This window comes from Armigeres subalbatus, chromosome 1, assembly GCF_024139115.2.
Source record: "Armigeres subalbatus isolate Guangzhou_Male chromosome 1, GZ_Asu_2, whole genome shotgun sequence".
Taxonomy (NCBI): Eukaryota; Metazoa; Arthropoda; class Insecta; order Diptera; family Culicidae; genus Armigeres; species Armigeres subalbatus.
The window spans coordinates 264328516-264472694 of NC_085139.1; the positions used below are offsets into that span (position 1 = coordinate 264328516).

The following is a 144179-nucleotide window of genomic DNA, read 5'->3' on the forward strand; positions in this document are numbered from 1 at the left end:
ATTTGCTTCGAAATCCCTTTAACGATTTGCTTCGGAATCATTCGACGATTTGCTTCGAAATTCTTCGATGATTTGCTTCGGAATACCTCGAAGATTGGCTTCGGAATCCCTCAACGAGTTGCTTCAACTCCCTGGAGGATTCCCTCCGGAATCGCTGGAGGATTCTTTACGTAATCCCTGGAGGGTTAATTCGGAGTAAGTTATGGATCCTGTACACCTCCGGTGGTGCAAAGGGCCTGAGCGATGTCCAGCTATCGCTTTAACCTGTTGCCATGTTAAATTACGGTCAACTTATTTTATTTCTTTATTTAGGCTTCACCGCTATGAGCCTCTGCTGTGATGTCTCGCTGGGTTCTAGTCTAATGCTTGTTTATAGATTTAATTTCCGCCCCTACGTAGAGTATGGCCGACCCAGCCCCACTTCCGATCCAGAATTCCTGTTGCTATCGGCCTCTAGTGACAACAACGATGGAGCTCGTTGTTTGAGATCCAGTTGTGTAGCCACCAGGCCCGAATTATATACCGCAGGCATCTGTCGATGAACACCTACAGCCGTTGAGTGTTCTCCACTGATACGCACCATGTTTAGCTAGCGTATTTCCTTGTTTTTCTAGATATTTCTTAAAAGCACAAAGAGCGCCCTACCAAGATATTGGAAGCTTTCAACATTCTCCACTGATTGCCCTGCTACTGTGTAACTGGAAGGGGTCACCGTGTTTAACATCCAACGATTTGGTTTTGTTGATGTTGATGACTAAACCTGCTGTAGAAAAACACTCGGTAAGGTCGTTGAGCTTACTCTGCATATCAGAGCGTCGTTGAGCGAGGAGTGTAACGTCAGCCAATTCGATGTCGTTTAGATGCTCCATGGTTATGGGCTGCCATAACAGCCCGCGGTTTGGAATGAGGAATAATAACGGTGATATAATACATCCTTGCCTCACACCAGCTACGACCCGGATAGCACCGGATAGGGTCGGACAAGACCCCATTGTGCCGCATTCTACACGTGAAGGCCTCGTACTGTGCCTCGATGAGGCCGATGATTTTCCCAGGAACCCCCCTTTTTTTTACAGAAAATGCTGCTAATCAAGCCTGAGAGGTCTGAACTATCTGCACGCTGCATAACGTTGCTAATGCATTCTACATTCAAGTGATATAATTCTTTCATTCTATCTCCACATCCATACCACAATCAACCACGAATTATTAGATAAATTATATATTTACGGCTTTCCTGCTTCATAATAGTAATAATCGTAATAATAATAATAGTATAATGATCATATGCAATGTAATTACTGATTAATTAACAATCATCACCTAGGGTTTTAGTGGATGCCATTTTGTTTTACCTCTCCTTCTCACAATCTCGTCTGATAGATTCTGTTTGTCATCGATGACGGTGCAGTCTCGACGGTATTCTATATCCTAAAGTATATTCTTGCTGTTTCATCCTTGCCATCTAATTTGATCGATCGATTCTTGGCTTTGATTATTTAGTACTTCTGCTACTACAGTTGTTACATCTATGAAAAGGTTGTTGAACTAACAACACCTCTGTTATGCGTAAAGCATACATTGCGGGGCGTAAAATCTCCTCGGATTCCAAACGTTTCCTCTGATTCAACATCGTACTTTCGTTAATTTACAATATTCAGTTATTACACAGCGGGTTTACTTCAATAGTGTTGTTTCTAGTAGAGCACAAAGCAAATATGCGCACCGACTTTTTTTTAAATTCAAAAACTTGCCTAAAATCTGTTAGTTTAGTTGCTTATTCATAGACTGGGTTACAGTTTTGTTTTCACTGTTTCTGTTGGATTGGGCTGATAAAATTCGACTTTATTTTCTTTCTTTTTATAAGATCTATAGATGAGTGTCTCAAAAACCTAATGTTAGAAAAGATCTGTTTAATCATGGCTTCTCTTAGAACTCAAATGATGTTAAAAAGCATAGCTTGAGAATATAGTCCATGTGATTAGTTTCCTCACATTTTCAAAGAAGCTAAATCAAAAATATACGGGGATTAAAAAACTAGCAAAAAATTTCCAGGAAGTGTGAGACCGCTCTAAGACTATTCAAATGGATTGAACTAGTCACTTGACACCAAGAATATCTGAACAAATTCATTTTGAGTTTTGAAATAAATTGAATGGAGGTTGAAAACATTTTACCTTTCACTGAATTGATCGAATCTGCTTGCCTAATGTAAATTCAACAACAAATTGAATAAAAATATACAAGTTTCAATCAAGTTTTTTTTTATTGTAAATTGTTTTCAAAAATATTCAAATATTTCTCATGGAGACAAGCGCTTTGGCTCAGATTCCGTCGGCTTAAACCAACAAATATTTCGGTCCCTTCTGGTCCACTTATGTTTGCTTCTGATTTCCCGTTAACCTTTCCAACATTGCCTTTTCCGAGACACCCTAATCTATAGGTTTGAAGTCTATTGGCTCTCCAGCTCACACTCAGTTGAGTGCAACGTCTTGTATGCGACTGTGTTACGATACGATACAAGTCGCCACTAGGTGCCGCTATCGTAGATAACGATCGTGTGTCCGCTACACGACTTTAAACTATTGTTTATTTTTCGCGCATTCTATTATGAGGCTTAAAAGACCAGGGGGATGAGTACTTTCGGGCGTATTTCCTATCGATGTGGGGGGCTTGCATTGATACCTAGGCGGCGAAGGGGATAATATTCTAGCAAAGACGAGCGAAAGGGAAAAAGGCTTCTGCAATAAAGGAGGTTTCGTTCACGTTTTCCGATTAAGAAGTGCTCCAGGTCCGTCTTTAGGATCTATTAAATAATTTCCTTGCTAGGGGTGGATATACCGAGTGCTTCCTCATAACCGCTAATTCCGGTTTTCATTTCTTTCTTCGATTTCTTGGACTTTTTGTGGGGCTTTTTCTCATTCGGCTCCTGCTGGTCACCATTTGCGGAGATACTCGATTGCGTATGGTGGTCCTTTTTGTGGGACTTTTTCTTCGTCTTCGGTTCATCTGTCACCTCTGGCCCGAGAAGGGTCACCGGGCGGCCTTCGACGGTGGTTCGCGAACCGATGGAAGAATGAGAGGATGTTTTACTTACCTGCTGTTTAGTGTCTTCCGGATCTTCGTTCTTGCGATGCTGCCGCCTCTCCCGATGCGGATCTTTGTTCTTGTTCTTCTTCTTGTCCTTTTTGTGGTGGTGCCGGTGCGAAGACGACGACTTCCCCTCTTCCGGATCGACGGTCGAACTAATGAGATTGCGTTTGGATGTTGCGGATTTTTCAGACGATGTCACTTCTGGTACCCGCGATATTAGCAGATTTGGATTGCCATTGTTGTTGCTGGATGGGGCCGATTTCCGGGATCCATGCGACGGGCGTTCATCGACGGGTCTATTCAAGAGAGAGAGAGAAAAGTGAGAGATTGTTAAAATTGGGCGCATTGTAAAAACCACTTTGATCAAAAGAACGGCCAATGTTGACAAAGTGAAGCCACTTTGATTTGTATCTCAGATTTAAAGTGTGACATTTTGTTAATCGAGGCTCAGCATTAGCCAATTCGACAAGAGGTGAAGTTCATTTTCTCGTACTGACTTTCGAAAAATGCTTAGACGGATATGATAAAATGGAATATCGCCAGTCGGCAGATCTTGTCTAATAAACTTCTTCGTTAAACCGAAAAAGCAAAGCTTGAACAAACATTCCCAAATATAAAGATACAGTAATATGTATAAAGAAATCTTACACATCCAAATCGATGTCCAACGCGCGGTGAGGATCGTCCGGGTCCTCGGTCACCTTGTCTTCCGTGTCGGACATGATTGCACCTTCCGGCAGTTCAACTACCGTATTTACAACGTGTACGGGTTTGGGGTCTGCAAAATTCATAAAAAAAATCAATATGTTTGAATCCCATTCGGAGCATCGTATAGTCGTACCGTCACTATCGGAGTCACTCTCCGAGTAATGATGCTTGCTGCTCTTCTTATGCCGCTTGGACTTCTTACTGCTAGATTTCTTACTACGTCCGCTGGATTTGCCCGTTTTTTGTTGTTCCATTAGATACTTATCAGATCGTTTAGTGTTGGCTGAAAGAATATTTAAAAATCAGAAATGATCTCAAACTTAAGAATCGATTTGCAGCAGTCTCACAATGTATCTGAAGAGGCACCTCAAGAGCGATTTCCGCAATCGGAATATCCTCATAGTTTTCCGTCGAATTTTGATATTCGCCGCCCGCGTCCTTCTTTTTGGCCGACTTGAGATAATTGGGATTATTCGTTTGCTCCATAATACGTGCTTCACGAATCTGCAAATATATTACAAATTAATTAATTTTCGATTTAGAATCACCAAATCTTTATATGGATCGTACCCGCTCCAGTTCCTCTTGCGTATGTTCCTTCTTGTAGTGCTTATGATCCCCATTTGCCTCTCGGTCGTCACTGTTCCCAACAAACAACGAAAACTTCTCCTCATCGCTGGATTCGCTGTTCGACTCCAGCGGCTCGTTGATCCACTCGTCCAGATCCAGCCCTTCCGGTAGTTGAACCTTTCGTTGCGCCTTCGGCGCCACCGGATTCAAATCCCCTACGAACAGCTCCCGGATCTCCTGTATCATCGCCCCTACATCGGCAGGGATTGCCTGTTTTCCCAATACCTCCGCTTCGTCCACCGTGCTTGCTATGTCCGTCAAAATGTCCGAACTACTTCCTGCTAGTCTATCCTTCAGCATCTGTACCATCATAAACGCCGAGCTGGCGCGCTCCTGCACTTCAATGTCCCCAGAGCTCTGATAAACCGGGAGACCCTCAAGCAGAAGGTCACAATACTTCCGGATGTCCGCCAAGTTGTCCTCCTCGAGACAATCGTGAACAAGATTAGCAAACAGTTTGGCCGCATTCTGAACGTACACGGCCTGTATATGTCCAGGCACTTGTCGGGCCTGCAGCAGTGTGCTCAACGTCTGTTCCGGATTGTCCAGATGCGTTCCAAATTCGCCCACAATCCAAGCCGCTGCGTACAGAACCTCATGCATGGTACTGTTCTGGGCGGACACCGGATAACTCGATAACAGACTCGACATTTCGTTAACGGCAAAGCTTCTCACCGCCTGGACACGAATGGCCACATCCAACAACTGCGTAGCAATCACCTTGCCATGCTTGGATCCGGATTCCAACTGAATCAGCTCTACCATAACCGTCAGGTACCACTCGAAGTTGGTCACATACTGGTACGATCCTTGCGAGCAGATTTCAATCACCTTGAACAGCAGTTCGTCCCTGTAGGCGGACCCTTCAGCCCGCTCCATGTGCCCCAGCAGACGCCGCACAATCTCCATCAGGTTCTTCTTGGACACCATGCCGTACAGCAGATCCAGCGCCCGCAGTCGAATCGATTCGTCCTTGTCGTCCAGACAGGCCAGGATGAGATCCTTGTGGGTTTGAACACTCTTCGGATGGGTCTTGAGGATTTTGGACATTGCCAGAAGACCAAGATATTTCACTGTAACGAACGGATTATTGAATTGATCGATTTTTTATAGGTTTATTACCGTTGAGCACTTACAGTTTTGGTCTGAATCTTCGATGAGGATGCGTAGCTTCTGCACGCACAACTGGATGGAAGCGCTATGATTGGGCATACCACTGCTGATGCTTATCAGCACGGCGATAACCGTGTTGATGCACTCGTACAGCAGACTCATCGCTGAGGTGCTGTGGAACAGAATACGATTTGGGAAGGCGTACGTTAGATTTGGAAAGTCATTTTGGAAGACTAGTGTAATGAATACTTGCTGGCTAGCATCTGAATTTTCCTACTTAAGGCTATTAATGATCTACTATCAATATTTACAGGATTACAAATGCGAGACTAATTTGATACATGATTTATTAACTATCGACCTTAAATTAAGCCTATTGTAAATAAAACGCAGGATGTTCTGCATGACTACGATACATTAAGCGAAAACAATGTGCGCATTTTTGTTTCGAGCAGGGGTAAACGGAAATCTGCAAACAGACACCTGCCTGAAGAGGTTAACACAGGTAGCGTAGAGATGGGCTCACCCGACCCACTAGACCCAAAACCCCCCTTTCGCCAGTCCGTACCTCCGACCCGCAATTAAGCAATACTTCAGTTTACTTAACATAGGCAATCGCCCAACCTTTATGGTATCTAATAGAGTAAAAGTGTTAGACATAACCCTTTGCTCCAATAGAATCAGTCACGAGTTGACGAATTGGCATGTGTCAGATGAGGAATCGATATCAGACCATCGCTACATCTACTTTGTTCATTTGAATGTTACTTCGCAGACCTTGCGTTTTAGAAATCCTCGTCCAACAAACTGGGATCTTTACACAGAGTTGCTCTCTACCAAATTTCATGGATATCTACCTTCTATAGAAACTCCTACCGACTTGGATGATGCAGTTGACGTTGCACATCATGGAATCTTTCGAAGAAGCTTGCCCTTTACGTTCTGTAAAAACCTCAAGAGGAACCCCTTGGTGGAATTCCGATTTGGCTAAGCTAAGGAAGCAGTGCAGAAGGAGTTGGAACAGACGCCATTCAGCAGAGACGGATTCTTTCAAGTTGGCTCGCAAAGCTTACAAGAAGGCTCTACGATCTGCTGAACGATCCGGCTGGAAAAACCTTTGTGCAAATGTTTCCAATTTGAGTGAAGCCAGTCGATTGAATAAAATTCTTGCGAGATCCAAGGATTTCCAAGTTGGCGAAATTCGCAAGCCAAATGGCGACTACACTTCTTCTGATGAAGAATCGTTAGAGCACTTATTTGATACGCACTTCCCTGGATGTGTCTGTATAACATCTTCGGATGATCCTGATGTCTTTTCATGTAGCTATGGGTCTTGGGCTCAAGCACGTAGAATCATAACTACCGAATCGATTCAATGGGCACTTAACAGTTTTGCTCCCTACAAATCTCCAGGGGAGGATGGGATTTATCCCGTTCTACTTCAGAGAGGTTTTGAGCATATCAAACATGTTTTGAAAAAGCTTTTAGTATGCAGTTTTGCTACTGGGTATATTCCCATATCCTGGCGGGATGTCACTGTAAAGTTTATCCCAAAAGGAGGACGTGCTTCGTATGAAGAAGCAAAGAGTTTTAGACCCATCAGTCTGACCTCATTTCTTCTGAAATGCTTAGAACGTATTATCAATCAATCTGTTTGGCAAACATGCCTCTTCATGTTAATCAACATGCTTACCAATCTGGAAAGTCCACCGTGACTCTTCTACACAAGGTTGTGTACGATATCGAGAAAGCATTCGCTCAAAAGCAATCGTGCTTGGGTGCTTTCTTAGATATTGAAGGTGCTTTCGACAACGTGTCTTTCGATGCAATATTGGAAGCCGCACGTTGTCATGGGCTACCTAATATTATTACCAAATGGATTCACCAGATGCTTAAAAACCGACATCTCTACTCGACATTACGTCAAGCAGCGATTAGGAAATTAAGTGTCTGCGGATGCCCTCAAGGGGGAGTATTATCTCCACTTTTGTGGAACCTCGTTGCAGATACGCTATTGAGGTTACTCAATAATGGCGGTTTTCCTACCTATGGATTTGCCGACGACTATCTAACATTGATAGTGGGTTTCTGCATTACTGCCTTGTTTGTGTCGCCAATATGGCCTTTCGGTCAATCCGAATAAAACATCTATTGTTCTTTTCACGGAAAAACGTAATCGTAATGGTATTCGTCCATTACATCTTTTTGGTTCTGAAATCAATGTAACTGATCAAGTAAAGTATGTGGGTCTAATTTTGGATTCAAAGCTTTCCTGGACTCCTAACATTGAGTTCAGAATCAAATAGGCGTGTATGGCTTTCGGCCAATGCCGACGAACCTTTGGTAAAACTTGGGGTCTTAAACCCAAATATATCAAATGGATTTACATAACAGTTGTACGACCAATTTTGGCTTATGGGTGTCTTGTGTAGTGGCAAAAGGGGGAAGTGAGGACAATTCAGTCTAAATTAGGCCATCTTCAAAGGATGTGCCTAATGGCAATGACTGGTGCGTTCTCTTCAACTCCCACGGCTGCTCTCGAAGTTCTTTTCGACGTGGCCCCACTACACATACATCTCAAACAAGATGCATTTTCTTGTACTTACCGACTATCGGTACTCGGTTTTATAGAAGATAATCCTGTAAACCGCAGTTCTACACACACTTCGTTGTTACCGCTTATGGTTAATTGGGACAAAATTTTTCTTGCTCCAAGTGATCTCACACACGTTAGTAGTTTTCCTTATAGGACATTTTCAACACAATTCCCTCGCGGAATGAGTGGACATCTGGCTATTTGGAGAGAAGTATGTCGGAGAGCATAGTTTGTTACACTAACGGCTCCCTCCTCGAAGGTAGAGCAGGTGCAGGCGTCTATTCGCGTGAGCTGAGATTGGAACAGTCACACTCACTGGGTACACACTGCACTGTCTTTCAAGCGGAAATATTTGCCATCATGTGTGGAGTGCAATCTGCACTGCAGCAACGCATTATAGGCAAAGTAATATACTTCTGTTCAGATAGCCAAGCAGCTATTAAAGCTCTCGCCTCGGCCAACTCAAGGTCGAAGTTAGTAATCGCATGTCGAACTCAAATTGAGGAACTGAATTCAGTTAATACTTTACACCTTATATGGGTACCTGACCATGCTTCCATAGCTGGAAACGAATTGGCTGATGAGTTAGTCCTGAGCCAGCTATTCCAATATCCAAGTGTTGGGTGAAGCTTTTGATCAACTCTTGGGCTGTCACTCAGCACAAATAGCATTGGAGTAGTCTGGATTCATGTCATCAAACAAAATTGTACATCCGGGAGCCATCTCCGGTAGTAGCAAGCTATTTAGCTAATCTGTCTAAACAGAATTGCAGTATCTTAGTCAAGGCCTTGACAGGTCACTGCCGACTGAACTATCACATGGCAAATATTCAACGCGTTGAATCATCTGTTTGTGATAGTTGTGAATCCGATTATGGAACTTCTTATCATCTAATATGTAACTGCCCAGTCTATGCAGAATTGCGCTTTCAAATATTTGGTAAACACTTACTTAGTGAAATTGACTTCAGAAACCTGAACCTTCAGAGTATTTTGTTGTTCATAACCCGTTGTGGTAAGGAGCTATAAGCTCTTGTACGCTTATGCGTTGTATGCCCTCTTCAAGGGCCCTTTTCCAAACATTCCCTTTGTTCTCCCATCCACATTCCTTTCCTTTTTGTTCACTTCCTTTTTCGTCAGGTGTGTGATGAAAAAGGCTGTGAAGGCGATGGCACAAATCTCCCAAATTGAGGTGAACGTGCCCCTGGAGCCGACGTTCTGATACCTGATACCCCCGACCCGCAATTAAGCAATACTTCAGGAGGAGACTATTGAGAACGCTCACACTTATGCTAACGCATAAAGCATTAAAAACACATCGACTTCATTGGTTTTATCCTCACTACCCGTCGATCGTAAGCCACGACAGTTACCTAACGGTCTCTACCAGTAACTCACTGAGGAGACGACACTCTGAAAAATCTTCACGTCATATTTACCTGAAAAAAATGTGGTTCTCATCCACCATACTTTTCACGTAAGAGTGACCTGAATGACATGTAACCTGAACAAAGTTTAGCTTCGTTGAGTTACGTGATTTATCCGGTGAATCTGACTGGATTTTCCAGTACTAATGACGTGAAGTTTGAAAGTAGTTACGTGTTTGATCAGGTGAACCTTACGTGAATTCTACGTACCGGTTACGTGAACTTTTAGTGAAAGCTACATGAAATCAGGCAACCACTACATGGTTTGAAATATATTGCAAAAATGTTTTTTTTAATAAATACAAAATAAGTTAGTGACGCCCGCAGCCGTAAAACGGAGACCTCGTCGCATGTTGATGTGTTAAAAATCATTTGATGCAGAACGATGTGTTTATCATTAGACAGAGAATGCTGTCATTCGGCCATTGCGCTTCGAAGTTATCGCAAAAACACTGTTGGAGAACAAATCAAAGTTACTGACGAATATCGAATAAAATTTATCAGATTTGTTGAGAAATGATGAAACTAGTTTATTTCTCGGAAATTGCTGCTATTTCCGCTGTAAAATAATTCAAAAAGTAGTCCACCCTTGGAAGCTGAAATCTGGAATAACATTTCAAATTAACGCAATCGAAAAACTGTAATTTCTATCTTCATGTAGCTTCGTCTTCTTCCATATCACTACGAATCTTATAAATTTCATCCGACTTCCGTTGATGTTTTTTTTTCAAAATCCCCGTAGTTGCACCTGAAATATCGCTTACTTCTGCGAAGCCTAAATATGTTTAGGTTATGTGTCATTCATTCGTACGTGAGTGTCAAGTCAATCTCACGTGAAAAGTATGGTGGATGAGAACCATATTTGTTTTCAGGTAAATCTGACGTGAAGATTGTTTACAATGCTGTTTTTCCGCAAATACCGAAGCTGCAATCAGACGAACACAATCTCACCTAAATTGTTTACGAGTACATACAAACATATTCACCATGATTTTTAGTACAAGTTACGTGAATTTCAGGTGAACATTACTAACGTCACGTAACAATCGTCGTTTGTTCAAGACAGATCAGTTACGTGATTTTTCACGTGAATATGACGTGATGATTTTTTAGAGTGGAGCACCCCGGCAAAAACAATCGCACATGGACCGCAATTACCTCTATATTCGTACACGGAAACAAATCGGTTACTGTTTTCATGATTTTAAAATCATGAATTCATGAACCGTCTTATTTCATGAAATCATGATTATGACTCATGATTTCATGAGCAAATTTACTTAAATCATGAGTCATAACAACTGCAACCATGATCATAATTCATGATTGCAATAAGCGTTACCTTTACGGCCGTATCTGTCAAACCGCGGCCCATTACGTTAAGCGGTCTTTCTTTTCGATTATTTAAATTGTTCTGTGAGCAATAAGCTTCTTGTTCAATTGTACAGGGTGTTCAATAAGTTCGAATACAAATGTTTGATCATTGTGTTTGTAAGCCCAATGTACATATTCTGTATAAGTATATATACGGTATATATACGCTAACGGATGTGTGTGGTGTTGACATTCTGTCACTTGTTGTTTGTTTATTACGCGCGGTGAAAATGGATTGGGGCATTGTAAACAGCATTTTTTGAAGGTCAAAATCATTGCGGTGTACTACAAAACTGAGATTTTGGGGAAGATTGATACCCCCAGTAGCCCGGTGATAAGACGGAGATCAGCCCTACATGTTCCAATAGGACGATAACCCTTTATACACGAAAAATGCGATTTAAGCCTTATATGGGGACAATTTCATCGACTTTTTGGACAAAACTTTGCGACCTCCCAGCTTCCCGGATTTGAAGCCTCTTAACTTTCTTGTATGGTCCTTTATTATGTTAAAGCTGTACGAATACTAGGTCAGTACCTTGGACCTGTTCAAGACGTAATTCTCAAAATCTGGAACGAAATGCCCATGCAGACCGTGCGTGCCGCTTGCGATGGATTTCAGAAACGTTTGAAGCTCGTGAAGAAGTACAAAATAAAGGTCATTCCAGAAGAAATGTTACAAACGTTCCTTATAAACAATACTTTCAATGAAATGTAACCGGGAAAAGAAATAATTTAATTACAATTTTTAAATATTTTTTGAAAGTGTATTCGAACTTATTGAACAGTGAAGTGCTTAATGTGAATATGGGCATAGAAGGAAACGTGAAGAATCAACTAAAATAGGCAAGTTTAGTTTTAGATTACTGCAGCTTAATGAACGCAACTACCTTTCCTAAGTCACGTGAAGTTTTGGGAAAACAAACCAATATATCATCGGAAATGCATCTTTAAGGCCATCAGACATTCTACATCCATGGTTGGAAAATTTCGTGGTTGAAAGAAGATGTCTAATCTTAAATGCATTCGTAGGAAAACTATATAAGGTAATTTTTCTTTTCATTTTAGTACATCTACAACTCGATCACCATGTCAAATGGCCACGACTTTGCAAGCATAATATTCTTTTTGCAGATATGAATCAAGATGCTGTTTTCGCAAAAATTGGTTTCACTGATTTATCTCGTGGCATTGCGAATCTGGTACATAAAACAACCAATTTTCGTACTCATGAGCCCATGAATTTGCAAAACTTGTGCAACAATGCACAATTATTGATTGTATTGATTGTTTCAATTTTCAAAACGAAATACCATAAATGTGTCGAGATCTCCGTCATGCAGGAAGCTCCCATTTTCATGAATTTGACTCATGGTTTCGGATCGAGTGACTCATGATTTCCAGAATAGAACTCCCATTTTCATGAGTCTAATTCATGATTTCTGGTTGGATGACTCATGATTTCATGAGCCGTCACTATGATTTGTCGTTGGTACCACAAAACGTAACGCACCAACGCGTTATGGGTAAACAGATCATAAAACAAATCATGAAATCATGATTCATAATCATTTTTTTTTTTAATCTTTATTAAGGTGTTTTTTTAATCTACAGACTAAGTTCAACACCGATTCATAATCATGGTGTATTTTCATAACATGAAATCGCACTAGATTCATGAAATCATGAGTCATATTTATCATTTTCGGGAATGGATTTGTTCCCGTGTATACTGAGGTCCCCGCAGCCCACCCGCGACATGTTGGTTACAGGGGTGAAAAGGTGTTCAAAACGCCACCATCGCTCGGAAGCCTCCTTTCAAGAGGCTCAAAGCCTCCTTTCAAGAGGCTCAGAAGCCTCCTTTCAAGAGGCTCAGAGCCTCCTTTCAAGAGGCTCAGAAGCCTCCTTTCAAGAGGCTCAGAAGCCTCCTTTCAAGAGGCCTCAGAAGCCTCCTATCAAGGGGCTCGGAAGCCTCCTTTCAAGAGGCTCGGAAGCCTCCTTTCAAGAGGCTCGGAAGCCTCCTTTCAAGAGGCCCGGAAGCCTCCTTTCAAGAGGCTCGGAAGCCTCCTTTCAAGAGGCTCGGAAGCCTCTTTTCAATAGGCTCAAAAGCCTTCTTTCAAGATCTTTCTAGAGGCTCGAAAGCCTCTTTTCAAGAGGCTCAAAAGCCCCCCCTTTCAAGAGGCTCCGAAGCGTCCTTTCAAGATGCGAAGGAAGCCTTCTTTCAAGTGGCTCGAAAACCGCCTTCAAGAGGCGCGGAAGCCTCTCTACAAGAGGGCTACTTCAGGGCTCGGAATTATGTTTTCAAGAGGATTGAAAGTCAACTTTCAAGAGGGGGTTCCCTAAATTAATGCAAAAGGGGTCCCTTTAAAAAAAAAGGTTTAGAACCGCTGCCCTAGTGTACTGCTCTGTATTCCGTCTAGGAGGACAGTAGCAGCTACATTAGACTGGCCCTGGAAACAAAAAGTTGTCGAATTCCACGGGGCACTCCCCAGGATTGTGTCTTTGGGTGAGAAAATCAATCTCTCAAAATTTCAGGTCAATCCCTGCGGGCTTGGTAGTCATATGGCTACTGCTTCTGCCTCATACGCAGCGGGCTTGGTAGTCATATGGCTACTGCTTCTGCCTCATACGCAGGAGGTCGTGGGTTCGTTCCCAGGTCCGTTCCATTCTCCTACTTTGTATCTTTCTCTTTATTTCTCATGTTCTAGCAATCGCTAGAACTGGAAATGGACTTCCATACCGTTTCCATTACTATTCCTATGCCTTCAACTTGAGTATTCTAACAGTAATCTGCTAGAATTGGAAATGAACTATAGAGCTCGTTTCCTACATCCAATTAGAAATTCCATCAGTTACCTTCTCCTATCTATCACATTGGCAGCTCGTTAACCAAGACGGACCTCTGCCTTTCCAACCTAACCCAGAAATTTCAACAAATTCCGCATGAACTCGTGGCAAGTGCAGAGGTATATTCGGCTTGCAGTGGGCGAGTGATTGCATCATCATTTCCTCCCCCTTCCCTACATTGACTTGCATTCTGACGTGGCAGGCGCCAGTATGACCTAACAAATGAGATCACCAGTTCTTGTACATTGAAGATGTGTGCTAGTCCCAAGCAAACATCTGTTGGGTCCGTGTGCAAGAACAGCTGATCTGGTCATAATGGAGTAGCAACTACGAGCAGTCAATCAAGCTCAGCTCAGCTCAGCAAGCTCAAGCTCTCAAAATTTCAGGTCAATCCCTTGTTGCATAAGCTGGCGCAATTAATTTGAAGTTTTTATGGGGATTTCAGTCAAAATGTATAGGAAAATACTCCTTCGTCACTCATTCGATCTGGAAATTGGTTCTGATTGCTCGATTGAGCTCAGAATTTCAAAAACGGTAGTTGGTATGCTACAGAACAATTTCACAGAACATTGTAAGATGAGCGTCTTACCGCACGGCTAAGGAGGGCCCCTTGAAGGGCTGTATATTATTAAGCTTATACATCACGGCAGACTACGGTGGGCTGGTCACGTTGTTCGTATGCCGGAAGAACGTCAAGCGAAGATAATATTTAGTAGAGAACCCGGAAGAGGCCGCAGGCTTCGTGGAAGGCCGCGTACACGATGGCTTTTTGCAGTTGAAGAGGACCTGAGGGCGCTCAATGTGCAGGGCGACTGGAAGCGATTGGCCCAGGATCGAGTCCAGTGGAGAAGGATACTCCATTCGGCGTAGGTTCATCGAAGAGCTGTAGCCCATTAAGTAAGTAAGTATAGCCTTGAGCTACAAGTTTATAGCGGATTACCGGACCATATTCGTTGAGCTTCTTCCTAAAGATCCTTTGCATCTGATTGGCTTTAGTTTTCAGGCTTTGTCACCCATGTCAAAGTTTCTTGAAGAGAAGCAAACTCCTTGTCCCTTCCTTTCTTCCGCGCGTAACAATCTTTACTGCGCATTGCCTCATCATGCGTTCGGGGTTCATCTTGGTGTGTAGGGGCCAGTCGGGTGAATGGGTAGAATACAATATTTTCTAGCTAATTTTCAGTTTCGGAAACTTCTTCTGCTGGAATGAACCAGCATGACGTGACACGCCGATCTTGTTCGTTGATAGATCCAGAAGACAATATCCTTTACGCTGTTGCGAATAATCAACAAATGTTATTTATACCGATTTTGAGTCCAGCTTGGAGCGCTTCTCCTTCGGGATCCATACATAAGCTTGTGACCCAAACGACTGCAGATGATTGACGTCAGGCTTCTCCAATGTCCATAGCTCGAAAGCTCGTCCATAGATTTTGAAGGTAGCATGCTGGTGTATAGCTGGTGCAAAACTGCTGTCGAATGCCTTCCTGACAGCAAACATTTTTTATTTTTCGTCTTGGAATTTGCCCTTCTGATCCGATCGAAGAACTTTCGGTAGTCTTTCAAGCATTGTCTTCATCTCTTGAACATACTGTTTGATATAATCTATAGCACCAATCACCATCGAGTAGCGCGTAAAGTCGTCTGTGATGGCAATGAAGTATTGACACCCACCCCACCTGGAGAAGCTGTGTTCATTGGTCCGCATAGATCTGTGTGCACCAGGTCGAGTGCTTGTTTTGTCTTCTTCTTGGATTTGACTTCCAAGCAACATTCGCAAACTGCCTTGACTCCAAAATTTACAATTTTGAGACCAGTAACCATATTATTCTTCTCCAGCACACCAACTGCTCCCGGGTCTCTATGGCCAAAAATTCTATGCCATGCATGTTGGCAAATCTCCGAATAATTAGCTTTACTTTGTGCCAAATGTGCCGAAGATTGTACAACTCATCCGAGACAACTCCAACTACTACTACCTCCTCACCCTTGAAAATGTGGCAACGTTCTTCGTCGAAAATAACAATTGCTCCTTTTTTCGTTGCAGATCTTACCGAAAACAGGTTTGATTCAAGGTCAGGAGCAAATACCTTATTGCTGAGGGCCATTTTGTTGACAAAACCTTTTGGTCCAATGCACTGAATGCGGCATATTCCTTTTTCATCTTATTTCGTGTTCATGCCGTTTGCCAGTACGATGTCATCTTAAATGGTTTCGTCTAGCGAATCAAAATATTCTTCACTGGCTGCCACGTGTGAAGTTGCTCCAGAATTAGCTACCCATAAACCATGCTTGCCGCCCTTTGAAATTAAAGCCTCTGAAAACTGCCTTCGCCATCCTGGTGGTTTCGAACCATTCTTCCTTGGTTCCTTCCACTGGCTTTGCACCAGTGAACGGCAGATCTTTCTGTTAGTGCCCAACTTTGTGGCAATCATGGCAAATAATTTGCTTTTTCGTGCTCGCTTTCAATACCGATTGCGATCCTCCAGAGCAGTTTACTAACTCGTCGATTAACTTCAACTTGACTAGGTCGAAGGTTAGATCAGCATCCGATCTGCTTTCCAAACCCGTTGTTAGAATCCGGCATGCTTCTGAGGACCATGAAAACTTGCAAATTAACGTCCAAACCTGGCCGGCCACCGAAAGGCGATCGAAGAGAAATTGCATCTCTGTAATGTGCTCCTCGACGTCCTCGGCATCAGTACAACGCATATCGCACAGCTTCTTTTGAGATATGAGAGTTGTGCGCTCGTAATTCCTTTTGAGGTTGTCTCACGCTTCCTTTGAAGTGACTGTGTCCTGAATAAGTTTCCGCTGGCTGTCGTCGACCATAAGGCCAATTGTAGCTTTGGCCTTCTGATCACCCTTCTTGCACGCCGCTACTGTTGCTCCATTCGCTTGATCTTCTGCTGGACAAGTTACGTTCATTTTTTAGTTTACATCTAAGCAGATAACATAGATAACAAGTAATGTAAGTGGACTATTGACTTATCAATAAAGTCTGACCTCCCAGAATTTAAAAAAATTGACAGAATATTGCACCTTCAAGGTTTTACAAATATACTGGGGTCGCTTTTAATGCGGTTACTATTTTTAAATTTTTCGGTCTACATCAATTTCCACAACATTTAAATTCCAACTGATTCTTCTGCGATATTGTGGAAAACAACCCACGTGAAAGGCGACCCCAGTGTTATGCTTTTATCTGGAGTTTCTCGCTGTTTGTAATCCTTGATCATAACATTATTCACTATGCCTATGTGACTATCTTTCGCTACTAAGCCCTTATGATAAATAACTTGCCTATGAATCAAATTGGTCAACGGTTCAATTAGCTTTTTGCCTAATCGAGGTTCTAGCGGAGTTAAAGCACCAAACTGCAAATAGTAAGAAAAATCGGTAAGGATAGAAGCAATCACACATAAACTAATTAAAAACAATTCGTAGTAAAAAAGGGTCCGATAGAAACCTGGAAATCAACTCAATTAATGGATGGGTCAGTTTTCTCCCCAGGGCCGGTTCAATAGCCGTCAGGCTGGCAAACTGTTTCCACCCAACAAGACACACGTTTCGATTAAAATAATAAAATAAATAGCGCAGAGCCGACGCACTTACCAGTTTGATGATCTTGATCAGCATCCAATTGTTGGTGGAAGTGGTCATCAGTTTGAAGAAAATCGGCGCCAGCGAGAGGTAATTTTTCGGATTCTTGCGAGCCAGTTCGCAGATGACGTTCACGGCGGCCGACTGCACCCCCGGGTCGGGGTCCTCTAGTTTTTCCTTTAGCTTCGGAAAGGCCGGACGGAGGGCCTCCGGATACCGGAGAAATACCTTGTACATCATGAGGACGGCTTTCATGCGCAGATACGGTCGGGTGGAACTCATCTAAAATAGATTTTTTTTTTGTGAATTTTAATATCTGAAGGTAATAAATCATAGAGGAATATTGTCGCTGTCGTCACTGGCAAAACATCTTTTGCTGGGAACTAACGTCAACAAAAAATCCTTAGGTTTTGACAAAGCATGTTCAGGAATAAAAACAAAAGGAACAGTAGCGACAATCGTCCTCTATGGATTATTACCTCTATTATAGAATCAGATTAGATTAGTTTAAAAACACAAATCCGATAAGAAAAAGTTCTTAAAAACCGTAAGCCATTCTTACCAGCGTCATGATATCATTCGCCAAATCCCTGGACAAATCCGTCGAAATGAAACAACTCAACCCGGACAGTGCCACCCCGGCGTCGTACTGATTGGTCGAGCTCAGATCCTTCCGCACCATGTTGGTGGTCAGCATGAGCAGCTCGCTGTCCGGATGGAAGCACTGGCTGGCGGCCAAATACCCAATCCGCTTGCAGGTGAACCGATTCGAGCTCATCACCTCGATGATGTTGAACCCCGCCCAGGATATGTCATACCCGCACATCTGCAGATAGGTCAACTTGGCCACGGCGTTGGCTTTCACATTGACGTTGTCCTGTCGCAATTCCTGCTTGATCTCCTCCATGCACTGGGCAATGTATTTGGCCTCATTGTCCTTGTTGTTGCGGATGCCTCGTACCAAATCCGTTAGATTCTTGTCGAACATCCGCTCGAAGTTGCCTTTCACCTTCTTGAGGGCCATCCCGGACCCGTTCCGGGGTAACAGCTGGGGACGACGGTGCGAGAGTTGCGTGGGAGTAGTCGCCCCCTCCTAACTTTCCTTCCAATCGCCAAAAAACGCCCGCTACTGGGCTGATTAGTACGCGATGCCAGTCGCAATTTTCTTCTTTTATGCTTTCTTTCGTTTCGCGTTCCGCTTACCAAGAATGACTCAAGCGAGTGAACGATGAGCCAATCAGTGCCCTGATCCGCAGCAGCTCTAGATTCAACTTTCGCCACATCCACAAGACGAGGGGGAGCTGCGCCGCGGGGCAACACCAAGATAACAAAACTCTTCGAGTACCCTTCGCTCTATTACACTCTCCGGATCAGCACGTCATCATTTCGTTTGGTCAATATCGTTGCACCATTCGAGGGGATGTTTAATTGCGAACCAAATGACTGAAAATCTACACTCCGATGGTCGCGTTCGATTTGATTTTCCTTTTGCTTTCGATCGCGGACGACACCAGACGACGATGCACTTTTCTTCGCGTTTGACGTTTTGACTCGCTCGGGGCTGATGTGTCAAAATTCCGCGAAAACGTCGCGACGCTGTTCGTCGAGTTTTTAAAAATAAACAATCGACGAACGCGAATGACGAGGGGTATGGAAGCATGCATGCATGGAATCTACGCGGCACTGGCAACCAGGATACATTTTGGCGCGTAAAATGCACACTGTACCTAAATGCAATAATAATTTTCAAAATTTTAAATTTTCTTCTTCATATTCACTTTTAATTTTTTTTCTTACTACTCATTTCCTCTTCTCACTTTCCACTTTTCATTATTCACTTTTTATTTCATTTCACTTAAAATTTCTCACTGCAACTTCTACTGTCTCAGACTAAGAGCCCTGCACATAGGATACGTTTACGTTGCGTTTAACAGTTTTCCCATGGGAAATCTGTCAAATGCAACGCAAACGTTTGCTATGTGTGAGGCTCTTAAGTCCGGAGTGGGGTCTTCAGTAGCAAATGCGTAGGATTGCCAATCCGGAGATGGCAAGTTCGATTCCCGGTCCGGACTAGGATGTATTCGGCTTGGAAACTTTCTCGACACCCTGGGCATAGTGTATCCTTTGTACTTGCTACACAAGATACATGGCGGACAGAGAAAATCCCCGAAAGGCTTACAATTAAAAACCGAGAAAATGCTAATAGAATACTAAGTTGAAAAGCAGGTAAAGTTCCAGTTGGATTGTAGAGGCGTTGAAAAAGAAGAATAATGTAAGCCGAAGTGACCTGTGCAGTGAATAAAAGTCTTCTCTATTTAACTCGGTCCATGGCTGCACGTCGGAGATTCCGCAAATCGTCATCCACCTGATCGATCCACCTTGCTCGCGGTGCACCTCGCCTTTTTGTGCTCGTTGGATCGTTCTCGAGAACCATTTTCACTGGATTATTGACCGATACCGTACATCAATCAGATTTTAATTACATTTTGTCGATAATTTATTATAAGCATTTTAAAATTATTTATCTTCCTATGCTGTGCTGTAGCCTGTAGGATCTGTCAAAGTTACACCTATTCAGATTACGCCATTAATGACATAATAATTGGCGTTTCAGGGTAAATACGCTTTATGATGTCATTATTTACGTAATATTCCATACATTTTGCGCTGTCAAAAGATACCCGCTAAAAAGAGTCATAAAGAATTTATTACGAACAATTATTACGAGAGAGCTTTCGTTCTAACTGGGATGCAGGGAGAAATTCAACAAAACAAAACTGACAAGCGTCATGCTCTCTTTGCCAGAGAGAAAATTCTCTCTGTTTTCATTTCGTTTCGTAGTTGACAGTCATGCTCTTTCTGTCGCAGCAGGGTCGAATGCATGTTAGATGGAAATCTTCTGAGCGCTGAAGAATAACTCGGATTGTGATGGTTTTGTGGAAAGCATTTTATATGATGAAAAATAATGATGATAATTATTTATTCTCCACTCATTCAACATGAATTCTCGCTTAACTTTCAAAAGGACCTAAGTAACATTTTTTCATGAATTAATTTGAATAGCGCAATCAACAGCACAACGTGAAAGCTTTCGATTGCGCTATTCAAATTAATTCATGAAAAAATGTTACTTAGGTCCTTTGAAAAGTTAACGAGATTTCGCCTAACTTTTCAAAGGACCTAAGTAACATTTTTCATGAATTAATTTGAATAGCGCAATCAACAGCACAACGTGAAAGCTTTCGATTGCGCTATTCAAATTAATTCATGAAAAATGTTACTTAGGTCCTTTGAAAGTTAAGCGAGAATTGTTAAAAAACAGATGCTCTCTAGAATTAACATGAAGTATTTAACTTAAACCTAAATTTAATTGAACAAATCGAATAAATGTCCAAAGTTCAAGGGCCAATGCGGAAGACAATTTAAAACGTAGAAATGGTTGTAAAACGAATATATTTGATGAATAAACATGATTTCATAAATTGTTTCAATTCTGCTCCTTGAATGGCTTAATATACTTTGGATTTCAACATTTTCCACGTGGGACAACTGTACGATTTGAATGGGATGTATATATAAAGTAGAATAACCTTAAATAAAACATGGATTGAATAAAACATAAAACATTCACACGATTCGATTTTGTTAGAAGCTGTATCATTGATTGTCGAGTAGAACGCAATGGTTCAGTTTCCATTTTTGAAAAAAAATTAAATTGTTGAGTTGCCCTTCATACATGGAGATACTGGTGGAAATACATTTTAGTTCGATAATATTTCTTGAAAATTGGTCCAATCGTCCTTTTTTTTATTTATTTGTGAGAATTCCCAAAAGTATCTAAATTTTTCTATCAAATCTCCGTTCGATCATAGTACACTGAAAAAAATTACGTGGTAACATGAACTATTCACTCGCGTTCAATTTTACTATGACCATGTACCACAATGTAGCAGTAAAACTAAATACAACTCCATTTATAATGACTGAATCATACACACTTAATTTTATTCACCGAGGCCGGCAAAATAAATTGCCGAGAATCCAACAGCTGAGATTTCGGTAAAAATCTCGGTAAAAGTTCAAAATGCCGAAACGGTCGTAAAATGAAAGATACCACTCAGCTGTCAAAATTTACCGTACCGTTCGGTAGTACATTTCCGGAATGATCGGTAAAGTGCTTTGCCGAGATTCAGTAAATGGTTATTGGTTTTATTTGTTTTCAGATAATTCAAAATAAAAATGAGATTATCAATCATTAGAATTTAAAATATATTTAAGTGATTTATGTATTTGCAATTGTACATTAGATAATACATACTAAAGAAAAATTTATGGAGTTCGTGGTAACACCAAACTGTCAATACGATTTTTACACTCCGGCAGCCATCTAATGTTCTGTGATTTCTTGTATTTGTCTTCTCTCATATATTATTTTGCAAAAAATATATAGATTGGCCACAGGGAAGGCGATTTCCGTCGACATTATTGCGTCTGTAACGTGGTGTGAAAATTGAAGCGCTCCATTTGTATACGCGAATCCGCTGAAATTAATTACGTATAGAAATTTAAATATATGTTCTATGATCTTCAAATCAACGTAAAATTGAATTAAAAAAGATTAGTATAAGCAAAAAATGAAATCAGAATTAATACTCACCAAGAAAAAATGAAGATAATGATTTTTCAATTTTTTTAGTTTCCGCGTGGTTTTGTTTTTCAATTGCGAGGTTAAACGTTTGACAAACGAGTTTGCCGAAACTCGGGTAAATTTCAAATCACCGATTATTGTGGCAAACTTGATTGCCGAGTTTCAGTAACTTGTGTAAACGTCATATCTTTTAACGAGATATCAGTTAAAATTAACTTTAACGATCATGCTCGTCAATATGTTTTACCGAGAAGAAAATTGTCGATTAAGTGTGTAGTGGAGATTACTGCACGCGTACTAGAATATCCATAGTAAATCAAACTATGCAATTCTGTTCCCGCTATCCCGCTGTGATTTTAAAGAAGTTTGCCACTCAACGCCATCTTCAATAAACTAAAAAATGGTAAGTTTCTTTTCCTTCAATATTTTCTTTAATAACCATCATAATAAATCATTTCTATACAGGTGCTACAATCATATTGAATTGACCTCAAATATAGAAATCGGTGGTTTGGATATATTATTACGAGGACGTAAGTGACGGCCATTTTTGTTGAAAAGTGTCCGTGGATTCTGTTGCAGATAAAATAAGACCCGGCCTAAAAGCGGTGAATAAATAATATTGGTATGTATTCTAAGATGTAAATTATTGGACGGTAACGGGTAAACCTGTATCTCTTCTTCATTTATATTCCAGAGTCAAATAACCATCCTGCTCATCGACTGAAAACATCTTTTCGTTAGCAATCACTTTTTTATTGTGCCGTCGGAGATGGAATGCCACAAGGAAAATGAATGCTTGACGAGGAGTTTCCATGAAGAAGTTACATCAACGATATCCACGATTGTTTTATCTTTTTTTTTTTTATACGTAAATATGTTTAAATAAAGATGATTCATTCTCTATTTCTTCCAGTACACTAATCAAAAATCTGAAACATAAATAAATGATTGCGATCTACACACTTAATCGACAATTTTCTTCTCGGTAAAACATATTGACGAGCATGATCGTTAAAGTTAATTTTAACTGATATCTCGTTAAAAGATATGACGTTTACACAAGTTACTGAAACTCGGCAATCAAGTTTGCCACAATAATCGGTGATTTGAAATTTACCCGAGTTTCGGCAAACTCGTTTGTCAAACGCTTAACCTCGCAATTGAAAAACAAAACCACGCGGGAACTAAAAAAATTGAAAAATCATTATCTTCATTTTTTCTTGGTGAGTATTAATTCTGATTTCATTTTTTGCTTATACTAATCTTTTTTAATTCAATTTTACGTTGATTTGAAGATCATAGAACATATATTTAAATTTCTATACGTAATTAATTTCAGCGGATTCGCGTATACAAATGGAGCGCTTCAATTTTCACACCACGTTACAGACGCAATAATGTCGACGGAAATCGCCTTCCCTGTGGCCAATCTATATATTTTTTGCAAAATAATATATGAGAGCAGACAAATATAAGAAATCGCAGAACATTAGATGGCTGCCGGAGTGTAAAAATCGTATTGACAGTTTGGTGTTACCACGAACTCCATAAATTTTTCTTTAGTATGTATTATCTAATGTACAATTGCAAATACATAAATCACTTAAATATATTTTAAATTCTAATGATTGATAATCTCATTTTTATTTTGAATTATCTGAAAACAAATTAAACCAATAACCGTACTGAATCTCGGCAAAGCACTTTACCGATCATTCCGGAAATGTACTACCGAACGGTACGGTAAATTTTGACAGCTGAGTGGTATCTTCCATTTTACGACCGTTTCGGCATTTTGAACTTTTACCGAGATTTTTACCGAAATCTCAGCTGTTGGATTCTCGGCAATTTATTTTGCCGGCCTCGGTGAATAAAATTAAGTGTGTATCGTGCATAGTAGTATGAAACCATCATCCATGGTAAATTTTACTTTGTTTAGTGCCATGTTTTCTAGTACCCATGACGTAAACATATTTCATTCTACTACCTCTCAATTTTGAAAACGACATGGTAAATTCAACTGCTGAGACAGTGAATTCAAAAGAATTTTGCGTTCTGCCGAAATCAAGTGGTAAAATGTTTTTGGTATTACCCTCGATATAGTATGCGTTACCATGTCGCTTCTTTCAGTGTACAGAATCAAAATACTTTTTAAACTTAAAAATAAATTGAGGAATAGTCTGATTCCCCGAAGAACGGCGCACCCAACTAATGAATGTAGCTTCGCTCATTATCCTTAATGAGAGCTTCAAATATTCTTCGAAAATCCCGTTTCATATTTTTTTAATATTTTTTTTTTTGTGGAAACTTTGTTCAGAAAAAAATGTTCTATTGTCGCCATACAAATGTTTGATTTCGCAAATTAAATTTTAAAACTCTCCTTGAATTCAACCCTGTATTAGCGTGCAAATGAGGAAACATGGAAACGTCAAGATATAAATATTATCTTGCTGCAGTCTGAACACCTCGTAATAATTGGATACCCTCTCACTTAACAAAGTCATAAATAGCCCAATCTGAATAGGCTATAAACGATTAATTTATTTGATATCAAAATATGATAATTTAAAAAGTTTCCCACGTTTTTCGAATGTTTTACCTACACATCCTAATGCAATTCATTATTTATTAGGATTGGTTTTGGTATATTAATAACATATGGTTCCAGGATATGATGTGCAATTGCTGCGATCCGTCAGTAAGTTTATTATTTTCATCGGATATTGGAGCTGAGACACAGTTAATATCAGCGACGGAAAACGCACTCTCCGGTGACCAAAACCCGACCCGGTCGATGGAAGAGGTAAATGAAATACTGCCGAATTTTTGAACAAAATTATTCTAATTTTAAATATTTTCAGGAAAATTTCATTGATATCGGTGATTCAACGGTCGAGAGTCCCGTTGGTGGCGATTCCCCCGGAGTTTATTCAATTCCTTTGTCTGACCAAAGATTGTTTTTCGAAAATTCCGGATCGTCGGATCAGATCGTCAGAAGCAGTGATAGTGTGGTTTTCATTTTTCATTAAAGTGACACATTTTTAAAAATTGCTACCAGAACAACTGCATAAATCTACCGAAAATTTCAAGCATAAAAGAGAACGCTTCACTTAACGTTAATGCCAGCCTAGGAATCGTCCCAATCGAGAGCAACGGTGGAGCTGAATTGACGCCAAAGTTTCTTATTGAAACTTTCAACATGCACACTTAATCGACAATTTTCTTCTATATGCCTCAAATCTCGCCTCAAATGCAACAACCGTTTCTACCTCAATTTTAAACCGTTTGAGCCGATAGCGATTTGACAGATAGACTCTCTTAGATAACGCAGATATATCTACTAGACATGGATACCACCATTCTTCTAGATTTTTGCTAGATATGACGGAGATATGGGTACCTTGATTCTTCTTCTTTTCATTTTTATTTATTTTTCGGATGTTAAATATTTTCAGATATTTTTAGAAGCGGTTCGAAGCAATTTTTCTTTTTATTTAATGTTTTCAAATAATAAATTATATTTAAAAAGTTCGCTTCATACAATAATTCTTGAATATGTTTCCTGTAAACACCCAGAGATCGACGAATGTGACAGCAAATGGAACCAGCTGCATTGAACATCGACCGATGGAAGCCCTGGAATCGAGCCTGGATAAATCAGGCATTTAGCCCAAAGGTTCCGTTCTCGGTCTTGCTGCTAAGGACGTCTATTGTAAATGCGAACCTGTTTGGAAGAAAGGAAGGTGTTGTGTTGTGATTTCGGAATGTTTTTTTTCTCTGGAATTGAGATTTTTTTTCGGAATATCTTTCGGGAGGAATGACGACTGGGTTCCACAAGGAATCTCCACTGAACTCCAGAAAGAACATTGTCTATCCGGTACGGGTTCTCATAAAGATGCGTTAAGCAACGAATCGTTTTGTTCAACAGATAAAACTTCGGATCGGAAGTCAGTACTTTCGAATTCTAATACAGTGTTACGCCGACAATATTGATTGGATTCCAGAAGGAACCGTGGAATCATGTTAGGATTTTTCCTACGGTTCCATACGGTTTGGTGTGCACGTACGTTAACGTCGGCAAAAGATTTCGGACCCGCATGGGTTCGAAGATGGCTCCGCAGCTCGGCAATTCTATACAATGCCGTATCGCAAATTCGCCAGATTGCTTCTATCGTGCGCCGCCTCGCAAGCATATCTGCCATTAGATAGGTCCACATCGGTCAATCCTATAGTTCTTTTTTTTCACAATTCCTGTGCCATTAGAAAATAGAAGATAATTCATAAAATTTAATTAACATTTAAAATGAAATCCTCAAACAAAAACTATTTTGGTTACCTGGGGTGTTTTATTATTTCCTTTTGTTTATTACTTAATTAGACGGCAATGCACACATAAATAATTTAATTTCACATTCACCGGCGGAAACGAATTATTATAAATAAAATGGCGATGCAGGAGCATGCGGGCAGCGCTTACGCCGCAGACTACGCGGAAGGTAATGAGAAAATTTTTGACAGAACCGCTTCGGATCACAGTAGACTGTGAGTGTATGGGTAAACTCACACACATGAAAAGGCTTGGAGGGGAGTTGATTCGAGCCTAAGATGAAAACGAATCTTTACTAATGTGGTTTGCATCTTATCCAGGTAGATTCCTGTTCTCTTTTAGACATCCTTCCATGCGGGATTGCTGCCTGTAATCGTTTATTTGTCCATTTTCTTACTAGGTTTCCCATTCATATGGGACAAATATGTGATTTCATGCAGATTAGATGTACAAAATGAAAACTATGAAAAAAATATATAATAAAGTAAATAAAGCCTGTGTGGAAAACATTTTCTGTGTTGTTTACAAAAGTAGTACCGCACTTTTTAATCTTGTGACCGAAAACAAAATAAAAGATTCTAAACTTATTTCACTTTGAATTTCATGACAAATACATTTTAATTTCTAATATTTGTGGCTATAGTATCTGTCATTTTTTATTATCGAAGTCAATTATAAAACACGTTATTTCGATATGAGAAGCTTTACCAGTCGAACTTGGATCATACACTTTGAATTGACGTGTAAGGCCAGTGAATAACACAGAGTTGACAAGTAGTGAAGAATCATATGTGAAACACGTTAATTTATGGTTTGAAATTCTTTCAGTGAACTCCGTTTCGGAAGATGAGTAAGCGGGTGGCACCGCCCTCTGTCTTCCGAAAGGAGGAAGAGGAGCGCCTGAAGCTGAATCTCCACTTCAGTGGTGGTAAGCTCAGGTGGTAAGCGGTGAATACCGCTATCAAACTGCTGGAGTGTCGAGCAACAACATCAGCCTTGACACAGGAGTCCGGTGGCGAAAAGAGGAAAAAAATGGTTGGAAAGGTATTTTTATTTTGCTGGTAGGAAGCACTCTTGGAGAATAAGCAGCGCAAACCTACCAGCAAATTGATCAAACCAAGCGACCAGATCACGACACATCGGAACATCATTTCGTGGGTCACGATCGAAGGACAACAGGCCTTCATTGTTTACAAGGGACAGATCGTAGATACTGCAAGTAACAAGCGCATACTGGTATATCGTGTGTCCAGAACAAAAAGCTAGTCCAGAAGAGCTATGCAAACGTGGAATCTATGACAAAAGGTCGAAAGACAAAAGGTCGTAAAGACAAAACGTCGAAAGGGACAGAAGGTCGAAAGGACAAAAGGACAAAAGGTCGAAAGGCACAAATGGTCAAAAAGGACAAAAGGTCGAAAGGGACAAAAGGTCGAAAAGGACCAAAGGTCGATCAAGAACAAGTTGATAACACGTTGGGTGTATTCCGAAGGAAATTGTGAAATGCATTTAACTTCAAGCAGAAATAACACATTCATGTAATCAACCAAAGTTCAAAAATGAGCAATTTTCAAAGAAGGAGTAATTACTATGAAACAATATTATGAATATCTAGCGATGAAATAGATTGCTGATTCAGAAAATGAATAAAACTTGTATTGTGTGAGACATAGTTTTCCTACACAGATGGCAAAAAGTTGCTCTTTCTTTTTTTACTATTTTTACCAATTTAATAAAATTCATTCAATGAGTGCAAATAATAGATGGATATTTGATGAGCGCGCTCGCGTGGCTTTTGCGTGCGCCGTTTTGACAGATCGAAATGACATTTAGAAAACTTAAACATCAATCTATTAGTTGTACTCACTGAATTGTTCATTTTGATTTTTTCTCCCGTTCGACGTTTTCTCCCGTTCGACGTTTTGTGCCTCTCGACCTTTTGTCAATTTCGACCATTTGTCCCTTCGACCTTTTGTCTTTCGACCTTTCGTCCTTTCGACCTTTTGTCCCTAACCCGCAAACGTGGCGAAGCAAACTGGGCCACGACAACCACCGAAGACGGCTAACGGTGCAAAACCCTCGAGTGACAAACCTGTCGGTCAGCGTTCAATCGCTCCCCCACCAGCTTCGATGGAGGCTTTCCCCGAGCCGTCGAGTCAGACTGAACCATCTGGCTTGATAAACCCAACTGCAAGCCAGCCAACTGCATCCAATCCATTGCACGAACGGTGGCTCCCAGTTGCAAACACAAACAGCGCGCAACTCATTGGCTGATGGTATACTGAAGCTTGTGCGTGCGCGAACTTGTCTAAGCACTCGTGCAACAGAATATCAGCAATATAATTTCGGTGTTACTTAATCTGTAGATTAAAAAAACACTTTAATAAAGAAAAAAAAGCAATATGATTCCTTTTATCTTGGAGTCTTGGTCGCATTCGCGCACGCACACGCGTCAGTATGTCATCGGACAATTGTCGTCGTTGCGCACACAACCACAGGGTGAAGTGGTCTTGGTTTACATATTCAAAAGGCCAGCAAGCGCGATGCGATCGAAATACCGAACCACTGGCAACGATACGGACGAATCGTTCACATCAACAAGAAGTAGCCGAAGCCGAGGATGCCCGCCCGGCAAAAAAACAGCGATAGTGACGATGAGCAGGATGTGGGCTTTCTGTCATAAATGGCACACACGTCGTACAATCTGGCATCTATCAACATTGAAACGATCACGAACCCCACGAAACTCTGCGCACTCCGAACCTTTGCCAAAACCTCGATATCTTGTGTCTGCAGGAAGTCGGTCTTTACCGGAAGTCGAACAGCTTTCCTTGCCTGGCTCTGCCGTTTTCTTTTCGCGAATGTGGACCACACGAGAAGAGGCACAGCTGTTGCGGTGTAGGAGCACATCCATGTCTCTCACGTGGAAAGTAGTCTGGACAGCCGACTTATCGCGCTGCGAGTGCACGACACAACGATCTGCAACGTTTACGCTCTCTCCGGCACTGCACAGCGGGCTGCTAGATAAGAGTTCTTAAATGGCACGCTTGTCTATTGTCTCCTATTTTGTGATCGATTGCAGAAAACAACGAAATTCCGATGCAAGACTGCTGAGAACCATCATTTTGAAAATTTAGTTTTTCCGTGAAACTGTGGTCAGGTACGTCAGTTATGTGACTTCATTTATACCGTATCGGTCGCTGTTCAATAAGCTTCCGGCATGGACTTCGGATAATTCGAGAGATAACAATATCAGTGCTAAAAAATATATGTAATGTCAAACATTTCCTGATGTTTTTTTTCGCAAGTTTATTTTTTTTAATTAAAGGGTAGTTGTCAAAGATATTTTAGTTACTAGATAAAGATTGTCGCTGTCGTCGCTGTCCGGAACATCTTTTGCTGGCGAGGATAGGGGAGCTAAATGTCAAAGAAGGAAAATCCATACGATTTGACAGTTTGGTACCCAACATGTTCCGGACAGCAGAACAAAGGGAACCGAAGCGACAATCTTTATCTAGTAACTAAAATATCTTTTGTAGTTGTGTATTAGTTATTAAGACGATTATGTACTGATTCCACCGAGCATCTGTTGACTGCTACCGATACGGACAAGATTTTACCAAGCGAATATGGCAATGACTGGTTTAGGAACGCAGCGCTGTATAGCCAATGGTTGGGCCCGTTATGCTTGCTCTTAGCTCCGCAATGGCGCTCTAGTAGCACGCATGTGAAAAAAACATTTTCGTCCAAATTATTTTTATCTATGCGTTAGCAACATATTGTAAAATATCCTTTTGGGTAAGCATTCCAATTACTTTCTCGGTTAGTACCACATGATAATCTGTAAAAACATAACAATAAGATATCTATATTTCTAATTTAACTTCGATTATAAACTTACTGTCAAGCCCCAAATCCGTCACCAGAACAAATGGGTCTTTCTCTAGGATCCGAGCGGCTCGCCCTATCGAACAGCTCTTACCGATCTTAACATACTGCTTGTAGAGGGCGCTCAATACTGGATCCGATACAGTCACCATACCGTTCAACATCTTTCCGAGCAAATGCGTCAAATAAACAGCACCTCGAATGCTCCCGTCGTGATTCAACACCGGCAGTTGGTCTAAATTGTGCTTCTTCATGATGCGCACCGCTTCCTGTATCGAGAGGTCAACTTTGATGGTAATGGGAGTGTCCATGATAATTGTCGAAACTTGGTGGTCCCACCATCTGTAATAAATAGCCAATGTTTAGTTTTCTTCTGGATGTCGAGAAACCCAACTTACTTGTGATTATGAATGTTTACACTATCGCTGAAGTTTCGCGCCTCCATCCAATTATCCGATACAAACTTAGTCAAGTGGTTCCTGATGTTATCCGGCAAAATTACGACCACGTTTTGACCTTCACCGAGACTCTTGGCGGCCTGCAGAGCCGCGTACATATTACCACCTGCGCTTCCTCCACACAGCAGTCCCTCCTCGACAATCAATTTCCGGGCAGTCTCAAAGGCGTCCTTGTCGCCGTACTTTATCCACTCGTCTATCACCTCGACATCACAAGCCGTTGGTATGAACTCGTATCCCACACCTTCCACTTCCCAGTACTTGCAGTCGGTTTCGTTTAAACTTGCTGGAATAGCCATAACCGAGCCGATAGGATCCGAGCAGATGACCTTACAGTTGCGATTGTGTTCCTTTAACTTTCGTCCCAATCCGGTGACGGTGCCTCCTGTTCCAGCCCCCGTTACGATCATGTCGACTTTTCCATCCAATTGCTCGATAATCTCCGATGCCGTTCCATCGTAGTGAGAGAGAGGATTTCCCGGGTTTATGAACTGATTCAGTATAACTATGTTGGGTCGTTCCCGCTGAAGTTGTTGGGTGACAGGCATAACTCCCCCCGGCAGCTCAAAGCCAGCTTCGGTCGGAGTTCGGATCACCTCGGCTCCCAGCGCCTTCAGGGTGTCGACTTTTTCGATCGACATCTTGTCCGGCATAACGACGATGCACTTGTAGCCTTTGACGGCGGCACCCATGGCCAGCCCGATACCGGTGTTGCCGGAGGTTGGCTCCAAAATTGTATAGCCGGGTTTCAGCAAACCACGCTCCTCGGCTTCCTCGATCATGCGTACAGCGATACGGTCTTTAACGGAACCGCCAGGATTGAGGAACTCACATTTGGCATCTGAATAAATGGTGTGGGGAATAGAGGGTCAGTTTCATAAGAAAGAGTTCTTTTCGTGGACAATATATACTTACAAACATTGCATTTCAGCCCAAATTCTTTTGGTAGTTTATTTAGTTTGACAAGGGGAGTGTTTCCAATAGCATCCAAGACATTGTCGATTGTTTTTTTGTGATAAACTCTATGAGAAAAAGATTCGTCGACGCATGGCATTAGATGAATTTTTGTACAGTAAAAGTATATTATATAATTATGAATCTATTATTTTATATTATTATAATACTGCTGCCGCAAGCATAGCTGTTTTATATTGAAACAAAATCCATATCAACATTTTGCTCTCGGCACCCAAAAGAAGAATACGGGCCGATGCCCAAGCTGCGTGCACGCAGCGTCCACGCAAGGTACTCAGCGTCAAATATAGTCGTGTACACGTTTACGTGTGCATTACTCCATTTGATGCTGGGTACCTTGCGTGAACGCAGCGTAAAAAACCGCTACGTGGACATCGGCCCTAAGACATACGTATCCAGAAAATACAGAAGAGTAGTGATGAACTTATAAAACCATAAAAATCACTTCAATAAAGAAAACTCTCCTGGTCTCCAGGATAACCAGGAGACCAGGAGAGTTATTTAAATACGGTGGTGTGGTGATGCACTAGCTAGAGCGCTAAGATTCGGGAGGAGGAAGTTCTGCCGCAGGAGTGGATTCAAGGTGTCGTGTGTCTCATCTACAAAAAGGGCAATGAGCTGGATTGTGCCAACTACCGTGCAATCACATTGCTGAACGCGTACTCTCCCAAATTTATATGACGTCGACTAACACCAATTGCAAGAGAGTGCGTGGGCAGTACCAGGCGGTATTCATGGGCGAATGCTCTTCCACAAACCAGGTGTTCGCCGTACGCCATATATTGCAGAGATGCCGCGAATACACTGTGCTCAAAGCCGCATATGATACAATCGATCGGAGCCAGCTATGGCAGCTAATGCACGGACACGGATTTTCGAATAAACTGTTACGGTTGATCAAGGCGACGATGGATCGGGTGATGTGCGTAGTTCGAGTTTCACGGGCATTCTCGAATCCCTCCGAAACGCGCAGAGGGTTACGGCAAGGCGATGGTCTTTCGTGCCTGATATTCAAAATCGTTTTGGAGGGAGTAATACGAAGGGCAGGGATCGACACGAGTGGTACGATTTTCACGAAGTCGGTTTAGCTTTTTTGGTTCCGCCGACGACATTGATATTAGGACACGCAACTTTGAGAAGCTGCAGGAAGCCTACATCAGACTGAAAAGAGAATGAATAATTATTTGCGAGCGTCTTAGGGGAAATGTTACACAGTTAATCGACTATTTTCTTCCATTTACTTCCACTAATTAATGTTTATGTATCAAACAGATACGCATTTCGTCCTCTACTTGAGAACTTCTATAAACAAAACAACTTCGATAACAAAATACTGAAGAACAAAATACCGATAACAAAATACTCCGTAACGCTGGGTAGACACCTTTGCGTGGTGTGTTACGGTGTAAGATCTACCACGGTCATATTGTCAGCTACAGGCAAATCCTGACCCAACGAATACCTTCCCCAATATCCATCTCCGTGGTACTTATGAGGGTGTCGCTGAGTCGGGGGCCTCTCGTTAAGTAAGTACTACATCAACACTTCCTTCCCCTCCCAAGTTACGGTGAAGATGAGCGTGGCCAGGAGTAGTAATCCTCATGCTTTTGTGATTTTTATCCTAGATTGAAATCAAGGACCACACCCACCTTGATTTCTGATAGCAATCTGGATAAGGATTTCAAAAGAAAAACATGAGTATCACTAGTGTCCAATCTACGAAGTACACCGTAACTATGCTATGCTACATAAAAATTTATTAGTGGAAGTAAATGGAAGAAAATAGTCGTTAAACCGTGAAATGGGAAGCTAAATGGATACCAGCAGAGATATTTGGAGACGCATCATGGCAGGAAATGGTACGTACTTTGGACTCCGAAAAACGCTCCGATCGAATAGAGTTCGCCGCCGTACCAAACTGACAATCTACAACAGGCCTGCCCAACCTTTGCATGCCACGGGCCAATTGTCAGAATGACCACTTGTTGGCGGGCCAAATAATATTCGGTACATATTTTTTTAAACATTTTCAAAATATCCATACTATTTTACTACTATTTTACTATAAAATGGCATTTGAGTGACATTTTGATCAAAATTGAGTTGAGTACAGTAAAAAATGATTTGGTTCTCAAGCTTTACGGCTTGTACGATGTTTATAAAAAATGTGAAAATTTATAGAAAATTTGTTATTTTTTGAACATTCATACAATTTGTATGAAGCGAAAAAATATTGAAAACCTTTGCACCCATTTTTCTTAAAACTAACTTTTTGTCACTTACACCCCCCCGTGTTTGACCCCCTCATTAATTGTTTTAAACAATTTTCCACAGACCGCATCGTGCTTTCGTGCTGTGCGGTTCTTTCTCTCTTTGCGGAAGGAAGTTTTTAATACTACCCGAAGCTATTTTAATTTCAACGGTGCTTCTTAGCGCTATTTGTACCCACTGATCCCGTTACGATCTTTGCAAGGACCCGTGCCTTCGTTTTACGTTGGACCCGTTTGCGGAAGTAAAATTCCGACAAGCGGTGGTAATCCTGCAGGGACACCGTTCTGGGAAAAACCTCTTAGAAGGTCACGTCTCCACGCTCAGCCATGAGCATTAATAAAAACAAGAGGAAGGGGGAGTCTCTGAATTATCCACTTCCTTCAAAGAAACAAGGTTTCAAGACCGTCCTGCCAAAGCGCGGAAAAAATAGAAGGAAGCTGGAGAATTCAGATATTCCTTCTAACTCTAATATCGGAAATAATTCTTCTCCAATCGAACTGAGCAATCAGTTCGATTTGATTTATGATGAAATTGAGCAAATCGAATCTACCTCTAGCCCAGGTGATTCGATTCATGCGAAAAAGCAAAGGATTCCGCCAATTGTGGTATCTGTTGCCGAGTTTTCTGGCTTCCGGAATGAGATTTTGAGTAACCTTCAGGGGATCAAGGTTTCGTTTCAGATTGCTAGGAAGGGTGACTGCCGCGTTTTGCCGGGATCCTTTGACGATCGCAAACGTCTTCTTCACTATTTAACTGAGAAGCGCCATAAATTCTTCACATACGACGACAAAACTGAGCGATTGTTCAAAGTCGTCTTGAAGGTCTCCCCAGTGATGACAAATCACTGGATGAGATTAAAATTGAAATTTCTCAATTACTTGGATTTTCACCAGTCCAAGTAATTAAGATGAAAAGAAATCCCACTCTGGTACTTCCCAGAGGGGCATTTCTCAAGAATTTTATTTAGTTCATTTTAACAAAAGTGAACTAAATAATATAAAAGTTTGTTTGGAAAGGCCTGTATTATGTCCCATGTCCGTGTTACATGGGAACATTTCCGCAGGCCTGGGGAAATTTCCAAACCCCACCCAGTGCCGTAAGTGCCAAAAATGGGGTCATGGAACCAAACATTGTCACATGGATGCTAAATGCATGATTTGTGGTGGAACCTCTCACGCCAAGGACGCATGTCCTGTGAGAGAAGATTCCAATAAATTTAAATGTGCAAATTGTGGGGCAATCATAAATCCAATTTCTGGGAATGCCCTTCACGCAAAAGTTTTGAATTCCGTGCAAAATTGATGACGGAAATTCCAATCGGATCCCAGATTCGACGGGTAGAAATTTTTCAAACGCTCAAATTTCGAAACCAGTTACCGGTCGAGCAATTCATACCCACCACAATTCACAAACAAATTTTGCCGCTCGTCAACGGGTAGCAAGCACTTCAGTAAATTCCAATTTTTCGAATGTACCTACGTATGCAAACATCGCTGCTGGTAGACAAAATTTCTCTTCTCAAAATGAGGTTTATACCCATGTCCCAACGGAAAATAATGGTCATGTTGCCGATTCAGGTAGCATGACTGCTTCCGATTTTGATTTTCAACTGAACAATTGCATCACATGATTGATGCAATGTTCAAAGCAAATACCATACCAGAAGCTGTTCAGGTTGGTATAAAGTACACACAAAAAATTGTTATCGGACTCCGTTTTAATGGATCTAAATAATTGTGTGAAAGTTCTAAATTGGAATGCCCGCTCTCTAAAGGGTAAGGAAGATGAATTATTCAACTTCCTAACAGTTCATAATGTGCATATTGCCATTATAACAGAAACTTATTTAAAGTCCGGACTCTCCATTAAAAGAGATCCAAATTATTTTAGCTACAGAAATGATCGTCTTGACAGCGCCTGTGGTGGGGTCGCCATTTTCATTAATAGACGTATCAAACATAAATTATTTTCTTCGTTTGAAACCAAAGTTTTTGAAACCTTGGGAGTTTCTGTTGAAACAAATTTTGGTCAATTTTCCTTCATTGCAGCCTATTTGCCTTTTCAATGCAATGGGCAGCAAAAGAATTTGTTGAAAGCTGATCTTCAAATTCAATGCCAAACACCGTTCATGGAATAATGCTCAAAGCAATTCCAACGGCAACATTTTATTTGAAGATTGTTCTGCGGGATATTATACTATTCAATATCCCAATGGCTCAACTTGTTTTTCATCCACTCGAAATCCTTCGACAATTGATTTGGTTTAACGGATTCAAGTCAGCTGTGTGGCCAATTGGTAACTCATGCTGACTTTGACTCTGATCACCTTCCTGTGACATTTGAAACCTTACAAGAAGCCATTTATAATCCAATCAGCTCAACTTTTAATTATCATAGAGCTGATTGTGATTCATATAGAACAGATATCGATAGGAATTTTGATGTTGATATTCCTCTCGATGATATTGATAATGCTCTCGTATCTTTGATAAATTTAATTGTCGAAGCCAGAGGCATTGCAATTCCGAAATGTGAAGTTAAATTCAACGATATTATTGACGACGATCTTCAACTACTGATCCGGCTTAAAATGTGAGAAGAAGGCAATACCAAAGAACTCGCGATCCCGCGTTGAAAGTTATTTGGCGAGATTTGCAAAATGAAATTAAAAACGTTTCGCTATTCTGAGAAATACCAACTTTGAGAATAATGTCTCGAAGTTGGATCCCAGTTCGAATCCATTTTGAAAATTAACGAAAATTCTTAAAAACCTCAAAAGCCGATTCCAGCGCTTAAAGAGGGAAATAAAATTTTATTAACAAATGGCGAAAAGGCTCAAAAACTTACTCAGCAGTTCGAGAGTGCCCATAATTTTAGTCTAGGTCTCACTAGTCCAATTGAGGATCAGGTTACACGAAGCTTCGAAGACATTCTCAACCAAGATAATGTTTTTGACCCTTCGTTGGGAACTAATTTGGATGAAGTGAGATCTATTACTAGAAAATTTAATAATATGAAAGCCCCGGGTGATGATGGTATTTTCTACATACTTATCAAAAAACTTCCTGAGAGCTCTTTATCCTTTTTGGTTAATTTATTTAACAAATGTTTTAAATTGGCATACTTTCCAGATAAATGGAAAAACGCCAAAGTTGTTCCAATTTTGAAGCCGGACAAAAAACAGTAGGCTTCTAGTTATCGCCCAATCAGTTTGCTTTCTTCAATAAGCAAACTGTTTGAAAAGATTATTTTAAATAGAATGATGGTTCATATTAATGAAAATTCTATTTTTGCTGATGAGCAATTTGGTTTTCGCCATGGGCATTCAACCACTCATCAGTTATTAAGAGTTACGAACTTAATTCGGCTCAACAAATCTGAAGGATATTCGACTGGAGTTGCTCTTCTTGATATAGAGAAAGCATTTGACAGTGTTTGGCATGAAGGTTTGGTTGTAAAATTGATGAATTTTAATTTTCCTCTGTACATTATTAAACTGATCCAAAATTATTTATCAGATCGCTCACTGCAGGTAAACTATCAGAATTCGAAATCTGATAGATTACCTGTAAGAGCTGATGTTCCCTAAGGCTGGGGCCCATATTGTATAACATTTTTACTTCTGATTTACCACCAGGGTGTCAAACAGCTTTGTTTGCAGATGACACGGGCCTCTTATCCAAAGGGCGAAGCCTTCGTGTCATTTGTAGTAGATTGCAAAAAAGTTTGGATATTTTCTCCACTTACTTGCAAAAATGGAAAATTTCCCCGAATGCTTCCAAAACTCAGCTTATAATTTTCCCACATAAGCCGAGAGCTTCTTATTTGAAACCTTCTAGCAGACATATTGTCACTATGAATGGGGTTCCAATTAATTGGTCTAGCGAAGCCAAATATTTAGGACTTCTGCTAGACCATAAATTAACTTTTAAAAATCACATTGAAGGCATTCAAGCCAAATGTAACAAATATATTAAGTGTCTTTATCCGCTTATAAACAGAAAATCAAAACTTTGTCTCAAGAACAAACAAATGTTTAGACCAGCCATGTTGTATGTTGTGCCAATCAAGTTGCTGCAATACCAGAAAGAGGATCAGAGGATACAAAATAAAATTTTGAAAATGATTCTGAAGTTGCCTCCGTGTTATAGTACCAATGAACTTCATAGAATTTCTAATATTGAGACATTGCAACAAATGTCCAACAAAATAATTTCCAATTTTAGACAAAAATCGTTGCAATCTTCTATTGCAACGATTAGCTCCTTGTACTCTTAGTATAAATTAGGTTAAGTTTAGTTTAAGTAGAAAACATTGTAATTCCTACACGGTTTAATTCAAGCAGAGGAAATATCCTAACTGCCAGAGGCAATTGAAATGTATTAATAATAACTAAAAGCGTAACATAGCAAATAAGGATGATAGTGTTAAGAAAACACGGAACACCTAGTCTAAGAGATGAATGCATGTATGTATTAGATAATTAGCAAATAAAAATAGTTAAATAAAAAAAAAACAAGTTCAAGCTACTTCATACAGGTGTTAACACCTTTCATCAGATCTGATGGTCATAAATTCCCCTTATGAAGACAGCTACATGCGGCTTGTTTTTACATTAAGTATTTTTTTCGATTGCGAGCAGGTGAAGCAGAAGCAGGTGACTTTTTTCACGTAACGAAGTTTTGAAATCTTCAGTGAGAACTTTAACTAAAATACTACTGAAAGAGACTTTTTTAGAAAGTGATGAACTTCATACATAAAAAAATCACGTTAATAAAGAAATAAAAAAAAGACTTTTTTAGAGCACAAGATACCAAAATCTCATTAACAGGGAAACTGGCCGTGCTGGATTATTCGATTCCGTGCTTGTGCAGATTTATTTTAACCTACAGTACTTATCAATATATAATAAGAATGAGCTTCTCAAGCCAGTTAGAAAAGCTTTCGGGCCGGTTATTCAGTATATTTTTCTTACACAACGCGGGCCACAAAAAACGAAGCCAAGGGCCGCATCCGGCCCGCGGGCCGTACGTTGGGCAGCCCTGATCTACAAAAAGCTCATTAGACCGGTAGTCCTATACGGACACGAGACCTGGACAACGCTCGTGGAGGCCTAATGCGCACTTGGTGTTTTCGAGTGGAAAATGTTGCGTACTATCTATGGCGGGGTGCAGATGGCGGACAGTACGTGGAGGAGTCGAATGAACCACGAGTTGCATCAGCTGTTGGGAGACCATCCATCGTTCACACAGTGAAAATCGGAAGTCTGTGGTGATCCGAGCACGTAGTCAGAACGTCGGACAATAATGTAAATGGTTCTTGAGAACGATCCGACGGGCACAAGAAGGCGAGGTGCGCTGTGTGCAAGGTGGATCGATCAGGTGAAAAACGATTTGCGGACCCTCCGACATGCAGCCATGGGCCGACTTAAATGGGGAAGACTTTTGTTTTCTGCACAGGCCATATTAAGATTCACAGGCCACTCCGGCCTTCTTCTTCTTCTTCAATCCCTCTACATTCCAACTGGAACTTGGCCTGCTTCTCAACTTAGTATTATATTAGCATTTCCTCAGTTATTAATTGAAAGCTTTTCTATGCCCGCTATTGCATGAGTATGTATCTTGTGTGGCAAGTACAACGGATACACTATGTCCAAGGAGTCGAGAATGTTTCCAATCCGAAAACATCCTAGACCGGACCGAGAATCGAACTCGTTATCTCAGGATTGGCAATCCTACGCCTTTGCTACTGGAGAACAGACTCCGGCCTTCGTTTGAGAAATAATAAAAATAAGAAGTTGGAGTGAAAACATTGAAGTGAAATGTGCGAAGTGAAGAGTGAGTAATGGAAAATGAAAAGTGAGAAGAGGAAATGAGTAGTGAGAAAAAAAATTGAAAGTTTGAATAAGAAGTAAGAAGTGCGATGTAAGAAGTGAGAAATGTTAATGGAAAATTGAGAATAGAAAAGTGAGAAGTGAGAAATGCTAAGTGAGAAATGAGTAGTGAGCAGTGAGAAGTGAGAATTTCGAAGCAAGAAGTGAAATGTAAATAGTAGGATGTGAGAAGGAAGAAGTGAAAAGTAGAAAGTGAGAATTGAGAAGTGCTAAGTGAGAAGTGAGTAGTGAGCAGTAAGAAGTGAGAGGTAAAAAGTGAGGAGTGATGTGTGAGAAGTTAGTAGTGAAAAGTGAGAAATGAGAAGCTAGAGGTGAGAAATGTGAAGTGATAAGTGAGAAGTGAGATCTGAGGACGGAGAGATGAGAAATGGAATGTGACTGTTGAGAAGTGAGAATTTGTGACCGTTTAGATTCGGGTCATATTTAAATATTTGGTGAGAAGGCCAGTTAGTGGTTTAGCCCGAATAAAACATTGTTATAAATGTCTTGTGTTGTTGTAAATGTCTGAATGTAAAATAAATGTCTGTCTTCACTTTTATAAAAGTATTCTTCGCCGCTCATTTCTATTCTACGCTGCCACCTTCCAGAATATCCACTACCTGGGTTCCATATTATTCAACTAACGATCTCTTCACAACTGGATCTTGTGGTCGGTCTATGGTAAATCGATACCCGAGTGAATTCTGGAAATTGCGTGGTCGGATCTTGACAATTAAAAGATGATAGTCAAACGCGATGTCTTCGTGCGTTTAGTACGGACTCAAGAAGGCACCATCTCCATTTTCAGGTGATCCATTTCCAGAGGAGCCAAATACTTGTCCTGAAAACGGCTCTAGAGAAGCTCTAGGCTGCAGACGGGAGAAGCGGTGGCGGGTAGACTCCCGGTCAACGATGGTAGGAAAGCCGCAACAACCGACGATAATCGCCTCCTCTACTACATTTCATGATGTCTGATTGGACCAAGAACAAATCCGTGGATGCCAGAGGAAGACGCGACATGTCAATCATTTCCAACTGATCAGCTGAAACGTTGGCTCGACTACTTAGAACAACTTCTTCGATAAGAAAATTATTTTGAGCCTTTTAGTGGAATGTCTTCACTTGTCATAAGACGAGTTTGTACAATCCCATTTAATTCCATTCCATTTAAGTGGTGGAATTAAATAGGATTGTACAAACCCGTCTTATGACAAGTGAACTTCTTCGAGTTTTGACGACTTATCCTAATTCAGATATAGGGAAAGACTGACAATTCTCCGACGGCAACAGGCAAGATTCCGCCCGGATGATCATGCTGTCATGTTTTGCAACATCCTGGAGCAGGTCAATGGCATCCTTAGAAGCAAGGGAGGCCTAGACAAAATCCAGAGTCCAGCACAATACAATCGCTTAGGTGCGGCACGGCTGGATGTATTATGTCTCTGTTTCTGTTGCCCATAGTAATCGACAAAATCATGGGCCGCTCTAGCAGCCCACCAGAGCAATCGTACTATCTCGACTCAGATGACGATACTGCAATACTAACGCAACAGTGGAGTAAACTCAATAACCTGGTTGAACGCTTCCCTCATCAACTTCAACAACACCGAATCATTAGATGTGAACAAGTCCAACTCCTCGGTAGCCGGGCAAACAGTGGAGAAGGTCGAAACCCAAAGCGAGTCAACGTTGGGCGGCGGTCTAGGCAATGCACCAAACCCCGAATACTCCACTCTAACGTAAAATCTGTGATGATATACGCCAGTGATACTTGGTGCGTATTAGGTCACATAGATTTGCAAGTATTCATCAACCGACATTAACGTTTTACAGCTCAGACCTGGCCACACAACTGGATTCCGAATGTTGAGTCCCATCGACGATGCCATCGAAATCCGATATCAACAGTAACTCCACAGTGTGACGTAGGCCTGCCATACACCACGTAAGAGCGGAGACGGCAGGACATCGCAGCAGGGGAAGACCTAGGACCTCCTGGCGACGAAACCCTAATAGAGAAATAGATTAAGTCGATAGGAATCAGGTCCCGATTCAAGGATGGAGATGGCCCTATGTCCCTATTTGGAAGAATGTTTTGACGTAGGACTACGTCTGTCTTTTCTATATTGGGGTACACTTTACGATTGCGAAAATCGGGGACCGTCACGAAAATATGATAGACTTTAAACTTTAATATCTCAGCCGTTTCTCAATGGATTTTCATTTTTTTTGGACCATTCGATCAAGGATGAGTCAACGCTTCCTTGTATTCATATGAAAATACTGATTTTTATCTATTTGTTATTGAAAATTGATAAAAAGTTTTGAAATCGGTAAACCAACCAATCACCTACATGCATCACTAGCACAGACATCAAAAATCAATAACTTGCGGGTTTCGATAAAATCCTCAGTTTGAACATGATTTCACGCAGAGTGGACGCATCAAAGCGATCGCAGCGGAACGGACACAGCATCATGGAGGAAAAGGAGGAGGAGCATCATGGAGCATCATGGAGGAAATCCATCGCATTGGTGGTGGTGCTCGATGTGTTGCTGCAGATTATTCAACCTCAACGAACTAGCATTTCATATGAAGAAAGGGTTGATTATAAAATTAGCACTGTTGCGATCCCGTGCCGCCAGTTGCGATGCTTATATTACATTATTGGGAAAGCGCGGAATCCCCATCAAAATGGCTCGCGCGCGCCGAAAACCAGCTTTCTTATATCCAATGAAGTAATTCCATTAGCCCCGCTCCTTCATTAATCGTTAAGAGTGCACATTATATTTACACCCATATCAGATCACAAAGGGGCGGGACTAACGGGCTTAATTTTTTACATACAAGAAAGCTGCTGTGTGCGCGCCGACACGAGCCATTTTTAGCGAGATTCCACAAAGAGCGGTTCGACATTCGATGCAGCGGAGCGGACACAGCAGCACGAAGGCGTGGGTGACAGTGGCAATGCGGAAAATTTATTCCAAATTTTGGAGGCTTCGCGAAAAATCATCAAGTGGCGACCGGAGAGTTTCAACGCAAGGTGCTGACAAGCGTTTGGATGCAGTTAGTCATTGGAGAGACGCATTGGGAAATGAAAAATGGTTCTTCTCAGGACCAGCATTTTATGGAAAGAAAGAGTTCATTGCGAAATGGTAGGTGTTACAGAGATACTGATTTTTGAAAAATAATATTTCCCCATAGAGACACCGTGAATAGATTAAATCAAATCATAGAAGAATTCAGTCTGCCATGTAAATTAGATCGGTCATTGCAATCCGATGTAATGATCCAAATACCTTTTTACAGACACGTGAAAAACGCCGCCACCGCCAAGGAAAATTCAAACGAATGCTGCCATTGGGATTTTTTTTACAAGCGCACAACTTAAAGTTGCATCTGAGGACTGAAATGCGTTGCAGTTAACAACCGGCTGATGTGAATGTTTTTTTTTATGTTTGAGTTTCTAAGCCCAAGACAAAGACTATCATAACTTTTGTTATATTTATATAATCTACTAGATGACCCGGCAAACGTTGTCCTGCATAGTAGGCAAAAATGCGCGTTCTTAGCTGCCCATGCAAAATTCCCATACGGTTCTTAGTTTTAGTTTTTAATGACCCCTTAATGGCCCCTTCTTGCAGACATTGTATCTTTCGATACGGCCATACAAGATACAATCACTGTGCTGCAGTGGAACTGTCATAGTTTAAAAAATAAATTGGACGTGTTCAAGTTTTTGATTCGCAATTCCGATTGTGATGTATTTGCTCTCTGTGAAACATGGCTTTCTTCTGAAGATGAAATCAATTTCCACGATTTTAACATTATTCGCCAAGATCGGGATGATCATTATGGTGGCGTTGTTTTGGGGATCAAAAAATGCTACTCCTTCTACAGAATTCCCATTCCGACTGTTCCCGGCTTAGAAATCGTCGCATGCCAAGTAAATGTGAAGTATAAAGATCTTTGCATAGCTTCAGTGTACATTGCTCCAAATGCCTCTATTAATCGTCGACATTTTTGGAGCGCAGTCTCCCTCCTATCATCTCCAGTATTGATATTGGGTGATATGAACGCACATGGTATTGGATGGGGCGAAACGTATGAAGATTATAGAGCGCCTATTTTCTATGATTTGTGTGACGATTTCAATTTGAATATTTTGAACACTGGTGAAGTAACTCGAATAGGACCAAATGGTCAACAAAGCCGTATTGATCTGTCTTTATGTTCTAATTCACTATCGTTAGATTGCACGTGGAAGGTTATCCAAGATCCCCACGGTAGTGACCATATGCCGATAGCCACCACCATTAAAAGTGGCTATCAAGAATCTGAGCCAGTTAATGTTCCTTTCGATCTCACGAAGAACATTGACTGGCAAAAATTTGCATCGGCGGTAAAAATTGGTATTGAATCAACTGACTTTCTTCCACCTTTGGATGAGTATCGATTCCTTACTGAGTTGATTCAAAAAAGCGCACTAGAAGCTCAGAAACGACGCGTTCCAAGTACATCTGTCATCAGAAGACCAGCCACTCCTGGATGGGATGATGAATATACTAAGTTGTATTCTGAGAAATCTGATGCCTTCAAGGCCTTTCGTAAGCACGGAAGGTCCGAGCTTTTTGAAGAGTATTTGAGGCTTGAAAGAAAGCTCAAAAATCTTCTCAAGGCTAAAAAACGTAGCTACTGGCGACGTTTTGTCGAGGGACTATCGCGAGAAATCTCAATGACAACACATTGGGAAAACGGCCCGCAACATGCGGAACCGCATTTCCACCAACGAGAGTGAAGAATACTCCAACCGATGGATATTCAATTTCGCAAAAAAGGTCTGTCCAGATTCCGTACCAGCAGAACCGCTATTTCGAGAATCAGTCACTGATCCCGGTTCTTTGGATGGGCCATTCTCAATGCTGGAACTTTCTATGTCTCTTCTTTCATTGAATAACTCTGCTCCGGGATGCGATAACATCAAATTCAATCTTCTGAAAAATCTCCCAGATATCGCAAAAAGACGGTTACTTGACCTGTACAACTGTTTCATGGAGTACAACATCGTACCACCAGAATGGCGACAGGTCAAAGTAATAGCTATTCAAAAGCCTGGGAAACCAGCGTCTGATTACAATTCCTACCGACCGATTGCCATGCTTTCATGCATGAGAAAATTATTGGAAAAAATGATCCTTTCAAGAATCGACCATTGGGTTGAACAAAATGCATTACTCTCAAATACTCAGTTTGGATTTCGTAAAGGTAAAGGAACAAATGATTGTCTAGCGTTGCTCTCTTCAGATATACAGCTGGCCTTTGCGCACAAGGAGCAATTGGCTTCAGTATTCTTGGACATTAAGGGCGCTTTTGATTCAGTTTCCATAAAAGTGCTGTCAGACAATCTGCACAGTAATGGATTACCCGTTATTTTGAATAATTTCTTGTACAATTTGTTGTCAGAAAAACAAATGAATTTTACACTCGGCACTCTGACAACTTCCAGAATTAGCTACATGGGTCTTCCCCAAAGTTCATGTTTAAGTCCCTTGCTTTATAATTTCTATGTTAAAAATATTGACAATTGTTTGAAAGGACAATGCACGCTCAGACAACTTGCAGATGATGCCGTGGTCTCTCTAAGAGGTCCAAGTGCAGCTGTCTTGCAAGGACCATTGCAAAAGTACCCTAGATAATCTGACTGTTTGGGCCAGACATTTTGGGGATCGAGTTTTCACCGCAAAAACTCAGTTGGTTGTGTTTACTAAGAAGCGGTACCCTGCTCAACTGAAACTAAAGAGCTGTTGAATGATGACATCAACCATGACATCAACCATGACATGCACCTGAAGACTTCATATTGAGTATTTGATAGAGAAATGCCGGAAAAGGATCCATTTTCTACGTTCTATCTCCGGAACATGGTGGGGTGCTCACCCGGAAGACCTCATCAAACTCTATAGAACGACTATTCTCTCTGTTTTAGAGTACGGCTCCTTCTGCTTCCTCTCAGCAACTGATTGCCACCTTATCAAATTGGAACGAATTCAATATCGTTGTTTGCGTATTGCCCTTGGCTGTATGCATTCAACGCATAACATGAGCCTGGAGGTGCTTGCTGGAGTCACTCCTTTAAAGCACCGTTACTGGGAGCTCTCATTAAGAATACTAATCAAATGTGGAACAAGTAACACACTTGTCTTACACAACTTCGATAATATGCTTGAACTGGTTCATCGGTCAAGATTCTTAAGAGTTTATCTCAACTACATATCGTCAGATATTTGTCTTCCATGTTATACTCCCCCTCGAGTTGACTTCACCAATGACAGTTTCTCTATTGAATACGATCTTTCCATGAAACATGCTATTCAAGGAATACCAGATCCATTTTTTCTGAAAAATATGAACATGTCAATTGCAACAACAGATATTTCACTGATGGTTCTCGCATTAACGGATCCACTAGCTTCGGTGTTTTCAATGTAACTTCAACCACCTTCCGAAAACTTCAGGAACCGTGTTCGGTTTATGTTGCTGAGCTGGCAGCAATTAACTTCGCTTTGGGGATAATTTCCAATCAGCCCGTAGACCATTATTTCATCTTCTCGGATAGTCTTAGTTCTATCGAGGCACTCCGGTCGATGAAACCTGTTAAGCACGCATCTTACTTTCTTACAAACATAAGAGAGCAGATGCATATTTTGGTCGAAAACGGCTGTTCGGCCACATTGAGAGTTGACGTAAAGCCAATGTCAACTTCTCTCCACGAACAGCCTAGATAGCCGTGTGGTGTCGGCAGCTGGTTATCTGGCTAAGAATAACATTACGGATTGCCTGTTCCAGTGGTAAAAGTCCACCATACAGGTGACCCCTAATTTTCGGTGTGATGCGGCTTTATGCTTACCGTGCCTACGAATGAATGGTTAGGGGGGTCTAATAAGAACCTAACTGCAAACGGAGCCTGTGAAGCACCAGGGCCCCCTTCACAGTATTTTAGCCCTCGCTGCGCTAACCGGAGCTATGGCGTAGTTGACTTTTTACTTCTCCGAGATAATCGGCTACTCTTATTCAACCTCATCGTGAGGTTAAAAAAGAGTTGGTTCATGAATATGTGTTTTAATTAGTTTACAACAAATTGTCACCTATATCAAATATACTATATTAAGGGCATCTTTAGTAGAGTTATAAATTGTATGGGAGTTTGGAAATGAAATTGGAACTGTAAAAATACCATCTTCAACAGACGTTATAGTTTTAAAAATTCGAACAGTTTCGTCGGGAAATTTATAACTGGAATACTGCTCAGTTGTATTTTTGCACGAATTTGCAACAGAATTTACTCGAGTTTTATTTCGTTCAAAACAATAGAAGATGACGTCATCAGCCACAAAAAATACTATTTCATCAACATCATGACAGTTTGACATTTGAATTGGCCTCGGAAGATTATTTTTACGTTTTCCAGTATAAAACATGTGCAGCTTATAACTGCTACTGAAGATGCATTTCGTGTTTTATATCTTTGACAGTTATAAAATGTAAAACTCGGGAAATAAATGTAACTATAACTGGAACATTACTAAAGATGCCCTAACAATATGATTCACTCTCACGAAATTTTGGCGACACCACATGTGGCGCCAACTCGCGTCCGAAAGGATCGATACACACGTAAATCGAACTACCCAAAATATGACGATCGTTTTACACACACTTCAAAATGTCATCATGAAAAAATATAGGGATGCTTGATGTTTTTTTGCAAACTTAATCGATTATGTTTAATCGAATGCAAATGGAAAATCAAGTGGTGTAGCAGAAGTGTGGTAGGCATATTTGTGTGTAAATGTATAATGAATGTGGTATAGCTCGTTAAACTGTATTCGGCGGGATCATGCCGGTGAACCTACTCGCTCTCTGTTTCGCACACCATGTTGCTGTTTGCTCATTTGACTGCAACACTTTTATCAAATGTACTATTGTCGCGCTAATCTTTTCCTAGAATGCTGCGGCGGTCTTACACTCGCAGGCTCGACTGTGAAGGTAAACGTCAAGATAGCCGCCGTGTTAAAAGATAGGCAGAATTTTCCCGCTCAAAACAAAACCACGTGCTTTTCGCGAAATGACAACAGTGTTCGGTTGTATTAGTGAGAGGCAACCGGAGTCACTGAGTACATGGAGAGTGTTTATCATGGCAAGTGCATACAGTGGGTGAGATTTTCATTGACACTGTTGTGTTTAGTGACCGTTGCGATTACCTGAGAAGCAACCAGCAGGAAGCCGCAGTATTCTATTTTATCTCGAGATGCATAATATATTAACAATATGATTCACTCTCACGAAATTCTGGCGACCCCACATGTGGCGCCACGATACACGATACACGTTATAATTAAACTACCCAAAATATGACGATCGTTATACACACACACTTGGAGCCGAATTTATTGAATTCAACATTTGGCTAGCAAACATTACCGCTAGGCAATGTTTAACCACTGGTATTTTTTAACAGCAAGGAAGTGACCCTGATCAATTTACTTATGTTTTGTTACACTTTTTGAATTTAAATGTAAATTAATAAAATTCGTAGAGATTTATAGATTTATGATTTATAGATATATAGATGCATAAGAGTTTACAAAATGATTGTTTGAGCTCGAAAAACGATGGAGAAAATTAGTTTTTCGTTGTACTGTTAATGAAGTTTCCCCATCAATCGCAGGTTAAAAGAAAACCTACATAGCTAAAAGGAATAGTCAACAGCTTTCACTCAGTGTAAACCGCATCTCAATTAATCGTTCCAATAATTCATGATTGGACAATGTTTTCACCACGTAAAACACTTTTTTGGTAGTTGATTTGCATTATAAATATATTAGTGAGAAATATCAATATATTCAAGGGAGATCAGGGATATTGCTGTTACAATTATTTTAAATTGATACAGTGATCGTTCGCTAATTGGGGCATGACCTCACCCCAACTAGCGAATGCCGTTCGCTAATTGGGGCGTTTTGACAAGCGTCAATGTTGTTTACTTTTGCATTGAACAAAGGAAAATTTTACGCGCCAGAAAATATCGATCCCGCCAAACACGGAAACAAAACGCCAACGCGTTTTTAACATCACATTCTGACGTTTAGCTGCTTTTTGATTGGGTTTCGCCCCAATTAGCGAACCCCCAACTAAAAAGCGCCCCAACTAGAAAAACCCCAATTAGCGAACGTTCACTGTAATAACAAATTTTGCTGTTATATCAGATTTAGTTATTCTTATGTTATTCATAAATTACATAAAATAGCATCCCAACAGCAAGTTTTGTTATAATAATAAAATTTGTTATTGATATGTTATTGTAAGAAAGAGTAGAACAACAAATGAAGAACACATTTTGCAATCATAGCAAAGTTTGCTATTCATTTATCATTCGCATTTTCAACATATCAATAATAACTGATTTTGATATTTTCTTTCCTTCAAATATTTTGCTATTGGTTTGTTATTATAATAGCAAAATGAGTTATTTATGAGTTATTTGCTAGAGCAATGTATGTTATTATTTTTGCTTTTTTAGCAACTATATCAAACAAACTAATATCAAAGTTTGCTATTCAGTTATTCATATATTAATAGTAAAATTTGATATTATTTTGCTGTTTTCTTCTACCCGGGGTTATAAAATATCACTAAATTTTGAGGAGAAAGTTGAGAAATTGTGAAAATACAATTTTGATGCGAGTTGCAAGGAAACATAATACGATCGCGCTAAAACTGATCTAGAGTGCGGCGCTGAATGAACTCAACAATTGACAGTAAGAATGCAAAATATAGTTGACTCTGTAAATCTCGATGTTCTATATCTCGATATCTCTCCCTATGTCGATGGTTTCATCGGTCCCTTCAATCTACATACATTTTGGCTTTCTACATCTCGATAACTTCCCTATCTTGAAATCTTTCTATCCCGATGTGTTGTTATCGTAGGTATTTTGTTCTGGATTCACTCTCCTTATGTCGATATGTTCAAATTTTTAGGCTACTAGACCATATTTGGACGATAACGATACAGATCAACAATAAGCAATGATATTTGTTTTGTTGTCGTTTTTCACAGCAACAAGCTGTTTTGGATCTAGTACCCGTTTAAATTTTCCTTCCATTCCTCGATCTCTCCCTATCTCGATGGTCCCTTCAATATCGAGATGTGGAGAGCGACTGTAGTATAATCCCGAGCAAGGTCGGGTACGTTCAACTAGTTTTTCTTGTGAAAGTATCGAAAAATAATCTATTAAATCCCAAAAAACATCTGGTATTGGATACGAAATCGAGAAAGCACAATAAAATAGGCGTAATTAAGTTTAGCCGAAATATCTCACCGTAATGCTACGTTTTGAAAGGGCAAGTGAATTGAACAGCTTAGTTTAATGCAATTTACTTGCCAAGAGTTGAACATGTTCAACTTACTGTCCGTTCAAGTGAGTTGAGCGAAGGTGTTTGGACGCGTTTAATCCAAGCGACTTGTTCAATTCACTTTCCATGTCTAAATGTAACCAAATAATCATACCCATTATGATAAGCGCAACATAACAAAACGCAATCGGATGAGTGTCATCTTCATAGCTTTCCACTCAAGATACATATTCATTCAATCAATGGTGGGCAGCAAAAAGTTTTCAATTCATAATAAGTTGCAACGCAGGTGTTAAGTTCCAGTAGGAATTTAGGACACCGAAGAGGAAGAAGAATGATGCATTGGAATAATATCGATAATATTCAGAAAGAATTAATCAAATTTCTTGCTGAAGAAAATGATAGAAATGTTTACAGTGGAACAATCATTTTAATGTTTGCGGAACGGCTTTCACAGTTTGAACGATTGAAGCAAAGGTGTAGTTTGTCTGCTTTGCACTGCTTCATCGAAATATTTACAGTAGTGTTTGCATTTAACAAAGTCGATATTCCGGTAATCGATTTATTGAAAAATGTATGGACATCCCCACACTGTAAAATGTCATCGAACAACTGTATGACTACTCACCGGAAGATGGCAGGAGGGTTTTCCAGCACAAGCTAGAAAAAAACATGTTTAGATTCCTCTTTGCTCGCTAGATGATGTTGTTATCACCGGCAAATTGTTCGCCATTTCGTTGTATGGAAAAACTCGAAGTGAACCATATTGTTAATATAATATATTTGCCTATATGGATTCGCATTATGCGTTTTTTACAATGTGCTTTGTGTAAGTTACCTATATGGATTCGCATTATGCGTTTTTTCACAGTGTACTCTGTGTCTCGTCCTTGACGTTTGGCTTCGGCTACTCTTGTTCAATCTCAACGTGAGGTTAAATAAGAGTGGGGTTATGAATATGTGTTTTACTTAGTTTTCAACAAATTGTCACCTATATGGATTCGCATTATGCGTTTTTCACAGTGTACTCTGTGTCTCGTCTTTGACGTTCGGCTTCGGCTACTCTTGTTCAATCTCATCGTGATTGTGGGGTTATGAATATGTGTTTTACTTAGTTTTTCAACAAACTTCCACCTATATGGATTCGCATTTTGCATTTTTTTTACAATGTACTTTGTGTTTGTCACCTATATGGATTCGCATTATGCGCTTTTTACAGTGTACTCTGTGTTTCGTCTTTGACGTTCGGCTTCAGCTACTCTTGTTTAATCTCAACTTGAGGTTGAATAAGGGTGGGGTTATGAATATGTTTTTTACTTAGTTTTTCAACAAATTTTCACCTATATGGATTCGCATTATGCGTTTTTTTACAATGTACTTTGTGTTTGTCACCTATATGGATTCGTATTATGCGTTTTTCAAAGTGTAATCTGTGTTTCGTCTTTGATGTTTGGCTTCAGCTACTCTTGTTTAATCTCAACTTGAGGTTGAATAAGGGTGGGGTTATGAAAATGTTTTTTTCAACAAATTGTCACCTATATGGATTCGCATTATGCGTTTTTTTTACAATGTACTTTGTGTATGTTACCTATATGGATTCGCATTATGCGTTTTTCACAATGTGCTTTGTGTATGTTACCTATATGGATTCGCATTATGCGTTTTTCACAGTGTACTCTGTGTCTCGTCATTGACGTTCTGCTTCGGTTACTCTTGTTCAATCTCAACGTGAGGTTAAATAAGAGTGGGGTTATGAATATGTGTTTTACTTAGTTTTCAACAAATTGTCACCTATATGGATTTGCATTATGTGTTTTTTTTTTACAATGTACTTTGTGTATGTTACCTATATGGATTCGCATTATGCGATTTTTACAATGTACTTTGTGATTGTCACCTATATGGATTCGCATTATGCGTTTTTCATAGTGCACTCTGTGTTTCGTCTTTGACGTTCGTCCATTGTTACGTCCTCTGTTGTGACACCTCTCTTTAGTCCCTAGCTGAATGCGTGTGAGTCTACATAATTGGCTTTTCTATAAATGGTTCCATTCCCTTTTCCAACTTCACTTCCTCTTCCTTTCCCCTTTTCACTTCCTTTTCCGTCAGGTAAATGATGAGAAAGGCCAGTGAAGGCGATGGCACAAATCTCCCAAATTGAGGGGAACGTGCCTCCTGAGCCGACGTTCTGATACCTGATACCTGATACCCCCTCGAGTTGACTTCACCAATGACAGTTTCTCAATTGAATACGATCTGTCCATGAAACATGCTATTCAAGGAATACCAGATCATCTTCGAAATCTTTCAATTCCCTCCATTTTTTCTGAAAAATATGAACATGTCAATTGCAACAACAGATATTTCACTGATGGTTCTCGCATTAACGGATCCACTGGCTTCGGTGTTTTCAATGTAACTTCAACCACCTTCCGAAAACTTCAGGAACCGTGTTCGGGTTATGTTGCTGAGCTGGCAGCAATTAACTTCGCTTTGGGGATAATTTCCAATCAGCCCGTAGACCATTATTTCATCTTCTCGGATAGTCTTAGTTCTATCGAGGCACTCCGGTCGATGAAACCTGTTAAGCACGCATCTTACTTTCTTACAAACATAAGAGAGCAGATGCATATTTTGGTCGAAAGATCATTCAAGATTACCTTTGTTTGGGTCCCTTCTCACTGCTCAATCTACGGCAATGAGAAGGCAGACTCGCTGGCAAAGGTGGGCGCACAGGAAGGTGAGGTTTATGATAGACAATTCTCGAGCAACGAGTTTTTCCCATTAGTCCGTCAGAGTACTCTTCAAAGTTGGCAAAGAAATTGGACACACAACGAACTTGGACGGTGGCTATTTTCTATAGTTCCAAAAGTTTCTGGGCGAGCGTGGTTCAGAGGTGAGGACTTAAGTCGAGGCTTCATTCGCGTGATGTCGAGACTTATGTCCAATCACTATTCACTAAACGCACATCTGTGCAGAATAAACCTTGTCGATAGCAACTTATGTAGGTGCGGAGCCGGTTATGATGACATCGATCACGTAGTTTGGTTCTGCTCGGAAAACGACGTCTCCAGAGAGCAATTATTGGATACCCTAGTGGCCCGAGGTAAACAACCCTTCCAGGAGATAAGAGGTGTTTTGGGGGATCGTGATGTGGTCTATATGCAAGCCATTTATAGTTTTCTTTGTTCCTCTGACATAAAAGTCTAATACTTTTGTTTTTTTCTTTTCTACAAAGTTTTTTTTTGTTTTGTCTCAGTCTGTCTGTCCCGTAGAGCGCCGTAGCTCTGGCCGTCCGGAAGATGCTCCCATTCGAACCATTCTTCGAGCACGACGACACACCACATCGTCCCCGACGCCAAATGACCGGATGAGCTGCTGAAATTCCTTGATTATGATGATTCCCTGATTCCCGAATCCTAATCTTCGTCCATCCTTAAACATTGTAAACCTAACCTCGAGTCACCACGAGTACGTTGGCTTATTTCCCTCTCTTATTAATTTAATAATAAGATTATGTCGATTGTACATATCTCAAAGAAACGTGGCTCCGTAAAGTGTTATACACGCCTGAGCCTACCAAATAAACGAAATTGGAAAAAAATGTATTTGGAAGACGTTACTGTTATTATGCTAGCGAAAATTAATTAAACAAACGAATTTTATTGACTGTATGATGTATAATCAAATGTGTTACATAGGATTGTTTCAGTTCAAATCGTCAGTTTGGCAACGCGTTCTTCAACCGAAAAAATTATTCGAAATATTTGAATTTTGAAAAAAATATATTGTTTTAGCGCCTTTCGGGAGTTTTTGTAGAATAATTTCTCACTCCAGCAATAGATATTGCTTCCCTTTAAGGCGTAGTGGAAAACTAGTGTGGACAAGTGTAGTGCAAGTGAGTGAAAATCTGGGATTTCGACGGCGATGTTGCGTGCCTTTACTAGGAGAAGAAGCTGTAGGATTTCCTTCGTCGCACGAATAAGGTAGGAAATTGAGCAAATAATCTGGATCGCAATGTTCGATTGAAGTGTTTTCAAAGAAAATAACACCGGCATGTGATTTCAATGAGCTCAGATCATAGTGTACCGTGGAAAATCAAATTTCGGACACACTCAAACTTCGGACGCTTCAATTCGTATGGGAAATTTTCTGAAATATTTCATCGAAATGTTTCGTCAAGCTGCATTCGGATGACTAATAGTATTAGCTTGTTTTAGTATAGTTACATTCTAATAAGGCATGTTAAAACAATGCGACAAAATGATTAAAAGACAGTCTGAGCTGAGCAGTGCGAATTATTTCCAATTATTCTTCCTGGTATTGTGTAATCAGGTGTCTGAAGTTTGAATCTTTGTGTCCGAAATATGAATCCAACCCTGCCAGTGTCCGAGGTTTGAATCAAACAGAAGCCGGACATTTTCATAAATTACAAACATTCTTCGTAATATCTTGCACATATTAAATACGTAGCTCAAAGATGAATACTATACATAGTGACTGCAATGGTAATTTAAACGGTGTGACTTAAAATGTCAGTAAACAGGATGATTTTATATCAGAAAGTGCTTAAGGATCCGAAGTTTGAGTTTGCACGGTACACTTTTTTCTATCCCGCCAGGTGATAAGTTTGTTGATTTGAATTATCATTCGCGAGTACTGAGTGATTTAGAATTTGATATGACGGGAATTAGCGCCATGGATGAATTAGCGCATAACCCTATTACTGTACGCCTTTCATTCTACTGATATTACTTTCGATGAATCACGACGCAGCACGTGTTTCAATATTGAAGTTTATGGAGTAGGCAGTAAAGAAAGCAATACAGTTTTTTCTGTTTCCTTACACATAGTTCGCTCCTCCAGCCGGTTTTTCATACATTTAGTTGAACGAAGTCAACTTGATCATCAACATATTCTATCACTACAATTAATTTGTATTGCGTCCTTATCAACAATTGTATGAATGTTGGAAAATCAGTAGTACAAACTTGCATATCAGTTTTAATGATCATGACCCAAACTCATTTCTAATTCATATCTTTTTCTTACATTTGTTTTATCCAGCATTGCAATATCATCTGAGTATGTGATATTATTTTTGCTTGTGGAAAGATATTATCCCTAATCGAAATGCGCTCTGAAAAGATATTATCATTTGAGCGCCTATTGATGGCACGGATAGCCAGCGCAGCTCAGGTTTTGTTCACGTTGCGAAGGTGTTGCTACAATAGGAGCTGTGGAAATTTGTTTCTCCATAACGAACATTGTACTTTGTTTTTTAAGCGAATAAATAACTGAGATCGATATCCCACCATTTCATCAGTATCTTTGCTTAGAAGATCGAATGATGGAGTGGTCTGCAATGCCTGGTTCGAAAGTTTTGTCACTTCGCTCCAAAGCACTCCATTTTTCAAACATAGAACAAATTACACAAATTGATCTCAAACTCACGGAGGTCTACACTGATGAGGGCTGGTCTCAGTCGTTCCTAGCTTCCAGGTACACTTGGACGGCTTGTTCGGAAGCGCAAACTGGCACTCAACATCACTTAGCCCATTCTTCACTGGACAACTGTTGGGCAACATGGTTAGTTGTTGAATTCGGAACAAACCGTAAGCTGGTTCTAATGTTTTGAAAAGTCGTCGCAAACTAATGGGAACTCTTCACACGGTGGATGCCGACCGAAAACTGATGCCGACTGGTACCGGTGGAGTTCAATTTATAATCGACAATGATGTTGCTAAAAATGGTTTTACTTCTTGGTGTGCTTCGGAGACAGTGCCAATTGGACATCTATACTATAGGTTTCTTGAGTGTATTTGATGTAAGATGAGTACCGATTAGAATATATGCTAAATATTGATGGACGTTGGAATCCGTTTTAAGGCACAGGAAAAACTGGACAAAGTAAAACAGTTTTCTCATCGGATCACCACCTGTGGTGTATCGTTCGTCTCTCTCCATCCTACATAAAATTATAATGATGCAAGTGCAACCGTGAGCGATATGCTTAAAAATTTGCCAATAATAATTTTACATGGTTTTTATTGAAGCATAAGAAATAAGAAGAAAAATTAATTTTGGGTAATGGAATAATCGACGAAAAAAATTATAATTCATTAATTAAAACTGTTAAATATGTTTACTTAATAACAATTTCCCCTACAACCAACATGGCTGAAATTTCTTGTAATTTTATTTCGGTACCCAACAATTATTTTCATATGCAAGTTGTAAAAATCCAGATATTTCCACTTTTTGCCAGACATGTTATGTAATAGAAAGCGATAAAATAATTCCGAAGCAATACTTGCAGCATCATGCTTGATCAGCGAAAATGCATGAAAAATCGTTTCTCTGCGTCTTCTTCGCCCAAATCTCGTTTTCTAGCGTCACGAGCCAAACATGCATTACACTCCAGTTTACCATGCATCAGGCTCGTGTCAAGCACAGTGTCAACACATTAACAATAGACTGTCAGTGCACAAATTTAAAATGCAGCAGGAAAAATTGTTCCCGGACTTCCAGGCTATGATCAGGCAATGAACTGAATATAGGATGGTCAGAACCCAAGCTACATTATCGTCACTACATCTACAACGAGTGAGAATAATAAATGATCGTCTGGGCTCCCTTAGCCTAGCGGTAAGATGCGCAGCGTTTACCGATCCGGTTTAGGAGACCCACGGTATCGAATGAAAGAACACTAAAATAAACACTAAACATTAAAAATCTCAGTGTAGCGCATGTAAATTCTTCCAAATAAGTGAAACATCTTGATTCTCGCGCATTAACTAAGTATCGTGCACAGTGGCCCCCATATGTTGAATTGATTTACTTTCGCTTTGGTCACTCTTCTTCACTCATTCGTTTTAGTTTTTCTTCAGCGACAAATTCCAAATCAATCCAACTAGTATTTTCAGTAGTTAACCATTGGACTGAATTTGTTCGTTGATACGAGTTGAACAGCTGTGCGTCTGGAACATTATTGTACGCATTCACATTGCACACACTCATATACAGGCATCACTTCCGTGCGTTGAACTGATTTGATGCAAAGTTAAACTTGAGTTACCATCCTTCTCCTTCTATCAAAATTTCTTTGCTTCTATCGGAATTTTATGAAAAAGGTAAAAATTGTTATATTCCAGCTTGCTTTCTACATTATAAAAGCCTATCATTTTGAACAAGAAGTAAGCACAATGAACTTACCTCACAGGAAGGAATACATTTATTCGCTTATCTGATAAGCTCCGAAATTGACAACGAAGAGACTAGGGTGGAAGCAAAAACTGAATAGAAAATTTCTATGCATGGACAATTTTTGATCTACAGTTGAGCGGATATCATGATGCAAGCTTTGGCTGATACGCGATCGACTAAAGTTTGTTCGAGTTGGGTCGGTCGGTAGTGGAGCAGTCACGTTTTCCATAGGATCGTCGCATTAATTTTTTCCCCGCTTACGACGACATTCTCTCCTTTGTCGGTTCTTTTTTTTTGTGTCTTTATTAAGGAGACTTTCAGCCCGAGGCTGGCTCGTCTCCGGCTTTGTCGGTCCTGCTCTTGAACGTTTGTTCCGTCAACATCACTTCCTGTTAAGTGTTACGGAACTTTAATCATTGTTATATATGTATAGGTTTAGTATTTATGTAAATATTCAATTTGAATGTAAACATGTGACGTCACTACACTATCTTCGCACAAGTTGAATCGAGACGATGCTCTCGGTCTCAGCATGCTCACTTTTGTATTCCAACATTTTAATTATTTCCATGAATATGGTTGGCGCATAATAATGAATAAATTTCAAATCTAATCATATTCACAGTCCTTTTTGATCGAAATTCAATTTAAATGACGCCAAAAGTAGCCCCACACCTCGGGAATATTATCCATTGATTTTGTTCCCATGTGTTTCCAAAAAGGCGGGACTCATGCAATTTCGCCGCGAAAAGAAAATTCAAATTAGCTGGTTTACAGCTCGGACTCTCGGTGATTTCCGCCGAATAGTATTTTAAATCGGGCCTAAACTCTGACAGAAATCTATGCTAAACGCGTTTCTCCTGGTTGACCCTAGATTCGTTTATGTGCAGTTTATACTCGATTAGTATATCCTCCGCATCATCTCTGTACAAATTTTTAATCTTAAATAGATTACTTTTCAAAGCTAGCTTAATATAAACTTTGCAAACATGAATAATGATTTGTTTGTATATTATTACAGGTTTTGTCTATTTCTGATTGTATCCTATCAGGCCCAAATTTTTCTAAGCGGTGTTACGCATTAATTTTGATATTTTCCATTCGTTTTCGTGATTTATAATGGAGAACTTTTTTTTTCCTCGTTTGTCGGGTGAAGATCACTGCGTCCAGATTTTAGGACTATTGTGATATACCCTTTTACTGTGAAATACGCAAGTTATCTCAGTAACATGTTTGTCACTGCGATACCTTGGTATCGACTGAACTCAAGACCATCTATTATTGATGAATAGAGATCCTGAGTTACAGTATGTGACTCCCCCATTCTGGCGAGACTAGCTTTATGAAGCCAACCACGTCCTTGGGGATAAGATCCATATGTCAGCAGGCCCTAAAAGGGCTTGCTGAGAACTTTGAACCTACGTTGGGTGAGTGCACTGCAATAGCAGAGGATGTGTTCTGATGTTTCTCTCTCCTCGTCACAGAAGCGGCAATTTGAGGTTTGGATTGCTCCGATCTTTTGTAGATGGTATCTGCAGGGGCAGTGTCCAGTTATTAGACCGGTGTAGATGTTGAGATCCCTTTTGTTGAGACCTAATAGTTGTTGGGTTTTCTTGGGGTTAATCGTTACGAGCCTTTTGGATTGGCTCGTATGGGGAAGTGCATTTCAGTTTGATATGATTTGACTGACCATATATTTGTTCAGTTCCATTTTTACAGAGCAGTCTGAGATCCCGCAGAAGGGCTCAGGGCCAATGAACCTTTCATTAGATCCATTCCTGGAGCTAGCCAGCAATCTCGTTTCCCTCTAGACCCGTATGTCCTGGGATCCAATATAAGTAGACTCGATTGCGTATGGATAAGTTTTTCAAAGCCAGAATGCATTCCCATACTAGCTTTGAGTTACAAGTGTAGTTATTAAGCGACTTAAGTGCCGCTTGGCTGTCAGAGAAAATACATATTTTTGCAAATCTATACTTTCTCTTCAGGCATAATAACACGCATTCTAATATTGCATATATTTCCGCCTGAAATACTGTGGGCCACTGTCCTAAGTGGACAGAAATTTTTGTTGTAGGGCCATAGATTCCGGATCCTGTCAGATTATTCATTTTCGAACCATCTGTGAAGAAATTTATAGAGCCTGTTGGAACGCTGGGTCCACCTCCTTCCCACTCCTGGCGGGAAGGAATGAACACATCGTAAGGTAAGTCATAATTGACTACCGTTTCCATCCAGTCACTACAAATTCCTATTGCGGGATTTATGGCAAATTCATTTAATATGCTGAGGTGACCCGTAAGGTCTCCCGACAGCAGTGTTTTTGTTCTCTTTAACCTTAGAGCACTTTTTTCCGCTTCCAGCTTTATGAATTGATTTAACCGGGGCAGGTGAAGCATTGCGTCTAGGGCCAAAGTGGGTGTACTACGAACTGCACCAGTGATGGCTATGCAAGCGGTGCGTTGGATTTTGTTGAGCTTAGCCCTTGCAGCAGCCTCATTAGTTTTAGGCCACCAGACAAGGGAAGCGTAAGTTGTCCTGGGACGGACAATGGTTTTATATATCCACATGATCATACTTGGTTTTAGGCCCCATCTTTTACCAAGGGTTTTTGAACAAACCCAAAGTGTATTGAGACCTTTCTGCACAACTGATTGGAGATGAGAGTTCCAATTAAGCTTTGCGTCGAGTATGACACCTAGATATTTTACTTCACTTGAATAAACTAATTGTGTTTGATTCAAGAAAAGGGGTTTCAGTTGTACCTTTCTCCGTTTGGTGAAAGGGATAATGGAAGTTTTGTGGGATTTATGCCTAGTTGATACTTTTGACACCAGGAAAAAGTGTGATTTAGGGCAGATTGCATTCTTTCCACGATAACACTTTCGAATTTGCCTCGTACAATAATGACAACATCATCAGCATATCCAACCACTTCGAAGCCTCTTCTCTCTAAGCTGTCTAGAAGCTCATCCACCACCAGTGACCACAACAAAGGAGAAAGCACTCCGCCTTGCGGACACCCCCTTGTTGCTTTAACAGTGATGTATGAACCGCTAAGCTCAGAGGAGATTTTCCGATTAGCTAGCATAGCATGTACCCAGGTAACAATGCATGGGTCGAATTTTCTCCTCAACATTGCTGACCCTATAGACGAATAAGAAGCGTTATCGAATGCGCCCTCAATATCAAGAAATGCTACAAGAGCAATTTCTTTTGCATTAAGTGTTTTTCGATTTTTGAACTACCGTATGTAGTGCCGAGATCGTAGATTTTCCACTTTGATAAGCGAATTGGTTTTTGACAAAGGCATTGCTTTCATAAATTTGTGATTTATGTACTCGCATAGTACCTTTTCCATAATTTTGAGCATTACAGAGGATAAACTTATCGGCCTGAATGCTTTGGGGTTGGTTTTATCTCTCTTGCCTGCCTTCGGAATGAAGACAGCCCGGATTTGACGCCAATCGTTAGGTATGTGCCCCAAAATCAGACTCGCCTTAAAAATCTCAACCAAGGGTGGAACCAGTGTTTTCTCCTCTTTTGGATCAACGCTGGAAATATTCCATCCATGCCAGGAGACTTAAATGGCTCGAAAGATCTCACAGCCCTCTCAACCCTGGCCCGAGTGAAAGCTTCCTTTGCAACCTTTATTGCGTCTTTTTTAGACCCAGAAACCCATGATTGGATCTCTTGTGGATCTGAGACAGCAATTCCAGTGCAGATTGAATCAGGGAAGTGGATCTTTAACAATTCGCTCAGTGTATCGCTAGGCTCTACAGTGAGCGAACCATCCGTCTTTCGGAGGCTACCCACACCATTGGAGTGGTCTTTTGAAAGAGTTTTTGGAGTCTGGCCACTACGGGTGTATTCTCTATGCTTTCACACATTAGAATCCACGATTTCCGTTTGGCTGACCTTATTTCTTTGTTGTAGTTCGTCAGGGCCTTTCTGCTCCAATCGCCGGTTCGCTTAGCACGATTGAACTCCCTACGCGCAGTTTTCCTAAGCTTCTCAAGAGTTTTATTCCACCATGGAACGTCTCTACTCGAACTAGTTGATTTAGTTGGACAGCTCTCTTGGTAGGCGTTAAGGATTTTGTTTTTAATGGATTTGGACGCATCTTCCAATTGTGTTATGGACTTGATGTGACTTTCTATGATGTACTCTTCGGATCGTAGGATAGCTGAGTAGGATTCCCAATCAGTTTTCTTAGGATCTTTAAACGTTTTTTCCATCGTTAGACCCCTTCCCATTCGAAGATGATGTGTTTATGGTCTGACATTGATATTTCTTCAGAAACATGCCAGTTTTTATTTTATCAGAGATAGACCGACTACATAGAGTCAAGTCCAAAACTTCCTGACGAATGGAGTTTTCAAACGTGGGCTTGTCACCAACATTACAAATGTCAATGTTCTTGGAAGAGAAACTGTAACAGGTACTCACCTCTGGTGTTTATATTGGTACTTCATATACGGTGTGATGTGCATTTGCGTCGCACCCTATGACGAAGGGGATGTTGTGTCGGTGGCTGTAGGCTACGAGCGCAGCTATTTCTGGAGGAGGGATTTCGTCCACGTCACCTGGGAAATATGCCGAGACCACCAAGATCTCTCTACTCCCTCTGGCGGAAGGTACCTCCATCCTGACCGCTACGATGTCCCTTTTTATGAATTCTGAAATTGGAAAGTATTTACAGTTGTTATGTAATAAAATAGCCGCTCTAGGAGAAAGCTGGCTGTCATCATATACCAACTTACATGAGTGTTGTGGAATACCTTGTATTCTGGATTTATTGACCCATGGCTCTTGAATGAGGGCCACGGTTAAATTCTCTTTGGTGAACCTCCGACAGAGCACACCCGTGGCGCTCTCAGCATGGTGGAGGTTCACTTGCAGAACTTTAGTCGCCATTTCCGGGGTTCCCGCTTTTTTCCGGACGACGACTGTCCGGCTTTGGATGTTGCGGATCATCAGGATGCCGTTTGGTATTACAGTCTGGGGTTTCTCTCTTCCCTGTAGCAACCTGGCCCGCCAGTTTCGCCTCTGTGGTCAAACTGTCGCTTTTTGCACCCCCTTTGCCCTGTTTAGATACCTTTGGTTTGGTACCACTAGAGCAGGGGGTCGCATGTAAGCTTCGAGCTTTTCCTTTAGAGGCGGACAGACTAGCCTTTATGGTGCTTTTGGGGTGAGATTTACTAACCTCGCCCGAACCGGAGGCTTCCTCAGATTTCTCTTGGGTCGGCCTTCCAGTTAGCCGAACCTCGCCCGCACAGGAGGCCTCCTCAGATTGCTCTTGGGTCGGCCTTCCAGTCGGATTGGCGGTAGCGGCAGTCGGTTGATCTGTAATCTTCCTTAGTTGGATTTCACCAAATCGGTAGTTGAGGGTGTATTTGGACTTCTTCAACTTTTCCATCGACGCACCCTCTACTGTGAAGATCCATTCAACATGAATATCTTTCAGAATGGATCGTTTCACAATACGCCAATTAGTTGTTGTGATGTCATTTTGGCTTTCTATGAGAGCCTTTATTCGGTCGTCATCATAGCTGGAGCTTTGTGGGAAGAATGCTCGGATCATCTCTGGACGTGGAATCGCCACTTCGTCCATTGCCATCAACTCTGCACCTTCCCAGGGTTTCATGGATGGGGATATTCTCTTTAACCACTCAGCAGTCTCTTGATCCTTACAGATTAGAACCATGTAACCGGACTTGTAGATGAGGTTGTTGAATTTGGGTTTTATTGGCTCGTTTCGCTGTTGAACTACTCTGAGCAGGAGTGCTTCTTGTAGAAGGTCTAGCTGGGCTGTAGTGAGTTGGACGGTGGGAAAGTCTTTGGGTAATATCCCGACCTTCACGCTTTTGGCCATATAACTGTAGCTGATACCAGCTGTTTTCCTCATGGGTGAGTTTTGTTGTCCAGACACGTTTTTCTGAGGCGCGCGGTTTGAGGACTGTTGGGCGCGCTCTCTCGGATCCAGATGGTGCTTCACCCTTTTTTGTTTGGGGTCCTCTGTGGCGGATTTGTCTAGGTCGTTTCTCGAGCGTTTTGAGGAAGTGGGCTCGCTCTCCTTATTCAGGATTATGGACAAGGCCTCATTCCGGTCTTTTCCCTTCTCCCGGAGAGTTCTAAGCTGCTTCCTCTGCGAGCGTGTGAGTGTGGGGATTTTCTTTCTCAGAGCACCCTTGGCTTCCGTAGAACCCTTGTTATCTTCGGATCCTTTGCTACTTGCTAAAGATTTTTGGGGGTTGATGATGATCCTTATACCATCATCTTCGTTATCTTCCATGTCCAACAGGTTGGAGTCGGTCGATGAGGGGGTTGTAGATCTGGATCAGCTTTGTCGAAACATGTGCTGCTCCGGGAGATAGGCGTTGAGGGCAGGATATTTCCATCTTCTCCTGCGAACTACTGAGTAGCTGGTCTTCGGTAAGGCCAAGCTGACTCAGAGTATTCTCCACTTCGCTCTCACACGACTGAGAGAGGCAGTCGTCACCTTGAGGGTTGTTTGTAGAATTTGTACTCATTTTTGGTCCCACGAGTAGCTAGGGAAATAAATGTCCGCTGCACCAGTGCCCCGCCGTAGTGCAGTAAGGGCTGCTACTGGGGTGTTCGCCCTGGTGCACCCCAGGCTCCGTTCATGATTGAGCATGTTTAGAACCCCTCAACCATTCAGCCCTCGGCACGGGTCGCATGACACCTTGGCATTGGGGTTTATCCATTTTTGCTTTACACGATGGCCATGAATAACAGCCATCGCAACCTTCCTCCTTTACCAGGGCTTAGGACCTGTAGCTCAAGTTCTCAATAGTTTCACAATCTTTCGGACATGCAACTACAGCGAACCATCATTGCTAGCGGAGAACTTATAAAACAAGTTGAAAAATATTTATTCCGGATGTACTAGATCATCCAAACTGATATGAATTGAATTGATGATATGAATTCAACCATGTCCATAACATACTCCAGAAGACCATGAGACATGGTAAGATTGTTTTGGTATATCCTGGGTCATTCAAATCGTTGTTGAGTTCAGAATTTGCGATCTACAGCCACCACTCTAACTTTTTTTTTCGTCATTTCAAGCTTGGATATGTATTCAACTATATCCATAATACATTTGTCAAGATCAAGAGACATTATTATTATTATTTATTCAGACTAAGGCCGAAGTGGCCTGTGCGGTCTTCTCCATTCGGCTCGGTCCATGGCTACACGTCGCCAACCACGCAGTCTATGGAGGGTTCGCAAGTCATCTTCCACCTGATCGATCCACCTTGCCCGCTGCGCACCTCGCCTTCTTGTGCCCGTCGGATCGTCATCGAGAACCATTTTCACCGGGTTACTGTCCGACATTCTGGCTACATGCCCGGCCCACCGCAGTCGTCCGATTTTCGTGGTGTGATCTCAGCAGCTCATGCAACTCGTGGTTCATTCGCCTCCTCCACGTACCGATCGCCATCTACACCCCACCATAGATGGTATCACAGTGTAAAAAATGGATTATTATCGATGTTTCATGTACCTCTGATTTTTTTTCACAGAAAGTTAGGCAAGGTCATTAGAAATGAGGTACGGGGTGTTTTAAAATATTTCATAGGTGATTTTTTGAAAAAAGTTATTTTTATTGTTTTCTTCTCTAATATACCGTACAAAAAGTCAATTGATAACCCAACGTTGGATCAATCATTGTAATTTACCCCTCAAGAATGATTATATACACATTTGAAGCCTTTTTGCCTTTCTCGTATCTATATAGTTAACCTATCTTGACACGGGTATAAAATATTGAAAACATTTTTAAAGTTCAAGCGTTCTTAAAGTATTTTTAGTGTTATTTTTTATGTTTTGAAATCTTTGCTGAAACAATAATCTATCTCTGGCATCTATATTGTTCTCTGATGAATATGATGACATTTTTATCAGATGACCTGCCCACTGGAGTGCGCCGTATTTTATGAGATTCAAAATGTTTTCTCCTTTGATGATGGATTTTGAATGTAATTCATGCGTATGAGCCACATGTCTTTTTTTGGCCTCTCACCGAGTATTGCACGCTGCATCTTTCGCTAGCAAAATCTGAAAGTATCCTAGGCTGCTTTTAACGTTTCATGTTCGTAATTGCCCACCCGAAGAATTGAGAAATTATAAAAAGCGAATTTCGTTTCCATCTGAATTATTTTTCTTCACCTGTATTGTACAAGACCTAACTTAGTCTTAAAACTGGTTATATACGCCAGAGGTAACCCTATTTAAAGCAGACATTCTCCACAGGAAACGTCATTGCCAGTGTTTACAGCATGGTTAGTGTTTGTCAGCATTTCAAAGGTTAATTTTGTTTATACATCTTCAAATATATCCCCTTTACTTTCTTAGCACAAACAATACTAAGCTTATCTCTGTCTCTGCATGTAACCATGTACTTTATCTTGGTAGAGCTTAAGCATATGCTCCTAGGTTTTGCAGATGAAATTAAGCTCACTGAAGATAGAGATGGTGAGAAAGGACATATCCTCTCACACTACCAGTGTGAAGTACATTGTTACGGATAGAAATAAAAATAAGAGAACGTACAGGAGATGATTGGAAGCGTTGAAGAAATAGTTCCCATTGGAATGCTTGTAAAATGGGATAATGATCCCTAGTAACATTGTTGTAGCTACTTATGTATAACGGTTTCATAACACACATAAAGAGTAAATCGCTATCTTCAAGAACATTATAAAATCATAATTATTTCTTGGGCAAAAAGGGTTTTTTACAGCTTACCAGATTACTGCTCATAAGAGTATGAATGACCCACACAAATATGGAATCAATCAAATGTGAGACAGTTGTGCTTGTAGCAACAATATAGCTTCCGTAACATGAAACCGGAAATGGAGTTTGTTCGGTATAACTCCATCCAATAGTCTATTTCTGACATGAAGCGTGGTAATTATAAGAAGCAGGCCAGTAAGGTTTTGGGGTTTTCAAGCAAAATGTGCTTCGAACAATATTCGGTAAGGTTATTGTACATGGTATGTACCCCACAAATGATGAGACACTGTATCTAGAGGAAAATATGAACTCTTTAAATTATAGCAGACTGACGATGGGCTGGTCTCATATTGCAAATGTCGGATGAAAGAAATGTGCATTCAATAGAGAACCATATTTGGGCTGGAAAAAGATGATAATCTCTAAAAAAATTAAAATAACTCAAAAAAAAATAAAAACACAGTTTAGGAAGGCTTGAATTACAGAAATTGATATTTTTCAAATATTTTGATCTATTTCAAGATAGATTTTCTTCTCAAAAAAGTCTACAAATGTGTACATTTTCAATTTTGAGGATTAATTACAACGATTGATCCATTATTGGGTTATCAATTGACTTTTTGTACGGTATATTAGAAAAGAAAACAATAAAAATGACTATTTTCAAAAAAATCGCCGATGAAATATTTCAAAAAAATAGAGGTACATGAAACTTCGATAATAATCCATTTTTTTACACCGTATGGTACGCAGCACTTTCCTTTCGAAAACTCCAAGTGCGCGTTGGTCCTCCACGAGCATCGTCCAGGTCTCGTGTCCGTAAAGGACTGCCAGTCTAATGAGCGTTTTGTAGAATGTCAGTTTGGTACGGCGAACTCTATTCGATCGGAGCGTCTTGCGGAGTCCAAAGTACGTACGATTTCCAGCCACTATGCGTCTCCAAATTTCTCTGCTGGTATCATTTTCGGCAGTCACCAGTGAGCCCAAGTACACAAATTCTTTTACCACCTCGTTTTCGTCACCACCGATGCAAACTCGAGGTGGGTGGCTCACACTGTCTTCTCTTGCACCCCTTCCTATCATGTACTTCGTCTTCGACGTGTTGATGACTAGTCCGATCCGTTTAGCTTCCCTCTTCAATCTGATGTAGGCTTCCTCTATCTTCTCAAAGTTACGTGCCATAATATCTGTTGGGGAACCGCACGATAAATTCACTTGCCTTCGATAGTTCACAAGAAGGGCTCTCCAACACTCGAGGGAGTCCAGATACAAATCCAATCCAAGTCCAATCAAAGTCCTTTATTCCCGGCCGTTCTTCCACCCAGATTCATTATTACACGCACAAGTTATAGGGAAACAACCATTACTTGCACTACATTTATTGCTACATCACAAACAATCAATTCTCGGCTTAGATTCTAACATTTATTTTACGACTTACAACTAAAACATGGAACACGTAATAATTATAATTTTTCCCGCGCGGTCTCACACACGGTGGGTGAGTTGTATTTTGCTAACTAACTGATCCCATACCTAACGATCATCATGCAACCTAGATCCATCGATGCGATGATTTTTATTTCGGCTCTTGTGAGAGTCGGCTCTATCTCTTCTACTTGTTATCTATATAGGTATAGGATTCTACCGACGAGATCGCTGCTATCCGATTGTTGACCATCCACTCGCCGGTCCGTTGGTGATGAAACAATTGAATGCAGCCTCTTCCCATATGTAGGTCACAAATGTGCAGTTTTGGATTGGGTGAAGGGTTGTAGTTTGATGGACTGATGTCAGTCCCAGACATCCTCACCCACCCAGAAATATCCGATTTCTGAAAAAGAAAATATAGAATCCTCTTCTGGAAGGGTGGTAAGGAAGGAGTTTGAACAAATGCAGTGCATCTTATGCTTGGTGTTGCGGATCTTCATCTTCCACTTCATCGGTGGTAAATTTTCGTCGAGTACTACCACAAGTTTGCCAATATCAATCTTGACTGCCGGCTTCCAGCGTTTAAACCTTCCTTGCAGTTGACAAAGATATTCTCGGCGCCACCTTCGCCAAAAATCCTGGAGCATTCTTTGGGTTAGCTGGTATCTATTCAAGCGATTCAGTTGCAAATCCTCTAAATCTGGTTCAGGAATTGATTGTAACGAAGAACCAACTTGGAAATGGCCTGGGGTAAGTGGTTCGAAATCAGTGGGGTCATCTGACATGTTTGTCAACGGTCTCGAGTTGAGACAACCTTCAACCTGTACTAGAAGAGTGTTGAAATCTTCTGGTGTTATTGGTGTAGCTCCAACCACTTTGACCAAATGGTTTTTGGCCGAACGAACAGCCGCCTCCCACAGTCCTCCAAAATGAGGTGCGGACTGAAATGCCAATGTATTCCTTCCTCAGCGCACTCTCTACCTATTTTTTCCCGATGGGCCGAACTCTGCAACAGCTTCATGAAATCTTTCATCTGATTCTTAGCGCCAACAAAATTGGTCCCATTGTCAGAATAGATATCCCGACACCTTCCACGTCTGCCGATGAAGCGATGAAGAGCTTGTAGGAACCGATCAGTACTCAGGTCCGATACCAGCTCCAAATGGACGGCTTTTGTACACATACAAATAAAAACAGCAACGTAGGCCTTCACTGTTGGTCGTCGAGGAACGGGTCTCACATGAAACGGACCGAAATAGTCCACACCGGTCTGCGAAAATGGTCTCGACACGGTGACTCTTGGTGCGGGCAGCTCTCCCATGAACTGCTGTATCGGGGTCGGTTTTGCACGAAAACATTTCAGGCATTGATGAACGATGTATCGTGCTACGCTCCTTCCACCTAATGGCCAAAATTTTAGACGTACGACTCCGAGAAGCAATTGTGGTCCTGCGTGTAGAAGTTGTAGGTGGTAATGTTTCAGAATCATCCGGGTTAGTTTGGGCCGTGCAGGAAGAACCATCGGATGTTTAGTAGCTTCCCGCTCTGCAGAGTGACTCAACCGCCCTCCGATTCGGATGACTTGTTCCTCAGAAATGTGTGGATTGAACCACCGAAGTGGAGATTTTCTTGAGACGGGTTCCCCTTTAGAAAGTGCCTTCCATTCATCGGCAAAAACCTCTTGCTGTATACGCCGAACGATGACAAATTCTGCTTCCCTAAGCTCTTGCGCTGATATAAATTTGGACGACGCTCTGTCCTGTGGATTTTTCAGCAGTTTCATCAGACGCAACCAAATAGATGTCCTCCGGATTAGGTCCGAATACGACGCGAACTGCTCTAAGTACCAGCCGTTGAACTCTGTATTTGCCGAAACTGCACAAACTGCTGTTTGCCGTCTCTCTTCCTCTGCTTCTGCTGAGCTTAATAAACATGACCCTGCAGGCCAATGATCCGAAGGTTTCTTCAACCAATCCGGTCCCTCCCACCAAAAAACGTTATCTAGGATGTCTTTCGGTGATATCCCCCTGGAAATCAAATCCGCCGGGTTCTCCTTTCCAGAAACATGCCGCCATGGTGATGATTCGGCGATGCCTTGGATTTTTGCCACCAGATTTGCGACGAAAGTGGTCCAGTTGTTTGGTGGGGCTTGTATCCACCGCAAAACGCACGTTGAATCCACCCAGAAATAAGGCTGTGCTTGAATTCTAATGGAATCTTGGACCTTTTCATACAGCTGCGCCACCAGTAACGCACCACACAGTTCCAGCCTTGGAATTGACTGTGTCTTCAAGGGTGCAACCTTGGATTTGGATGACAGCAGCCGAACTACGAACCTCCCTTCCGAATCTTGGCTCCTGATATTGTAAGTGTTTGGTTTTGTTAATTGTGTGTATCGAAGAGATTTTGTATTTTAATAATCGTAAATGTGTATGACAGGATGTTTTTGTGTGAGTTTGAAGGTTTTTCCCCAGCAGAGGCCCACTTGGCATACAAGAAGATAGCCACTAGGAGCAACCACCTTAACTGCTACCAACCACACACCAAGCTTCTTCAACCCACCACCAGGAGCCGCAGGATACGGAGTTGGGAGCGGCCATGATGGGTTGCACAATTGGGTGGCACGAAAAAGGGATGGAGACTGTGAAAAGTCGATGACCGGAGATGGGGTCATGAACCTTGGGGCTGATTGGTCTGGGACAAGTCGTTCACTTACCCGGCAGTTGTGGACAAGATTAGATGTGCGAAGCGCTAATTAGAAGTCTAAAGACAAACAGTTTTAAGTTACCAGATTGTGAGCAGAAGGAGGAAAATCAGGACCCCGTTGTTCTACCGTGGTGTCTCTATTTCGACCGTTGTATCTGCGATACGGCCCCAGTTCCCGGGGAGTCCTTGTGCCGTCCTAGAACCCCTTCGCCGGGTAGATTCCGGCACCGTTATTCGCCGAAGACCGATCTGTCAACATATCGGTAGTCTAGGACGCGCAGCTGGATCGTCAACTCTCCGCCGACGAACCCTTTGGGAGCTGACTACCCTCGCCACCCACGACGCGGAACGTGACCAGACGTGGTTGAAGCCATCCATAGAAGACAGAAAGAGAGCAGAAACGCGGAGAAGGAGAGGAAGTGGTTGTGGAGTGAAGGAAGGGGCCCACATTGTAAGGTTAGCTAGTGGATAAGGAAGTGGGAGGAAAGTTAGAAGGAGTGTAGCCAATAAAAGCGTGAAATTAGATGAAAAGTGCTGGTAGGTTTTCCTTTATTCAATTGCAAAAAATCCCTGTCCCGCGGTAAACTTACGAGAGTGTGCCGACCCTGGGCAGCAGGATCAGGGTCCAAGTTAATTCCTTCCGACACATGAATCGCCAGATTCTCTGCAGCAACACCGTTCAGCACCATTGGATGATTGGATGCCCATTTTCGGAGTTTGAAGCCTCCCTTCGACGTCATCTCGTTGAGCTCCTTGCATGAATTACGTGCGGCATCCTCCGTATCCGCGCCCGTGATAACGTCATCCATATACGTATCCTCCGTGGTTGCCCTCGCAGCCATTGGGTACTGCCTTCCTTCATCCATCGCTAGCTGGTTCAACGTACGTGTTGCGAGAAAAGGTGCCGGTTTTGTCCCATACGTCACAGTGTTGAGCTCGTACACGCCCACGGGATCTGTTGGGTCGAAACGCCACAAAATGCATTGAAGTGGCCGGTCCACCTCTACAACGAAGATTTGCCGGAACATCTTTTCTATATCAGGCACCAGCATGATTTGTTTTACACGACTCCGGAGCATGATAGACCGTCCTCCTGCACAATCGGCCCTACCATCAAAGTGTCATTGAGTGAAACGCCTGATGACGTCTTGCACGACGCGTCAAATACCACACGGACCTTTGTCGTCGTGCTAGCTTCCTCAATGGCAGGATGATGCGGCAAATAGCATCGTTTCACGGAATCTCCTGCTTCCTCCACCTTTGACATATGTCCCAATTGGATGTACTCCGCCATGAACTGATGGTATTGCTCCCGCAAACTGGCATCCTTTGCCAATCTGCGTTCCGTGCTTTGAAGTCGCCGGAATGCGATGTCCCGTGACTCGCCCAACCTGGAAACTGGAACTGGAAACCGTCGAATTCCCTATGAAGCGACTTCCGAAAGTTGTCCTCGCACCACTTTTCCTCCGACGAAAGGACCTTGGAATTGCCAACTTCTTCACTAGCCCAAAACCGTGCGACTAGCTCCTCCAATACCTTTGTAGTTGCCGTACTACAGTTGATGCGTAGTCCTTGTGTAGGTTTTAACAGGCCTCCGCAGACTACCCATCCGAACACCGAATCGTTTAGTGTCGGTAATTGGTCTCCGAGTGGAATTCTTCGACCAGAGTCGAAGAAATCCAAAAAAGGATTCGATACCCAGTCCACTGAACTGGGACTGAAAAAGGTGGGATCTGCCAGTGTTATCCCATTGGGCATCGACCATCCTTGTGTATTCACCCTTGCCGTAGGTAAATCCACCGTAACCTTTGGGAGGACGAGGAAATTCATATTCCGCGAGTAAGCCGTAACTCGCGAACGGACCAATGCTGTGATCTGATGCTTCACTTTCGTTGCAGCATGTCCAATGCCGAGTACCGAGACATCAACCTTCTCTCGGTGTGACTTGAGGCGTTGACTTAACCGTTCGGCAATGAAATTACTCTCGGAGCCGGAATCCAAAAGAGCACGAGCCGGGAACTGACTACCCTCGTCATCTTCCACGATAACGACCGCAGTAGCCAGCAAAACCTTGGAGGAGAACTGATGAGTAGAACCAGACACTGCTGCGTCGGTGGCTGCCATGTTAACCACCTGGGAGGATGAACGAACGGCTGCATCACCAGTTTCCGTTCGTGGAGGATTGTTGTTTCCAGTAACAGCGACAACCTTCGGTGAACGATCCTTCCGCTGCTTGAAGCATACCATTGTATGATGACGACCATTACAGTTACGACACCTGTATTTGAACGTACAGTCTGTCGCTATGTGACCCGATCTGAAGCAGTTTCTGCACAGGGAGTTCGTTCTTAATACCGCATCTCTTTCTCGCATCGACATCCTTAAGAATGAAAAACACTGGCATAGGGGATGGTTCTCCTTGCACGCCATACATCGTCCCCCAGACGATTGTACAGAACCGTAGCTGGCCTTCACAGCTGACGTCTTCTGTCTCGAGGATTGTGGAGCATGAAGCGAAGTCCTGGAGTCTAATACCTTTACTGGAAGCGATTCCAGAATTCGGATCCTACGATGCAAGAAACCCGAGAGATCTGCTAGCGTATCCTGATCTTTGGCTGAGGAATGTTCCTCCCAACCTCTGCGCGTTGTCAGATCTAGTCGGGTAGTGAGTAGGTTAACGAGTAAAAGATCCTTATACTCTTCCGGTTGGACCACCTGGTCCAGATTCTGCACGATCTTTTCGAAACCGTCGGCCAGAGTGTGCAGATCTGCTACCGATTCCTTGGACAGCGTTGGCAAATTGAATAAAGCTTGCACCTGTCGCTTTTTCAAAAGCTTGCTGTTATCGTACCGTTTCAGCAGAAGGTCCCACGCTATCTGATAGTTGGCCTTCGTGATTTTCAACGAGTCGATTAGGCTCTTCGGTTCTCCTTGCAGGCATCCCTTTAAATAGTGGAACTTTTCCACCTCCGGCAGGTCCATCTTCCGATAGATGAGTGAAGTGAACAGATCACGAAAGCTGATCCATTCATCTAGGTCCCCGTTGAACACCTGCAGCGTAATTTGCGGTAGGCGTACATGGTCTAGGGTCCCATGACCATGCGCTGACGCCTCGTTGGCTCGTACGAGACGATCTGCCTCTCCTGGATCCTGCAGTTCCTTAGCCCTATCCATCAAAAACGCCTTACAATAATAGTACCTATCACTATAAACTAGCCTCGCTTTATCGAACGTCTCATCTTCATCTTCGAAATCATCGTGGGCCTGAATATCTGCCAGAATCTCCCCATACTTCTGCCACAACTCGTCGATACTCTGCAAGCGCACGTCGATCTGACTTGCAGTTGTTGTCCGTTGGTAGCCCTCCACAAATCTCCAGATGTCGTCCACGGATGTCTGGGTGTTCTTCAGCTGGACCATCAACAGCTTCAGGGCAGGTGGCTTCTTCTCACGGGATGGCGCCATAGCAGATACACGTCACTCGAACCGATAAATACAGGAATTGAATGGTGTAGATATCCAAAATGTCCAAGGCTTCGGCTGACATATACTGCTCAAGCCTACCTGAGAGAACAGAATGTTGTCCCCAATCCTCTGAAGCTCAACCAAATCACTCCAATTCCGCTGTGATGCACCACCAACTGTTGAAGCACAGTACGTACTCGTTCGATTAAATAGGACAGATGAGAAGAATACCAACTGTAGTATACAGAAATAGGCATCGGCGGACATATACTGTTGTAGCTCACCTATGAGAACAAACAGCAGCACCAACTCGATTCCAATACGGTTCAGTCCAAATACAACAGCTTGATCCGATATTTATTCACAGCCAACTCCACATTCATTCAAAGTTCAGTTGGGGATCCAGAAAGAGGTAAGTTTACATGTAATATCCAATATATAGATCTCCGGCAGAACATATACTGTTCGAACTAACCCGTGCAACCAATATCAATACCAATCCACACGAATCGTTCACCAAACCATCCAAGCATCCAGAATTTGCGGCAGAATGAGTCATTTGTTCAAATAACGAACAGTTTTGCTCAGGGATTGCGTGGCAAATGAAGAGGATTCATAATTTCATTAAAAAACGTATATTATCTGTTGTCCCGCTTCGGCGACATACACATTCATGGCACTCACCACACAACAAAATACTTGATGCCACCTCTTCTTGTCACGCGCCGAATCGTCTCTATCGTATTTGGGTTGATTAGATTGTTCCGTTAAAATGTCCACTGAAAACCTTCCGTCGCCACAGAACCACCAGTATCACTCCAGCAATGCCAATTAGGCAACCGACGATACATCCATCCAGGTAACCGAGGAAAAACGTCGAAATAAAGGTGTTAGAATGGTGAAGCCACTAACAACGGCTGGACATATACTGATCTAAGGTATATTTACCTGGAGAAGTAAATCCGGTACTGGATCAGCTGTCCACGTCTCCGTTAAGAAGGTAGCCCTTCTGATAGTCTCCCTCACAAAATGCATCCAGAATGCAATCCATCCATTGATTCCCTGCACTCCAAAACTCCGAGTCCAAGCAGGCAAAACGATTGTGTTATGCAGAAGAAACCAAATAACACACGGTGTGAGTGAGTGGCGCAATTCCCTAGCTTCGAATGGACATATAGAGTTCACCTATGGAACCAGCTTAACCGATGGATGCCCAAACGAAGAAAACACCATAAGGACGATGGCGAATGGATTCCTCTTATTCTCTGCGTCCTTCGTATCCTTGTGCGATGGCGCGGTGTCTCTCAATGCTGATTGTTTACAGGTGTGATGGCTACTGTATCAAGTTGAATTGTCCTCTTTAAATCCTCACCGGGATCCAGTCATCCGGTTCGTTGGACCAAAAATGTTGGAGAACCGCACGATAAATTCACTTGCCTTCGATAGTTCACAACAAGGGCTCTCCAACACTCGAGGGAGTCCAGATACAAATCCAATCCAAGTCCAATCAAAGTCCTTTATTCCCGGCCGTTCTTCCACCCAGATTCATTATTACAAGCACAATTTACAGGGAAACAACCATTACTTGCACTACATTTATTGCTACATCACAAACAATCAATTCTCGGCTTAGATTCTAACATTTATTTTACGACTTACAACTAAAACATGGAACACGTAATAATTATAATTTTTCCCGCGCGGTCTCACACACGGTGGGTGAGTTGTATTTTGCTAACTAACTGATCCTATACCTAACGATCATCATGCAACCTAGATCCATCGATGCGATGATTTTTATTTCGGCTCTTGTGAGAGTCGGCTCTATCTCTTCTACTTGTTATCTATATAGGTATAGGATTCTACCGACGAGATCGCTGCTATCCGATTGTTGACCATCCACTCGCCGGTCCGTTGGTGATGAAACAATTGAATGCAGCCTCTTCCCATATGTAGGTCACAAATGTGCAGTTTTGGATTGGGTGAAGGGTTGTAGTTTGATGGACTGATGTCAGTCCCAGACAATATCTATGGCGTCGGCGAAGCCAAATAGATGGACGGACTTATTGAAAATTGTACCACCCGTGTTAATCCCTGCTCTTCGTATTACCCCTTCCAAAGCGATGTTGAATTGCAGACACGAAAGACCATCACCTTGCCGTAACCCTCTGCGCGTTTCGAAGGGACTCGAGAATACCCCTGAAACTCGAACTACGCACAAGTTTGTGCATCGTTGGCCGTTGTCATTCGATACGGTGTGCAGACTATCCGGTCCGATGACCGGTCTATACATTTCCTTTCTTCCTACCTGTGCGTTCATGTCACCGATGACGATTTTAACGTCCCGCAGTGGGCATCCATCATATGTCTGCTCCAGCTGTGCGTAGAACGCTTCTTTCTCGTCGTCGAGTCTCCCTTCGTGTGGACAGTGCACGTTGATGATGCTATAGTTGAAGAAACGGCTTTTAATCCTCAGGTTGCACATCCTTGAGTTGATTGGCTGCCACCAATCACACGATGGCGCATCTTACTCAGCACTATGCAGCCGGTTCCCAGCTCGTTGGTGGTGCCACAGCTTTGGTGCCACGGCTTATTGGGTCTGCGCAAACCTCCTGTCTCGTCGGAGGGCCGTCGTGTCAGGGCTGTTTAGTGTCCCACCTAACACCAGGACTTGGGCTTGTGCGCTTTGAGCGGCACACGGCACACGGCACACGGCAGATAGTGCTGCCAGAAACATTGATTTTTTGCATATGATTTCAATAATCAATCTTAAAGCGTTGTAATATTTTCAGCAATGTTTATTCTTCAGCCAACTCTTTCGGCATCTTTTGAAATTCACCACATGGCCTGATTGTATAATCACCTTAACAGGTCCCACTGTCAAACCCCACCACATCCTAGGCAAGCCCCACAACTCGCAGATCGCCTGGGGAGGGATCGTCAAGCCCTTGGACATAGTCCCTGCTGTCCGTGACAAGTGGGAGGTAAGAGGGTTAAAAATGACAAAGAACGTTGGATGCTATTTTCAAACGAATTTTGTAATTATACACAAGGCAGAAGAAAAGCTTAATGTCAATACTAGTCGACCAGAGGAGAATCATCCACGAAAAGTTTTTATCTTACTACCACGGCAATTAAACCCACACTTCAGCACGCAAATGTGATTTGACTACAGCAATGAGCTCTCAGTCACTCACCAAGGAATCGAAAATTGTCAACTGTGTATTATATTATCAAAATATGAAAATAAACAATGATGTTTGATTGGTCTTCTTTGAGATAATGATTTTATTTTCTGTATTTTGAAAATAAATGGATAATATTTGCTATTCAATTTTTTTTGTGTGTTTATTGCATTTTTAACTTCTAGAGAATTCAGATTTTCATGTGAAATAATGCGTTAACCCTTATGCGGCCAACAAAAAAAACACACGTGGATGGCCGACAGGGTACCCGTGTTCCCATAAATTGATATTCTCATAACTTCAACAATTTTCAACCGATTTGGATAATTTTGACAGTTTTGGAAACAGAAACTCATATACTTTTTGCCCTATGTAAAGGTTTACTGCTTATGCCCATGGTTATACAAGAAATCTTTGAAGTAAGGCTTAAGAGTCTACACGCGTAACCAAAGCCCATTCAACCAGTTTCAAATATGCTTCAAGCTCTTTGCGCTTCTTAGAATGGATGGTGTTCCCACTATATGTTTCGGGTAATGCAAAAATCCCTGAAATGAGGTCTTAGTCATCCGAGAAATTTCTGGAGTAAAGCCTAAAGATCTACTCGCGTAACCAAAGGCCTATTATGCAAATTCAAATACGGTACATGCTCTTTGTGGTACTTAGCATAGAATGCGTTCACAGTATATGTTCCGAGTCATCCAAGAAATTTCTGGAGTAAGGCCTTAAGGTCTACACTCGTAACCATGGGTCTATGGACTAGTCCCAAAAGTGGTACATGCTCTTTGCGCATCTTGAAATCAAATGTGATCACTACATATGTTCTGCGCTATCGAAGAAATCTCGGATAAGTCCTCTGGCGCCTTCATTGCATATGTTCATGGTCATCCAAGAAAACCCTGGAAAAGGCCTTCAGGTCTAAACGCGTAACCAGAGATCTTTTAGATTGTTTCAAAACTGGTACATGCCCTTTGTGGTACATAGAATAGAACGCCTTTATTGCATATGTTCATGGTCATCCAAGAAAACCCTGGAAAAGGCCTTAAGATCTACACGCGTAACCAAAGATCCTTCAGATTTTTTCAAAAGTGTTACATGCCCTTTGTGGTACATAGAATAGATTGCGTCCATTGCATAGGTTCATGGTCATCCAAGAAAACCCTGGAATAGGTTTTTAAATCTGCATGGGTACCCAGAGATCTTTTGGCTTGTTTCAAAAGTGGTACATGCCCTTTGTGGTACATAGAATAGAATACGTCCGTTGCATATGTTTATGATCTTCCAAGAAAATGCTAGAATAGGCCTTCACACGAAACCAGATACCTTTCGGATTGTTTCAAAAGTGGCATATGCCCTTTGTGGTATATAGAATACACCGCTTTCATTGCATGTTCAAGTTCATGTGCATCCGAGAGAACACTTGAACAATCCTCAAGAACTTCACGCGTAACCAGAGTTCTGTCGGCCTATTTGAATAGTTATACATGCCCTTTATGGTACGTAGAATATAATGCACCCATTTCAAATGTTCATGGTCATCCAAGAAAACCCTGAAGTAAGGCATTAGGATCTACACCAGAGATATATCAGCCTGTTTTAAATTTGGTACATACCTTTGGGGTCCATGAATAAAATGCGTTCATGACATATGCTAATGGTCATCCTAGAAATTTATGGAGTAAGACTTCTAGGGTTACACGAATATCTAGAGGGTCTTTAAGGTCACTCCTTACGGAACCCAAGTTTCAAAGTGCTCGCGTTTTCGGGGGCACATCACTCGATACGGAAACATCGCACAACTGTCATTTTTATTATTTCACGCATGCTGCGACGCAGCAAAGCTAAATCAACAAAAATGACAGTTGTGCGCCGCCTCCGTATCGATTGGTGTGCCCCCGAAAACGCGAGCACTTTGAAACTTGGATTCCGTGAGGAATGTCCTTAATCTAATTTAATATGGTACATGATCTTTGCAATATTAGCCCGTTTTTTCCCTCACGTTCTCGGCGTGAATTTGTATCGTTCCAATTTATTTACATTTTGGATTTCCAAAGAATAGACAACTTCATATTAGTAATATGAATGGAGTTTGTATACTACCTGGGACCAACAACAACAAGACAACAATAACTACTTGGAATGCTAATATATCAAGATGAGGGTTCACATCTTATTTATTCTTCAATAACTGCCCAGAGCCAATGACAACAACTTGAACTACTTGAAATGCAAACATATACCAATAGGCTTCCGTTCGTGGGCTGATCTGCAGATCATTCCTATATGGAGTTCATAGACTACCTAGTACCATGGCAAAAACAAAAACTACAGCAGACGTTCGATTACTGCAAATCATTTAACTGCAATGCTTTTTAACTGCAATTCAATAGTTCCAACAGTTTTACAGTTATCGGACCGCTAAACTTCAAACCGATGTCAGACTCAATGACAGCTGCATTGCGCTGCACATTTAGATGCACTTTTATTGCATTTGACGTCGATTGACAACCGTTTGACGTCTAGAGTGCGTTGCAGTTATCGAACGGCATTCGATAACTGAAAAGTAAACATTTTGCAGTTATCGAACGGCTACTGTACTAGGAATGCGTACATTCACTCAGATGAGGTTGACCCGATTTTGTCACTCCCATATTTTGTCTACCCCTGATTTTGCCGAACCCGATTTTATCACGTTTTCGACCCAATTTGCCGCAAACAATAAAGATTTTCATGAAATAACTTTACCTGTTAATAAGTTTGTAAGTCTCTTCGACAAAAAAATACGGATTCCATTCACGTATTTTGCCTTGCCTTCATTACGGAGCCCACGACAATGATAATAACTATTTAAAATACAAACATATACCAAGAAGGGGTCTCACAACTTGTTTTCTTTTCAAATAACTGCCTCCATTACGGAGGTTGATCCATCGACCTTGACTCTATTTCATAGACTACCTGGAGCTCAAGACAACAACAAGAACTACTTGGAGTACAAACATATACCAAGATGGGGTCCCAAAAATTGTTCATTCTTCGATAACTGCCTCCATTACGAAGATTGATCCACAGACCTTGACTCTATGGAGTTCGTAGACTACCTGGAACCAATGACAACAAGAACTACTTAGAATACAAACAAATACCATGAAGGCGTCACACAACTTGTTTATTCTTCAATAACTGCCTCCGTTACCAAGGTCGAACCCCAGACCTTGACTCTATGGAGTTCGTAGACTACCTGGAGTCCTCGACAACAACAAGAACTACTTGGAAAATACATATACCAAGAAGGGGTCACGCAACTTGTTTATTCTTCAATAACTGCCTCCATTACGGAGATTGATCCGAAGATCTTGACTGTATGGATTTTGTAAACTACCTGGAACTCACGACAACAACAAGAACTAAATGAAAAACAAACATATGCCAAGAAGGGGTCACAAAACATGTTTATTCTTCAATAACTGCCTCCATTACGGAGGTTGATCCACCGACCTTGAATCTATGAAGTTCGTAAACTACCTAGAGCCCACGACAACAACAGAAACTACTTGGAATACAAACATATACCAAGAAGGGGTCATGCAACTTGTTTATTCTCCGATAACTGCCTCCATCACGGAGATTGATTCGAAGATCTTGTCTGTATGGAGTTTGTAGACTACCTGGAACTCACGACAACAACAAGAACTACATGAAAAACAGATATATATATATATATATATATATATATATATATATATATATATATATATATAGAAGGGGTCACACAACTTGTTTATTCTTCATTAACTGCCTTCATTACGGAGGTTGATCCACAGACCTTGAATTTATGGAGTTTGTAGACTACCTGGAACCAATGATAACAACAAGAATTACTTGGAATACAAACAAATACCAAGAAGGGGTCACACAGCTTGTTTATTCTTCAATAACTGCCTCCGTTACTGAGGTTGATCCACAGATCTTGACTCTATGGAGTTCGTAGACTACCTAGAGCCCACGACAACAACAAGAACTACTTACAATACAAACATATGCCAAGAAGGGGTCACGCAACTTGTTTATTCTTCGTTAACTGCCTCCATTACGGAGATTGATCCGAAGACCTTGACTGTATGGAGTTCGTAGAATCAATGACAGCAACAAGAACTACTTGGAATGCTAACATGTTTTAAGAAAAGGTCATTGGATGACTCGGAACATATACTGTGAAAGCATTATATGCTAAGCACCATAAAGAGCATGTACCGTTTTTGAATTTACACGATAGACCTTTGGTTACGTTAGCAGTCCATAAGATCTTATTCCAGGGATTTTTTAGATGACTTAGGCCTTACTTCAGGGGTTTTTGGAGACCCAGAATATATACTGTGAACACCGACTATTCTAAGAAGTGCAATGAGCATGTAATATATTTGAAACTGGTTGATAGTCCTTCGGTTACGTGTGTAGACTCTTAAGCCTTACTTCAAAGATTTCTTGTATAACCATGGACAAAAGCTATAAACCTTGACAATGGGCAAAAAGTATATGAGTTTCTGTTTCCAAAACTGTCAAAATTATCTAAATCGGTTGAAAATTGTTAAAGTTATGAAAATATCAATTTATGGGAACACGGGTACCCTGTCGGCCATCCACGTGGTAAAAAAATCAGATGCCCCTGCCCACGTCCCTCCTCACTGTATCAACGTGATTTTCTCACAGATGCTACATTTTATGGAGTTCTTAGATGTCACCGAGTTTCAGCTTTCAGCTATAAAAATTCATTGAAATATCACCACTTGAATTTGAAAAAGGAACACGGGTACCCCGTCGGCCGCATAAGGGTTAAAGGTTGACCCTAAGAATGCCGAAAAACTTTGCAGAAGAAGGATCCTTGCTGGAACGACGACCAAAATTGTTTATTCTGCCAGCACTGCCAAACTACGTGTACCAATCATTCAACTGAGCGATATTTCAAAATTTTTAATCTTCTATGGCTGAGGAACAAATTGTAGTAATTCGGATTAATTTTGAAAGGATAATTCCGGAAAGAGAAATGATTTTGCCGTCTAACAACCACAGTTCGCCAGATAGTGCTGCCAGAAACATTGATTTTTTGCATATGATTTCAATAATCAATCTTAAAGCGTTGTAATATTTTCAGCAATGTTTATTCTTCAGCCAACTCTTTCGGCATCTTTCAGACTATATGGTAACGTATTGAGTCATATGATTGAATTAACAATAAAATAATGCCTCTAGGAGCAAAAATGCAAAAAAAATCCATACTAATCTTCATATAAATTTCAATCGCGATGCGGAAAGTGGGGGAGCAACCAATCGAGCTGTGTATGTGTGTATGTGTCAATGCGAATGTGTGTGTATGTTCGGAAATTAGTAAAAATATTCAATGTTCACAGTGAAAAAGGGACTTTCCATTTTTAAAAAGCTGTTGGCCTCCCATTCTTAGGGGGCACTTTCCTAGACATGGTGGCATCGCATGCACGCGAGAGTACTGTTACCAGCTGCTAGCCGCTCAGACCGAGAGTATTGTGCTCGCGGCGGAGCGCTTATTTATTTCTTTATTTGGTAACTATATTCATCTGACTGTTGTCTACATGAATTAAAAAAAAAAAATCTATAAGCACGTGGATCTTTTCAATCTGGACATGAAACAATTGGAAGACACACCAAAATCGTGGAGTTTCTCGACAGCCATGAATGTACAAATCATTGAAGTCATCGGCTCATCGTATCCAAAACCAGTTCGGTGAAACCTCGGTTGCAGTAGACAACCATTTCGTAGAATTCTTGGTGCAACTCGGATGTGCAATAATGATAACAGCCTAGAACAATCAATTTCTCCGTTCAAGAGCTTAGAAATGAAGACTGCTTGCTGCGTTCTTCGGCGTCGATCCAGCGTATCTAGTTGAAGCAAGCCACAGCAATCAGAGTATGGTGGAAGGTTGAATGGATCACGCCAGGATAAATTTCGCAATGCTATCCTGATGAACTTACGTTGCAAACTCTCCATTCTCAAACTCCATGCTACCTGATACTAATACGGCATTTTCCAAAATTGGACGTAAGAGACAGCAATAGAGAGCTTTCAAGCAATGGGGATCGGTGAATTCTTTTGAGATTTTTTAGATGAACCCCAATTGACGACACCTCGTCGTCGAAGTACGATGTCTTCCACATACGAGGGCTAGGCCTCGCCCCTTCTTCCGTCCGCTGAATGCTGGTCGTATAGTCGATACTGTAGCGAACCGCCAGGTGGTCGCTGTGAGTCCCTAACAGCACACATGCTTCACACAGGTTGCTGCAACTCATTTGTGATCAGAATTAGTCACAATCAAGTTGCTGCAACCATTTTTGTCTGACTTGTGCTGCTCGGGGTGTAGCTATCATCTACCCTCCAGTTCGAACTACACGTTTGGCCAGGGCTCCAGAACGTAACGTCGATAATCGACTCGGCCCCGTTCAAGCTGTAGGTACTTTGGGTACCGACATTAGCCAAGTCCACATCCAACATGGCCAGTGATTCCAGCAGGATCTGCTCCCGTTGATTCGTGGAACGGCTTCCCCATTCCACGGCCCAAGCATTGGAGTCCCCCGCTATCATCACCAGCCTACGCCCCATAAAGTTTTCCGTCAAAAAATCCAGCATACGACCGAACTGCTCGATCGAGGAGGCGCATAGCAGCTGCAGAAGAAGACCCCGTTGACTTTGGCAATGGCGAAGCCCTCGTGTGTCGAAGACTCCAACTCTTGGACTGGGTATTTCCCCGTTGTCCATATCGCCGCCATTTTAGACCCACCGGTGACCCAATTACCGTTCCTGGCTGGTACCCGGTAAGGATCCGGTATGATGGCGATATCCGTTGCCCATTCAGCAACTGTCTGACACAGCAGTTGCTGGGCTGCATCACAGTGGTTCAGGTTTAGCTGCGTTACCTGCACTGTGATTTTGCAGCACGCTTAAACGCCGAGCACTTCGAACCCCCCATGGGGTGCTTGCTGTTCGCAGCATTGCTGGAACAAATCACACAATTGGGAGGGTTCGTCCAGCATTGTGCCTTATGTCTCTCCAATCCGCAGCGTCGGTAGAGCTTGCTTCAGGGCAGGGGCATTTGCAGTCCCATTGCTTGTGCCCCGGTTCCAGGCACTTGACGGGTTGCTTCGGGTTGCTCGTATATGCCCACAGGGCACACCGATCATCCCACCTTGACGCTCCCTAACTTGACTACCTTGGAGGCGTCCGCTGCAGATAGCCGAACCAATGCTACCTGCGTCCCTGCCGGACCTTTCCGTAGCCGAACGGCTGCGGTGGCGTCTCCACTTCACACTGTCGCCGCAGTGCCGTGACGAGCTCTTCGACTTCGGTGATCCTCCAGGTCTTTAACCCTCAGATTCATCTGCGTCGTCAGTGCCCTCACCTGACCGTCTCGCCAAGGACTTCCTCCACCAACTTCTTGTAGGTGACGCCCTTTTGCGAGACGCCCCGCTTCAACTCGAGGACCATCTCGCCCATCCGGGTACGTCTTATTCGACGTACGTCGGCGCCGAGTTCTTCGCTGGCACGCCCTCAGTCAATTCGACCTTACCCGAGTCCGTGAATCCTTGGGCCTCAGTCTGGGTAGACCTCGACTCCACGGATTTCACGGGTTTGCACTTGGTTGTCCCGACCGCCCTCTCCAGCTTGGCATCCAACATCGACTTTCGAAGTTTCAGCAAGTTCCCCTTGGAGTCCTTACTGATATTATGCTTCGATGACGCAAAGTCGATGATGACGTCCAGCAAGAAACTATGGGCCGCCCATAACCTCTAGTGGCGTAGCCGGGGAGAAGGTTAAGTGACCCACGCTGGCGCTGCGCATCGAGCTGCCGATTATTGCCTCTGACCTCCTAGGCGGATACCTGAACAACCCACCGCTGGCGAAGGGGTTGTCGCCTACACTACTACCACTAATTGAAGAATTGACTTGGTTTTCCATTTTGGTCCCACGAGTTGCTCGGGAAAAGACGTCCACCACGCCAGAGCCCAGCATGACGCAGTAAGGGACAATTACTGTGGAGGGTGCCCAGGTACCCCACAGGCTCCGTTAAAGGCCTAGCTCATTATTTCACCCCCCTGGCCATGCATCCCCTCGGCACGGGTCGTTTAACGCCTTGGGATTAGGGGTTAGGGACGATGGTCGCACCCACTCACTCTAGCTGATGTCAGAAGGACAACAGTACCCAGGTTGCACTACCAGCTAAGTACAAAACCCTTAGCTGGCGGTCGATTGGCATCGGAAGACCCATGAAAGCGTGAGAAAGCTTGTGAGGACCAGAGGTGTGTAGGTCGCTCCTTTCCCTGATGTCAACTAACCATTTCGCAGCCCCGGCAGCTGACTGCTGAGTTGTATCCGTATGGGTTAGAACACAATGGAGCAGATGGGTTACTCTTAATTCCGTTCACGACTGCGGTGCTTTGAGGAAAAGGGTTTACTTACTCTCCTCGGAGGACGATCTCTCGGAATGGGCGTTAAGACCCACATTTCTTTTGTTGGAATCGCGAGCTATGAGCGAAATTCCTCTACAACCGAGGTAGGCCTCGTAGGTCGTACTGACTTCAGAAGGACGGCGTCACTTTAGTGCCCAGCCTACACAACCATTACATGGCGGTCATTTGTCATCGGCAGACCCGTGGAAGCAAGATGATACGAACGTTATTTTATGATTTCAATATTGCTTTTTTCACAGAAGAATAGACATGTCAAAACAAATGCTCACTCGACCAACTGCATAGAAATTAGTTAAAGGACAATCCAAAACATCGTTCTTGAATTGTTTCTCACATCCCAAAAAGTATTTGTATTCTCTGATACGCAATCAAAATCAAGTGGATTAGGATGATAACGTCACTGATTTTCTTAGAGACGATGTGAAGAACTCTCATGTAATCAATATTATATAGGGAAAAATTATTTAAGTTCTTTTAGTAGAATGTCTTCATGGTGGTGCAATTAAATGGAAATTACTAAACTTGTCTTAGACACTTCAATAATGTATAGTCAAATGATGTTTTGTATAAGTAAACAATAGGTAGGTTTTAACTACTTGAATATTTGTTTTATTTGGTAATAAGATCTTATATAAAATATTTTTAACCGCATTATTTAAATTACGCATTTGCAATATATTGTAAAATATCCTTTTGGGTAAGCATGCCAATCACTTTCTCGGTTGCTACCACATGGCAATCTGTAAGAAATAATAATCAGATTTCTAAACAACTAATGTCGCATTGATTATAGACTTACTGTCAAGCCCCAAATCCGTCACCAAAACGAAGGGATCCTTCTCCAGGATCCGAGCGGCCCTTCCTATCGAACAGCCCTTGCCGATCTTCACATACTGCTTGTAGATGGCGCGCAGTACCGGATCCGATAGGGTCACCATACCGTTCAACATCTTTCCGAGCAAATTCGTCAAATAGACTGAGCCCCGAATGCTTCCGTCATGGTTGATCACCGGCAGTTGGTCTAAATTGTTCTTCTTCATGATACGGATCGCTTCCTGTATCGAGACGTCCACGGTGATGGTAATGGGTGTGGCCATGTCAATCGTCGAGACTTCCTGGTCCCACCATCTGAAATAAATGGTCGTGGTTTAGTTTATTTCTGAATTTTGAGAATTCCAAAAGCCTGTTTACTTGTGATGATGAATGTTAATACTCTTCTTGAAATTTCGCGCCTCCATCCAATTATCCGATACAAACTTTGTCAAGTGGTTTCTGATGTTATCGGGCAAAATTACGACCACGTTTTGGCCTTCCTTGAGACTCTTAGCAGCCTGCAGTGCAACGTACATGTTACCACCAGCACTTCCTCCACAAAGCAGTCCCTCCTGGGCAATCAACTTCCGGGCAGTTTGGAAGGCGTCCTTGTCACAGTATTTGATCCACTCGTCTATCACTTGCCGATCACAAGTCGTCGGTACAAAGTCGTACCCCACGCCTTCCACTTCCCAGAACTTGCAGTCGGTTTTGTTCAAACTTGCTGGATAGGCCATAATCGAGCCGATCGGGTCCGAGCAGACGACCTTACAGTCAGGATTGTGCTCCTTCAGCTTTCGTCCCAATCCGGTGGCGGTGCCTCCGGTTCCGGCCCCCATCACGATCATGTCGACTTTTCCATCCAATTGGTCGATAACCTCCGTTGCCGTTCCGTCGTAGTGGGACAGTGGATTTCCCGAGTTGGTGTACTGATTCAGAATAACTGCGTTGGGTATTTCGTGCTGAAGTCTTTGGGCGACGGCGATCAGCCCCTCCGGTTGATCAAAGCCAGCCTCGTTCGGTGTGCGGATCACTTCGGCTCCCAGCGCCTGCAGGGTGTCGACTTTTTCGTTGGACATCTTTTCCGGCATCACGATGACGCACTTGTAGCCCTTGACGGCGGCGCCCAGGGCCAGTCCGATACCGGTGTTGCCGGAGGTTGGCTCCACAATGGTGCAGCCGGGTTTCAGCAAACCGCACTCCTCGGCTTCCTCGATCATGCGTAGACCGATGCGGTCCTTGACGGAACCGGCCGGATTCAGGAACTCGCATTTGGCATCTGGTTGGATGGTTTAGGGGAGGAGAGGGTTAGCATTATTGGGTGATTTGTTTCGGCGGGCAAAATACTTACAAACATTGCATTTCACGCCGAACTCCTTGGGCAGTTTATTGATTTTGACGAGGGGCGTGTTCCCAATAGCATCCAAAATGTTGTCGATAGCTTTTTTGTGGTGAACTCTATAATAAATATGGGAAGTAACAAATGGTTAAACATTAGATTTTTAACATATGGAATGTGCATCAAATGAAATATTTCCAATGAGATTAAGTTTTAACAACTCTTGTGAATTATTTGTGTAGCACAAGTACGTACAAGTAGGTATTTGGTTAAAAATGGCTTCTGCTTTTGACACTTTTCCAAGAAAACTAAAATTGGTTTTCAAATCGAGATAATCAAATCTTCTCGATCAGTTGATTGCAGATATCTTCCATTCTAACTACTATAGTCACAAATGCCGATCAAAATGATGTGCTTATTGAGTCTTTTGATTCTACTGAAACCTTATTCGATGAATTTCAATGTCGCACGTATGCTAATATTGGAGTTTTGGCATCATTTATTAGTCTTCAAGACTATAAACTTCTCTAAACGAACACAGTTACAAACGATGACTAACTTGCACTACAAAATCAACTTGATCATCAAGCTAATTATTGAGTACACTTATAAGCAATACAATATTGCATCAAACTATTTCATGAATACATCCGTCATTATCCTCAGTTGTAATGAAGTTGAAAAACTTTCCCTTCGTCATCAAAAGACATCATTAATTAACATTAGAAGCAACTAATAATCTACTTAGCCCGTCAAAATTCATAAATTTTTTAGGCAAATCAGAAACTAAAAAAAAATTGAAATCAAGTTTCAAGACAATTGATTTAGATTCAACGATGAATTTGTTTAATCAATTTATCGTTCATTATCATAATCTAATTAATTAACACGTTAATTGGCTTAATTGATCCAACGAAATTAACACCTTCCCTACCAACCAAACAATAAAGTATTCAAACAAAAAAAGTTAAGAAACTCGATCCAAACTTACGGAGGTCTACATTGGTGAGGGCTGGTCTCGGTCGTCCCTAGCTTCCAGGTGCACCTGGACGCCAAATCCGGCCGCACAAAATATGACTCAAAATCACTGAGCCCATTCTTGGCTGGACAACTCTTAGGTGGCAACATGGTTGTTGAGCGCAACACAAAACGGTAAACTAGTTCGACAGATTTGGAAAATCTTCGCAAACGAAAGGAACTCCTCTTCACAAGGTGAATGTCAACCGAAAACTGATGCCGACTGGTACCGCTGGAGTTCAATTTATAATCGGCAATGATGTTGCTAAAATCGCTTTTACTTCTCGGTGTGCTGCGGAAACCGTGCAGATTGAAGATATATACATGGTTTCTTGAGTGTGATTGATGTGGGATCATCGATATGAGTGGTGTGTCGGTTAGAATATGTGCTAAAATTTGAGGGGTGTTGGTAATGTACACACCTTTTTGACAATAAAATTTCCCGGGCCTCCTCTCATTAACAGGGAATCCTGCTGCGGTTGATTCGTGCTAAACACATGCAACCGAAGAGATCAACAATCATGTCTTCGTTCTAATATACAACAGTGAAAGAAATATGGCAATAAATGGTATCTGTAGCAAAGATGATGCAATATTTGATGTGGGGTTTTTTAAATCTCGATTTTAACGGGATCACTCCGTATTTGACTTCGGCCAAGTTAACACGTGTTATAATATTGTTCCTGACAATAAGAGGAAGCTATTTGTAAATTCTGATTTATATTTGTTATATTGAAAGTTTTCTTTTGTAGTTCAATCTTTAGAAGTAAGAATATAGAATGTTTGCTGAACTATTAAGAACGAAAGAAACCTAAAATTCAAAGGCAATCAATTTTCAATTTCATCATTATCAACATAAATCTGAAATATTGGAATTGAAAAGTGAATATATTAGCAGCTCAAACATTTTGATAATTTAATACTGTAAAGGCGTATATAAAAATAATAAACTAAAGCCAATTATAAACTGAATCGCTTCGAACCAAAAATAATCTTGACATTACGGGCATTTGAAATCTTATTCAATATTTTCATATGCCAAGTTAGAAAATGCACATTTTCCACTTTTTCCAACCAACATTGTGCAACAGAATGCGATAAAATATTTCCGCAGCAATACTTGCAGCATCATGCTGGATCAGCAAAAATGCATTGGAAATCGTTTCTCTGCGCCTACTTCGCCTTCGTTTCGTTCATCCAAATTTCGTTTCCTATCATCGCGACCCAAACATGGCACTCCAGCACACCGTAAATGGCGGCCAATGAATTACTGCTTGCTTGCTGTCATTTGTTCTAGGTATGTTAGAGCTGGTTGAATAGTGAATATGTATAGTAAAAATTCGCAAACTCCCACTCATTATTGTAATAAACAATGATATGAACGGGGGGTGGCATTGCGCATCTCCAGTAGAATCAACGCCGACACCGCCGACATTTTTTGGCATCACGCTGCTGCGACAGCCTTCGCATCGGTGGGCCGCTGATCAAAATATGTTAAGCCCGCTGATTTATAACTTCTCACGCCGCGTGGTTTAAATTTGCAGCAGTCCACCATTGAACACCAACACTCGATACCTAAAGCCACAATTTCATGCTGCCAAAACATTCGCATTAGGACATTGCGTGTGGAGATTGGCTTTGAAATCGAACATCAACTTCCCCAGAAGCACGTTCTACATTTAATTTTCCTAACAATTCAGTTATGCCCTCCTTAGCCGTGCGGTAAGACGCGCGGCTACAAAGCAAGACCATGCTGAGGGTGGCTGGGTTCGATTCCCGGTGCCGGTCTAGGAAATTTTCGGATTGGAAATTGTCTCGACTTCCCTGGGCATAAAAGTATCATCGTGCTAAGCCTCATGATATACGAATGCAAAAATGGTAACTTGGCTTAGAAACCTCGCAGTTAATAACTGTGTTGCACAAATAGAAATGCATTGTGTAACTGTGAAGTTTTGAAATAGTTCACCATTGCCGAAATTGGATTAAATACTTCTTCATTGGAGTCAGTAAGTTAGTAACATAAGATATAAGCCTTTTTCGGAAATTAGTTTCATGGCATTAGAATGGAATGGAATAATTTTCCTGAACAAGTTTCTGAAAATCCGAAGTATGCAAATTTCTTAGAATTTTCTGTGAATATTTTAAAGAGTTTTTCTTAAAATTGGGGATGGTCGGGCACATACCTTACGCCAAAGGGGCACGAATGTTCGCGTTTTTCTATGTATTCGTGATATTTATCTGCCGGGGGATGGTCGGACCCAGATATGACCTATAGGATAATTTTGCCCCAAAACTACGTGTGTACCTATGTGTGCGTGGAATTTATCAGCTCAGATGGTCAGCCGGAAACATGACCTGGGGTAATAATGCACGAAGGAAGCTTGTGTGTTCGTGTCTTCAAATGTATTCGACTCATTCATCAAATGCTGATTTATAGTTGTTGTTCGAAATGGGATTTTTATTCTCTGGATTCTTTCATCCCAGGTATCAGATGTTGATGTGTGATCGCGTATTTTTTTGTACTCGAGTAATTTATCAGATTGAATGTGCTAAGCTTACTTTGCCTTTCTCATATACTACCTACATGGATATCTGGTTGGCTACAGCGTTGTTACACCTATGCCTGGCGTATTGTAGAGCTCCATAATCGTCGGTCTTGGCCGATGTTCCTCCAGTTTCCCCGAACGTTCAGGATCCCCAGGTCCGATTCCACCGCGTGCAGCCAGCGTGTTTGTGGCCTTCCACGAAGTCGCCGGCCCCTATCTGGTTCTCTGTTGAATATTGTTTTCGCTATTCTTTCTTCCGACATTCGTACTAAGTGACCAGCCCACTGAAGTCAGCCGTATTTTATACGATCCCGCAAGCTCTCAGGTCCGCCTCTTTTAACGTGCATGCTTAATGTCCTTAAAGGGCCACTGGTAGAATCAGAGTTTTATACAGAGCAAATTTCGTTTCGATCTGTATGTGACGGGGCCTAAACTGGCTACGTAATCCGTAGATGACCCTATTCGCAGCAGCAATACGTCTTTTCACTTCACGGGAAACATCATTGTCACATGTCGCAAGCGTTCCAAGGTAAACAAATTCTTCAACAACTTCAAACATCATTCATCAAGCACTACCTCAGCATCAACACCACTTGGTGTTCCTCTATCTCCACCTGCCACCATGTACTTTGTCTTGGTAGAGTTAATGGTTAAGTGTATCCTCACTGTATCTTCATCAGTGGGGCAAAAGCCTCCACTACTGCTCTGCGATCGATTCCAATGAGGTCGATGGCGTTCACAAAGCCCACGAACATATACGACCGTGATAGTGCCGTTCTTCTGCACGCAAGATCTCCTAGAAGCGCGTTCGAGTGCAATGTTGAACAATAAGTTTGAAAGTGAATTACCCTGCTTCAATCCGTCTAAGGTCGCAAACGATGTTGACACTTCGTCTGCAATCCGAATACTTGATTTCGAGCCATCCAGCGTTGCACGTGTCAATCTAATCAGTTTCGCCGGAAAATCATGTTCGGAGATTATCTGCCCCAGCTCATTTCTTTTCACTGAATCGTGCCATGCTTTGAAATCAATGAACAGATGGTGAGTCTGCAAGTTGTACTCCCGGAATTTATCAAGAAACATCCAATGATGTTCTTTCATTAGGACAGAAAAACACCATGCAGTTTAGCGTATAAACTTAGAATGAATGACTCTCTCTTTATTTTCGCTTAACCTATTTAAAGTCTAGTTACCGTCTAGTTATTCTACCTTGAACTCGGGTAGCACAATATTTGGACTAACCCAAAGCCATAATAAACATAATGAACAACGACGCGCTCAAAGCATAACGGTTGAAGACAATAATATTTTAGTTCATGCATGTGCAGCAAACAAATATCGGTCGTTACCGTTTTATGACCGTGAAATACGTATGCATCTGTTAAGCAGATGAGCTATGACAATTTGGATAATTGGGATACTTTAATTGCAGATGAGCAATTAGGATATGATGAATTATGGGGAATTCGCAATGGTAGCAGGGATGCTACAAACCGCAGGTTAAACATCTGATGCGTCATTGATCGGCCCTCACGAAAACCTGCCTGCTTTTCACCGACGAAAGCCTCAGTCTGCTATACAGGATATGCAACAGGATTTTGTACTCCAAGCTCAGAAGGGTAATCCATCTGTAATTGGCACACTCTAGTCTGTGCCTTTTTTAAGGATTGGGCATATGACGCCATCTAACCAGCCGGCAGGCAGTTCTTCATCGTCCCATGTTTTTTGAATAATGTGGTGGATTGATTGATGCAGTTGCTCACTTCCGTGTTTAAGAAGCTCGACCGGGATTTCGTCCTTCCCAGCAGCTTTACTGTTTTTCAGCTTGTTTAGAGCCTTCTTAACCTCATCCAGCGTTGGTGGTTCCACAGCTTGACCGTCGCCTACTATGTTCATCCTGCTCCTTAATACACCTTCATTTTCACCGTTCAACAAATCTTCGAAGTGCTCCTTCCACCTGGCTGCCACTATAGTCTTGTCTGTCAGCAAATTCCCCTTTCGGTCATTGCACATGGCGGGCACTGGCGCAGTCTTATGCCACGCGCCATTGACAGTTGCGTAAAACCTCCGCATATAGTTTCTATCCATGTTCTCCTGCACTTCAGCTATTACACTCTCTTCGTGTTGCCTTTTTTTCTGCGGTGCATTCGTTTCTCTTCTGCCCTTGCTACACTGTACCGCTCTCTGTTGGAACGGGTACGAGCCACTAGCATTCGACTACTAGCAACATTTTTCTCGTCCGTCACTCGCTGGCACTCATCATCAAACCAACCATTTTCATTTAGGTATGTTCCCACAATCTGATGACGTCGCCAAATCCGGTGGCATCTCCTATCCGCTCGTCCAGCTTCTGGTAGTACTATTCAGCAACTCCTTCAACTGACAAGCGTTAGATATTGAAACCCATCGTTCTGTTGTGAATTCGTGATGCTGGAGAGTCGCGCCCGAATCTTGAAGGACCTTACATCTATAACATCCGAGAAATGTTGTCCGTCGACCAGCACGTGGTATATCTGTGAGCAAGTGTCTCCACTCGGATGTTGCCAGGTGTGTTACAAGTCGCAGACCATTATCGTTGGGAATGAGGGCTTTCCGTACCAATGACAGGGCGAAAGAAACTTTGTCTTCCGATCTGCGCATTTGTATCCCCGATGGCAATATTTACATTGTGTGTTGAGCTTTCTCCGTAGGTCTTATCACGGCTCTAATAGAACTTATCCTTCACGTCATCAGGCTTATCGTTCGTTGGGACATAGATGCTGATCAGGCTATAGTTGAAGAATTTGTCTTTCATTCTCAACACGCAAATGCGGTCGCTTATCGGCTTCCACCGGATAACACGCTTCATCTGCTTCCCGATCACCATGAAGCCAACTCCTCGTTCTGCTCTGTCACCGCCACTATAGTAGATGTGGTACTTGAATGAAGTGTTCGCGATGGGATCCACCGCCCGGAATTCATGTTCTCCAGTTCTGGGTCACCGTATTTCTTGGATTGCACGCCGACCTTCTGTAGCTCACGAGCCAGGAGCCCAACACGTGAGGGTTCATTAAAAGTTCTCACGTTCCAAAATGCGACTTTCCAATCGTTGTCATTTATTCGTTGCCGGGTCTGTTGCCATTGAATCAATCCGTTTGCTCTACTTTTGCCTTTCTTGGTAATTTTAGTTTAATTAAGGTACCCCGGGGCAAGTGGGACTTAAAAATACGCTAGTTCAGCAAAATTGTTAACGCATACTTAGAAAACAGGGTATTTCAGAACATTAACCACGGATACGTCATTATATGCTTCCGTTGTTGAAGTGTAGACGTGTTGAAAGCCATTTATTCAATTACAAGAAATATTGATAGTGAAAGAAATAAATTCACCTGTAGGACCCACTTACCCCTTCAAACGGGGCAAGTGGGACCTATTCTGCTTTATACTATCAAATGAAACTAATTAAAGGAATTTGTAATGTTAATATTATTTCTGAGTCGTAGTATTTTCAGATCATGAATGGAGGTTGGTTGTTTGTCGGACTTGTGTTTTAGCAGCAAGAAAGGGATTATAATGTTATAATGACAACAAGACAACAGCCGACTCACTGTTTAATTGTCTCTTGTCTTGTTTTCTATTAGCTTACTTTTGTACCAAATGTTTAAAGTGGAAAGGATAAGTAAATCTTTATTCACCATTCGAATTAATATTTCCCTGTTTAGAACACGATTTTTTACATAAATCAAGTTCAAAAGAAACGTTTGCATTCAGGCAATGCGCAGTGTTCTAAATTTGTAATAGAACGAAATTGCCAATTTATGTGTCAAGCACTTTATTCATCGGAAAATCTGTATTAAGCTGATGCAACGTATGGAAATAACAAAACCTGTTGACCTATTGTAGAAAAAATGAATTATTTGCACTGTAAACGGACAAATATTGTATAGTAATAACCATTGCTTTTTCATTCGGGAGATAATTTTTAGAATGTAAAATACACATCTGTTAATGAACTGTACAATACTTTTTAACAACAAAACCAACGATATCAAACCGCATCTGATTCAGATCCATATGATATATGAATGTCGAAGTTATTTTTCACTAGACAAATATATAAAAGCAGTTAAAATTGTTCTATCGAAAATGTTGTTCAAATATATCCCACTTGCCCCATGTATGTTAAAACCCAAAGGCAAGTGAAAACTGCAAGTTTTGGCTTCAATTAAAATTTTTGAATCATTTTTGATGTCACACAATTATTAATTTGCTCAAACTATTCGCCTCCCACATCAATGAAACATTTAGGAACGACTATTCTGTTGGAGATCCATTGAATCAAAATAAAAGTAATAGCTTTTCCCGGGAGTTTTAAGTCATGATCAAACAATAGCATTAGCATGGTGCCTCAAATGGTTTTAATTTCAAATATTTTTGTGTCGGGTTGATTCGTTGATAGTCCTGCTTCATCTTTGTAGAACATTGTTACCATTAAAAACGTTCATTGATTCATCGGCAGCCATAGTACCCACTTACCCCGTATTTTCACTTGCCCCGGGGTACCTTACAAGCAGAAATAACACCCTCATCTAATAATCAAAGTTGAAGAAAGAGCAATTTTCAAAGAAGAAGTTATAACTATGAAATAATATTATGAATATCTGGATAGTACTGTTAGATATAAAAAAGATTGTTGACTTAAGTCAGACCGCATCGTGCTTTCGTGCTGTGCGGTTCTTTCTCTCTTTGCGGAAGGAAGTTTTTAATACTACCCGAAGCTATTTTAATTTCAACGGTGCTTCTTAGCGCTATTTGTACCCACTGATCCCGTTACGATCTTTGCAAGGACCCGTGCCTTCGTTTTACGTTGGACCCGTTTGCGGAAATAAAATTCCGACAAGCGGTGGTAATCCTGCAGGGACACCGTTCTGGGAAAAAACCTCTTAGAAGGTCACGTCTCCACGCTCAGCAATGAGTATTAACAAAAACAAGAGGCAGGGGGAGTCTCTGAATTCTCCACTTCCTTCAAAGAAACAAGGTTTCAAGACCGTCCTGCCCAAGCGCGGAAAAAATAGAAGGAAGCTGGAGAATTCAGATATTCCTTCTAACTCTAATATCGGAAATAATTCTTCTCCAATCGAACTGAGCAATCAGTTCGATTTGATTAATGATGAAATTGAGCAAATCGAATCTACCTCTAGCCCAGGTGATTCGATTCATGCGAAAAAGCAAAGGATTCCGCCAATTGTGGAGTCTGTTGCCGAGTTTTCTGGCTTCCGGAATGAGATTTTGAGTAACCTTCAGGGGATCAAGGTTTCATTTCAGATTGCTAGGAAGGGTGACTGCCGCGTTTTGCCGGGATCCTTTGATGATCGCAAACGTCTTCTTCACTATTTAACTGAGAAGCGCCATAAATTCTTCACATACGACGACAAAACTGAGCGATTGTTCAAAGTCGTCTTGAAAGGTCTCCCCAGTGATGACAAATCACTGGATGAGATTAAAATTGAAATTTCTCAATTACTTGGATTTTCACCAGTCCAAGTAATTAAGATGAAAAAGAAATCCCATTCTGGAACTTCCCAGAGGGAATTTCTCAAGAATTTTATTTAGTTCATTTTAACAAAAGTGAACTAAATAATATGAAAAGTTTGGAAAAGGCCTGTATTATGTCTCATGTCCGTGTTACATGGGAACATTTCCGCAGGCCTGGGGGAAATTTCCAAAACCCCACCCAGTGCCGTAAGTGCCAAAAGTGGGGTCATGGAACCAAACATTGTCACATGGATGCTAAATGCATGATTTGTGGTGGAACCTCTCACGTCAAGGACGCATGTCCTGTGAGAGAAGATTCCAATAAATTTAAGTGCGCAAACTGTGGGGGCAATCATAAATCCAATTTCTGGGAATGCCCTTCACGCAAAAAAGTTTTGAATTCCCGTGCAAAATTGATGACGGGAAATTCCAATCGGATCCCAGATTCGACGGGTAGAAATTTTTCAAACGCTCAAATTTCGAAACCGGTTACCGGTCGAGCAATTCATACCCACCACAATTCACAAACAAATTTTGCCGCTCGTCAACGGGTAGCAAGCACTTCAGTAAATTCCAATTTTTCGAATGTACCTACGTATGCAAACATCGCTGCTGGTAGACAAAATGTCTCTTCTCAAAATGAGGTTTATACCCATGTCCCAACGGAAAATAATGGTCATGTTGCCGATTCAGGTAGCATGACTGCTTCCGATTTTGATTTTTTAACTGAACAATTGCATCACATGATTGATGCAATGTTCAAAGCAAATACCATTCCTGAAGCTGTTCAGGTTGGTATAAAGTACACACACAAAATTGTTATCGGACTCCGTTTCAATGGATCCAAATAATTGTGTGAAAGTTCTAAATTGGAATGCCCGCTCTCTAAAGGGTAAGGAAGATGAATTATTCAACTTCCTTTCAGTTCATAATGTGCATATTGCCATTATAACTGAAACGTATTTAAAACCAGGACTCTCCATTAAAAGAGATCCAAACTATTTTATCTACAGAAATGATCGTCTTGACAGCGCCTGTGGTGGGGTCGCCATTGTCATTAATAGACGTATCAAGCATAATTTATTTTCTTCGTTTGAAACCAAAGTTTTTGAAACCTTGGGAGTTTCTGTTGAAACAAATTTTGGACAATTTTCCTTCATTGCAGCCTACTTGCCTTTTCAATGCAATGGGCAGCAAAAGAATTTGTTGAAAGCTGATCTTCAAATTCTGACTCGCAACAAATCAAAATTCTTCGTAATTGGTGACTTGAATGCCAAACACCGTTCATGGAATAATGCTCAAAGCAATTCCAATGGTAAAATTTTATTTGAAGATTGTTCTGCGGGATATTATACTATTCAATATCCCAATGGACCAACTTGTTTTTCTTCCAGTCGAAATCCTTCTACAATTGATTTAGTTTTAACGGATTCAAGTCAGCTGTGTGGCCAATTGGTAACTCATGCAGATTTTGACTCTGATCACCTTCCTGTGACATTTGAAATCTCACAAGAAGCCATTTATAATCCAATCAGTTCTACTTTTAATTATCATAGAGCTGATTGGGATTTATATAAAACGTATATCGATAGGAATTTTGATGTTGATATTCCTCTCGATACCAAAAGTGATATTGATAATGCTCTCGTATCTTTGACAAATTTAATTGTCGAAGCCAGAGGCATTGCAATTCCGAAATGTGAAGTTAAATTCAACTCCATTATTATTGACGACGATCTTCAGCAATACCAATACCAAAGGCAATACCGAAGAACTCGCGATCCCGCGTTGAAAGTTATTTGGCGAGATTTGCAAAATGAAATTAAAAAACGTTTCGCAATTCTGAGAAATACCAACTTTGAGAATAATGTCTCGAAGTTGAATCCCAGTTCGAAATCCTTTTGGAAATTAACAAAAATTCTTAAAAAAACCTCAAAAGCCAATTCCAGCGCTTAAAGAGGGAAATAAAATTTTATTAACAAATGGCGAAAAGGCTCAAAAACTTGCTCAGCAGTTCGAGAGTGCCCATAATTTTAGTCTAGGTCTCACTAGTCCAATTGAGGATCAGGTTACACGGAGCTTCGAAGACATTCTCAATCAAGAGAATGTTTTTGACCCTTCGTTGGGAACCAATTTGGATGAAGTGAGATCTATTACTAGAAAATTTAAAAATATGAAAGCCCCAGGTGATGATGGTATTTTCTGCATGCTTATCACAAGAACAAAACTTCCTGAAAGTTCTTTATCCTTTTTGGTTAATTTATTTAACAAATGTTTTCAATTGGCATACTTTCCAGATAAATGGAAAAACGCCAAAGTTGTTCCAATTTTGAAGCCGGACAAAAATCCAGCTGAGGCTTCTGGTTATCGCCCAATCAGTTTGCTTTCTTCAATAAGCAAACTGTTTGAAAAGATTATTTTAAATAGAATGATGGTTCATATTAATGACAATTCTATTTTTGCTGATGAGCAATTTGGTTTTCGCCATGGGCATTCAACCACTCATCAGTTATTAAGAGTTACGAACTTAATTCGGCTCAACAAATCTGAAGGATATTCGACTGGAGTTGCTCTTCTTGATATAGAGAAAGCATTTGACAGTGTTTGGCATGAAGGTTTGATTGTAAAATTGATGAATTTTAATTTTCCTCTGTACATCATTAAACTGATCCAAAATTATTTATCAGATCGCTCGCTGCAGGTAAACTATCAGAATACTAAATCTGATAGATTACCTGTAAGAACTAGTGTCCCCAAGGCAGCATACTGGGGCCCATATTGTATAACATTTTACTTCTGACTTACCTGATTTGCCACCAGGGTGTCAAAAATCTTTGTTTGCAGATAAAACGGGCCTCTTAGCCAAAGGGCGAAGCTTTCGTGTCATTTGTAGTAGATTGCAAAAAAATTTGGATATTTTCTCCACTTACTTGCGAAAATGGAAAATTTCCCCGAATGCTTCCAAAACTCAGCTTATAATTTTCCCACATAAGCCAAGAGCTTCTTATTTGAAACCTTCTAGCAGACATATTGTCACTATGAATGGGGTTCCAATTAATTGGTCTAGCGAAGCTAAATATTTAGGACTTTAAAAATCACATTGAAGGCCTTCAAGCCAAATGTAACAAATATATTAAGTGCCTATATCCACTTATAAACAGAAAATCAAAACTTTGTCTTAAGAACAAACTTTTGATTTACAAACAAATTTTTAGACCTGCCATGTTGTATGCTGTGCCAATATGGGCTAGTTGCTGCAATACCAGAAAGAAGGCACTCCAGAGGATTCAAAATAAAATTTTGAAAATGATTCTGAAGTTGCCTCCGTGGTATAGTACCAATGAACTTCATAGAATTTCTAATATTGAGACATTGCAACAAATGTCCAACAAAATAATTTCCAATTTTAGACAAAAATCGTTGCAATCTTCTATTGCAACGATTAACTCCTTGTACCCTTAGTATAAAATAGGTTAAGTTTAGTTTAAGTTGAAAACATTGTAATTCCTACATGGTTCAATTCAACCAGAGTAAAAATTCTAACTGCCAGAGGCAATTGAAATGTATTAATAATAACTAAAAGCGTAACATAGCAAATAAGGATGATAGTGTTAAGAAAACACGGAACACCTAGTCTAAGAGATGAATGCATGTATTAGATAATTAACAAATAAAATTAGTTAAAAAAAAAAAAAAAAAAAAAAAAAAAAAAATTGTTGACTTAAGAAATGAATGAAACTTATATTGCGCGAGACAGAGGTATGTTGGCAATAAAATTCCTTTTTTATTTTTCACTTTTTTAAACAATTAAACAAAATTCATTCAATGAGTGCAAATAATAGATGGCAGCCACGCAAACGCGTTCATTGAAAATTCCAAATACCGAATATTTGATGTGCTGCGTGCGCCTTGAGTTGAGTTGAGATGAGTTGTACTCACTGAATGAATTTTATTTAATTGTTAAAAATTGTGAAAAATAAAAGAGCAGAGTTTTTGCCAACTGTGCAACTCCGGTGCGAGATTGATTCTCTCCGTTTCAGTTTCTTGTCTATTTTGACCTTTTGTGCCTTTCGCCTTTTTGATCTTTTGTTTCTTTCGAGCTTTTGTCCCGTTCGACGTTTTTTCCTTTCGAACTTTTGTCTCGAACGGTCCTTTCGACCTTTTGTCCCTTTTGACCTTTTGTCCTTTTCGACTGTTTGTCCCTTCGACCTTTTGTCCTTTCGATCTTTTGTCCTTAACTCACAACTCGTGATTCATGCGACGCCGCCAGATATCGTTCTCCTGTTTACCGCCGAGTATTGTCCGCAGCACCTTACGCCCAAACACTCCGAAAGCTCTCCGATCAGCCTCCTTTAACGGCCGTATAAAGCCACCGGAAGAATCAGAGTAGTATACAGCGCGAATTATGTCTTTGTTTGCAGATTACGGGACTTAAGCTGGTTACAAAGTCCGTAATAAGCCCTATTTGCAGCTGCAATACGCCTTTTCACCTCGCGGATAACATCATTATCGAACGTCACTAATGTTCCAAGATACACAAATTTTTCACCATCCAGCACCATTTCACTACCACCAACACTAATGTACCCACGTTGATTGCCAGCGATCATGCACTTTTTTTTGCTGGTATTGATCGTGAGTCCAATCCTCGCTATCTCCCTTTTAAAAGGCGCAAAAGCCACGACACGGCGATCGATCCCAATAATATCGACATCGTCCGCAAATCCCAGGAGCACATGCGATCTTGTGATAATAGTACCACTTCTTTGCACACCAGGTCTCCTAATCACTCTCTCGAGCGCTATATTGAACAGTAGATTCGATATTTCATCCGCAACCCTTAAACTTGATTTCGATCCGTCCAACGTTATACGAAACAGCCGTATCAGTTTCGCCTGAAAACCATGTTCAAGCATAATTTGCCATAATTCATTCCGTTTCACTGAATCGTAGGCCGCCTTGAAATCATGATGTGTTGCAAGTTATACTCCCGGAATTTATCAAGTATTTGTCTCAGGGTAAACATTTGTTTCGTCGGTGATCGGCCCTCACGAAAACCTGGTTGGTATTCTCCGATGAAGGACTCTTCAAGCGGTCTCAATCTGTTGAACAGAATACGTTACGTGCCATAATATCTATGTCGCCGACGAAACCAAATTATTGGGTCAACTTTGTGAAATTCGTACTACTCGTTTCGATCCCTGACCTTCGTATTACCCCCTCAAAGGCGATGTTAAATAGCAGACACGATAGACCATTCCCTTACCGTAACCCCCTGCGCGTTTCGAGAATGCCCTTGAAACTCGAACTATGCACATCACCCGATCCATCGTCGCCTTGATCAACCGTATCAGTTTATGATGATGATGATGGTCCCGCCACATACCCCTACAAAGGTTTGAGTTAGACGATTTATCTTTAAGATAATTAATAATGATCAATTTTAATCAGATTAAGCAAACGATAAACGATCCGATTTTTTCCACAGATATAAATATCAATAACATCGCTATACAGCAAAAAAACATAAGTTAGTAAAAAGAAACAGTTGAATTCCACCACAGAGTTTTGCAAGCATCATCAGTGGTACAGCGAGTCCGATTAAGTTACAAAACTTGTGATACCTCTCGCATGATGCCAAAAGTTTCGTCAAGAAGCGCGTACTCAAACTATTCTCGCTAGTACCAATCAATTTAATTTACTCGAAAAAATTCAAAACTTGTGTTACCTCTCCGTAGATACCAAAAGTCTCGATAAAATCGCGTTCTATCTGAGAGCTCACTACTTTTTATAGTATCCTTCAAACAGTTCCAAATGTTTCAAGTATTGATCATAAAATCGTAAAAAGTAATTTATACCTGTATTCGCGCGCGATTCTCAAACATTTGTAGACTACACAAAAGAATGTAAAAATACAAATCAATAAATAAAATACCATCATCATCATCGAGGCGAACAAAAATAGTCTATAAGCGCCCTAATGAAATAAAAAAACATTTACATTGTTCAAGAAAAGATATCCGTTATCACAAACTTCGTCAAGATACACAATTAGTCAATACCAAAAACTTAAATTAAAAAAACAGCTTTTACGTGTGAAATACAAAGTCTCTTGAACTGTGATAGTGTCCTTGCACGCTTGATGTGTATAGGCATCGAATTGAATACGTTTATTCCTTTATAAAACAATGAATTTTGTGAAGCTCCATACAAAAAATAAGGTGTTCTTATTTCATCCGCGTTTCTAGTATTATATCTATGAATGTCACTTCCTCTTTCAATTCGATTACACAAATATCGGGGTAGCAATCCATTTATCCGGAAATTCGTGTTCGTGCATTAGCTGAAAATGGCTAGTCCCGATCGATTGTAACATATGCGGTTTTGAAGTCGATGAATAGATGATGTGTGGGCACGTTGCATTCATGGCATTTCTGCAATATCTGACGAACGGCGAACACTTGGTCTGTGGTAGAGCATTTACCCATAAATCCCGCCTGGTACTGCCTGTACTGTTAGATGACGGCATAAAATTTGGGAGAGTACCTTGTAAACGGCGTTCAGCAATATAATTGCGTGATAGTTGCTTCAATCCGGCTTATGGCCTTTCTTGTGGATGGGCCACACGACACCTTCCATCTACTCCTGCGGCAGAACCTTGTTTTGCCAAACCTTGATAATCACCCAGTGCAGCGGTCTAGCCAGTACCTCACCACCGTGTTTTAACAGCTCTCCTGGTAGTTGGTCATCCCCAGGGGCCTTGTGGCTGCGCTAGTCTACCATCTTGTAGCCACCCAATGTTTAGCAGCGGCGGACCACTTCAACGCGTGTTGTGCACCGTCAAGAGTTTTGAGCGGAAGCATACTGCAACGAGCTAGTGGTCGGAATAAATATTTGCACTGCGGTAAGTGCGGATGGTCGCGATGTCGGAGAAGAATTTACCGTCGATTAAAACGTTGTCGTTTTGGTTTTCCGTGTCTTGATTAGGTGATTCCATGTGGCTTGTAACTTGAAAGAGGCTTCCGAGCCTCTTGAATAAAGGCATCCAAGGCCGAGGCTCTTGACTTGACAGGTGGCTTCGGAGGTTCTCGAATAAAAGCTTACGGGCTGCTTTGAATGAGGCTTCCAAGCCTCTTGCAATCAGTTTTGGTAAACACTCAACATCTCAAAACTCATGAACGATTCAAATTAACCATGTGTTGAAACACACCAAACTCAACATTCATGGCTCAGTTGAATCATCTATTTGAATCATCGTAGGTTTTCTTTTGATTTTTTTTTTGTTAAAAAAAGTGAATTGTCGTTTGTCGCATTGAATGTGTGTGTAAACAATAAATCTAGATTGCTTTGAGAATAGGTCGTATGTGCAAACGAGAGATTCTCTTTGATCACGCTCTCTTTCGCTAATATATCGGCTAGTTTTGCATGTTTTGCAACATTTCCACTTCAGCATGATAGACAAAGCTATTGTCTTTGGATATCTGCCGAGAAATTCGAAGTAAACTTATATAAAGTTTTGTAATAATTGAAAGAGAATAGATCCAAAGAGAGACTCTCTTTTGCACATACGACCTATTTTCAAAGCACTCTAGAAATTGCCAACAAATTTATTCTAAACGCTTTTTGAAGCGAAATGTTTTTTTTTGCAAATTAGTGAAACGATACGTACTTGCTTTAAAAATTCAGTCGTGTTTGTTTGTTCGCGCGAAAGGGCTCGATAATTAAGACTTTTAAATGATTTAACCAACACTGCTTGCAACGAAGCTATTTAGCTTTTTGGTAAAAGTCGTCATGCCTCTCAAATTAGAAACCTACAATCAACACCGAAAATAGGCCTCTTAAATTATGTTTGTAGTGGCAGGAATAAGAGAAGATCCCACAGTGCCGGACACATAAGCCACTTGTTTACTTGTATACCATTTACACAAAATATGATCATTGATAGGTTTTCGTTTACTAATCGCCATGCATATCATGTACAATGCAAAGTGGTATAAAAAATTACATAATTATCAAAACTTGATCAAAAAGTGTTTATTGGAATTGTAATACATCCGTCATTACGCATTTTTGTCCGAGGTACCCCCTTTGATCAGCGAAGGTACCCCCAGGGTACATGTACCCCAGGTTGGGAACCGCTGCTCTACAGCATTGACGCTGTCCTGAAACTGCTCAGATAAGAAAATCCAATCCAAATCCAATCCAAATCCAATCCAAATCCAATGCAAATCCAATCCAAATCCAATCCAAATCCAATCCAAATCCAATCCAAATCCAATCCAAATCCAATCCAAATCCAATCCAAATCCAATCCAAATCCAATCCAAATCCAATCCAAATCCAATCCAAATCCAATCCAAATCCAATCCAAATCAATATCCAATCCAAATCCATCAAATCAATCAAATCAATCCAAATCAATCCAAATCAATCCAAATCAATCAAATCCAATCCAAATCAATCCAAATCAATCCAAATCAATCAAATCAATCCAAATCAGTCCAAATCAATCAAATCAATCCAAATCAATCCAAATCAATCAAATCCAATCCAAATCAATCAAATCAATCCAAATCAATCCAAATCAATCCAAATCAATCCAAATCCAATCAAATCAATCCAGATCCAGTCAGATCCAATCAGTCCAGTCAAATCCAGTCCAAATCCAATCCAAGTCAGTCAGGTCAATCCAGTCAAGTCAGTCAGATCAAATCCAATCCAGGTCAATCAGATCCAAGTCAGATCCAGTCAGGTCAGTCAAATCAGATCCAGTCAGTCGATCCAGTCCAGATCAGTCCAGATCAATCCAGGATCAGTCAAATCCAGTCCAGTCAATCCAGATCAGTCCAGATCCAGTCAAATCAGTCAAGTCGGTCCAGATCAGTCAGGATCCAGTCCAGGATCAGTCCAGTCAGTCAGGTCAAGTCCAGATCCAGTCCAGATCGATCCAGATCCAGTCAGGTCAGTCAGATCCGGTCAGTCCAGTCAGTCAAGTCAGATCAGGTCAGATCGGTCAGATCCAGTCAAGATCCAGTCCAGTCCAGTCCAGATCCAGTCAAGTCAGTCCAATCAATCAGGTCAAGTCCAGGTCAGTCCAAATTCCAGTCCAGATCCAGTCAGGTCGAGTCAGTCCAGTCAGATCCAGTCAAGGTCAGATCCAAAGTCCAGTTCAGGTCAGTCAGATCAGTTCAAGTCAATCCAGATCCAGTCAAATCCAGTCAGGTCAGTCCAAATCAAGTCCAATCCAGTCCAGTCCATCCAGTCAAATCCAAGATCAATCCAAATCCAGTCAGTCCAATCCAGATCCAGTCAAATCCAGTCAAAGGTCAGTCCAAATCAGTCAAATCCAGTCCAAATCAGTCAGATCCAGTCAAATCCAATCCAGGTCAGTCCAAATCCAGTCAAATCCAGTCCAAATCAGTCAGATCAGTCCAAATCCAGTCAAATCCAATCCAGTCCAATCCAATCAGTCCAAATCAATCCAGATCCAGTCAGATCCAGTCAAGTCAAGTCCAAATCAGTCCAGAATCCAGTCAAATCAGTCAGTCAATCCAAATCAATCCAGTCGAATCAAATCCAATCAGGTCAATCCAGTCAGTCCAGATCAAGTCAGGTCAGTCCAAGATCCAATCAAATCAATCAAAGGTCAGTCAAATCCAGTCCAAGTCAGTCAATCGGTCCGAGTCAGATCCAGTCCAGATCCAGTCCAAGTCGGTCAGATCCAAGTCAATCCAGGTCAGTCCAGATCGAGTCCAGGATCAGTCAAGTCAGTCAGATCAGTCGATCCAGTCAGGTCAGCCAGTCAGATCCAGTCAGATCAAGTCCAGATCCAGGTCCAGATCAGTCAGGTCAGTCAAGTCCAGTCAAGTCAGTCCAAGATCCAGTCCAGATCAGTCAGGTCCAGTCCAGATCCAGTCGATCCAAATCAAGTCCAGGTCAGTCAGGTCAGTCAGATCCAGTCCAGATCCAGTCCAGGTCAGTCCAGATCAAGTCCAGATCCAGTCCAGGTCAGTCAGGTCAGTCGATCCAAAGTCCAGATCCAGTCAAATCAGTCAATCGAGTCCAGATCGGTCAGATCCAGTCAGATCAGTCAGATCAGTCCAAGTCAGTCCAGATCCAGTCAGGTCAGTCAGATCCAGTCAGTCAGTCAGTCCAATCCAGTCGGTCAGTCAGGTCAGTCCAGATCCAGTCAGTCGGTCCAGATTCGATCCAGATCCAGTCAATCGATCCAGATCCAGTCGATCAGTCAGATCCAGTCCAGATCCAGTCAAGATCCGATCCAGTCCAGATCAGTCCAGATCGATCCAGATCCAGTCAGGTCAGTCCAGATCCAGTCCAAGTCAGTCAAGTCAGTCCAGATCAGTCCAGGTCAGTCCAGATCCAGTCAGATCAGTCAGGATCCAGTCCAGATCCAGTCCAGGTCAGTCAGATCCAGTCAGATCCAGTCAGGTCGGTCAATCAGTCAGATCCAGTCCAGATCCAGTCAGATCCAGTCAGATCCAGTCCAGGTCAATCCAGGTCAGTCCAGATCCAGTCCAGATCCAGTCCAGATCCAGTCGATCCAGTCCAGGTCCAGTCAGGTCAGTCCAGGTCAGTCAGTCCGATCCAGGTCGGTCAGATCAGTCAGGTCAGTCAGATCAGTCCAGATCCAGTCAGTCAGTCGATCCGATCCAAGATCCAGTCCAGATCGGTCAGATCGATCCAGATCAGTCCAGTCAGTCAGATCCAGTCAGATCGGTCAAGATCCAGTCCAAGTCAGTCCAGATCCAGTCAGATCCGGTCAGGTCAGTCCAGATCAGTCAAGTCCAGTCAAGTCAGTCCAGATCCAGTCAGGTCAGTTCCAGATCAGTCAGGTCAGTCCAGATCGGTCCGATCCAGTCAGATCCAGTCAGATCAGTCAAATCAGTCAGATCCAGTCAGTCAATCGATCGAGTCCAGGTCAGTCCAGATCCAGTCAGATCAGTCAGATCAGTCAGATCCAGTCAGATCAGTCCAGATCCAGTCCAGTCAAATCCAGTCCAGATCCAGTCAAATCCAGTCGATCGATCCAAGTCAGTCAGATCGGTCAGATCAGTCCAAATCCAGTCCGATCCAAGTCAGTCAGTCGATCCAGTCCAGATCAGTCAAATCCAGTCCAGATCAGTCAAGATCCAGTCCAGATCAATCCAGATCAGTCCAGTCAAATCCAGTCAGATCCAGTCAGTCCAAATCCAGATCCAGTCAATCGGTCAGATCCAGATCCAGTCGATCGATCAGTCAAGTCAATCAATCCAGTCGATCGATCCAGTCAGGTCAGTCCAAATCCAGTCCAGATCCAGTCCAGTCAATCCAGATCAATCCAAATCCAGTCCAGATCAATCCAGATCCAGTCCAAATCAGTCAAGATCCAGTCCAAGTCAGTCCAAATCAGTCCAGATCCAGTCAGATCAGTCCAAATCAGTCCAGTCAATCCAGTCCAGGTCAGTCCAGTCCAGTCAAATCCAGTCAATCAATCCAAATCGGTCAGATCCAAATCAGTCAGATCCAGTCGGTCAATCCAGATCAGTCCAAATCGGTCAAATCCAGTCAAATCAGTCAATCCAGTCCAATCCAAATCAATCCAAATCCAGTCAAATCAATCCAAATCCAATCCAAATGCAATCCAAATCCAATCCAAATCCAATCCAAATCCAATCCAAATCCAATCCAAATCCAATCCAAACCCAATCCAAATCCAATTCAAATCCAATCCAAATCCAACATTTCCTCCCTTCCTACCTGTGTGTTCATTTCGCCGATGACGATTTTGACGTCCCGCAGTGAGCATCTCGTATGTCCAGCTGTGCATAGAACGCTTCTTTCTCGTCGTCAGGTGTTCCTTCGTGCACGTTGATGATGCTATTGTTGAAGAAACGGCTTTTGATAATCAGCTTGCACATCCTTGCGTTGATTGGCTGACACCCAATCACGCGTTGGCGCATCTTGCCCAGCACTATGAAACCAGTACCCAGCTCTTTGGTAGAAGGTAGCTTGAAGCCCTGCCCACTTTTCTACACTTTCTATCCTGTCCAGCAGATTTCCTGCTTGCAGGCCCATGCCGATTGTATCGAGTCGCTGTGTGCCGCTGTGTCAGGTCTGTTTAGCGTCCCACCCAACACCAGGACTTGGGGTTGTGCGCTGTGAGCGGAGCCTGCCTGCGGATACATGCAGCCTTTTATAGAAGTTTAACAGTCTGTATGTGTGTATGTATGTATGTATGTATGTGTGTGTGTGTGTACAAAAAAATGTGAGACACACTTTTTTTGTACTTAGCCTTATCCGATTTGCTTGTAACAGGTTGCATTCGACGCGGAATCCTTCCTAATTTTTCGCTATTGAAAATTGGCCAGTTCGGCCTTTGCGTTCCGGAGTTATTAAAAAAACATTGTTTTTTCCCATTTTTCCCAAAGGTCCACCCTTGGAATTTGTTTTTTCAAAATAGATTTTTTTAAACTGTTGCAATGCATTCAAATGAACGCAAATAAATGTGAATTGATGGAAATAGCTGAATCTATGTTCCTAAAGAGCAATTTTGACCTCTCTTATGTGCTTTTCTTGTTACTCTTATGTGTTTTCTTGTTTTATAATACACGAGAAAGGCACCATCACCGCTAGGTGGATTATTCTGAGTTTTTTTTTCTGTTTGTGATTGAGACGGCGCACTATTGTAAACAAATCGGTCCTTTTAAGACATAACTTTGTGTCTTAGTTTTCAACTTATGAAAACTAACTCTTCTGTTTTCTCTTCTTCTTCTTATCGGCATTACATCCCCACACTGGGACAGAGCCGTCTCGCAGCTTAGTGTTCATTAAGCACTTCCACAGTTATTAACTGCGAGGTTTCTAAGCCAGGTTACCATTTTTGTATTCGTATACCGATGATACTTGTATGCCCAAGGAAGTCGAGACAATTTCCAATCCGAAAATTGACTAGACCGGCACCGGGAATCGAACCCAGCCACCCTCAGCATGGTCTTGCTTTGTAGCCGCGCGTCTTACCGCACGGCTAAGAAGGGCCCCAATTTTCTTTGCTCACCTTGTTACTATTACTGGTATTTCCTTCAGCCTCATCAGTCGACACTATTTGCATCTTTCCACTTCTTGTGAAGACATTCTCTTCACACTCATCCATTACTATCTATTTGTTTTAGCATTTAATCTAACCTATTCTAATCTAATCGAACACTCCTTTACTATCTGTTTGTTTTAGAATGTTTTAAATGTCTTCCTTCCGAATCATAATACTCAACTGTTGTAATATGGGCTCTTTTTTCCTCAATCTTGACAGTTACTCATGATGTCAAAATATAAAAGGCTGGAAATAAATGGATTTGCTCAAAAAATTTCCTCCTATTTTAGTTTTGACTAGGTTAGTTATGTCCCCAATAGACTTGAGAAAAGCTGGTCGACATCTTCATGGGTTCTAATTCTTCAAACATGCAGCTCTTCAAAAGAGATTATCAAACGAATGCAAAGTAAGACGCGATCACATTTCACTTAGTAGGGGAAACCGCCAAATGTTGAACGGCTAATTTTGTCGCCTATTGTTGAACTCCCATAAGAAATGCACGTGCGTTCAACAATAGGCGAAGAAATTAGCCGTTCAACATTTGGCGAATTACCCTAGCATGATTTTTCTAGGTTGTATCTGTGTGAATGGGTCGAATACATCAAAAGACGCGTACACACCACCTCCAGCCGCGCATGGTTACCCTAGGTCATGTTTCCGACTGACCATCTGAGCTGATCAATTCCACTCTCACATAGGTACAAGCGAACACACTCGTAGTTTTGGGGGCAAAATTGTCCTAGGTCATGCCTCAGCCCGCTATCTCGACCATCCCCCAGCACGAATACATAGCAATGAGTGTACACTCGCGCCCCTTTGATGAACGGTGTGCGTCCGACCTCCTCGTGGAGGGAAATAACTGTCTGTTACTATGGGCGCCGTATCGGTTGAGTTCTGATGTGGTTAGCTTTGAGCAAAGCTACGGTCATATAACAATTATGTTGAGGAAGTAGCTTTGGAGTAACTAATTTTAATTTCTATGTTAGGTCAGTTGATATCGATTTAATTTAAATCGACATGATTTTGGCTGCAAAACGGGGCTGATTTTGATACGTGCTGTAAGTACGCATACCTTCCATGAAGATGTGTTGATTAACGATGACTCAGCAGGATAACAACCACGCTTAGTGGAACAATCTTGGGAATAAGCAAAAGTGATAGAAAAATTATTATTAACAAAATGTCAAAGCTTTATTGAAGAATCAAATAAAGAGAATTCCTTACTCTGCATATGCTTTCAAGTTAAATAAATACAAGCATTATTACTGATAAATCTATCCCAAGGCTCTTTCTATTTTCCCAAAAATCTAGTCGAAAATATCATTCAATCAGTTGTTGAAAGCTTAACCAAAACCTCATTACACGTTTCTGTTGACCCTTCGTTACCTTTATGTCGGTGCAACTTGATAGTTTAGAATGGTAATTGACCCATATGCTTTGCCCTTTTCCACGTTTTCTTCTCGAAGCGTGGGCGATTTTATGCTGAGTCATGATTAATCGGCACACCTTCCTTGAGTCAGGTGGTTTAACCAGGGTTTGAAGCGAAGCGTGCTCTTGCTGTCTTTGCATACAATCGCAATTTTAAACGCATGAGTGATAAGATGGGGATTCACTTCTTTTTAATCGACATTTCTTCAAATCAGGTTGTAAATGTTTAGGGTACTAGAGTGTTGTGCTACACAACTATGCAAAATGGGATTGGTTTTATGATCTGTATGATTTTCGCACTTGAATCAGACTGCGATAAGCATGATGAGTACATACATACATAGTTTAGCCATATTTGCATGCCTCTATATGAGATTATGTCTGCCAAAATAAAAGAACATTGATGTAAAAATCTGACGTTAAGTTTGATTTCGAGGTGAACAAATTTTATAAATTGATAACTGATATACTTTGTATCATTCATCAGGCGACCTCTGGCTTTGAAAATTCCATTTACAAACCAACTAACACACTTGCTGTACATTAATTCAAACGATGAATTCGCAATCAACTTCGCACACAAACTGCAATTGAATCTGTCGATACTGAACTGCTTGGAAAGTCAATGTATGATGGTTTCGTGCTTTCAATTCAAAGAAAGTTAATAGTTTCAATAATGATGAAATAGTTGATGAAATTTTCCTTCGCATTTGGCAATACTTTGGGAGGCATTTAAATAGAAATTAGAGTACTACTAATCAGTTCCACGATCAGACAAATTACTATCCACTATCAATCAGCAATTTATTGGCTAGTGTTTCTAATTAGTAATCGAGGAATGTTCCTTTGAGTTGCGCACATAGAATACAACATTAACTCCCAAAGAAGGTATATAAGCAGAAGCATGAAAAACTATCTGCATGTATTTTGCTGATCCAGCATGATACTGCAAAATTATGGTTGAGAAAAGACGATTTTGCATAGTTGCCTCCAAGAAGCGGTGATTTTGTAATGGCTACCGATTTCATCAGATACGCAAAAAGTTGTGAAGTTTTCCTCGTGGTTTAGGAACCACTTGAACTAGAAATTAACTTTTCATACTGTTTTTACTTTTCATCGAGCGAAATACAACTGTTATTAGGGCCAACGATTCGAACGATTGAGTGTTCCTATAGTTGCGGTACACGGTTAGAAAAAAGTACCTAATTTAAGGTACTTTTTTTCTCTTGCATCTCCCTCCCTCTTCCTTTTGTTGTCATAAAATGAAGAGCAAAACCACTCAACAAGGGCATTAAAGTGTGGGAACCCAACGTTGAGTAATCTCATGTTAACAAAAGTTGAGTCAAATTTACCTAACTTTTGGTTAGTTTCTAATTAAAATTAAGTATATTTTACTTACTATTAAGTGAATTTTACTTAATTTCAAGAAAAAATTACTTAATTTTGGGTCCCCACACTGAACCCCCGATTTGAGTGAAAAGTACCTAATATTAGGTACTTTTTTCTAACCGTGTAGTACAGTGTGCGTTACACCTACGAATCAAACGCAGCAACCCATTACCTCCAATGATAACACGATATGTCAATATACGAAGCAAGTGAAAACAGCATTGATTATCTTCAAATACTGGTAAATATCTATAAAATACCTTACTAAATTTTCGCCTGTGCTCCAATAGTTGCGGTAGTGTGCCTATAGTTGCGAGTCCCGTAAGAAAAAAAATGGGATTCGCAACTATAGGAACACAAATTAAAAAATACCGCAACTATTGGAACAGTGTACCAATAATTGGAGTTGTTATTTTAGGACGGAATATAGGTAATACATGCGACGGAAGCATTTTTCCAATAAAATAGATGGGGAACGCTTTCGAATATATATCCAAGGTAAGCGAAATGAAATTTTGTTTAATTCTAAGAAAATGAATAGTGTTGGAACGTGCTTAGTTCCTCCACTATTGGATTATTTACCCTATTGGAATTCTGGGAAAACCGCCCAGTGCCGAACAGGCTTGCAATTATTATTGCTATGGTCAACGTTTATTTACATAATGTTTAACAATGGAGATTAACAAAAGGTCATTTCCACGCTTCAACACTTTCTTCCTTTATTTTCTAGTTAATGCATTCTTGACCTGCACCATAAATTATATTATTTGCACAATGATGGTACTTTTTTTATTCTTTATTAGAGTTGTTGAGAGGAGTTTGATAAGTTTAGTGAAACTCGCAACACTGGTGGTTCAATAATTTTTGATTAGTGATTTAGAGTGGCGATGAAGCCTGGGATTAGTGAAATGAAGTGAAACTAGATTGTAAATTAATGCAGTATATTGGGTTTATAATTTATTAAAAGATAATAAATTCCAGTTTTGAAGCTGTTTCTAATGGAAGACTGCTGTCAAAAACAATTTCAATCGAGCCAGGAAAATCCCATCGCAACAAGAGTCATTTTTTCAGTGTTACAATTTTGCAATGATGGCACTGAATATGATACTCTCTTCATCCAAAATCTGTAATATGGCCTTAATTCCTTGTGAGAAGAATTTCTAAAGAAGGAACTTCCCATTTTTTGTAGAAGGAATTCTCTATAATTCCTGGAGAATTTTATTAACTTTATTCATTGTCGTAAATAAGTTCTTCACAGCTCATCACGGCATGTCCAGTAGAACAATATTATCACAGAAAATGAGCATAGTTTAAACTTCAACTAGGTGAAAATATAGTTTCTCATCTTTCATTCCCTGGCAATTTAAAAAAAAAACTTTCAAGGCAACTTTTGTTTTCCATATGGAATCTATATTCTAATCTAATACCAGCCGCGAGTCACGACTCGAGCCTCTTATTCATTGTTTAACCATTCAAGAATCAAATGCAATTAATGAATGTTTTTTTTTATTTTCACTTGTTTTAACCCTAATTCCATAGGCTCATATTTATAGAAACATAACGGAGCCGAAATTATTTAGTTCGACATATGGCTAGTAGACTGGCCCAGATTACTATGGGGAGAAAAAAATGTTGTCGAATTCCAAGGGGCACCCCCCAGAATTGTGTCTTTGGGTGAGAAAATCAATCTCTGAAAATTTCAGCTCAATCGCTTGTTGTATAAGCTGGCGCATTTGATTTGAAGTTTGTATGGGGATTTCAGCCAAAATGTATAGGAAAATAGACCTCCGTCACTCATTCGATCTGGAAATTGGTTCTGATTGCTCGATTGACCTCAGAATTGCAAAAACGGCAGTTGGTATGCTACAGAACAATTCCACAGAACATTGCATGATGTTTAAATGAACTTTCATATAATTTTCGGCGGATTTATTAGGAGCTGATTTGTGTATTTTTGGGTTTTTTGATCGAATCGCATCAGCCGAAGCCTATATAAAAGTTCATTTAATCATAATACAATGTTCTGTGAAATTGTTCTGTAGCATACCAACTGCCGTTTTTGCAATTCTGAGGTCAATCGAGCAATCAGAACCAATTTCCAGGTCGAATGAGCGACGGAGGTGTACTTTCCTATACATTTTGTCTGAAATCCCCATACAAACTTCAAATCAAATACGCCAGCTTATGCAACAAGCGATTAAGCTAAAATTTTCAGAGATTGATTTTCTCACCCAAAGACACAATCCTGGGGGGTGCCCCGTGAAATTAGACAACTTTTTGTTTCCTGGGTCAGTCTAATGGCTAGCAAACATTACTGCCTGGCAAATGCTAAACCCACACATCTAATTTTTTTTCACCGGGATCTCAGCGAAATGTTAAACTTTTACCGAGATTCGCACAGCCGTGCCCCAGCAATCATGTTTTTTGCCGATATTTCTGTCAAAATTGCTGAAAATCAGCAAATAATTTGCCGAAAACCAGCTAACAAACGTCATTTTTGCCGGAATATCAGTTTTTCATTTTGCTGGTGAACGGATGTGCGAATTTTTGCCGAGCTGCAAAAATAAAAACTAAGTGTGCACTCGTAGATTTGAGCAATAACTTCTGCCAGAACAATTTAGTTGCATTTTTCGTTACTCTTTGTAAATTTGAATGAGAATTAACAAAACTCGTATAAATTAATCCAGATATTGAGAGCTTACACATCAATTTTTGAGCTTTTGATAATTGAGCTCGACAAACAGATTGGATTCCCACATTTATAAAACAGGGGGGAGGTGGATTAAGGTAAAATCTGCTCTTAAACTGTTTTGCTCTAAACCCTATGTTTGGTTGATCATATTGTGCCATTTAATCTGTATTTTCTCTTTGGAAAATCTTTAAATCTTTATCTCAGGTCAAACAATCTGTATTGCAAATCTAAACCAAATCAAAATCGTTTGAAAAAAAAATATTGAAGCCTGGTAATTGTATTCAAAACTAACAGTCAATTAAGTCAATATAGGATTTTTGGATTTTTTTTTCAAATAGGGGAACGGTTCGGCACTTCATCTCATAGCTCCCATTTCCATCCCATCTAAAACAAAGCCATGAAAGGGTATTTGATTTGTTATTTATTTTTGTGATTTATTTCAGCAGTGAGCATGTTAGCAAAAATGTGGGCAACAGGGACTATGTACAAGGGATTGACGTTCCCTTCCCAGGCCATCTGCGAGTTGTGGGGCTTGCCTAGGATGTGGTAAGGTTTGACAGTGGGCCCTGTTAAATTCCTATAAAAAGCTGCATGTATCCGCAAGTAGGCCCCACCAAAGCGATCGTGTGCCGTTCAAAGCGCACAAGCCCAAGCCCTGACACGACGGCCCTCCGACGAGGAAAGAGATATGCGCAGCCCCAATAAGCCGCCTGGAAAACCAATAATTACGAACAATATAAGAGATAATGCGACTCGATATAATCGGCAAAGACCTAGGCGACGAATAAAGGATCACGATTGGAAGCTTGGAACATGGAACTGCAAGTCGCTAGGTTTCGCAGGTTGCAACAGAATGATCTACGATGAAGTACATCGCCGCAACTTCGACGTCGTGGCGCTGCAGGAGATTTGCTGGACAGGACAGAAAGTGTGGAAAAGCGGGCATCGAGCGGCTACCTTCTACCAAAGCTGTGGCACCACCAACGGCTGGGAACCGGCTTCATAGGGCTGGGTAAGATGCGCCATCGTGTGATTGGGTGGCAGCCAATCAACGCAAGGATGTGCAAGCTGAGGATTAAAGGCCATTTCTTCAACTATACCATCATCAACGTGCACTGCCCACATGAAGGGAGACCCGACGACGAGAAAGAAGCGTTCTATGCGCAGCTGGAGCAGACATACGATGGATACCCACTGCGGGACGTCAAAATCGTCATCGGTGACATGAACGCACAGGTAGAAAGGGAGGAAATGTATAGACCGGTCATCGGACCGGATAGTCTGCACACCGTATCGAGTGACAACGGCCAACTATGCATAAACTTCGCAGCCTCCCACGGAATGGTAGTCCGATGCACCTTCTTTCCCCGCAAAAATATCCACAAGGTCACCTGGAGATCACCGAACCAAGAAACCACGTTCTAATCGACGGTAAATTTTTCTCCGACATCACGAACGTCCGCACTTACCGCAGTGCGAATATTAAATCCGACCACTACCTCGTTGCAGTATGCCTGCACTCAAAACTCTCGACGGTGTACAACACGCGTCGAAGTCGGACGCCGCGGCTTAACATTGGGCGGCTACAAGACGGTAGACCAGCCCAAGAATACGCACAGCAGCTGGAAGTGGCACTCCCAACGGAAGAGCAGCTAGGCGCAGCGTCTCTTGAAGATGGCTGGAGAGATATTCGATCCGCCATTGGTAGCACCACAACCGCTGCACTTGGCACGGTGCCCCCGGATCAGAGAAACGACTGGTATGACGGTGAATGTGAGCAGTTAGTGGAAGAGAAGAATGCAGCATGGGCGAGATTGCTGCAACACCGCACGAGGGCGAACGAGGCACGATATAAACGGGCGCGGAACAGACAAAACTTGATTTTCCGGAGGAAAAAGCGCCAGCAGGATGATCGAGACCGTGAAGAGACGGAGCAACTGTACCGCGCTAATAACATACGAAAGTTCTATGAGAAGTTAAACCGTTCACGTAAGGGCCACGTGCCACAGCCTGATATGTGTAAGGACATAAACGGGAACCTTCTTACGAACGAGCGTGAGGTGATCCAAAGGTGGCGGCAGCACTACGAAGAACACCTAAATGGTGATGTGGCAGACGAAGATGGTGGTATGGTGATAGACCTGGGAGAACGCGCGCAGGACATAATTTTACCGGCTCCGGATCTCCAGGAAATCCAGGAGGAGATTGGCCGGCTGAAGAACACCAAAGCCCCTGGGTCATTACCAAGATTTGAGAGGAGGAAGTTTTGCCGCAGGAGTGGATGGAAGGTGTCGTGTGTCCCATCTACAAAAATGGCGATAAGCTGGATTGTAGCAACTACTGCGCAATCACATTGCTGAACGCCGCCTACAAGGTACTCTCCCAAATTTTATGCCGTCGGCTGGCACCAAATGCAAGGGAGTTCGTGGGGCACTACCAGGCGGGTTTTATAGGCGAACGCTCCACCACGGACCAGGTGTTCGCCATTCGCCAAGTACTGCAGAAATGCCGCGAATACAACGTGCCCACACATAATCTATTCATCGACTTCAACGCCGCATATGGTACATTCGATCTGGACCAGCTATGACAGCTAATGCACGAACACGGATTTCCGGATAAACTGACACGGTTGATTAAAGCGACGATGGATCGGGTGTTGTGCGTAGTTCGAGTTTCAGGGGCATTCTCGAGTCCCTTCGAAACCCGCAGAGGGTTACGGCAAGGTGATGGTCTTTCGTATATGCTATTCAACATCGCTTTGGAAGGGGTAATACGAAGAGCAGGGATTAACACGAGTGGTACAATTTTCATTAAGTCCGTCCAGCTATTTGGCTTCGCCGACGACATAGATATTATGGCACGTAACTTTGAGAAGATGGAGGAAGCCTACATCGGACTGAAGAGGGAAGCCAAGTGGATCGGACTAGCCATCAACACGTCGAAGACAAAGTACATGATAGGAAGAGGTTCAAGAGATGACAATGTGTGCCACCCACCGCGAGTTTGCATCGGTGGTGACGAAATCGAGGTGGTAGAAGAATTTGTGTATTTGGGCTCACTGGTGACTGCCGAAAATGATACCAGCAGATGAACAGCCGCGTAGTAAATCGTACGTACTTTGGACTCCGCAAGACGCTCCGATCGAATAGAGTTCGCCGCCGTACCAAACTGACAATCTACAAAACGCTCATTAGACCGGTAGTCCTCTACGGACACGAGACCTGGACGATGCTCGTGGAGGACCAGCGAGCACTGTGAGCTTTCGAAAGGAAATTGCTGCGTACCATCTATGGTGGGGTGCAGATGGCGGACGGTACGTGGAGGAGGCGAATGAACCACGAGTTGCATGAGCTGCTGGGAGAACCATCCATCGTTCACACCGCGAAAATCGGATGACTGCGGTGGGATGGACACGTAGCCAGAATGTCGGACAGTATCCCGGTGAAAATGGTTCTCGACAACGATCCCTGTCGGATGTGCCTGATGTGCCTGTCGCACAAGAAGGCGAGGTGCGCAGCAGGCAAGGTGGATCGATCAGGTGGAAGATGACTTGCGGACCTTCCGCAGACTGCGTGGTTGGCGACGTGTAGTCATGGACCGAGCGGAATGGAGAAGACTCTTATATACCGCACAGGCCACTTCGGCCTTAGTCTGAATAAATAAATAATAATAATGATGAGAGTGGCTGGGCTCGATTCCCGGTGTCAATTTAGGCTATTTTTGGCTTGGAAATTGTCCCGACTTCCCTAGGCATCGTGTTAGCCACATGATATACGAATCCAAGAATGAAAACATGACTTAGAAAGCTTGCGGTTAATAACTGTGGAAGTGCTGAATGAACACTAAGCAGCAAGGCGGCTATATCCCAGTGGGGGATGTAATGCCAATAAAAAGAAGAATAAGAATGTTTTGCAATATTTTGTCGATTTCTTCATGTACATAAATGTGATTCGAAATATGATTATGAAAGAGACTGAACAGACACACTAGTCCTGCCAATGAGCAGGTTGAAGTCACTCTAAGTTTCTCCCATCCTGCTCGTTTTTTTAGGTCAACGTCATAGGACGGAGCTGTTGAGTATTTAAAGAAAGCTGAGTAGAAAAATACATAAAATATATTTACAATATATGATAACTCGATGGGCATGTGCACAAAGTATTGGACCAATGTCAACCACTTCGATGGGACTCGAACCTACGACCCCCAAAGCTCTCCGTGAGAACCGTCATACGAAAACATCAAATAAATTCCGAAAAAAAATCAGCAAAACAGTTTTACGAGTTCATTGACTCAAAGCACAACAAATGTGAGACGCTAACGTGAACACGGGCACACGTCGCGCTGTCACGTTTTTTGATAAATCAATTTTGTGCCTGACCGTTGCTTTGTTGTGAATCGAAATATCTTCCCGGGGCGGAAAATACCTGTTTCTCGGCGATTCGCGGGTGGTAACCAACCGAAGTAGATTGGTATACCAATCTACGTGTGACTGTGTGCTGATATACGAACCGAACAGCCGGGACGAGTTTTTGGATGATGCAAGGTGCTTGCAGCGATAACAAGTAGTAGCTTGGGGAACAATTTATTGTTTTGTGGTTTTCGTTTTGGTCAGTTGATGATAAGCTCCAAGGCGGTTGTTTTTGCGCCGATTAGAAATTTTGCAGAAGGGTAACGAACATCGATTGTTTCTGGTTTGGTTATCTTATCAACTAATGTTTCAAATTATTAAGCTGTGGATCGTATGTATGAATTGGATTACCTATCTGTTGGATAAGATTTTTTTTTCGATCGTTCGTCGCAACATGTTACGTAAAAAACACATTAGATTTTTACATCTAAATTATGCAGCGGAATTTCAGAACTCTAAATATCCTGACGCTCTACTGTCATAAGATTTCTGTTCTTCAAACTTTCCGACAATCCCGAAATTGTTGGCTTTATATTTCATGCAGAATCCATACATCTTCCACTTTCAAGTTTTTGTAGAAATGTTTCTTCTTATAAGGCAGAAGCGGTAGCCACTAGACCACCGAGCTCGTCTGCACATGCGTCGAATCTGCATTCCAGAAAATCTCCCCTTTCCCAATCAATCAATATCAATACCTAAATGTTAAACTTACTGCAAAAGTACTGAAAGTTTACCTAAAAGGAAAATTGCAAACAGACAAATACCTACCGTGTGGGACCGAAATCCGTACAGCACCTAAATCCGTCCACCTCATGAGATATCAATAAATTAAAGGGGGTTAAAGGTAATTAATGTAGATATAATTTATCTTATCCTGTTCAGATACTTGGCAGTACGCTTTTAGGGTCAAGAAATGAAAAGAAGGGTTTGAAATTAAAACAACAAAAATAAAAAAACGAATCGCCACCCACCAAACGCAGAGTTTTTGCCGCCATTTTGTTTTCGGATAGAGCATAATTGCACCATAAGTAACTGTGTTTTAATGGCAAATTGCGAATCATTACATGAGATAAGCGGAATACAAATCGAAGAGATCGCTTCTCAAGGTGCGTATCGAACCATTTACAGTGGTAGTATAGTCAATTAGACTGCTTCAATTTAAATATTTAGTTAATAAGTAGCAGTACGCATTTTGATGCTTTGATTCGAAATCCGTCCACGGTGGACGGATTTCGAGTCAGCAGTAGTTGATGTTATTCATTATTTTATCATGTTTCTCGTAGTTTTTAATGAGTAAATGTGAAACACTTCAAAAGTAGAAGCCTTCATGCTCTTGTGTCAATGACAAACGTTTTCGAATGTAAACGATTCCTTTTTTCTAATGACTTTTTCATATACTAAGGTGCTTAAGTGTACGGATTTCGATGCCCCACGGTATACATTAGATTTTGAATTGATTTGAATTTTACAAGTTGGCCTACTTGTACTATTTCGATGTCACGAAAAAGTAAAGGCTGTTCATTATTTGTTTCTAAGGAACGAACTAAACGGAGAATTCTCGCTCAACTTTTCAAAAGGACCTAAGTAACATTTTTTTCATGAATTAATTTGAATAGCGCAATCAGCAGAACAACATGAAAGCTGTTGATTGCAGTACTCAAATTAATTCATGGAAATAATGTTACTTAGGTCCTTTTGAAAAGTTAAGCGAGAATTGCTCCAACGGATCCTACAAGAGCTGCGACAAGAAGCATCACTTGTCGTTGCTTCTCTCGTCGACCGGTGGCAATTAGGTATGAAGCAACCAAAAGCGGCGAGCCAACTCGCTGAAGAAAATACTTTGTCACCGCATGAAATGTGGGATCTCGTTTTGAATTTTGTCAAAGGCTCTCTGTCGGATGGACTCGTGGTCGCCTCACCACCTGTTTGCCACACAATTTGATGGTTCGAAGGCACATCTCTCCATCCTCTGTTGCGCCCCACGCTCGTCCAATTATTTTGTTCTTGTTTCGCCCACCTAGCTCGCTATGCTCCACGCTTTCTTGTACCTTTCAAGCCATAAACTTGGTTGCTGACCTGCATTCTTGTAACATGCCCTGGCTATCGTAAGCTTTCAGATTTTGCCCCCTTCTAAAGACTGGGTTCGCCGTAGAGTTGAACGAGCTCGTGGTTCATCTACGCGTTCAGCACGCGCCTCTAGAATACCACCCATTCATGCAAGTCCACCTCCAAAATTCATCTCCGTAGATGACCACTGATATTATGAGCGTCTATGCCCCAACGAACGATAAGCCTGATGACGTGAAGGATGAGTTCTATGAGAGCCTTGATAAGGCCTACGGAGAGTGCCCAACACACGATGTAAAGATTGTCATCGGGGATGCAAATGCGCAGATCGGAAGAGAAAGTTTCTTTCACCCTGTCATTGGTACGGAAAGCCTTCATTCCGTTACCAACGATAATGGTCTGCGACTTGTAACCTTTGCTGCTGCTAGAGGGATGGCAATAAGCAGTACCTACTTCGCACGTAAGAATATCCGCAAACACACCTGGCAACATCCGAGTGGAGACACTTGCTCACAGATAGACCACCTTCTGGTCGACGGACGACATTTCTCGGATGTTATAGATGTAAGGTCCGAACATCGACTCGGATCACTACCTTGAAGTTGCAAACATTCGGGCACGACTCTCCAGCGTCACGAATTCACGAAACAACAGAACGATGCGTTTCAATATCCAACGCTTGTCAGTTGAAGGAGTTGCTGAACAGTACCACCAGAAGCTGGACGAGCGGATAGGAGATGCCACCGGATTTGGCGACGTCAACAGATTGTGGGAACATATCTACGAAGCTGTGACTACAACAGCGCAGGAAGTGTTGGGCACTGCACAGCGACGCCAACGAAATGGTTGGTTTGATGAGGAGTGCCAGCGAGTGACGGACGAGAAAAATGTTGCTAGAAGTCGAATGCTAGTGGCTCGTACCCGTTCCAACAGAGAGTGGTACAGTGTAGCAAGGGCAGAAGGGAAACAAATCCACCGCAGAAAAAAAGGGAACACGAAGAGAGTGTGATAGCTAAAGCGCAAGAGAATATGGATAGAAACGATATGCGGAGGTTTTACGCAACTGTCAATGGCGCGCGGCATAAGACTGCGCCAGTACCCGCCATGTGCAATGACCGAGAGGGGAATTTGCTGACAGACAAGACTATGGTGGCAGCCAGGTGGAAGGAGCACTTCGAAGATCTGTTGAACGGTGAAATTGAAGATGTATTAAGGAGCATGCTGGACATAGTCGGCGACGGTCAAGCTGTGGAACCAGCAACACTGGAAGGAGGCTCTAAATGAGCTGAAAAACAGTAAAGCTGCTGGGAAGGACGAGATGCCGGTCGAGCTTCTCAAACAAGGATGTGAGCAGCTGCATTATCCAGAAAATATGGGAGGATGAAGAACTGGCTGCCGGCTGGTTGGATGGCCTCATATGCCCAATCTATAAGAAAGGGCACAGACTAGAGTGTGCCAATTACAGAGGGATCACCCTTCTGAACTCGGCGTACAAAATCCTGTCGCGTATCATGCTTGAGGAGTCCTTTGTCGGCAAATACCAGGCAGGTTTTCGTGAGGGCCGATCAACGACTGATCAGATGTTTAGCCTGCGGATGATCCTTGATAAATTCCGGGTGTACAACTTGCAGACTCACCATCTGTTCATTGATTTCAAAGCAGCGTACGATTCAGTGAAGAGAAATGAGCTGTGGCAGATAATATCCGAACATAGTTTTCCGGCGAAACTGATTAGACTGATACGTGCAACGCTGGATGGCTCGAAATCAAGTATTCGGATTGCAGACGAAGTGTCAACCTCGTTTGTGACCTTAGACGGATTGATGCAGGGTGATGCGCTTTCGAAAGTATTGTTCAACATTGCACTCGAAGGCGCTACTAGGAGATCTGGCGTGCAGAGGAACGGCACTATCATCACACGGTCGCATATGCTCCTGGGTTTTGCGAACGACATCGACCTTTTTGGAATCGATCGCAGAGCAGTAGTGGAGGCTTTTGTCCCACTGAAGAGGGAGACGGCGAGGATAGGCTTAACCATTAACTCTACCAAGACAAAGTACATGGTGGCAGGTAGAGATAGGGGAAGACCTAGTGGTGTTGGTGCAGAGGTAGTGCTTGATGGGGATGTGTTTGAAGTTGTTGAAGAATTTGTTTACCTTGGAACGCTTGTGACGCAGACGCATGAATCACGAGCTGTATGAAGTATACAAAGAAGAAAATATTGTGAATCGTCTCGTGGAGGAATCGAACACGTGACGTTGACTACTTAGATGCCCACTGCCTTTCCGTATTCACCGTGGTCGAGAGTATGGCAGCGCACAGTGGGGAAAAAGTGACCCAAAAAGGTATCTATTTATTTCGACAACTTTCTGCGGCAGAGAAATACCTTTCCTTAAGGGAAAATTCACGACAAATCGATTGGTGCTATTTTCGTTCACCGGAAATTATGGGAACTGGCCGTTTTGCCCCATTTACCCCTAAAAAACATATTTTTTGTATGGGAGCTATACTTAAAAACCAATTGCGGCTAACTACTCCTATGTTTATTAATGCTAATTTTATAGAGAATACGTATGGTAAACATTCCGGCCCTGGGTCGTGACTGGAAGGGGCTGTTTTGCCCCATTTTCCTCTGAAAAATGCATTTTTTCTATGACAGCTACTCTTTAAAACCGATTGCGGCGAACTACCCCTATGTTTTCTGATGCTTTTTAAGTAGAGAATAAGTATGGTATGTATTCTGACCCTAATTCATGACTGCAAGTGGCTGTTTTGCCCCATTTACCCCTAAAAAACATATTTTTTATATGGCAGCAATACTTAAAAACCGATTGCGGCTAACTAATCCTATGTTTACTAATGTTAATTTTGTAGAGAATAAGTATGGTAAACATTCCGGCCCTGGGTCGTGACTGGAAGGGGCTGTTTTGCCCCATTTTCCTCTGAAAAATGGATTTTTTCTATGACAGCTACTCTTCAAAACCGATTGCGGCTAACTGCCCCTATGTTTGCTGATGCTATTTTAGTAGAGAATAAGTATGGTATGTATTCCGACCCCAAATCATGACTGCAAGTGGCTGTTTTGTCCCATTTACCCCTAATAAACACATTTTTCTATGGCAGCTATACTTAAAAACTGATTGTGGCTGACTACTCCTATGTTTTCTAAGGTTAATATTGTAGAGAATACGTATTGTATATATTCCGGCCCTGAATCGTGACTGGAAGGGGCTGTTTTGCCCCATTTTCCTCTAAAAATGCATATTCTCTATGACAGCTGTGATTTAAAATCGATTGCGAATAACCAATTTTTTTTTCTTATGCTAATTGTGTAGAAAATAAGTATGGTATATATTCCGGTCCAAGATTACGACTAAAAGTAACTGTTTTGCCCCATTTTCCTCTAAAAAATGCATTTATTCTATGACAGCTATTCTTTAAAACCATTTGCCACTAACTTTTTTTGTTTTCTAATTTCGAAATTTGTAGAGAATACATATGTTATACGTTCCGGATCTAGATCGAAACTGAAAGTGGCTGTTTGCCCCATTTTCCTCAACAAAGTGCATTTTTTTCTATGACAGCAACGATTTAAAACCGATTCCGACTATTTATTTCTATGTTTCCTGATGGTAATTTAGTAGAGAAACGTATGGTGTATATGCCTGCCTTAGATCATGACTGGATTTCGCTATTTTGCCCCATTCTCCTCTATAAAATCATTTTACTTTGACAGCTAATATTTAAAATCAATTGTATATAACTATTTATATATTTTATGATTCTAACTAAGTAGAAAATATGTATGGTATATATTCCGGCGCTGAGTGAAAGTGACTGTTTTGTCCCATTTTCCCTCAAGAAAAATATTGTTTTATGTTAATTTTATAGAGAATACATATGGTGCATATTCCGTTCCAGGTGTCCTATAGTCCTATCTTTTCAGAACCCATGAACTAAACATAGCAACCCATATTGTTGGCCAATTGTTATTTACCACTGCGAATAAGCAAGAAATAACAGAAGAAGTGTTTCAATGGCGATTTTAAATAGCGATTTAGTGAAATTATATCAGGATTCGAATAAAAAAAGATTCAAATTTATCAAAGTTGTCGCTAATGCTTCCGGATGCAGTGAAGAATCATGTAAACGGAAGTGTGACAGTTGGCTGAAGAAGTTCCATTATCGATGGGCTACATCTCGGAGCAAATCAAGATTTAATGATGAACATAAAGCCTGGCTTGATTCTCCATTCGAGGTAAGAAAAATATGTTTTGTGTTAGATGGTTCAACACATGTTTAGTGTAAATTTTGAAAAAAAAATCTTGAAAACAAGTACACACTAATCTGGTTAATTTAGCAATTTCTGTGTTTTGAAGTATTTCGATCCCAAATTGTCGGGATTCTACCAAACCATACTCAGTAGATTTTTGCCTGACTTTTGTTGATATTTCGTTTATAAAAGAAAACAGAAATCATTTTATATAAATTTATACGTACATTTGTTGTAGGATATTCTCAGTTATGTGGTTGATAAATATTCGATACGATTTGATCAATTAAATCATCTAATCATGCTTTATAGGGGCCCTCCTTAGCCGTGCGGTAAGACGCGCGGCTACAAAGCAAGACCATGCTGAGGGTGGCTGGGTTCGATTCCCGGTGCCAGTCTAGACAATTTTCGGATTGGAAATTGTCTCGACTTCCCTGGGCATAAAAGTATCATCGTGTTAGCCTCATGATGGTAACCTGGCTAAGAAACTTCGCAGTTAATAACTGTGGAAGTGCTTAATGAACACTAAGCTGCGAGGCGGCTCTGTCCCAGTGTGGGGATGTAATGCCAATAAGAAGAAGAAGAAGAAGAATCATGCTTTAAAAAAATTGTATTTTTTGTTGGCGCTTAATGCGATTGGCCAAATATGAAGCATAAATTGTTATTCAGTCATCTCTAGTCTTTTAAACATGACAAGTATTTTATGTAAGAAAAATTTTGACGACTTCACAAATTGACTCAAAATACACATTTCTTTAAATTAAATTTTCAGTAATTGTAATTGAGTAAAATAGAACGAAAGGGCTTTCTATTCATATATGTTTATGCCAATAATAATGATAATTATTAAATAAAATCTGCTACCACACAAGATCTGAATTTTATGTTATGTAAGTAAAAGTACTGATACGTTGATGTCTTAATATTCACGAGTTTTTATTATTTTTTTTATATTCGAAAAAAATGCAAGTAACATTACTAAAATCATTTTAATTGTTACTATGTTCACCTAATAGGCTTTGAACTAATGTTTTATGAACATTATAAAAGATACAAAAAACATGTACTATATTATATTTACAATCAACAGATAATTGATTCGACTCCTTCGTTTTCGCCACGTTTCCCTCAATCCGCTGAAATAATCAAACGGGGGCCGAGAAAGAAGTTATTCCAATCATTATCCGAAAAAGTGAAAGATAGGCAGAGTAAATGTCTCGCTAAATTGGAGCCACTGGAAAAGCTCCTGAGATCCGCAGAGAAGGCAGCGCGTAAGCAATCATGCCACAACATGGTGAAATTATTGAGGAAACTTGTCACCGGTGGCGAGCAAATGGCATCAGAAATTGTCGGAATCTGCGATAACCATACTTCTAAAGAGCCGACACTCCTGGAATCGTTAGAGATTAAAACTCGTTTAGGACTAACAAAGAGAGTTTATAATGGTATTCAAACTTTTGCCAAAGAAAAGCATGGTTTAAAATTTCTGCAGCCGTGGAGGAGTGTTATGGAATACCGCGATGCTATAATACCGCGAATTTTGCCTGCTTCTTGGAACAACGGTTCATTATCTATATCTTGTAGTCTGCGCGATATGACTTTCTGTAATGTTACACGAATCCTTGCTATTGATAATGTTACAGGAAAGCTATTGGAGTTGAATGGAAAAGAAAATATGGGAAAGGTTGAATGTGTTTTGCATGTATCTGGCGGACTTGATTCTGCAACGTGCTTTCCTCATTATAATCAGGGGAATATACTTCGAAAGGACGATTCACTTCTAACCGAGAATGTACTACCACTTATGTTGGTAACCAAATGCGGCGAGAAGCTCTGGGTCAATCCAAATCCTCAATCTGATACCTTTTGTCGAGCGAAGACAATGACGTGGGCGAAGGAGACTTCGATGCTCACCCGACAGATGTTTGAGGAATTCTACGAAGAGGTAAAAAATATTGAGAAAGAACCGATTATTATTGAATCAAGTGGTGTCCAAGTATTTGTAACTGTGTCGGCTATTTTTGCGATGGTCGATGGCAAGGCTGCAAATGCCATAGTTGGCAATAAAAACACCCATGCTTGTCCGCAGTGTGTGAATGGAGCAGATTCAAGAGTTGGTCCGGGCTATTTTCACTGCAGGTTAAATACTGTTGAGTGGCTCATCAGGGTAGCTGCTCAAAAGCAAATCGACGGACATCCTGCACAGTCACATCCCATGGTCGTTGATAAACAACGTAAATTGTGCGACCAACTCGAAGAAGCATTCAAAGTGAGCATCAATCGGCCAAAAATCGGCGGAAGCGGAAATAGCAATGCTGGTAACATGGCTCGCAGGTTGTTATCGAATCGCATGGTTTTGGCAGAAATCCTTTGCACATCCGAGCTTCTTGTTTGCAATATCCGGCTGCTGAGCTGCTTTGCTCTTTCGTCAAAAACTCAGTGCTTAAGTCAGAGAATTGTATTTTGAAACAGAAAAAATGCTTTTCGAAGAGTTCGATTTTATAAAGCGTTTACCACCGAGCGTTCACAAATACAGCCATCTACCTGATTATATAGAAAAATTGGTATATATATGTTATCCCTAAAAGTAGACGGATTTTTTCATATATAATTTTTTTCAGCCGTATACAATGAATTTTGTGGATGAACAGGCGGGCGAAAGAGGACATAAGCGTTACAAGCACGCTCGCTCCCATTTGGCTAGGAAAACTTCCCCCGAGGCCAATATCACGGATATGTTCAAGCTATCACTAGCTTGGAGCGATCCGAAAATGTCCGATGAAGCATATCGGATGAAGAAGCAACGGTCATGTGGTAGAGAGGACGATTTATTTACCAACGCCATGGTAGAATATTACGTAGATCCAGATGTTGTACAACAAAGCGAAGAAAGTGTCAGTTCAGATGAGAGCGAAGACGAATGTTAAATTAGTTCGTTAATAAAATCTGATTTTTTTTTCAATTTATTTAATTTTGAGCACAATTTTTATTTGGAAGAAAATGGAGCAAGATGACCTATTTAATTGGGGGGAAAGTTGGGGAAAAGGGGGGGAAAGAACGTACACAGACAGATAAACCAACCCACATCTTGAGTTTAAAATACTTGCTAATGAGAATAATTTACTCCAAACTTATTTTATTTTTTCCTTTCTTTCCCATGACTGTTGTCGAAACAAGAGCAAGATGCATGCACCTTACCGGGGTTGCTCAGCCCAATAATCCAAATTAGAGTACATAAATTCAATATTCTCAATTATAAGTTGAACAAAGTCCACTTTGGTAAATAAACTTAGCTTTGGGTAAATTGTTTGCATGTTTGCATTCAAGCCAAACTACCTAGTGACTAGAAATGTTATTTTACTCAAAATTGGAGTATTGGTCCAAAGCGCGGTTTTGAGTGAAAACAACCCGTTTTTGAATAGAATCAGCAATCGGTTTTAAATCGTAACTTCCATAGAATAAATGCTACTTTTAAAGGAAAGTGGGGCAAAATAGCCACTTCCAGTCACGATCTAGGGCCGGAATATACACCATACGTATTGTTTACCGAATAAGCATCAGAAAACATAGAAGTAGTTCGCCGCAATCGGTTTTTAAGTATAGCTGCCATAGAAAAAATACGTTTTCCAGGGGTACATGGCGCAAAACGGGCCCTTTCAGTTGCGATTTAGATTCGGTGTGTATGGCATATGCATTCTCAACAAAATTAGCATCAGAAAACATGGGATTAGTTAGCCGCAATCGGTTTTAAAGAGTAGCTGTCATAGAAAAATGTATTTTTCAGAGGAAAATGGGGCAAAACAGCCCCTTCCAGTCACGACCCAGGGCCGGAATGTTTACCATACTTATTCTCTACAAAATTAACATTAGTAAACATAGGAGTAGTTAGTCGCAATCGGTTTTTAAGTATAGCTCCCATATAAAAAATATGTTTTTAGGGGTAAATGGGGCAAAACAGCCACTTGCAGTCATGAATTAGGGTCGGAATACATACCATACTTATTCTCTACTTAAATAGCATCAGAAAACATAGGGGTAGTTAGCCGCAATCGGTTTTAAAGAGTAGCTGTCATAGAAAAAATGCATTTTTCAGAGGAAAATGGGGCAAAACAGCCCCTTCCAGTCACGACCCAGGGCTGGAATGTTTACCATACGTATTCTCTATAAAATTAGCATTAATAAACATAGGAGTAGTTAGCCGCAATTGGTTTTTAAGTATAGCTCCCATACAAAAAATATGTTTTTTAGGGGTAAATGGGGCAAAACGGCCAGTTCCCATAATTTCCGGTGAACGAAAATAGCACCAATCGATTTGTCGTGAATTTTCCCTTAAGGAAGGGTGCAATAAATAGGTACCTTTTTGGGTCACTTTTTCCCCACTGTGCAGCGGCGGATGAGCTTCTTGTCATCGGCGACTTTAATCTCTCCGGTGTTTCGTGGAAACCGTCTCACAATGGTTTCCTCTATCACGATGGACAACGCTCAGTATATGAAAAAAATTAAGCGAACCCAGATTTTTTTATTCTCATTGGGTCAATCAAATCCAAATTTAAATGGAGTCGGTCTATGCTCAGAAAAACAATCAGTCCTATTCTAATCAAGGGAAATATAACTTTGAAGCGGGCCTGATTATGGTTTGGATTTTGGAACTACAGTCAAACCTCCATGAGTCGATGTTCTATGACTCGATATCGACTCATGGAGGCAAATTATGCCATATTTAAAACTATTATCTTGGTTACTGTGATGGTCCCTTTAAACAGCCTTCCAAGGATTTTCTACTCCACATCTCGATATTTCTATGAGTCGATGGTCCCTTCAATATCGACTCATGGAGGTTTTACTGTACTATTGGACATATGTGGTTGGATTAATAAAATTCCATTCTAGGGTGAAGTGACCTCGTGAGATTGCTAGAATCGCTATCGGACCTAGTCGAATCATGAAAAAAAAGTCACACTTAAGTGGATTGGTTAAAGGCCGGAATCGCCATCTAGAGTAAGCCTTTGGATGGTTTGGAGATGCCACTAGACCTAGTTGGGTTAATGAAATGAGGTAGGTTTATCGGCGTTCGGAGTTGGTTGGAATCACTTTTAGACCTCGTCGGATCAAGTAGGTTGGTTGATGGATGAAATAAACATCGGATCTATTCAGATAAATGAAAATCCTATTCTTGCTTTTGGCTGTTGGTGGTCTCGAGGCTCTTATACACATATGTAGTTTGGTCAAAAGAATCCAACTCTGAAACGATCTAGTCGAGGGCCGGAAACGCCATTGGAAGCAGGAGGGTGAAGAAAATATCCAACTCTCGATTTGATTAATATTAGAAGTAGAAAAAAATGTCCTTGTCCAACAATTCTAACAAAGCAAATATTTAGGAGTTATCGATATTCCTCGATACAGCCGCCGATATAACTCAATGTTATTCGGGCTACATGGAGTTTTTCTAAATTAAACAAGCAAATTGATATCAAATCGCAAAACCAAACCGCTACCACTACAAACCAATCATATGAGCAAAAGAACCCTTCAGAATATGGTTAATCGCTTGGTTATGGATGTATTTCTTTGAAGGAACCCACATGGATAAACTGAATCATTTCATCACTTCTTCACACTTCATTCCTCACTGCTGAAACATTACGGTTCCGGAGGACTCTCGGTGGCCGTAATAGTGCCCAAAAACCTTACCAATCGCAATATGGACAAGTATCAAACATCATGATTTTCAAATATTTTTATAAAATACTATCAGATTTCTTTTTATTCAATTGCCTTTTTCAACCCTGTCCCAGAAGACCCTGAGAATCCTAAATAGTAGTCAAAACTAAAACCAACACATATAACATGGATGTGAAATAATGGAAAAATATTCTTTGTTTGCTCTATAGATTACTAGATTACACATCTCTGCCATATACTCATGGATCTTTGGATCAACCCATACTCGGCTTGATAATTACATAACCTCTAAGTAATGAAACTGTTTTATTTATTATATAGTAAACATTGATTTGGGGAAGGGGGGGGAGGGTGTGCTGAAGGCTGGCGACCTTGGCGGGGGCCAACCTGGCCAACCGCACGCTACGGCGCTGATTGTCGACGTACTATTTGGTATGCGCTTTTATGGCTGTGCGGCCACATTGAGAGTTGACGTGAAGTCAATGATGTCAACTTCTCTCCACGAACAGCCTAGATAGCCGTGTGGTGTCGGCCTGGTTATCTGGCTAAGAATAACATTACGGATTGCCTGTTCCAGTGGTAAAAGTCCACCATACAGGTGACCCCTAATTCTCGGTGTGATGCGGCTTTATGCTTACCGTGCCTACGAATTAATGGTTAGGGGGGTCTAACAAGAACCTAACCGCAAACGGAGCCTGTGAAGCACCAGGGCCCCTTCACAGTATTTAGCCCTCGCTGCGCTAACCGGAGCTATGGCGTAGTTGACTTTTTGCTTCTACTTCGGCTACTCTTATTCAATCTCAACGTGAGGTTAAAAAGAGTGGGGTTATGAATATGTGTTTTACTTAGTTTTTCAACAAATTGTCACCTACACGGATACAAATTTCATCCATTTGCTTCAAAAATATACATGTTTACTTCCAAAATGGTAAAATGTTTGAATCAAACATATATATTTTTAAAACCAAATTAAATCCCTGTTTGTTTTATACGTACACTAGTGGGCAGCCCCTCGCTCGCTCTTGCAAAAGTAAACAAAAACTCGAGTTCGGATCGGATCGATCGGATCCGATCGGAGGTCAACAGAGGAGCAGGAGCAAGCGTGGAATCATATGTTTTCTTGCTTCCAAATTCATGATAAGGATGTTTTTCAGGTACAGAAAGGTAAGTAAATGAAATATGAACGTTTAGAGTTGTGAAATCTGGTAGTCAGATGCTACCAGAATATGAAGATTGGTGGAATTGATAAGAAAACATTATGAGTGGTCGAACCAAAACAATAATATCCATGTTTGCTTCAAACATTTAGCTGGTTGAAACAACTTAAAACGCACATTTGATTCAAAAGAAAGTTATCGTTAGCTTCAAATGCAGTAATATGTTTGATCCAAACATATTTATTTTTGATGCCAGAACAAACTGAATTAATGTTTGGATTTACCTAGAATATGTTTGTTTTTAACGTAGTTTTTTCTGCGTGTATATGGATTCGTATTATGCGTTTTTCACAGTGCACTCTCTATTTCATCTTTGACGTTCGTCCATTGTTACGTCCTCAGTGTTTTTGTGACACCTCTCTTTAGTCCCTAGCTTGATTCGTGTGAGTCTACATAATTGGCTCTCCTGTAAATGGTATATCATATGCATTTCCGGTGTGCGACTTATCCGGTATATTTTATGCTTCGCGTTTCATTGCGTTCTACAAAATGGATCGTATGTATGTATTATTGATTGTATCATCCTTCTCCAGAAACCTGTTCCATTCTGCTTTCCAACTTCACTTCCTCTTCCTTGCCCTTTTTCACTTCCTTTTCCGTCAGGTAAATGATGTGAAAGGCCAGTGAAGGCGACGGCACAAATCTCCCAAATTGAGTGGAACGTGCCTCCTGAGCCGACGTTCTGATACCTGATACCTGAAGGCTGGCGCCCTTGGCGGGGGCCAACCTGGCCAACCGCACGCTACGGCGCTGATTGTCGACGTACTATCTGGTATGCGCTGTACTTGCTGATAATATCGAAAATGCTGCGTTGACTTTTTGGCATATTTCGGCATACGTTATTGACCGACATGCTCCCAAAAAAGTACACAAAAATAACTCTTATCCGTCCTGGTACACTCGGGAATTAAGAGAACTTAAAACTGCCAAAAGAGCTGCCTTAAGGAAATACACTAAATACCGCACGTTTTCCTAAAAGGATCACTACGTCAGACTCAACAACGCCGCCGGGAATATGGACTCCCTTGCTCTATGACATTTCAGGACGAAACTGTATCATCACTGCAGGAGATCTGTAGACTGTTTTCGCTAAAGTTTGCTGACGTTTTTACCGATGAATAGCATACACCGACAACGAAGTACGCAGCGGACAATGTTCCCCTATACGGTCATGTAAATGTTATCGACATCAGCGAAGAGATGATCTCCTCTGCAGCATCAAAATTAAAGTCATCGATCAAACCTGGTCCCAGTGGTGCTCTGTCCCATTTCCTGAAGAGACACATTTTCAGATTGCAGTATCCGTTGCTCCTCCTGTTTCGGCTTTCCCTATCCAGTGACATATTTTCTTCATGTTGGAAGATTGCACAAATGTTTGCCGTGCACAAGAAAGGCAACAAACGTAACGGGACAATTATCGAGGAATAATATCGCTGAGTGCAATATCAAAACTGTTCGAACTCGCTGTGGAACGCAACCCTTAGCTGACGATCTTGTCACCGGTGGACCCGTGGAAGCGTGAGATAGGAACTTGTGGGGACCAGATCTCCTTCCTTGATGTCAACCCACCACTCCACCAGTTTGCAGCCCGTAGCTTCCATAGCTCTAGGGTCTAAGGCTCTAGGCGATCTATATTGTCGTATGCTGCCTTAAAATCGTCACACAGATGGTGCGTTGGGACCTGAAATTCGCGGCATTTTTAAGTTATTGCCGAGTGGCCGTCAACGAAGCCGGCTTGATAACTTCTCACGAACTTAAGCACTATTGGTGGCAGACAACGGAAGATGTTTAATGGAATATCACTTTGTAGGCGGCATTTAGAATGGTGATCGCTCGAAAGTCGTTGCACTCCAACTTTTCGCTAACATAATAATAACATGACCAACGTGTTCTATTTGATTTATGTTTACTTCCCGAAGAAAAACGCGATTACACATCACATCGGAACATGATCACCCTGAATTATGTCAGAGCCTGATCATCAACATCAGATAAATGTCTCGAATCATTGAAGGAAGTGAACACGCAAGCTCTTTCATGTTTACAGCCGATCTATCCCAAGCTGATAAACTTCACGCATACATAGACGAATGCGAACACACCCGCTTTTTTGGGTGCGAAATTATCTTAGGTCATGTCTGAGACAGACCTACCCCTAGCAGATAAATTCCACGCATACATCGAAAGACACGAACACATACGCCCACGACATGGTATACCTGCGTAGTTTGAGCGTTGTAGAGGTGATTCCAAATAATCTTCACAAAAAATCAATTACCTACCTCGGACTTGTTTTGTTTGTGCATCGAAACAGCCGGGTTCGCGTTCGATAATCAAGCAAAGTTCGAATGCCAATCAAACCGTTGGTCGAAATCTATCAAATTGTAACGAGTTACGGCTGGTTCGATATGATAAAGACAGAGAGCGATTTTGTTGTTCTGCAGGTTTCAAATGGGCTACATACTGCGTCAAATTTCAATATCTTGATAAGCTCCTGGCCAGTTATTTTTGCGATGATAAGAGTTCATGCGAACGAACGAGAATAATTGAATTTTACCTTGGTTCGACTATCTTATCAATTTATATTAGGAATAATTGGCACAGTTATATATTGCTTTAATTTATGTTGAATGCGACTTCGCCAAATAATGAACAAAAATTGAACTCTGTAAGAAAAAGAGCATCCAAATACATATGTCGTTTTAGAAACAACTGCCATAATTAATATTTTATTAAGATTTTATTGTTTGTCATTGTGAATAGTTTTACTTGATTACACACAGTACATAAAAGTATGATTCTTGATGTAATCATTCTAACCACAAGTAATTTACCCACGACTTTTTTCCTTTCTCGTAATTCTTTTCTGAATTTTGCTGAAAAATTTAAAAAATAATCAACAATCCAAAAGTGTGCCGCATTCCATCTACCAAATATCCATCTCGAATACATTAAAAGATGCGAACACACACGCCGCTCTGGCACGTGGTTACCCTCGGTCACGGTCTGTGTCCAACAACCCCAAATATGATCAACTCCCCCAATACAAAGCAAGACGCGAACACACACGCGCCTCTGACGCAGGATTATCCTAGGTCATGTCTCTGTGCCCGACCAGCCCCAAGTTGATAAATTGACCCTCTAATACATCGAAAGACTCGAACACACAGGACCGCATGTAAGGAATTTCATGCTCTGTTGGCTGAAAGCAGTTTGTATTTTAGTAAAATCGAAAACTCTTCCCCCAGAGAGACCTGTTTCGCTGCGCCTCGCAACCGATGACGAGTTCGCGTGCGGTAACTAACCAACGTCTGCTGATGGTGCTAATCAAACTGTTCCCGAAATCTGCAAAATTCTTGGCTGATGCAATGCAATGACAACAAACAGCATGGAGAGCGACATGGGGGTTTCGTAGTAGATATTTTTGTCAGTTGGCGATAAGCGCATGGAAAGTTGTTTTTTGTTGCGCTAATTAGCGCTTACGCAGATGAACAACGATAATCGAGTTCATACTTCTTTCGGGGTTCGGTTATTAATCTTAGGGAAATTGTGCCTAAAGTTACTGCTAATTTAATTTGCAATATCTAAAATCTAAGATTTTAGAAGTGACCAGCAGCTCATGGCGACCGTATATGGCACTACTAGCTTTGGCTTCATCTAAACATATTTTATAAAAACTTTTCGGGGTTTATTTTGTTCCCTCTATCTTTTCATCTTATTGAATAAATTAAAGTTCTAAGAGAAAAATCAGCAAAAATTCACATTTTTCGGAGCTGTCATTTTGAATATGAATCTGAAACATTCATTTTCCCAGCAGATGCTCTAGATTCGTTTTTTTATAACAGTTGAGTTTCTAAAGTTTTGGTATGTGAATGCGTTATTTTATCTACGGATCAATCCACTTGGCAATTACGACGCCTTTCTTAATTAGGGTAAATCCGGCGTCGGTATAGATGCCGCACTTCAGAGATCTGGTAAATGGAACTTGATTTATTGACACAAATGTAGGGGAAACTGGACACACATGATCCCTGGGGACACTTGATCCTCCCTGTTTTCTCGAAAACTAATCACATTTTTAACCAGTGATATGTGCAAACGGATCCGTTAGATAGATTATTGAATCTGAGTAACATTTGATATTAGTTACTTTACGTATATGGGTTTTAGAAAGGTTTTTATTTAAGCATTTTCATTCCTTTTTTTCTTTAAGGAGAAAAGTTTAATAACTTTGAATATGTCCAACCAAAACGTACCAATTTTTTTCCGGACAAAGTTTTATTATTGTTGAATTGAAAAAATTCATTCAATTAACTATTGTTTATTTTTCATTGAAACAAAACAAGATAAATTGTGTTTGTGCAAATCGTTTTTCGCGTCGTTTGCCAAAGCTCTCATTTTATTCCTGTTTTTAACCATGTAATATTTGCATTTATTGTCATCAAGTTATACCAAAGTGTTCAGCTTAAAGAGTAGTTCCTGGTTATATATGCCATTCTCACTTTAAGTGCTAATATTGAATGTTACTACACCAAAACTGTTTGTGACTATTGACAATTGATTCCCTGCTCTGTCCATCGCCGTAACGCGACAGCATTTCGATCGCGATGACGTCGGTGTTATGCAGTGTGTGTGAACAAAGCATCGTTACTGAAAACGACCGTGTGTACTGCTTTGGTGGATGCAGAAAAATTTTGCATGTCCGCTGTTCGGAACTGACTAAAGCTGGAGCTAATGCTATGAAAGACAACGTTGGACTGAAGTTCATGTGTTTTGACTGTCGAAAAATGCAAATCAGTTTAAACCATATACAGCAAACATGTTCTGAGATGAATGCTAAATTCGACATGCTGGACTGCCGCATCAATGATCTTATTTCTAATGTTGAGAGCATAATCCAGAAACAGTTCCAACTACTCGAGAATTCCATATCGCTGCGTATTGAATCCGTCTTTAATAAACGTATTCAAGTCAGCAACTCTGCTTTGCTACCTACAACACCCTGTAGTAGCAGTTTTAACTCAGCTGCAGTACGACCGTCATTTGCCACTGTTTGTCGTAGTGGAAATAAACGAAAACGATCATCTTCTGATAAGATTCGCAATGGTGAATCTCCTGTTACTGTATTCCATGAGAATAGCATCCAGTTGGAAAACTCTGAGACTTCTTCCAGCTGTACAAATCTTCATGAGTCTGGCTGGGTATTACGATCGGGCAGGCGCAAGAAAACTACTACATCTGATGTTAGTTCTCAAGCAGTGTCTACCGTTCCTGTGAAAGCTGGAATAATTGCTGATACAATACAATTGAAATCGCCGATAGTCAAAACAAAACGGATTGAAAATATTGAAAAAACGGTACTGTTATGTCCTAAAATTAGCCAGGAAATTGCGGTGACGAAAACTGATTTGTGTGAAAAACTGGATCCTACTGCTTTTGCGGTTAAAGAAGTACGTTTTCGGGATTCGGGCAGCGTGTTGATCCAATGTGATACTAGCGAACAAGCATCAGGTCTTGCTTCTGCAGCATCCAGCTCACTATCGGATAAATACACTATAGAAATTATGAAACCACTACATCCTAGAATTAAGCTTGTCGGTCTCATTTCTGACTTCAACGAAAATGATCTGCTACGGAAAATAAAAGCTCAAAACCATCTTCCTTCAGATTTTAAATTCCGACTGGTGCGCGTCACCAAATCACAAAAACAGAACATCGAACGGTTTAGTGTATTACTTGAACTGGACGCTGTATCTTTCGATGCTATCATGAAGCTGCAGTACATAAATATTGGATGGGAACGCCACAGAGTCACTGAAGATATTAATGTTACGCGATGCTACAACTGTTCTGAATACGGTCATCTAGCTTCTTCGTGTGACAAGGCAACCTGTTGTCCTAGATGTGCAGAGGGTCATCCTATTGGTGAATGTGTTTCAACCTATGAGAAGTGTATCAACTGCGACAAAACGAATCGCCTACGTACATCGAAATCTGTTGCTTTGGTGGATATCGATCATTCTTCTTGGAGCCTGAAATGTCCGATCTTTATCAAAAGGCGTAATAAAGCACGTCAAAAAATTGACTATTCTACATAGCAGTTAGCGCCTTCGTTGTATGCAGAACATTACACTGAACGAACTCGGTATCAGTCATCGGTGGATTTCCTTTCTTTCTCAGGTAACTATATGACTGGTATATGTCCCGCCGAAGCAGGGATGACTACTGCACCTTGTCATAGCGATACCTCAATCTTGCAGACCCCTACTCAAGCCTATGTTCCTGTACTGACTGGTGTAACTGACCACTGTCGATCGCCGACTGACCTGCCGCACTCCCTGCAAATCTACCCACAATTAAACGATGAAGTACCTGATCAGCATATGAACACATCGATGGATACTCTGATACGTTATAGTTTAAGAATCTTCTACCAAAATGTGAGAGGGCTACGCACGAAGGTGGATAAGTTTTACCTCGCAACGTCTGATGCAGATTATGATGTGATTGTTCTCACCGAGACGTGGCTGAATGATCAGATATTCTCGTCGCAGCTGTTTGGAGACCTGTATACCGTATATAGGAAGGATCGGAATGCTGAAATAACCGGAAAGAAACGAGGTGGCGGCGTTATTGTCGCTGTTTCGAATCGCTTGAAATCTGTTGATGTTACGCTTCCTGCACATGACCAACTGGAGCAGTTATGGGTTCGTGTTTCTACTGCTTCGAACGATGTTTGTATCGGTGTGATATATATACCACCAGAATACGCTACTGATCCTCACTACATTGAGCAGCATATTGAGTGTGCCAGTCACGTTGCGGGCTCACTTGGGCTGCATGATTCCCACCTTATACTTGGTGACTATAATCAGCCTGGACTCGTATGGAAAAATGTCCCTAACAATTTCCTATACCCCGACCCTTGTGAATCATCTTTCAATAGATCCAACTCAGCGCTGATTGACGGTATGTCGGTGCTTGATATGAACCAACTTAACCCAGTTATCAATCATAGTGATCGTATAATGGACCTGGTTTTCTGCTATGAGAAAGATGCTTGCCAGTGTAGCATTACTGAAGCCGATGAGCCACTGGTTGCTATGGATGCATTCCATCTTGCTCTCCTAGTATCACTTAACTGTCCGCAGAAGATACCCTTTATAGAAACCATGGAACTTTCTCAGTTCAATTATCGTAAAACTGATTTCTCCGCATTAAACCGTGCCATTTTAGAAAAAAGACTGGACACCACTGTATACTGCTGAAAATGTGAAAGATGCTGTGAGAATCCTCACTGATACGCTTCTCGAGTTGTTTCGGGTCTATGCTCCTGCAACTCGTCGTTCTCAAGGTCAACCTTGGTCGAACCAACGCCTGAGAATATTAAAACGTGAACGTGCTAAAGCCTTACGGCACTATTCTGCCAATCGGAATATAGTTACAAAACAAGAGTTTCAGGTCGCTAGTAATAGATATAAGAACTAGAACCGACTACTATATACATATTTTGTGCGACGAAGACAACATGATTTGAAACGTAATCTCAAGCGCTTCTGGACATTTGTGAATGAAAAGCGTAAAGTAAATGGTTTTCCCTCCGTTATGTCCTATGGTACTGAAACAGCATCATCTTCTGCGGAGATATGCAATCTATTTGCAAGCCATTTCTCAAGCGTCTTCAAATCGGATGTGGCATCCGCGCAGCACATCGTAGCCGCTCTTCGTAATGTCCCAGAAGGACTACTAGGAATGCAGAACATTGTTTTCACTGAAGCGAATATTTGTGATGCTATCACCAAACTGAAAACATCTTGCCAACCAGGACCAGATGGTATACCACCCATTGTTTTCAAAAAATGTGCCTTGGCACTCTGCGCTCCTGTATCTGCTATTTGCAATCAATCTATGGCACAATCAGTATTCCCAGATACATGGAAGAAATCCATCCTTATCCCAGTTTTCAAAAAAGGCAACCGTGGCAATGTGAACAACTATCGCGGTATCACATCTTTATGTGCAGGATCAAAGTTACTTGAAATTCTGGTTCACAAAATACTGTTTCATGAAGTAAGGAATTATATTTCAAATGATCAACATGGCTTCTTTGCTGGTCGATCAACAGTCACTAACCTCACAGAATTTACATCGTTCTGCTTACGTAATATGGAATACGGGTGTCAAGTAGACACTATATACACTGATCTGAAAGCTGCATTCGATCGTGTTGACCACAACCTTCTCCTTGCGAAGATCCAGCGGATGGGTGCTGCGCCAAAATTTGTCAACTGGTTAAAATCATACCTAATTAATCGACGTCTGTCTGTGAAGATTGGTGGAGCTCAGTCTAATTCCTTCTCGAATTTTTCCGGTGTTCCTTAAGGCAGCAACCTAGGCCCTTTGCTGTTTTCCTTGTTCGTCAATGATGTTTGCGCTGTTCTCCCTAGAGGCTGCCGACTTCTGTATGCAGATGATCTTAAAATATATATCGTTATAAAGTCCCTCGAAGACTGTTTGAAGCTCCAGAAACTTGTTGATGCCTTTGCAGAATGGTGTGGAATCAACGAGATGTTAATCAGTACTAAAAAATGCTCGGTTATATCTTTCACCCGTAAAAAGAACCCAATCAATTGGAACTATGATATTGAAGGTGAAATAGTCGCGAGAGAATCAGTAGTTAAGGATCTTGGCGTTCAACTAGACACAAAACTGTCTTTTCGAGAGCATTACTCGTATGTTATTGCGAAAGCTAATCGAAATCTGGGATTTATCTTCAGAATATCAAATGAATTCAAGGATCCGTACTGCTTGCGAGCATTGTATTTCTCGCTAGTGCGGTCTGTACTTGAATATGCTGCTGTCGTGTGGAGCCCTTATTCTGAAAGCTGGACTTCGAGAATAGAAGCCGTCCAATCTCGTTTTGTTCGTTATGCGTTGAGGTATCTTCATTGGCGTGACCCTTTCAACTTACCATCATACCGGAGTCGCTGCCGTTTGCTTGCAATGGACACATTAACTAGGAGACGTCAGGTGGAAAGAGTTCTGTTTATACAAAAAGTGATAACCGGATATATTGATTCATCCAATTTGCTAGCTCAAATCAACATAAATGCTATTCCTCGTAACTTAAGACAAACGAACTTTTTAAGATTGGACTATAGACGCACTGGCTATGGTCAGAACGAGCCAATACGTATAATGTGTTGTATGTTTAATAGTGTTTACAGTTTATTTGATTTTTCTATAAGCACAAGTAATTTCAGACTACGATTGTTGCAATCTAATGCATTTGCCTAGCTTAAGTTTTATTCATGTAGACAATGATGTCAGATGAATGTACCAATTAATAAATTAATAAAAAAAAATAAATAAATACACTTGATCCCCCACAGTTTGGACACACTTGATCCCGAAATTGCATATATTAAGGCGTTTGTTGAATTTCGTCGCATATTATTGTATTGTATGTAGGCTAAATGATCTGTTAAAATTCTTTTCTAGTTAAATAGTATAAATAAATTTAATTTCTCTTTAATTTTGTCAATTAGACGATACACACGCAGTTGCTGGGCAAAGCGTACCATTGGTACTTCGCGTACCTGAAGGAATAAAATAGACCCCATATCGCGGTCCTTAGCCTCTTACCCAGCAACTCCTATCCCTACCTCCTCGTGGTGCTGGCCAGGATACAAGCAACCTTAGGGAAGATCGGGTAACCAACCCCGGTGGGAACTATGGTCGTATGCTGATAGGGAGGGGGCGGGGGGTTTGCTCCTCTCCGGAGGTGCAAATCTTACTGAGCGTCTGTTCTCCATGTCAGGATCGACTCACAACAGCGTCTGTCAGCAAGGTACCAGGCAGAACGTGGAACGTTATAGACGGAAGCGGAGACAGCAGACCCGCCTTTTTCAGGAGAAGAAACGCCGCCTGGAAGAAGCGGAGTGCGAGGAGATGGAACAGCTGTGCCGTTCTCAAGATACACGCAAGTTCTATCAGAAGCTTAACGCATCCCGCAAAGGCTTCGTGCCGCGAGCCGAAATGTGCCGGGATAAGGATGGGAGCATCTTGACGGACGAACGTGTGGTGATCGAAAGGTGGAAGCAGCACTACGAGGAACATCTGAATGGCGCTGAGAGTACAGGCAGTGAAAGTCAAGGCAGCGGAGGAGATGACTACGTCAGTTCAGCGGACGATGGAAGCCAACCAGCCCCCACCTTGAGAGATGTTAAGGATGCCATTCAACAGCTAAAGACCAATAAAGCAGCTGGTAAGGATGGTATCGGAGCTGAGCTCATCAAGATAGGCCCGGAAAAGCTGGCCACTTGCCTGCACAAACTGATAGTCAGAATCTGGGAAACCGAACAGCTACCGGAGGAGTGGAAGGAAGGGGTTATATGCCCCATCTACAAGAAAGGCGACAAACTGGAGTGTGAGAACTTTCGAGCGATCACCATCCTTAATGCCGCCTACAAAGTGATATCCCAGATCATCTTCCGTCGTCTGTCACCATTAGTGAACGAGTTCGTGGGAAGTTATCAAACCGGCTTCGTTGACGCCCGCTCGACAACGGATCAGATCTTTACTGTACGGCAAATCCTTCAAAAATGCCGTGAATACCAGGTCCCAACGCACCATCTGTTGATGATGATGATGATGGTCCCGCCACATAACCCTACAAAGGTTTGAGCTGGACGAGTTATCTTTAAGATAATTAAATAAGATCAATGTAATCGGTTTTGCAAACAAATACACAGATATAAAATCCAAAATAAAATTCCATACTGTACAGCAAAAATAAATTGGTAAAATGAACTAAAGAACTACACCTAGAATTTTGTAATCAACAGTAGTGATACATGGAGCTCATCAAAAGCTAAACTTGTGAAACCTCTCGCACAGATTTCAAAAGCTCCGCCAAACATCGCGTTCTTTTCACAAACCAATATCGCAATCTAAAACTAAATGTATCTGAACATGGATCATTAGGTTCGACAACCAAACATCAAAACTTGTGTAACCGCTCCGTCGATAACAAAAGTTTCGGAACAACCGCGAGTACAAAATAATCTACCAGAAGGCTTACTACTAATTCAAGAGCATGATTCAACAGTTCGAAATATGCAAGTTTTAAATAAATTCAAAATCATTCATATCTGTAATCCGCGCGCGATGCTCAAACTTTTGTAGACTACACAAAGAAAGGTTC

General features: G+C 41.4%; 3 protein-coding genes across 6 annotated transcripts; all 3 read right to left on the reverse strand.

The window, feature by feature from the left end:
- Window positions 1-1200: 1200 nt before the first annotated feature.
- LOC134207253 (AP-3 complex subunit delta) lies at window positions 1201-18943 on the reverse strand. The gene is made up of 9 exons (XM_062682973.1): window positions 17950-18943; window positions 17400-17669; window positions 17088-17161; window positions 5568-5716; window positions 4372-5504; window positions 4149-4305; window positions 3935-4084; window positions 3742-3871; window positions 1201-3389 (listed from the first exon to the last, which is right to left on the reverse strand). The coding sequence occupies exons 1-9, from the start codon at window positions 18409-18411 to the stop codon at window positions 2810-2812; spliced, it is 3105 nt and encodes a 1034-aa protein (XP_062538957.1). The 5' UTR covers window positions 18412-18943; the 3' UTR covers window positions 1201-2809.
- Window positions 18944-30069: 11126 nt separating this feature from the next.
- On the reverse strand, window positions 30070-75463 carry LOC134207271 (cystathionine beta-synthase-like). 4 transcript variants are annotated; one of them, XM_062682994.1, is made up of 5 exons: window positions 74505-75463; window positions 31624-31730; window positions 30649-31549; window positions 30264-30592; window positions 30070-30203 (listed from the first exon to the last, which is right to left on the reverse strand). In XM_062682994.1, exons 3-5 carry the CDS (start codon window positions 31488-31490, stop codon window positions 30124-30126), a joined length of 1251 nt encoding a protein of 416 aa, XP_062538978.1. In that variant the 5' UTR covers window positions 31491-31549; window positions 31624-31730; window positions 74505-75463; the 3' UTR covers window positions 30070-30123. The 4 variants fall into 4 exon arrangements, with proteins under 4 accessions (XP_062538978.1, XP_062538977.1, XP_062538980.1 ...); XM_062682993.1 differs by lacking the exon at window positions 74505-75463 and adding an exon at window positions 67660-67682; XM_062682996.1 differs by lacking the exon at window positions 74505-75463 and adding an exon at window positions 57322-57340.
- Window positions 75464-86084: 10621 nt separating this feature from the next.
- LOC134207270 (cystathionine beta-synthase-like) lies at window positions 86085-88846 on the reverse strand. The gene is made up of 5 exons (XM_062682991.1): window positions 88642-88846; window positions 87663-87769; window positions 86690-87590; window positions 86298-86626; window positions 86085-86238 (listed from the first exon to the last, which is right to left on the reverse strand). The coding sequence occupies exons 1-5, from the start codon at window positions 88776-88778 to the stop codon at window positions 86159-86161; spliced, it is 1554 nt and encodes a 517-aa protein (XP_062538975.1). The 5' UTR covers window positions 88779-88846; the 3' UTR covers window positions 86085-86158.
- Between the last annotated feature and the right edge of the window lie 55333 nt (window positions 88847-144179).

Bases quoted from the DNA above. Each gene is read 5' to 3' on its own strand.
- LOC134207253 (XM_062682973.1), bottom strand. From the start codon at position 18,411: ATGGCCCTCAAGAAGGTGAAAGGCAACTTCGAGCGGATGTTCGACAAG. The intron at 5,717-17,087 runs GCAAGTTATTTA...TCTGTTCCACAG, and splicing joins TTGACCAATTTGATTCATAG to CACCTCAGCGATGAGTCTGC. The intron at 5,505-5,567 runs GTAAGTGCTCAA...CGTTCGTTACAG, and splicing joins CGAAGATTCAGACCAAAACT to TGAAATATCTTGGTCTTCTG.
- LOC134207271 (XM_062682992.1), bottom strand. From the start codon at position 55,831: ATGTTGCCCAACAGTTGTCCAGTGAAGAATGGGCTAAGTGATGTTGAG. The intron at 31,731-55,697 runs GTGAGTTTGAGA...TTTTTCTCATAG, and splicing joins CCTCATCAGTGTAGACCTCC to AGTTTATCACAAAAAAACAA. The intron at 30,204-30,263 runs GTAAGTTTATAA...ATGTTTTTACAG, and splicing joins GACGGATTTGGGGCTTGACA to ATTATCATGTGGTACTAACC.
- LOC134207270 (XM_062682991.1), bottom strand. From the start codon at position 88,778: ATGTTGCCACCTAAGAGTTGTCCAGCCAAGAATGGGCTCAGTGATTTT. The intron at 87,591-87,662 runs GTAAGTATTTTG...CCATCCAACCAG, and splicing joins CGGCGTGAAATGCAATGTTT to ATGCCAAATGCGAGTTCCTG. The intron at 86,239-86,297 runs GTAAGTCTATAA...TATTTCTTACAG, and splicing joins GACGGATTTGGGGCTTGACA to ATTGCCATGTGGTAGCAACC.